The sequence below is a fragment of the Nelusetta ayraudi genome, unplaced genomic scaffold (genome assembly GCF_046127955.1).
Source record: "Nelusetta ayraudi isolate G7.1 ecotype Tasmania unplaced genomic scaffold, CSIRO-AGI_Nayr_v1 ptg000022l, whole genome shotgun sequence".
Taxonomy (NCBI): domain Eukaryota; kingdom Metazoa; phylum Chordata; class Actinopteri; order Tetraodontiformes; family Monacanthidae; genus Nelusetta; species Nelusetta ayraudi.
This window is the reverse complement of record NW_027466072.1, coordinates 712,484-852,816: the sequence shown is the minus strand read 5'-3', so window position 1 is coordinate 852,816 and position 140,333 is coordinate 712,484. Positions and strand designations below refer to the sequence as shown.

Here is a 140,333-nt window from a genome sequence, read left to right as displayed (position 1 = left end):
TGATTCAATAGTGCTAATCACTGCACCACTGTAAATATCACTGATATCTTAAAAATGCAAATGCTTATTCACCAACATTATTTTTACATTTTTAAGAAGAATGTGCCACGAGGCCTGGTTAGACTAAGCATTTTCCAGACAAGGTGAGGCTTTGAAGGAAATTGGGTGACAGTTTGAGACTAAATTAACAAAACGTAATTGATTGTCAGGTTGTGTTATTTAATCTATTTCTAGATAATAACACTTGCAATGATATTTTAGCTCAATATGCATATATATCAGTGTGAATATATCATTTTTATGTGATCTCAGTTACATTTAGTATCTGCTCTCTAATTGCAATGGTTGTAATGCTTTGACATTTAATAATATTGTCTGAGAGATTACCACGATGACGTTTACAAGAACGCTTCACGTGATAAATTGGTGGAACAGGAGCTATAAATAACCACAGCTGTGCGTAACACTCTCACCCAATGACAGCTGACCTGGTGCTGTTCTGAATACTCATGGCACGCATGGCACTTTTTATTTACTGTTGGTGTTGAAGTTTAAATGATAATATTGATAGAGTCATATCTTATTTATCTGGACCTTTGTCAGCAACTATATGTTCCCCCACAGTCTTGAGGTCCATAGTGCACGTGCTTCTTCTTTGTACGATTGAGAATCCATAGTGCTGTATAGTTGAGGTTTTTCAGCGGAACACTGATGGACTTCAAGTATTGGCGATCCGAACTTGCTCACAGGGTTTTTAAATGTGAAACAGAAAAACGTGTTTAGAGTATCCATTAGTCAGTGCAATTATAAAAAGATCCTCGCTTCTCATCACAGGAGCTGATTGAAAAGCCTGTGCCATCTATTTTCTTCTTAGATGTGTCTTATAACTGCTATTGAACATAGCTGATCCTAAAGAGGCAACTGGGTTGTGGTGATCAGAGTTCATGCACACATCTGAATTCTTTTCGGCTGCTCAGAATATGAGTTGAGAAATGAGCGGAGGAAGAGGCAGGAGCTATGATTTGGCTTTAGTTGTCAAATACAGGGAGTCAAGGTTGAGCTTGCTTCAGACAGAGTGTGCTGCTTATCAGATGTTCTCACAAAGTTCTTCCCGACTGTGTTGGCAGTAAGGACACTGGAGATCAGTGACAACTCTCTGACAGACATCTTTTGGTTCTTTCAGATCACTTCTTGATTTATGTTTTCTTTCAATCTATATTCTTCCCTTGGGTCACTTTTGTTTGCAGACGTAACAAACTTCTGCTGTTATGCAGACGATATGCAACTCTACGTGTCACCGAGCAGTAGCAACGCGGGGTCATACGTTAAAGGCTGGATGTATCAAAACGTCCTTCAGCTCAGTGGGTCTAAATCTGACCCCCTCCTGTTTGTCCATCCTAACATAAACATGCTATAAAACAGTCTTGTCTTTGACAGTACAAATTTAACATGCAATCTATGCATCATTTTTAGCTCTACTAACTCACTCATTGTCGTTTTGACCTGCAGATCATTCGGGTCAACTAAGGAACATTTCTCATATTAAAATGATCTTGTCACATGCCCTTGAGTTTTCCACAACTGTGGTGTTCCGCTTGCTCGAAATGCTGCTGCTGGATTATTAACAAACTCAAGGAGACCGTATGACAGTCCATGTGACACCCATCCTTGCAACTCATACTCAGTGGCTCGCAATATGAGCTTGCTCATGTGCCTCAGATATCAGTTCCTCAGGACAGGAACCTCTCAGTCATTGCTGCACTCTGGCTCGTAAGAAAGGGAGACCAGGCTGTTTATTGCATATATTGTACGGTCCAGATTGTTCTTACCGCTCTTTCTTTCTTTACTGAATGTTGTATTTGCTGTTTGCGCGGTCTCTCGTAAGCATTGCCCCTTTTGTCATTTCACTGCACATCCATCATCAGTATGTGACAAATAAAGTTCTTGTATCTTGAATCTTGGCTTTTTCCAACTGAGCCCCACAGCTTTGGAACTGCCTGTCTCTGCAGGATAGCAAATTCTCTAGCATTTTCATAACTTCTTTGTAATACCTTTTATTTTAGGCTCTATAAAATGTTTTGAAGTGTATATAAATGAAGATTATGATACTGTTTGAATACACTGCATGCACACACACACACACACACACACACACACACACACACACACACACATTTTTACAAGTTTTGCCATCTCTTCATAGGACATTGATGTCCACGTTGGTGCCCTATCAGTGCTGTGTGTGGTGCTGTGTCTAAGTGCCATGCTGCTCGTCTGCCTTCCCTGGCTGGCCACGGTGAGGCGCTGCGCAGGAGCGTTGGCCCTCTTTGTCTGGGGTACCCTGTATATCACAGCCATAGTGTTCATCTTCACCGGAGGGCCAGTTACCACATGGGAGCAGGTAATCTGTGTAGTTCATTATTTGAAGAAATCGTTCTTGGCCAACAGGAATTCTCAGCATCTCATTTCCTCTCTGCCGTTTTATCGTCACAGGTGGCATTTTTCCTCTTCCTGTCCCTGAGTGTATATACAGTGCTGCCCCTCTCAATGGCCTGGGCCATCATCGTCGGGATATGGACCAGTGTTTCACACATTGTCATCATTAGCGTATATGTCCCTGTGACAAGACCAGAGACACCAGACCTCGTCGAGCAGGTAACAATAAAACACCCTTGCTTTGTTCAGAGATCCACAAAGGAATCCTGAAATTCATTGAAATGATCAGAACTGGTCACTGCTGGGCATGTTTGATCGTACTTGGTCATTGTAAAGTGTTAAGTCGCAAATACAGTATCTTCACACGCAAATGCATGCAAAGAAGAAATTTGCCTGTGTAAGTAACTGTTTTGCAAACCCTTGCAAATTCAGTTACTATGTGGGACTCAGCTGAGCCTGACATTACTGCTCTGTGTTGGAAGGGCAGGGCAGGATTTGCAGCTATACTGGAACACAAATGATCTCTTCACTCAGGAATGTGTGTCGTAAAACACACAAACAAGTGACATGAACGTACTTTACTGTTGCGAGGAGATTATCTGTTCCAGCGAGCCAAAGAAGATGTTGAGGATCGCCTTTCTTTTCTTTCTGTTCTTTTATCAGCTGGTGGCAAACGCTATCCTGTTTGTGTGTGTGAACTGCATTGGGATTTTCCATCTGTGGATGACTGAGCACGACCGCCGCAAGTCCAATCAGAAGAGAGAAGAGTTCAGCGCCATCCGCTCCCGGAAGGAAATAAGAAAATATCAGCAGGTGAAAAACAAGTCTCTACGTGTTGAATTAAAGGGATAGGTCAACATTTTGGCAAATTCACCTGTTACCCTGTTGCCCCTGTGGTGAATTCTTCTGGTGGATTCAGGTGATGTAGATGTTGAAGGAGTCTTCACTGACACAGACTTAGTTGGATAAAAACTGGTTTATTTCAAAGAAGTCAAGATGTCAGTCAGGCACCTAGAACACTTGGGGATGTCTCTGGGCCAGATGTGAGCAACTCCGATGATGCTTTGTTCCCATCACCTTTTATACCTCCCAGCAACCAGGGAGGAAGATGCTAGAAGTGGGGGAGAATGTATACATTCCATAGTTGCACCCCCAATGACCATCTGGTTTCAATTTGGTGGACGTTGGCAACAACAAGACCATATATGGACCCTAACGTCCTTAGGGAAGGAGTGCAGCAGCGGGTTCACTGCTGAGTTCACATCAGGCCATACACATAAGAACACATGAGGACATATGCATAGATTCAGATACTACACCCCTCTGCATTAGGTTAGTGGGTACATTCCTGTTAAACATGAGTGCCTGTTGTTTTGAGAACCAGGGGCCAGAGAGACGAGATGTGCAGTGAACAAATTGGAGGTGCAGGTGCACAATACAAGTCATCAGATACACAAGCCAACAACATCAAAACGACTTTCAGTGACTTTCAGATTCATTTTTAAGGCAAATGCATAGATGGAGCTATATTCCAGACATACTTGCAGGACAGGATGACAATGTAGTTGTTGACAAGGAGCTGATGTCTGATAACGATGGACTTTGTTGGGAAAGTGATAAAAGTTTAGTCACAAATGAAGAACCAAAACCTAATCTATTATAGCCTAAAACCAAGTAGATATTACGTCAAGTAACTCTGAAGCCACTTTCATTTTATCTACTGAGCAGCTGTCTTCACTGCCCTCCAGATCAACAGGCACTGATAATATAAGGGAATCTGTATCTTCTCATATGACTGTAGGCGATTGTGCCAATGGCCAAATGTGCCAAGATGTTGAACTTCTAGACTAATTCTTCTCTGTTCAACCCATTTACAGATCATTCAAAATTAAGACTGCCAACTGTAATCAGTCCCATTAAGGGACTCTTTACCAAGACAGCCTGAGGTTGGTTACTGTGTGCTGTGATGGCTATTGGCTCTTGGCTCAATAGATTAATCATTCACTTGTCTGAAGCCAGGCTGCAAGAGAATAATAGGCAATCTCAAACAGGCAGTATCACCCACAGCAGGTAAACAAATATATGAAACATGATCCGGTGTGTAAACACGGCTAGATCTCAAAGGGCCTTCAGACGGTTGCCTATTTCATGGACAACCTTTGTGGGAAGATCCTCTGCTCTGTTGGCCAGAGAACTAACAGACGAGCCACCAGTATCTCTGCTCACCCACCTCTTGTCCTTGCTGCGTCCATGGTAACAGGAGCGGCTCCTCCTGTCAGTGTTGCCACGCTACATCGCTGTGGAGCTGAAAACGGAAGTGATAAAAAGACTCTCCAAGCCCGAGTGCGACGAGAAGAAAGAATCCAACTCTCACAATTTTCACAGCCTCTACATCCGTCAGCACAAAGACGTCAGGTAACGGCCCCATCAGCTCGGTTGTGGCGCAGTGCAAACCATTTGCGCCTGCTTTGACTGGGTCGTTGTATGCGATTGGGAATTTTAACGCGGACGCCTCTTTTGTATGTGTAGTATCTTGTACGCAGATATTGTGGGATTCACTAAGTTGGCCAGTTCCTGTTCGCCCGAAGAGTTGGTTGCAGTGCTCAATAAGCTCTTTGGGAGATTTGATGACATTGCCAAGGTAAAAAAAAAAAAAAAAAGACAAACGGACGGAATAAAGATTTTACCAAAAAAATAAAAGTTCTGATCAGTTAGAACCGTCACTAGGTGGTTTACATTAACAGCTCATCTCATGTCTGCAGAAGAATGGGTGTCTTCGCATTAAGATCCTGGGTGACTGCTACTACTGTGTGTCTGGCCTACCTGACCCCATCCCCACCCACGCAAGGAACTGTGTGCAGATGGGACTGGATATGTGCACTGCAATTAGGTTAGTTCATCAACTGTTCCATGACATCATTTTATGTTTTGTTTTCCCAGTCTCAGGAAGATAGTGGTGGTGATGGGGTTACTCTCCTACGGTGCAGCTTGAAGTTCCGGTCTTGTTCTGTGTCATTCCTCTTGTCAGCAATGGGCAATAAAATGTGTTTGCTACATTTTGTTAGACAGACAGATTTTAAAATGTATATATATATGTGCACCAGGTTGTTAAAGAGAGATATAATCTGGGAATACAACCTACTTTTGCCTGTGTCTAATTTGCAAGATCCTCATAATTTCTTGGCATTTATAGTGGTAGTTTTGTAGTGTACCAGCTACAGATACTCTACCTATTTGAACCTGAAAGCTACTTGATGGGTACATATGAAGAGCAACCAGTTTGCTACGCTCTCCTGAAATAACACATTTTCTCAGTTTGCCTTTAGTTAAATGTTATTCTTAAAATACTGATCAATGTGAAGACACTGTTAGATGCTACTTTTTAGAGCAGGGGTCTAAAAAGCACTGTGTTGGCGACCCCTGCTCTAAAATGATGAGTCTTAATATGAGTTATTTCATATTCATACATTGACGTTTGCCCTTACAGTCCAGTTTGGCTTTTCATTGAAAAACTTTCAAATCAAAGTTGTTTTGGAATGATTGTTGCCATTTATTTTGCTTCCTTGTAGCAAACTGCAAGAGGCAACAGGGGTGGAGGTCAGTATGCGAGTCGGGGTCCACACCGGCAATGTGCTCTGTGGTGTCATCGGCTTGCAGAAGTGGCAGTACGACGTGTGGTCAGATGATGTCACATTGGCAAATCGCATGGAATCTGGAGGCCTGCCTGGGTGAGGAGACACTCGGCTTTGCAGCACAGTTTAACGGCCACCTAAGAATCTCACTGGAGCGTTAAGATGCCTCTGTCGAAATTCTTATAAATAGGCGAGTTCACATCACTGAAGAGACTCTGGGACACTTGAACGGAGCCTTTCAGGTGCAGGAAAGTGACGGCGGAAGTCGAGATCCGCTTCTAAAAGGAAGGAAAACCTACCTGGTGGTTGATCCCCAAGATCCAGAGAAAATCTCCAGGACACCGAAGTCGGTATGCATCAATTTTTGAGCAACGCACACATATATCTCTAAACTGGAAAAAAATAAATAATAAATCTGCTGCTTGTTTATGGTCACAGTGGTGTGCAGCAAAACATGAAAGTGAAAATGAAGTCATATTCTGTGTATGTTTCAGGTAAACACTCTGGCATTAGGGGACAACAGGCAGCGGGCATCCGTCCGAATGTCTCAGTACCTGCAATCGTGGAGAAACATTCACCCCTTTGCAGACCTGAGCAATCCTAACTCTGCAGCCTCCAAGAAGCCCATCATGCCAACCAACTCTGCTTTGAGCCAATCCCACATGCTCACGGTACGGCGTTTGTGTTAAAAGTGTTAAATAACATCTGTTGTTACACTGGAGCTTCACAGCAAGCGCCATCAGGCACATTAGGGTTGTTTATCTAGAACTCTAAATTGTCCATAGGTGGGAATGTGTGTGTGAACGATTGTTTTGTTTTTTGTGTGTGTGTGTGTGTGTGTGTGTGTGTGTGTGTGTGTGTGTGTGTGTGTGTGTGTGTGTGTGTGTCTGTTTTTGCTCTGTGATAAACTGGTGACTAGTCCACGGTGTCTAGACCCCTGTGACCCTGAGTGCAGGAGAAGTGGTCACAAAAAGAGGATGGACAGACTTCTCTGTTTTTAGATTTATTTATTTTTAATGTAATACTGTATGTTTAGGATTGGTGCTGCAATTGACTGATTCAGATTGTGCCTACATTTCAGGAGGGTTGTCCATATCAGAACGACTCCTGGTAAGCAGCAGAGCGACTTGCAAAAAAACACACCATCATTTTCAGATCATGTCAAGAAAAAAACAAAACAAGTTTGAATAGATAGATAGATAGATAGATAGATAGATAGATAGATAGATAGATCCCGAGGGAAATTCAAGTATCAATAATAACAACATTATAATAGTAACAATAATGATACCAAAAGAAAGTAATAATAATAAATTGTAGTTTTGTACTTTTTATTCATCATAGTTGATTTGAAATGCTAGAACAAAATGTTTTCTTACAGCTCTCTAGTTCGTTGTTTACAGTTGGGATGTATTTTTTATCCTAGGTTGGTTGTGGATAATGGCGTCAGGGGCTCATTGGACACAATAGACATTGCAGGGTAAGTTTAATCGTCTGTTCAAGAAATAAACTGGGCATCTTAATGTGTCCATTCAATTTGTGCATAATGGGGTTTTTGAATGAAGTCTATTATCACTGATGTCTTCCTGTCTACTAAAACTGAGCTTTTTCTTGTCTTTTTGACTTTTTTTTTGGTTGGTTTTCCACTATAGGAGGAGGTTAAAGAAGCTCAACTGTCTGACTCTGCTGTTCAATGACCTGAGCCTTGAGAGACAGGTAACTCCACGTGTTGTCCTGACTAGCAGGAGAAGACGCTCCGTGATGTCAGCATGCATGGGAAAGCAGGCAACAACAAGCTGTTATTTTTTTTTAAACTAATGTGTGTGTGTGTGTGTGTGTGTGTGTGTGTGCTACAGTTCCGCGTCTCTGAAGTGAAGGGTTTGCACCACTCGCTGAGCTGCGTTACCCTCATCTTCGTGACTATTTTTGCCGTCCAGATGCTCGTTTCCAAAAAGTGAGTTTGAGGATTGGAATTTTTTTTTAATATTAACACACTTTGGCCTTCTTTTTTTCATCACTACGTCAAGAAATCTTTGCTCTAACCGTGAGCAAAGTATGTATATCTACACGTAACAGGGTCACAATTTTTTTTTAATTCCCTTTCCAGCAATTTTGAGATGGCCGTGTCATATGGTGCAACCTTCCCTGTGATTGTGCTGCTTCTGTCCATCGCCTTCACTGGATACCTGGAGGTAAATAAGGATCAACTTGGTGCAATGAACTCTGGATCTATATATACATAGATAGATATACATAGATGCAGAGTTTGATGTTTAGTTTTCACATTGGTTGTTTTCAGAAGTGGCATTCAAAGATGCCATCCAGTATTCAGTGGATGTCAGGTCTGTCCCGCGGCGTCTCCACTAAGGTGGCACTGCGACTCTTTGTGGTCACTCTTTGTGTCCTCATCACCCTGCTCATGGCCATCCTCAATTACGTGAGTTGTTTTTCTATTCAGATGCTGTGGGCTCAACCCTCTCTGTGCGAGACTCATCGTCTATTTCCTTTTGAAGGTTTTCCTCCCGGGGAACAACTGCACAGCACTGACCAACAGGACAGAGCTAGAGGGTCTCAAACTCTCCACCGGTCCTGTGAGTTCATTAAAAAAAAAAAAAAAGGCACTTTCAATAAGATTCTGCCTATTCTATCTTCATAAAACCCTTGCTAGATCACTGGGACTTTAATTTTTCATTCTATGCCACACAATAAGAACAAAGAGTGTAAAAAAAACAACATATGGAATGTGTTTATTCTTATTTATTTCTAATATTTATGTTACCATTTAGTTTTAGTAACAGTAAGATACAAATATATGCTAAACAACATGAAAAGTAGTCGCAGTACTCGAGCAGTTTTACTGTTTTGTGAACTGAAAACAATTTCAAGATTTTGCAGTATTTTATCTTCTCTCATCTTGCAAAATAAGCAGAACTCTATGTAGAACTCTATATCTGTTTTTCAGTACTGACACTTGCATCCCTCTCCACCACTCCAGTATTACCTGTACTGCTGCCTGCTGGCCATGCTGGGGGTCATCGTGTTCATCAGGACATGCATGTCAGTGAAGGCACTGCTGCTCACCCTGGCAGTGGTGGTTTACCTGGCTCTCTTCCTGCATGTCTTCGCCCCAAGGTCCTACTGCCTCATTGACCTCCTATACAACGACACCAAGTAAGCACAAGTGCTGATACAAGTAGAGCAAACGGAACATCCCCACCTGTTTTGTGATACTATTTCAAAAAACTATTTATATGTACACATATATATGGTGGTCAGGTACGTACAGTTTTAAAAAGGTTAATATGCATGTGTTTTTCCACAGGCCTGGTGTGCTGAAGGACCCTCAGATCATGTCAGGTGTTTGGCTCGTCATCTTTTACATTGTATGCATCATACTTGCCAGACAGGTATGTGGGAGTTCCACCAGCTTTTCTTTTTTTTGTCAAAACAAGCATTTTTTTTTTTTTGCGTCCATCAGATTATGCTCATTTGAAGATAAATGAACTCACAATTAAAATGTTTTTGGGCCTTTTTTATATATATATATATATATATATATATACATATATATATATATATATATATATATATATATATATATATATATATATATATATATATACATATATATATATATATATGTATGTATATATTTCATCATATATTCAACGTGTCCTATTCTTCCTCTCAGGACGAGTTGGGTTGCCGTGTGGACTTCCTGTTGGATCGTTGCTTCCAGACTGAGAGAGAGGAGATGGAGACTATGGAGAACGTCAACAGGCTGCTTCTACAGAATGTGCTGCCACTTCACGTGGCCTCCTTCTTCATAGGCAAAACTATTCGCAACCAGGTAAAAAACACAAATCAACATTTCATCATTTACGTATTCTATTCTCCTCATATACATCTCACAAAGAATAGCTACTACACCTAACTTACAAAACAACAAGATGAAAATTCCAAACAAGAAAAATGCAACATTTTAAAAAGGGTTCCATAACCATCACATGTCATCACAGTCAGGTGGTTATTTTCGTATTTTAAAATGGTTTCTCTTCTATCTTTAAGATTGGACCTGTTAAAGAGTTCTTTCAACATTATACGTCTGCCATTTTGTTAAATTAAGGGGTCAAGAGCGAGCAGAGTGATTGTCTATCTCTTGTTGTCACCTTCTGAATCCTTTATGTTTGAAAACTACCTTTCAGGACCTGTACAGTCAATCATATGACTGCGTGTGTGTGATGTTTGCCTCGGTGCCTCAGTTCAAGGAGTTTTACTGTGAAAGTAGCGCCAACAGAGACGGCTTGGAGTGTTTGCGCCTACTCAACGAGATCATATCGGACTTCGATGAGGTATGAGGAAGAAGTGTGTGTGGGACAAAATCACTGTTCTGCACCTGTGACAGTGCTCTCTACTCACATCAGTTTAACTCCCTTCCTTGTTCTCGTGTTTCTCTTGCGCAGTTTCTCTCCAAGCCAAAATTCTCATCTGTGGAGAAGATTAAAACCATTGGCAGTACCTACATGGCGGCTGCAGGGCTAACACATTCACCTGTCTGTGATGACAGAAAGGTCATTTTCATATCTTATTACAAAAAAAATAAATAATCAGAAGCCTGTGGCGAACTCTGGATGGTTTCACTGACCACCATTAATGTGATATTTGGCTCCCTCTACAGAAAGTTGAGATGTCCTACACTCATGTGCGCTCCATGGTGGAGTTTGCTATTGCTCTCATGGGCAAACTTGAGCTGATCAACACACACTCTTTTAACAACTTTAAACTCAGAATTGGTGAGTACACTCTAGATCAGGGGGTTGGAGGGGGGGGGGCTTTTTGACTGGAGGGCCACAATGGGTTCTAAAATTTGACTGAGGGGCCGGACCGGGAGCAGATAGTTAGAGGGTTTTGTTGACGCGCCTCAAAGGAGGAAAAAAATATACAATTTGAAATGCAGAAATGTGCTTTGATGTCAATTGAAAATGAACAAAAGGGTTACGATTAAAATATGTCTTTTAAGGCCAACAGCATTTAGCTCTTTATTGAAATGACTCTTAAAAACTGAAAAAAATAAATGAAATGCAGCTATTTTATGACTTACTGACTAATAATGTAATTCCTTCAAGTTCGGCGGGCCGGGGATTAAAAAATTTGACGGACCTGGTATGGCCCCCGGGCCATAGTTTGCCCACGTCTGCTCTAGATTGATATTTATAAAATTTTCAACCGAAAGCTACATTACAGAAAGTACGTGTGTACAACTACCTGTATCTCCATCGTACCTAGTATTCTGCATCCAACTACTTCATTATTTTTGATTGGATGAACTAAAAACTGAATGAAGTCCAAGAATATATTCAGAATACAAAAAAACACATTGATATTATATCATCTCATGGTTTCAAACATGTGTTCGCCCCTCGTTGCGGATCACTTGCAGGAATAAACCACGGGCCAGTGATTGCAGGAGTGATTGGAGCTCATAAACCTCAGTATGATATTTGGGGTAACTCTGTGAATGTGGCCAGCAGAATGGACAGCACTGGAGTGTTGGACAAAATACAGGTGAGAAAAAAGAAATCAAAATGCAATGTTTGGAACCAGCATAGTTGTCAGTTTCTTCTTTCTAGTTTTGTTTTGTTTTGTCACAGAAGAAAACTGAGTGTGGTGAAGAAGTTTGATTGATGTTCTCACTGCCCTCAGGTAACAGAGGAAACATCCCAGATGGTGGAAAGTGTTGGCTACAGCGTGACCCTCAGAGGAAAAGTCAATGTCAAAGGCAAAGGGGAACTCACCACATATTTTGTGAACACAGAGCACTCAGCTCCCTCATTCTGACCCCAGCGGCCAATGCCTAAATAAAAAAAAGAAGGAAACAGAAAACTGCCTGCTGGATGTTAACATTTGCGACAGGTTGCCTTTATCTGCTGGACAAGATACTAAGTACAGTTCTGAATGGCTAAATGAAGACACCATTTTGCTGCCGAGAAATAAGAGCATTCTCTCCCTCTGTGAATATTCAGATTTTTAATGCAGCTGAATATTGGCTAAGATGAAGGTCAATGTTTACATGAGAGATGCATATAACGAACTCTCAAATCTACAACAATTTGTTTTTGTAGTTCGTATAGGTACTTTGCTTTTTTAGCCACTTTGTCTGTTCTTATCAAGTTGCAGGGGAGCATCATATTTTGCTGTTATTGTGTTGTTTTTACAGAAGCAGTGCTTCGTTTATCTAAAATTTGAGTCCATAATATGAGAAACCGGTAAAAGAAAGATAAACGCCCTTTTGTAAATGTATATTGTAGGTGATGTCATAGTGTTTTAATTGTTTATTATTGCTGAGTTTGATATCTAATTCATAGTAAATGATAGGAGAGTTTACGGAAGCCGGGAAGAGCCGTGTTTTCAGGACTTTTCCACTATGGTTTTCTCGGCTTCTGGAAATCAAATCTCCACACGTCGCGTGAATTGCAAGTGATTGTTACGTTAACTGCACATGTAGGAAGAGACGACTACAGCTTATTTCTTACAAACGTACTTCTTATAAACCAGAGTTGTATACAACAAATTACACACAGGGCAGGAAAAGTGATGATATTATGCACATTTGACATTGCACTTTCTAATATGTTGCCTAAGTCGAGTGTTGACTTGCTTGACTTGAGCATTTCTTTTCTGTAATGTACATATGAATGTAAATGATTATGTGTATTCTCCCTGCAAGATATACTTTTCTACTCTATTTATAAATTAAAAAATAAAAAAAATACTTCCGAACGGACAGCTTGTGTGTGTATCTCTCCTTACCTGTACAGAAATGCGGAATTTCCACTCGTCCAGAGAACGCCTACACACAACTGTGATTGGCTAAAGCATTTCCGGCTAAACTTGTCTGTCTTACGATTGGCCCGTTGGGCTGCCACTCCCGCGGCTTCCTGCTTCACAGCACAGTTTGTTATTGAAACGTTGTTTTAAATGAGACGGGAAATGTTCGCGTTTCAAGTTAAGGAAGACGATACACGTTGAACAGACGGCCTCACTTTATCACTACACAAGGTAAACGTGAGTTATGCGTGACTTGACAATTTGGCGGATATGTAGTGTGTGTACTTGACGAGCTTTTAACGTCTTCCTGAACTTTGAAGATTCGGACATAAATGTCGTCACCTGTCGGCACCACAGGTATACTAACAAATCTCGTTCCTCAAACAAGTACGTATATTTATTTCGCAGGTACTATTTTGTGTTGTTGTTGTATTTATGTTGTTGTTGTTGTTTTTTATTTTGTGATTCAGCGACACACACGACTTGCAAAATATGTCAGGCGCCCACGAGTTTAACCGGAAGCGCCAAGCCCCCAAAATGTTCGTGCTTACGACGGACCTAAAGGTCCAAGACCAGCTGGACGGTACCATTCGGCTACAGCGAGGGTTCCTCTGTCAAGAGCAAGATAAAAATAGAGGGGACTTCTCCTGGGTCAAGGTACATGCACAACGTGCACTTTTACATGACCGGATGGCAACTATACCTCTGGCGCAGCATGAATATCAATAGAATAGTTGGTGAATATTAAAAAAAATAATAATAATAATTTAAAAAAATAATAATAATAATAATAATCATTGTCAATTCGAAAATACACCATAAACAAAAGAAACTACAATATTTTTGTACTATTTAGAATTGATTTTCTGTATTTATTTCTGTATATTCTCTCACATGCTTTTGGCTTTTCCCTTTCCTCTTGTGTCCTCCTGCAGGTGTTGGACAAAGATGTCATGCTAAAGCTGGAGAAGAAGGTCCTGTTTGAAGTCTCAGCTGAACTCAGCAGACTGCTGGAGCCTGTATCCGATCCAGACCTCCGTATAAGACTTTTAAGTAATTATGCTTTTGCTTTTGTGATTTAAATATCATTATATTGTAGTCATTTCTGCACAGATGTAATTGGAAAGAAGAACCCTTCAAGGCTATTTGTCAGGAGTTGATGAAGTTTGTGTATGTCACCTGAATTTTACTGCACCAATTGCTGGTACTAAAATAGTCTGTATGTTTATGAGTTATGTTGTGCTGTAAATCATCTCCTTCCCCTGTGGTGATGTTTTTTCTTCTTTCATTTTGTCATTTTAAAGAGCGTCCTGACAGGCTGCTGCACTTGGCAGAATTGCCTCTGGACACGCCGCTGTGGGTCCAGTTGGGGAAACCAGATGAGCTGGCCGAAGCGGAGCTTAGATATGTTGGACCGCTAACCAGAGGAAGCAATGCAGTGCTTTTTGGAGTAGAACTCAAGGTAAACTTGAATCTGGGGCCCTCTGCCTTTTTTTATTATTATTATTTCTAGCTCCAAAATGTGACTTTCAACAGACCATTTATCAACACAAACAGGAATACTTTCTAAATTCACCCATCCATCCATTTTCAATACCGTCTTCTTCCCGAGCTCAGGGTCACGGGGGGTCTGCTGGAGCTGTCATAGGGTGAAGGCAGGGTGACACCCTGGACAAGTGGCCAGTTCATCACAGGGCCACATAGAGACAAACAAACATTCACAATCACATGCACACCTACGGACAATTTACAGTTTCCAATTCACCTCACACGCATGTTTTTGGAGTGTGGGAGGAAGCTGGAGAACCAACACAGACACAGGGAGAACATGCAAACTCCAACTTTCTAAATTGCTCCAAAAAAAAAAAACAACCAAAATGTATAATTCTGGATTTTGTCTTATCCTCCATCTCCTCCGTAGGGTTCAGCGGTTGGAAAGGGCAGAAGCAACGGGACCTACAAGGGCCATCGGGTCTTCAGCTGCCCTGAAGGCTGTGCCCTCTTCCTCCCAGTCAGCCACATCAGGCTGCGCTACTGGTCTCGCAGCAGTGGCCCCGACGCACAAGAATACGTCCGTGAGAACGACCATCGCCGGAGCCACAATCATCCCATCAATGGGCACCATAACACCAACAACAATCATCCAGAACAGCAGCAGCAGCAGCAGCAGCAGCAGCCCACCAGTCGTCACATTAGTTTCCGCCAGCGTCATACTGGCAGTCCTCCTCTGCCGCACTCTGTGAGCATCCTCCCTCGAACCGCAGAGGTGGCGCCAGTTCAGAACCAGGCCCACCACCGGGCCTCCGCATCTCCTCCACCTTTCGACTTTGGCCAGCGGGTGTGTTTTGCCCTGGAGGACGGTGTCTGTCGAGGGGAGGTGCAATTCTGTGGTCCCTTACCAGGACGAGCTTCTTCGTCCACGTATGTTGGAGTGCTGCTGGTCAGTATGCTTCCGGCATCTTGAACAATTACTTTAGTTTGACATATTGCAGTACTGCACGACACTACACTAGTACGACACAGCCTATGAATTGAATGTCTTTTCTTTCATTCTCGTCACTATGGACATTGCAGTTTGTCACTGAAGGCATCACAACTACGTATGAACACACATGGAATTATATAAACAATAAAAATGTAAAATAAGTAAAACACCTTTCATAAAAAACATATTTAGTTATTGAACGCACTTTTTCTTTGCTGCATAATTCCATATATCTTGCTCATATATTTGCTGTCTTCAGTATCTATCTGCAGTGTAGAAAGTTCAAAAGATTAAAAAAAAAAAAATTGCATGAGAAGTTGTGTTCAAACTTTTGACTGGTGGTGTACACAGTATTATACAATAAAGTCATCAGAATCCTCTAATGCTGTCCAACCGTCTCACAGGACACTCCTCTTGGTAACTGGGATGGATTTTACAAGGGAGAAAAACTCTGCCACATTCCTTCCCCTCAGTACGGGCAGCTTGTGCCAGTATCCAAAGTCTACCCAGCAGGTAGATCAACAGCGAGCCAACAGATGCCAGGGTCTTGAAATCTTGCACCCTTACACACCCTAGCACTTGAAAATCCTTGAAAATCCATTCATTCATATGACATATGCATATGAATATGACATATGATGTTTAATAGTTCTGTGCAATAACACCTCAAACCTGTATAAATATATTAACTTTGTCTCGTATGCACTTTGAAACTGCGCTTTTTTCCCCCAGATTCAAAATCAAACAGTCCTCATCACAATGTCCTTCACCAATTTCCCAAATCCATCCTGAAGCCTGTGCCACCTCCCGCCTCCAAACCAAGCCCCACGTCGCCGCTCCTCTCAGCTCCCAAGATAGCCCTGATGCCACCCAGTAAACAGGCACTGCAAGCCCCTCCGCTGCCACCACCCAAGCCCACCCAGAAGCCCTTGCCTCCTCTACCTCCTCCCAAACCACGCAGCCCAACCTCGCCGTCCCTGAGTGAACAGCTGCAGCAACCGACCAACGACAGGGAGGACCCCCCTTCGCCACTCAGGTCGCCGGATGAGTGCAAGGCTCCGGAGGAGAACGACGAGACAGGACTGGAGGGCGAGCTGGAAGTGGGCTCCATGGTCGAAGTCAACGACCCACCACTCTTTGGGGTTATTCAGTGGATAGGAAGCATCGGCGGCATTTCGGAGCAAGTTGCAGGAATTGAGTTGGTAAGTAGAAGAAATGAAACCAGGGGTGGGCAAACTTTTTGACCGGTGGGCCACTATGGGTGATGAAATGTGACAGAATTGGGGGGGGGGGGGAGCAGCAGCAGCAGATGGATGGATGGAGTGTTTTGGTGAGCCGCCTCATTGGAGGAAAAAATATATCATGAGATCTGTAGAAAACATTTCTTTAATGTCCATTGAAAGTGAACAAGTGTGACCATGGTGTTTTGTTTTGTTTTATTTTCTAAATGACTTGGATGATACAGAGCTATTTTACGACTTACTTACTATTAATATCATTTCTGCAAGTTTGGAGGGCCTGATTAAAAAGCTTAATGGGCCGTGTATGGCCCCCAGGCCATAGTTTGCCAATGCCTGAATTAACAGAATTAAAAGAGTGACAATTCTCTCCTGTGGTTAAAATTTTTGATAAACAAATCCAAAATATACAGTTTTGATTTCTTTAGATATGATTATGTTTTTCTTACCTGTAAAGTAACTGAAATGTTTTGCTTTCGTTTTTTTTTGTTTTTTTTTTTGCTGTTCTCTGTATGTCAATGACTGTTAAGTTTGAAACATTGGTAAAACTGCAGGCTTTTCACCCAGTCATTTGTTCAGAAGCTGCACAGAGTCATGGAATATTATGCAAACTGTGTGTGGCAGGACCAGGAAATATCCGCAGGAACGGACGGCAGTTACCTGGGTGAACGTCACTTCCGCTGCCCGGCCAACAAAGGGCTGTTTGTGAAGCTGCGCAACTGCAGACGGGACTCCAGGTTCCCTGCTCCCGAGATGCCACTCAACCAAGTAGAGCGATGCAACTCTGTTGGTAGGTTGCAGGTTTCTGTCGCAGTAGCTGTCAATATGTTGATGGGTTTGATGCTGTTTTCACGGCGAAACAATGATTCGCGCTACCAGTGTACAAAATACAGAGGATTGTTGGGGTAGAACCCCCGTAATCAACCCATGAAAACCCCTGAAAGCTTAAAGCAAAATTTTAAGGGGGTCTCATATTATTTCAAAAAGTAAAAAAAAAAACTAAAACAATTGATTGCCACTAACGGTCACTAAAATACCTTTAAGATCCTGGGTTTTTTTTTGTTTTTTTTTTAATATTCAGAATTTCTTTCGCCAAGCAGTCCTATGTGTAACACTCAGGGCTACTACTACTACTACTTCTACTACTACTATGATCACTACTACTATCTCGCAGTAAGGCGGTCCTAGGTTCCAATTCCCTGCCAGCCATCAAGAATCTCTCTGTTGTGGAGTTTACATGTGTTCACATGGGTTTCTCCCTCTGTTGTTGTACAACTTCATGCATAAGAACGATAAAGCTTCTTTTCCTTGACCTTTATTTTGCACGCCCCCTCCTGTTGTTTGCAGCCTTTGCAGACTGGGGCAGTGAGCGAGTGGAGGAGCACAGCCCTCCTGTGGATGGCGAGGAGGCCAGGGAGCTCTACCATGGCTGGAAAAGAGGCATCCAGGGTCATCTGAACTCCTGCTACCTAGACGCCACGCTGTTCAGGTGAAGACGCTCACTTGACGTGTGTGCAGCACGGTGAAGTTTTCCTAAACTTAAAGTTCTTCCACTTAATGGTGGATTTTGTCACTTTGGCTCTTCACCCCCCCACCCCACCCCTACAGTCTGTTTTCCTGCTGCAGTTCAGCAGACTGGGTGCTTTTCTGGCCAATCGATCGTGACACGGAGCAAACCTCCAGTCATGCTCAGGAGCTCCTGCGTTGTGAGATTGTCAACCCACTGCGACGGTGAGTCCGTGGGGACGCTGTGCAAAACCAGGATAAGGGATTAACACAGGATGTGTACATGAAAGAGTCTTCCTGAACAGGTCGGACCAGTAGCTGCGTGCGTTTCCATGACCCCCAGAATTGCGCAACACCTAAATATGGTCATAAAAAACTGGTAATGGAAACGGCTAAACTTGGACAAACCTCTCCAATATGGCTACAAGGTTTTGATGCTCTCATGAGGTGGTTTTTCACATCCATGTATCCATGTAGAGGTAAATCGCAATAGTGTCATAGAAAGACTTTTCTCGCATTCACACGTCAGCGGATGTAACGTACGTGGTCATGTGACCACTTCACTTGAAGTGGAAATGGCGCGCCATGATTGGACGGAGGAGGAGACGCAATTTTTTTTTTTTTACGAGTAATCAAAGCGAAAAATATAACAACCATTCTTGACAGCAAACAACAACAAGAAAGAATAAACACAATAAACACCTAATTTACTGTCTAATAAATATATTTGTGTAGAAGCAAGCAAGCACTTATCCCCGGTAATTGCGCCCAATTTTACTGTTGAGCCGCACCCTTTGATCGTGGTGTGACAAACACGCAACCAATTAAAGGTTCAGTGTGTAACATTTGGAGATTTTGAGAAGAAACAGCAACATCAAGTGATTACACGTTACATTGCAGCGCTCACCCTTCTCTTTGCATCCCAATTCGCGCTAATCATGGGTAAAAACTGTGGGTGGCTTCCCCAGGTACGGCTACGTGTGCGCGAGTAAGACCATGGCTCTGAGACGCCTGCTGGAGGCTGCCAGCAGTGACACTGGTTTCACCAACCAGGAAAAGGGTTTGTATGCTTCTGTCTGTCTGTCTGTCTGTCTGTGTGTGTGTGTGTGTGTGTGTGTGTGTGTGTGTGTGTGTGTGTGTGTGACAACTGTGTCAGCGTGCTTTTAGAATTGTGCTGGAGCCGCTCCAGGGTGCACAAACATCTTTCACCATCAGTCTGAGGAATGTTGCCATGCCGCTGTCGCTTTGTCCTTCAGATCCAGAGGAGTTCCTCAACAAGCTTTTCCAGCTGCTCCGAGTTGAGCCTCTCCTGCAGATCAGGTGACTCCAGCGCTGTCTGTCTGCTTGTCTGCTTGTCTGCTTGTCTGTCTGTCTGTCTGTCTGTCTGTTCGAAGCAGACTGACAATTATCCTCTCTTTTATGATGGCTGTGTTTTCTGTTGTTCCTATTTTTAGTGTTGTCCTTGTTATATATATATATATAGATACTTTATTGATTTCCATGAGAAATTCACATTTGCAGCTGCCTGACAAGGGAACTAGAGTAATAGGAAGCATGCGATGTGCTAAACTATAGTATAGAGAGAGATAATTGTCTGATAAAAATAACATTAAAATCTAAAATCAGTCCTGGACCACCTCGCCTTTCATTCCGTCTTCTCTTCCTTCTCCTGTCAGATCGATGACTCACCAGCCACAGGCTTGCCACCTCTACCAGCTCTTCCCACCCCCCCTCCCCTCCTCTCCCACGTCACCGCCCCCCCTCTCACCTGCATTCTCCCCAATCCCGCTCGCCTCCCCCTCAGCCAAAATGAGGGTCGCCAGCGTCCAGGCACTGCTTGAGTCTTCATTCCTCCACGCCGGTCTCAAACTGGTTGAGGTAAGAAGTACAGGTACTACCCAGAAAACTAGAATATCCTGAAGAGACTGTTGTATTTCTGCAATTCAACTTAAAAGGTGAATGTGACTTATTATATAAAGGAATAATATGCAAATCAATATATTTCAAGTTTTCATTTCTTTGGATTTTGCTGATCAGGTCTTGCAGCTAAAAAAAAATAAAAAAATTTCTGAGTTTGTGGGTTTGTGGTTTTAATAAGCTGAAAATCTTCATCAGCAAAGTTACAACAAGGAACTGCTTGAGATGTCAATTTGCGTGGAATGGCTCAATACAATGTGTTGCTTTCATCTTTTGTGTTAAATTGCCAAAATAAAACAACTTCTACTTGATATTCTAATTTTTCGGGTAGTACCTGTATAATACAGAGACTTATTATCCTTATAGCAGCTGTGCTGTCAAGTGTACTCGCTCTTTATGTGAATGCAGGCTTATTATTAGCAAATGAGAAACATGAGTGACTTTCTTGAACTAAAATATTGTCACGACCCCCTAGAACAGCGAGGTGACGTACATAATGTGACCAACTCAAAAAAACGGGGTAGGCGGGGGAGCAGCTAACAAATATACTGTCCATCCATATATATATATTTAGCACTTTGACTTTTACGTTTTAGCCCTTTGGTCGTTTTTGGAGCAAGCAAACCCACAAAATGACGACTGTGTCATCCTAAATGAATGTGTTTATGACCCAACCAGGCTCCCTCATGCCTCCTGCTGCTCATGCCTCGATTTGGGAAAGACTTCAAAATGTTTGATGCAATCTTGCCCACACTCAGCCTGGACATCACAGACCTGCTGGATGACAGTAAGAACCGCTTCCAAGAGAATCTAGAACGTCGGCAATTGTGTTTAGGCCCTCATTGTTTGCATGAAACACTGGATGATGTTTAAACATGAAATTTGTCTTTCCCAGCTTTGAGACAGTGTAGCATCTGCCAGGCTGCAGCTCTGTGGGAGTGTGTTCAGTGTTATGAAGACGTGGACATCACACCAGGTCACCTCAAGCAGTACTGTCAGACCTGCAACACACAGGTACATATTGAAGATTTTTTTTTTTTTTTTTTAGATGATGTTTTAAATAAAGTTATTGAGCACTTTGTAACTTACGTCCTCTATTATGATATAAGAAGCTGGTAGCATCAACTTCTCCAACGTCTTTAATACCTTTGATTTAGTGTCGGCTGCAGCGAAGCACAGTGGAAGAATTGTTAACTATTTTTAAGATTGCACGTAGAAAACTCATCATGCTTTGCACTCAGCTCAGTGACAAATTCAGTGTAAGAGCAAAAGTGTGGGATCGTGCCAGTGCCAAGGGAGGGATGAGTGGTAAAGTTTGTGAAATTATCGATGGTGCAATGAGTGCGGAAGCATTTCATTCCTAACACAGATAATAATGTAGATAATTATATACATATATATATGTATACACTATACATATGTACAGATATATACACACAATAATTTGTTGGCTTTTTTTTTTTATCTGTTCTTGTTCCTCTTTGTTATCAGGTCCACAGTCACAGGAAGCGAATGTCCCACCGTCCCCTGAAGATCGCTGGCCCGGTGGAACCGTGGACTGGATCCCTGCACTGCGCCCGCCAGACAATGTCGATATTTGCGGTGACCTGCATTGAGACCAGCCACTACGTGAGCTTTGTCAAACACGGGCCTCTTGTCACAGACTGGCTGTTCTTTGACAGCATGGCTGATCGAGAAGGTAAAAGATCGTCACATTTTAGTATAGGATCAAAAAATATACAAACGCAGTTCCTGCACAGTCATAAACAAGCACAGTTACTGCAGCACCTTTTTCTTCTGTGCACTCACCCAGGAGGAGAAAACGGCTTCAACATCCCCCAGGTGAAAGCCTGCCCCGAGGTGGGGCGCTACCTCAGCCTCTCGGAGGAGGAGCTGAGCAGACTGGACGCGTCATCTTTGCAGGAACCGGCCCGCCGCTTGCTCTGTGACTCCTACATGTGTCTGTACCACAGCCCTGAGCTTAGTCTGTACAAGTGATGTAGAAAACATTACATTCGCTTAAACAGCTGAGCCTACAACATGTTGTTGAATGATTCCGATGCAGTCGAAATCCAACACGGCTGTATTCATAACAGCAGCTTTTAACGACCGGTTAAATGAACACATTGTCCATAGCACTGCACCACTTTGATTTTAGCCTGATGAACAAACTATTCCAGTTTAAAGTGTAAACTTGTCTATGCATCTGTTAAGCCAGCCTACTGATAAGGCTCACAATGAGCATGCAATACACATTTCCTGAATATTATTGTAAAGTGTTCCCACACAGAATATGTATTGCACAGAATTTGTACTGTATATAACGGTTCTTTGATAATAAATGCTTTTGACACTTAATTTCATTTTATCTGCAAGGAGTTAACAAATACTGTGAAGTGCATCTTACTACATTAATATCTCGACAAGATGACTTTGGGGGCAATAGCTGTTTTCATGAATTAAAACAATGCTAATGTTGTCTGACATGAGACATACGTGATCTGCGACATGAAGTGACACAAAGACCTTATTAAAGTGGCCCAGAGTCAGTATATTTGGATAGATTAGGATTTGAAGAACAGCACTAGCACAGTGCAGCATAAAAACGTCTTGAAAAACTTAGAACTAACTCTTGCACCACAATTTAAAATATTGACTAATTTTGCTGCATGTCTTCTTTGTGGAGTTGCAACAACTTTTACCACCCACTCTCTAGATGAGGGCTGGCTCTTGGAATAGTGTATAGGCGATTTAGGCGGTTGTCTAAGGCGCCATCTGCTGGGGGAACACAGCCTACCAGCGCTCTCACGCTAGGAAAAAAAACATGCCTCTTACAAAAAGAAAGACGAATATTTTAAACGTCTTTTGTTTTTTTGTTGTTTTTTTGTTGTTGTGTTTTTTACATTTCATTGTAAAGTTCAACGTCAAGGAGCGGATATGACGTATATGTAGGTCACCCAAAAGAAAACGTCATCACTGTGGGCCCCGGAAGTTGTTGACGGATGGTCTCTCGGCGCAGTTAGCAAATTTTAGCTCGTTAGTGTTAAAAGCCTTATCTTATACGATACGTGATTATTGCTTCTTTTTTTTTTTAATTGTTTTATAAGGTAAGCAAAAATGTTAAACACATGAATATTTACACGTGTTCTTCTACGTTTGTGATCGAACGTCAGCTTGGGCATCGGGCGCAAACGCACGGGCTGTCTGCTTTGGTTCGTGCTCACCTCTGTTGTCCTTGTTCTAACGAGATCTATTAGAGAATAAAAACACTGTTATGAATTGATCTCCGTGCAAACACAATGTGTGTCTGTGCCGCTATCAATAAACGTCGTACAAGTGTGTACATTTCGTATTAATACATTGCATTCGTTGCGACGTGTACCTTTTTGCGATGAGAGAAACAGTCGGTTCTGTTTCTGTGTGCCAAGGAAAGTGTTGTGTGTTTATGTGATTCATTGGTGTGTCCGAGGTTTCGCCATGGCATCTCCAGGGAGACAAGGTGGAGCAGGTGCTGCAGGAGGGGCTCTCTCGACAAGAGGAGGCGCCGGTGCCAGGAGACTGAAGTGGGCCTTGGAACTGAGCTTGGGAAACACACGGTAACACCTTCGTAATTAGCAGACACTCACTCAATTCACGTTGTTTCTGTACTTCAGTGGCCAGTTTTCAAGTCAAGTCAGTATGGGGTCTTAGATAGATGGATAGATAGATGGATAGATAGATAGATAGATAGATAGATAGATAGATAGATAGAAGTCAGTATGGGGTCTTCGATAGATGGATAGATAGATAGATAGATAGATAGATAGATAGATAGATAGATAGAAGTCAGTATGGGGTCTTCGATAGATGGATAGATAGATGGATAGATAGATAGATAGATAGATAGAAGTCAGTATGGGGTCTTCGATAGATGGATAGATAGATGGATAGATAGATGGATAGATAGATAGATAGATAGATAGAAGTCAGTATGGGGTCTTCGATAGATGGATAGATAGATAGATAGATAGATAGATAGAAGTCAGTATGGGGTCTTCGATAGATGGATGGATAGATAGATAGATGGATAGATAGATCTAGAGCACAACATTAAATCCTAACACTGGGTTATGTGAAAGGGTCTCTGCTGATGTATAGAAGCTAACAATGTTGTTTCTGTGCTGCAGGAGTCGTAGTGAGAGGCAAGGTGGCCAGGGAGATGTTGTCTACCCCATTGGCTACTCTGAGAAGCCAGTCCCAGACACCAGCATCCAGGAGACTGATAAGAACCTTGTGGAGAAGGTGAGCACTCAGGAGGACCTTTACTTATATGTGTAAACTGCTCCACGTACTTGTACTCATGCAATTCTGAGGTGCCTAAACTAAACTGGGCATAACGCCACAAGTAGATCCAACACATCTACTGCACAACATTAACAGCACTGATCCATGGCACTCAATATGCTTTACAGCAGTATTTCTCAACCTGTGTGTCACCCAAAAGTTTTGACTGGGTCACAGCTTCATGGGCAGTTTTTCTTTTCTTTTTTTAAAGGGATTTTAAAATATAAAGAAAGAAAGAAAATGTTTTTACTGCATTTATTCTGCTGGACAGACAATTTGATTAAATTATTTCAACAATTTATTTACTACACATGATAGAACGGTGGCTAGCGATTATTTTATTTGTGGAATAAATTTGAGTCGCGACTGCATGATCAGGAAAAAAGTGTGGATCCTGAGACTCCGCCAGTTGAGAACCCCTGCATGACTTTACAGTGTTAAACTAATCAACTGTCCATCGCAACTCGTGCCTTGAGTTGCTGTTGTTCATGAATTAAATACGTGGATGAAATGTATTGGTAACATATTGATAGACCAACCTCAATTATTCATTAGAGACGGACTTAAGAACAACTTTTGTTTGTTTGGCTTGCTTCTGCACGACCAGAGTCACAAATTTGTAACAACAAGCAAGCTGCCCCTCGTCTATAGTTGATCAGCAGCAAAGCACTCTAAATATTTCGGTGCTGCTTTAGTCATTCATATTATCCAACTTCATGCACTACAGTTAAAACGTTGAATCGCATGCATGTAAGTCAGTTTCTTTCCATCTTGCGTCACATAGCGCTGCTGGGACGTGGCCCTGGGACCCCTGAAGCAGATTCCCATGAACCTGTTCATCATGTACATGTCCGGCAACACCATCTCAATCTTCCCCATTATGATGGTCTGCATGATGGCCTGGAGGCCAATACAGGCTCTTATGTCTATGTCTGCCAGTGAGTATCTGAGAAGTCGGTCAGTAAAGAGGGCCAAACGAAGCTCTTTCTTCTGTTACAGCCTTGTGCTTTCAATCATTCCATATTTTTCTATCTTAGCGTTCAAGCTTCTGGAGAGTTCCAGTCAGCAGTGGCTTCAGGGTCTCGTCTACCTGGTCGGTAACCTCTTGGCCTCAGCATTAGCCATCTACAAGTGTCAGTCAATGGGGCTGCTCCCAACGCACTCATCCGATTGGCTTGCGTTCATAGAGCCGCCTCAGGTAAGTGGAGGGTTTTTTTTTTGCAGTTTTTTTTTATTTATTTTTTTTGTTATTTCTAGGATGCATCATAAATGGGATGGGACCTCAGGGATTTGTTTATATTGCAGGAAATATTTACAGTTCTCAGAACTGTTTTAGGATTAAAGACAAGTTTTTAAGCTGTTCCTGTTTCATGAAGTAGCCCAACAGCAACTATGTGATGTATTTGTACCCTGTTTGATCACCTTGGCCGTGTGAACAAGGGTCAGTGACGATCATTAAATCAGCGCTCAAACTGGAAAAATAGACAACTGTCCAATTTCCCAGATTTAGACCTCTGATTCTGGATGGAATCTAAAGAGATTTTGTGTCGCGTTAGTGAAATATTGTGTTGTTGCTTTATTTTTTAATTTTCGGTGGGTCTAGGCAAAAACATTGGATCCCACTGTCGATGATGATTTTGGCTTCCTTTAACCATGAAAACAAGATAAATCCTCAACATTGCGGTCCTTCTGAAAGCAAATATGCTTTGTCCCCGAATTCAAACTGAATGCAAGAAGTTGAATGCAGTCCTATTCTAATTCAGACACAAATTCAGATGAATGTTTTTTGTTCTGTGTTCACATTTTTTTCTGTATTTGATGTATTTCTGTTTCTTTCTCTCTCTCTCAACAGAGGATTGAGATTCTAGGTGGAGGGATGGTGCTGTGAAGGAGGAGTAAAGGATGCAGGATAAAATAGATACAGAGTTTATTTCTCAACATTATTTGCCCCCCCCTGACCCCGACCCCCTGCAGCCAACGCTCACGTCCACAACAGCGTCAACCTCTACAGCGGCAGATCTGACAGGCCCCAGTGACATCAACAGAAGGGTGCATGTGACAGCTTCATTCATGCACACACTTATTAACCTGCCAACCCCCACATTTGAACATTGCCATCGAAACGTTGTGTTTACTTCAGTTTATTGATCTGCTGGTGGTCTTTGCCTTTTTTTTTTTTGCCTCTCTTACCCGTGATTATGTTGACACTGTAGAAATACTGTATTTAATTGCCAGTTAAAATGTACAATAACATTGAATTTGACTGTTGTTTATTTCTTTCTTTGGTCATTGCAAGAAGAACTTAATGGGTCGGTTGATCCCCACTGTCATATCAGAAGGTACACTCCGAAATGTTCTTGTGGACAAGTTGCGGCCTGCACGATGAAATAATAATGTGGAATTATGTAACATTGTAACGTACAAAGCAAATACTCAAAACTATGATCTTGGATGAACCGCTGGGCTTAGTGACGCCGTGCCCAAGTTTCTCACTTGGTTGTTGGCTCAAAGTCTGCGACGATCGGGCGTCGGTCTCTCCTGAACAAACCTATTGTCTTAATGATGGGAGTAGCTCAACTAAGCCTGCGCTTATGAAAGGACTCTGCCCAGCGAGTGTGTCGGGAATGCAGTTCTGCCAATGCATTTGCCTTAAAAACAACTCTGTGTTTTATTGTGACTTTGTTATTTCATAACGTGGTGCAGGTCACAGCTCATCCACCCGACTGCTCACTGAGCAGCTTGCGTCTCTTGTGTGGCAGATCTCAGAACGAGAAGCTGATAAAGGGAATGTACCTTCTCATACAGTATGACAATAGGCATCATGGTAATGGGCGATTTTGCGAAAATATTGAACTAACTTTAACTCGATGGGAACACCTAGGTGTGCGTGTTGTAGTCAATAGTTTTAAAGCAAAAAAACAAATCTTTTGCCAGCTATAATTATTAACCTATAGTTTTTCATTTTTATGCTGCATGGTTTATACTGAAATGCTCTGTTCACAAGGTAATATATAATTTATAGATCTGTTTATTTATACTGATTTTCTCCCGGTTCTATCAAATAAATCTCTATCAACTGAATTCAAATTATTTCAACTCTGACTACATGTGTACCACGGCCCTGAGTGCGGGAGAAGCGGTAACAAAATGGATTAAAGTGTGCTGTTCATTGTTGATACTGAACGTTCATCAATGCTTAAAATATCCTGACTACGTTTGTAACTTCAGTAACTCCATCTGTTCAATCTGATAGTTAAACACAAAAACGTGAAAAAAAAAAAGTTTGATTGAAGAGCGGGGGTTTTTTTTTCTCACAAAATGATCTTTTCGTTTTTACCCGAGTAGTTAACAACTCAAAAAAATAAATAAAGCTACACAACAACAAAAAAAATTTGCAGAACATTTTAATGATTCTTATACTATTCTATGCTATATAAATGCGGGATCACACTCCAGACTGGACCTCATTATCCTGCTCTCACTACTCCCTGTCTTTAGTCATGTTGTGTGTTTGGTGTTGGTATCAGCAATGGTTTGGTAGAAGTATCAGTATCACACGCAGAGAGAACAAAGGAGTTCAGAATTGCATGGGGTTGAATAGGGTGAATAGAATGAGGGGGAAATGAACAATTTTAAAGGAGAATTTTACCTAAACTGATATTGCATGTCATTGTCTGTGGTTATATGTCTTTGTTGCATTTAGTGTAATTCCAGTTCAATTGGTGCTGAAGCCTAAAGACGACAGTAGGTGTAATTGTGAGAAAGACTGTCAATTTCTAATGAATAGTACAAAGTGCAGGTGCGCACTGCTCGAGCAGACAGCACCAAATGAAAGCGCTGCCTCTCAGCAGTACTATATTTTCTTATGGTTTCCAAAACAAGAAGTTTTGTTTTGTTTTTTTTTTGTTTTTTTTGTTCAACTAAAAAAAAAAAAAAAAAAAAAATCACTGATATTTTACCAGGCTGCATTTTAAGACATTTTGTTTGAACAATGTTCTATAATTTTGTGTCAAAACAGCCTACATTATTTACTAGCAGCATCAGGTTTATGAGTCTGAAGTACCTGAAATTAAAGTTGGTGGGAAGCAGAAGACACAGGGATGGATTCTGGGTCCCCTTAAACACCAAATGAATGAATAGAGTGAGAGTTATTGCTCAATGGCCAGGGTGAGACGATGACTCATATAGGAGTGGCAATAAGTGGATACCCAAAATGTCTACGTGATGTGCACGTGATGTTTACAGCATGACCTTGAAACAGTCAGCCTGTCACCAGTCGTGTGATTTAGAGAAGAGGAAATCTCAACGTTCTTCATCTAATGTTAAATAGTGAACCTATATCAGCTGGTTCCTAACCCTCCTGTAGTGTGAGGGTGAGGGTTACATTAAATGTCTTCTGTTGAGTATCTTGTTTCTGCCAAGAGCAGAATCCAGAGCAGTCATCATGAACACACACTGATGACACGTCTGATTTTGGATTAGCACACACACACACACACACACACACACACACACACACACACAGAGAGAGAGAGAGAGAGAGAGAGAGAGAGAGAGAGAGAGCCAGTCAGTGTCAGGAGTGTGAGCTGTGTTTCTTCAGTTCCAGTCTCTACCGGGCCAGTCTAACCGGTCCCCGATATCGTCTCCTCCACCTGCTCCGCCCCCTTCACAGCTCGGCCCACCGACACTCGGGGCTGGGTCAGTCCGCGTCCGCCGGGTTCCGGGGACCGGGGACCGGTTCGACTGGCCGGGCTGACTCACTGACTGACTGACCCAGCCCCGAGTGTCGGTGGGCCGAGCTGTGAAGGGGGCGGAGCAGGTGGAGGAGACGATACAAGCTGACGGACAGGCAGTTCCCATGTGAATGTAAGTTTTCTTCGCTTCGTGCGTTGCCACATGGCGGAGTGATCTCCTTTTCACCCACACCGCTCTATTTTTGTTTGTTTGTTGGGTTTTTTTTTTTAAAAATCGCACATCAAAGGTTTTATTTTTATCTTTTAATCTCCGGGGATTTTCTTGGAGATCTCTTTGCGCCGAAAGTCGACTGTCAAGTTTGCTGTCATGGCTCGGAGCGACGGCGTCTACGCAACGTGCGAGTATCCACATCCGTTCGTCCACGCAGTGAAGTTGAGCAGAGCGCAGAAGATCCGGGTAATGTTCGGCTGGACGGCTCGAGCTGCCGCGCGCGCGCCTCTCTGTGTGTGTGTGTGTGTGTGTGTGTGTGTGTGTGTGTGTGTGTGTGTGTGTGTGTGTGTGTGTGTGTGTGTGTGTGTTGGACTGGACCTCTTGACGAGGTGTGTGTATTGGACTGAGATCTGAGAGAGAGCACTGGTACCTATTGACACTCTGCAGCGGCTATATATATATATATATATATATATATATATATGTATATATATATATATATATATATATATATATATATATATATACATGTATGTATGTATGTATGTATGTATGTATATATATATATGTATATATATATATATGTATGTATGTATGTATGTATGTATGTATGTATGTATATATATATATATATATATATATATATATATATATATATATATGTATATTATATAAAAATCAAATAAATAAAAGCGTGAATAAATAAAAGCCCTGACAGAGCTGGCTGCTAACTGCAGAGTGTGAATATATATATATATATAAGTACCCATATATATATATGTGTATATATATATATATGTATATATATATATATATATATATATATATATATATATATATATATATATATATATGTGTATATATATATATATATATATATATATATATATATATATATATACATATATGTACATATATGTATATATATATACGTATATATATATATATATATATATATATATATATATATATATGTACATATATATATATATTCTATTCTATATATGTACATATATGTATAAAAATCACTGCAGAGTGTGAATATATATATATACATATATATATATATATATATATATATATATATAACTTTTACAGCTGCTTGAAGCAAACGGCAACAGTCATAAGTGATATTAACTTTATATACACAAGTGAGGCAACAGCTGGGTGGAGACATCATGAGTGCACAATTGATAAGACATGTCTTTCCAACAGTCACAGTCACAATCTGCCGTCTGAGATCAGAATGATTCACATTCAAGCCTTTCATTCATGCACCGTATTTGCACAGTGCAATGTTTTAATGCCACTGTGTGTCCTGCAGCATTTCCCTGTTTCTGCCACAGCTGGTCATCAGCCCATCACTCAGTCCTGGGCGGCTGTGCCCATAAATAACAACAATAATAATAATAATGATGAAAATAATACATTTTATTTGTAAGCGCCTTTCCCCAAGGACAATTTACAGGAAACACAATGGAATAAGGCAACAGTCAAAAGCTAAACACACAAAGAGTAATAGAAATTAAATGAAATAAAACTAAAGGTAAAATTAAAGTAAAATGAAACAGCACCGTTAGGTGGAGTAGCATGATTTAAACAGATGGGTTACAGATGGGACTATTTTGTATTCAGACTGCACGAGCCACTGAATTCTTCATGGAAATGAGTGTCAACCTCGCTGCTGCCTGACTGGGTGGGGTGCTCAAGTTTCAACTTTGGCATAGCTGGGCACGTCCCGTTCGTCCCGTTCAGTGATTATGTAGCTTCGACGTACCCAGCACCTGCAGGTGCAATGCAACCTGTCAACTCTTTGAAATGATCCTGCTGCAGCCCTATTAGGCTGGGGTTGGAGGCGGGGCGTAGCATCTGTAGCAAAGGGCTACAGATGCTATTCTGAAAAGAAAAAATAAGAACCTTCCAGCTTAACGGCTTACCCTGGTTTCAAGTGTCTGTCGACGCACCTGCGCTTGACACTGTTGATGCAGTACTTTGTTTGATGTTCAAGGGCCAAAGAAGTGTGTTGAAAAATGGAAGGATGGTGGGAAAGATGCTCTTGGCCCCCTGCCGAGTGTCCAGTCTGTGGCTCACAGTAGCTGCGTTTCCATTAACCCTAGAATTGCACAAACCTAAATATTGGAAGAAAAGAGAAAGAAAAGAAACCTGGTCATTGAAACAGCTGAACTTGGAGAAACCTCTCAAATATGGCTAAAAGGTTTTGACGCTCTCATGAGGTGGTTTTTCAGACACAGAGGTACATCGCAAAAGTGTTGAATGTCGAATTCCTTTTTCACGTTTACACATCACCAGATGTGACGTACGAGATTTTATGAGAATTACACCATTCAATAGAAACAAGAGAAACATCACGACTTTCACTGCTCTTCTCTGATTGTAACCTCTTTGTCTCACCTGATCCGCAGGGCGTCCTCCTTGGCAGCGTCCTCTTCCCCCTCCGCATGACCCTCGCTGCTCTCTTCTTCTTGCTGGGGTGGCCTCTGGCCCGCCTCCGATTGGCCGGCTTGTCTCCGGAGGAGCGCTCCCGGCCGGTGAGCGGCTGGCGCCGCTGGCTCCTGCACCCCATCATCCTGGTGCTCAGTCGAGCTGCCTTTTTCTCCCTGGGATTCTATTGGGTGAAGATCAAGGGTCGGCGGGCGGACCTGAAGGAGGCTCCGGTGCTGGTGGTGGCGCCTCACAGTGGCTTCATGGACATTCTGGTTCTGTGTCCAGCCGAGCTGGCCACCGTGGTGTCGCGGTTGGAGAACACCAGCCTCCCCGTCATCGGAGGTGAGTGGTGAGATGAACAACATTTCAATGGAGGAGGAGCTGGACAGATGGAATGTTTGTGAATGTTCTAACTGGCTGCGTTTCCATGGCCCCTAGAATTGCGCAAAACCTAAATATGGCAATAAAAAACTGGTGATGGAAACAGCTCAACTTGGAATATAACCTCTCAAATATGGCTCAAAGGTTTTGATGCTCTCAAGAGGTGGTTTTTCACACATATCCACATAGCGGTACATCGCAAAAGTGTCATGGAAAGACTTTTTTCACATCTACATGTCAGCGGACGTGACGTACGGGGTCACATGACCAGTTCAGTTGATTTCAGGTGAAAATGGCGCGTTATGATTGGACGGAGGAGGAGATGGAGTATTTTTTTTTTTCCAAGTAATCAAAGAGAAAACCATTCGTGACAGCAAACAAACGTAAACAATCAAAAGCAAACGTAACTCTCGAGATTTCATACATTTTGTAAAAAAAACTGTCATGGAAACGCAGCCACTGTTCAAGGTTTTCTGCTCCTGGAGGTTTGGGCCCCTGATGTGAATGACATTGATTGTTTGATTGCGCTATTATAGAAAAAAGGGAAAAAGGGAATTTCAGGGAATTCCTTTTATGATTTGATATACCGTATTTATATTATATTTTATAGATTATTCATGTTTGTGGTCACTAATTTTTAGTCTTTCAAGCAGCATTCAAGCAATTTACTGACAAAAGAAGCATCGACTTCTTGAAACACTTTTGATTGATCATCGTTTCTTTATGTCCATGTCTAGTTATGTTTCAGTCGTTTTTTTTAGTAGTTTTTTTTTTTTTTTTTTTTTTTACATCAAATCGAAAGATTTATCTTTGGATCTGTGCCGGTGCTGTGGCCATTATGCAACACAGCCTGGGTAGTATTTGGACTAACAGCGTTCTGGAAGGTATGCATGGAAGCCCAAAGATAAACACGTGACTCATTCTTTTGGCTTCTGCTCTGCTTCACCTGCTCCTTGACTCCTTATTTACTGTTCAGGACTCCCAACCCAGTTCTGATTCTGATTTTGCTTCTGTGTTTTTTTTGTGTGTGTGTGTGTTTCAGCTTTGCTGGAGTTCAACCAGGCTGTGATTGTGAGTAGAAAGGATCCAGAGTCAAGAAAGAAGGCTATCACCGACATCTCGGAGAGGCTGAACTCAAAGGGCTACTGGCCTCAGGTGAGTTCTCCACCATCGGGTGGCAAAAAGCTCTGTTTAAAAAAATAAAAATAAAAAAAATACTAATAAAAGCTTTGCATCTCGAAAATGGTCAACAAACACTATAACAGTACACTGTTCTGCAACTCAGCTCTACTCTCACTACTAGTACCCCCCCCCCCCCCCGCCTCCCTTTGTCTTTAATTTCCTGTTGTATCAGCCGCCTTCCACTAACTTTAAGTTACAGGAAATAAAAAGATGTTTGGATTATATTTAACCATCATCAGAATATAGCAAATAAAACCAAACCTTCCAGTCACACATTTTGCTGCTGTATGTATGTATGTATGTATGTATTTGCAGTTGCTATTGGTCTGATGAGTGAAACTCATCTGAACTGAATGACGGTGTCTTTGTGTCCATGTCCGACTATACGACGCTCATCCAGTTCACCATGCACTGCACCAGCTGGTTTACAGTTAGATTGCACTCTCATTAGTCATTAGTCACCACATGTTATAAAAGCAAGCTGAAACGTACTGTTGTGTAATGTGTTTCTTTGTGCTTTTGTGGATAGGTTTTTTTTTTTTGGTTTTAGGGCTTAAACAAATGCTTTGAAAACAAATCATTTTGAACTGCACGGCTGGTTAGCAAAAGCACAACTGCTCACGCGGAAAGCGTGTGATGTGTGCAGACGGCTGTGTTCTTTGTCGGTTTGCCTGCTCTGGGAACATAACGTCTCCTCCTCATTCTTGGCTTAGATGCTGATGTTTCCTGAGGGAACCACAACAAATGGCAGTGCTCTGATCAGATTCAAACCAGGTGATGATGACGCTCTGTCTCGTTCAACTTGTTCTTTGGCTTGGCCAATGCTTCAGCATGACTATAGTTTGGAATGAGTGCAATGGGCGTTGAAGGCATGGGACCTTTCTCCCAAATGATTCATTTCTCTCTGTGGTACAGTGTTGCGCACTCACGGCCGTGTCTTTCTTTCTTTCTTTCTTTCTTTCTTTCTTTCTTTCTTTCTTTCTTTCATTCTTTCATTCTTTCTCTCTTTTCTACAATTCTATCAGGTGCCTTTCTCGCCGGAGTCCCGGTCCAACCTGTTTTGCTGCGTTACCCAAACAAACTGGTAGGTGAAGTCGGGGTTATTTGCTGCGGTTTACAACGGGGCAGGGGCTGTGACTGAGGAGACCAGGCTCCGACCCGTGTGGAGCTTTCCTGAATTTGAGTGGCGGGTATCTGCGATGTGAAGGTAGTTGGGTCGAAGGGGGGTGCGTTGCATCCTGTTCTGCTGAGATTGCAAAGCGCCGTGCAGAGACGTCCTTTCAACTCTGTGGCAGAGAGCTTGTTAAAAAAAAAACCTGTGGAGCAGCTCATGCTCATCCACAGTTTGGTGTTTCACAGTCGCAGAGGTAAAAGGGTGTGGCTTATGATCCACTTTACTATTTGAGGGCTAACCACAGGTACTACCCAGAACATTAGAATGTCCTGAAAAGGTTGTTGTATTTCTGCAATTCAACTTAAAAGGTGAATGTGACATATTATATAAAGGAATAATATGCAAATCAATATATTTCAAGTTTTCATTTCTTTGGATTTTGCTGATCAGGTCTTGCAGCTTCAAAAAAACCCTCAAATTTTATAATACTTTTCTGAGTTTGTGGGTTTGTGGTTTTAATAAGCTGAAAATCTTAATCAGCAAAGTTGCAACAAGGCACTGCTTGAGATGTCAGTTTGCGTGGAATGGCTCAATAAAAATTTGTTGGTTTCATCTTTTATGTTAAATTGCCAAAACAAAACAAATTCTAATTTTTCGGGTACTACCTGTGTGTGTGGCCTGTCTGCAAAATGGCTTCATGTACATGTTTTATCACTATTGTTTCTGACGATAATTTCATTGTATTTCAAGCTCTTGATTATTTAAAGACGTCACATTTCCTGTAACCTAAGATGAGCCCTACGATGAGAGGCTATTATAAGTCACTCATTTATATTGATACTGAAACCAAAGCAATTGGAAAGCGTTGCGAGAAACAATCCTCCTTTGTTCTGTTTTGCGCCGACTTCTTTTACCCGCGCTGGCGGATCAGTGTGTACACATCGCACCCACCCAGTTTTATCAGGCTGCTGACACATTTGTGAGCATGATTACCGTGCGTTGTTCCGCCACTGTGTTTACACACTGGATGAAATTGAGGCAAAGGTGGTCACAGACTTCCCCAGTGCCACTTAGGAAAAGAAAGAGGGGGGCGGGGGGGGGAAGCACCTGTTGTATTCACTGTGTAATCAGTCTTTATTGGTCCGCTTCAGGATACCGTCCGCTGGACATACCAAGGAACAACCTGGTGAGTCGAAGCAGAAAGTTTAGTCTGAAATAATATATAGCCAGATTCAACTACACAATAACATGTGTGAATCTGGAGTTTATTCTCTTCCAAACTTTACTGTGAAGCTACTTCTTGACCTGTTCAATAGTTGTTTATGGGAAAACAATGTCAATATAACACTATAATTGTCAAGACTGATATTCTGAGATTTTACTTTATTAAAATGAAAGAAAATATATACATTGTTAATCATTTCAGACTTATATAGAATGTAGTTAAATAAAATAAAAACAAAAAACAACACGGCTTCCTCTACTGTGCCTGTAGGGTGTTTCAGAGGAAACACACCCATGTGCTGGCAGTGATGACTTTTCATTCTGCTTGCTTATTTCTAATAGGTTGGAGGTACTGTGGCACACAACCTCACAGTTCTACACCAACATAACCGTAGAGGTGAGACACTTACACATTACAAAGTACCTTCTACACGAATCATCAAACATTTTCTCATCTTATTGTGCACGTTTTTAGGTGTCATTTATTCCTACCTCCTCTTTTACTGTAACTAGAAGCTGCTGCTGCTTCTTCTTCTTCTTTTAATTGTCCTGCAGTACCTTCCAGTTTACAATCCATCCGATGAGGAGAAGAATAATCCCACCTTGTATGCTGACAATGTCCAGAAACTCATGGCTGAGTGAGTGGCAAACTGTTCTCATTTCAAGGTTTAATATTGACACAACACATCTTCATTCTTTGCCAGCTTTCTGATCAACAACTTTAGCTCTCAGCCAGATTCCAGACTCAGTGTTTCAATGGTACGGCAAACAGCAATTACACCTGTGTGTCCACAGTTATCATTACGCAGCAGTAATGAATAGTTTCCTTCAGACTTTTGTTTTTCCTTCAATGAGACACTTTGACATAAGGAATAAAGATCAATTCCTGCCAATTCACCCCACATTATGCTAAACAAAGTAAAAAAAGTGTTGTTGTTTTTTTAATGAGATTTTTATTGTATCTAGACGATTGTTTTTATTAAAAAAATGTTTTTCAGCTAGAAAAAAAATCGATTGCTCTTAAATGCAAAATCTGCAAACTAAACATTGTGCTGTGCATCAGTGCTCTGGGGGTCCCTGCTACAGACTATGTGATGGAGGGCCGAGTTCCTGTTAGTAAACTGGGCGGCCTCTCCCTCCCTCTGGATTCACCTGCCAAGGAAACGCTCTCATTGTTGCACATGAATGGGTAAAAAAAAAAAAAAACCTCTGCCTTCACGTTTGGCTTCTGTCTTTGGTCTTCCTTTTTATGTTTCCTTTGTTTACGCAGTCTGTTTTTCTCCCCATCAGACTCGGAGCAAGTGAGGTAGAAACCGCGCTGGACAGGATGATTGACAGGTGTCGGTCAGGAGCAGAGGGATCAGTCCGGGCCAACGCCGAGGAACTTGTCCCTCTTCTGGGACTGACAAACAGAGAATCAGCCGTCAAGATCTGTGGCCTCTACTCCAAGGTATGAACCAGGGGTGGGCAAACCTTTTGACTGGTGGTAAAATGTGACAGGGACAGGTTGGCGGAGCAGCAGCAGATGGATGATGGAGTGTTTTGGTGGCCCACCTCACAGGAGGAAGAATATATCGTGGGATATGTAGAAACAAGTGCTTTAATGTCAGTTGAAAATGAACATAAGCAAAGTTACAACCAAATCAGTGTCTTTGAAGCCCCACAGTGTTTAGCTCTTTATTGAAATGACTCTGAAACACACTGGAAATATTGATGACATACAGCTATTTTATGACTTTATACTGACTTTTCACATGATTTCTTCAAGTTCGGTGGGCCGCATTAAAAAGCTTTAATGCGCCGCATATGGCCCCCGGGCCATAGTTTGCCCATGCCTGGTATAAACAGTTCCTATTTAGCGCTGGAATGTTTTTGATTTTGGTTTGTTGGCCATGTAAAAATTCTTAAAATATAAATATGTTTCAACAAGATGGTAGCATTTGATGTCAGGTATGTTCATTCAAAGTATGTAATTTGGCCTCATGTGGTGATGCTATGTGACGAAACGCAATCTAGATCAAAGTTGGGAAAGCAGGTTTAACTCTGTTGGGCCAAACAAGGAACTGTCCTCTTTGTGCAGGATCAAAGTGTGGACCTCAGGCAGATCTACTTGAGCGTCGCTGCTCTGTCTCGATCCATCTCCTTCCAGTCGCTGCTCCACTGTGCTTTTAATGTAAGTCCTATTGATCCCTTTCCCACCAGTGGTCTTCAGATTAACACCTTTCTGTTGCTCTCTGACACTTAAGACATGTTGTCCGATCACCTGTGCAGCTGTTTGACGAGGAAGGCAAAGGCAGTCTGGGTGCAGGAGAGCTGTCTGACCTCATGGGTGCGCTGCTGGGTGTTCCTCAGCACAGTGTTGCAGAACTGTACTCTCAGGCATCAAACGATGGCCGCCTCACTGAAGGTGAGCAGTAATGATCTGTGATTGAAGTGGCCTCTCTTGCAAATCACTCTTTGTCAAATGACATGCATGCACGCAAACAACACATTTGCAGTAGCTTTAAAACTGTGGATAAGTTGGCAGACCCAACAAATGTTGACGGATTCCCTAATTTTCCCTAAAAAAAAAGTCTCCTCTACAAGTCTCCGCTACAAACCACTTTATTATGTTTCCTTGGTTTGATTTTTTTCATTTTGCAGTTGTTGCACAGATGCTGAAGTCTGAAATCTCCTTGAGTGTCTTTCTTATTTCTGACGAGCAGTGGCAGGCCGTGCATTTCACGCCGAGGCCGTCAATGACGTCATACTTAGTCCATCCTAAATTAATACGCCGTATTACACACTCAATATGACGCCAAGGCTCAGTTTCCGAAGCATTTAAATCACAATCAAGACTCAGTGACTGAAGGTCACTCATACTGACCAAACTTCCAAATAAAAAGTTATTTTAGGAGATTCCTCAACAAAGTTTGAATCAGTCCACCAACAAAACTGTCTCGAGCTTCAACCCTTGTCCAAATTTGTGCAATAAACTGCACATTATAAAGCAACTGAACAGGTTGGTGCAGCTGCTGCGCCAGTGTGCCATGTTATTTCCATTCTAAATTGCAGATGATTGGGCAACTAAATCTGACGATGCTGCGTTCACTGACTGACAGCCAACAGGAGGCTGCAATGTCGATTCTTGAGGCCTGGCAGATTTTTAATAGAAGCTGACAACGCAAGCTAGCTGAAAGATGATCGGATAAGAACTCTACCGAATTACACGTCAATGGAAGCAGCGCCCCCTAGTGGATAGTGTATGACCTGAAAAGAACTATGACTATGACTAGACTATGGAGATTAACTTTATTTTCATATTATATGTGTTTTATGGTAGTATGTCTTTTTTCATAGCAGCAATTGTCTGTTAATATGAATGCAGTTGACTAAGTTCCATGCAGACCCTGTTTATTGAGTCAAGTGGCACCAGGTGGCAATGTTTTTCACCTTCATGGAACAGAACCTTGATCAGTGTAACTGGAGTCAAGCGTGCTAACTAAACTCTGTATTGTTGTTGGCTGCTGTAAAAACAAACTATATATTTGTTTATTTATTTATTTATTTATTTATTTATTCATCTGAAAAGCCCCAAAATACTGAGATTCTCACCACAGCCGCATCATTTCCCACAGATGACCTGCTGCGAGTGCTGACCACCCACCCGACCTATCAGAGGGTGCTGACGGAGTACTTGGAGCCGGGGAAAGTGGTGGGCCATCAGCTGACCAATATGCAGGCGATGAATGGCAACAACAACTTGCGTGAAGGTGGCATCTCCCCTCAGTCCTACAAGAAGGACGACTGAGTGTCATAAAGGAGAGACTGCCTTTGTGCGCTGGCGGGTTCTTGTCGTGGGCCAAAAACAGATCAACGGTGTGAACAACACTCTATTTGTATGCGATTGCGGGTGTGAATGAAATTCTTGAATCTGTTACTGTAGCATTGGAACTTGGGAAGCCACAGTAGTAGATTTTAAGGTGTGTGTGTGTGTGTGTGTGTGTGTGTGTGTGTGTGTGTGTGTGTGTGTGTGTGTGTGTGTGTGTGTGTGTGTGTGTGTGTGTGTGTGTGTGTGTGTGTGTGGTGCGTTTGGGTTTTTACAAGTGCACCTTTTATTTTATAAATGTGGATAATGACCATGTTTTGTTGCAAATGCTGTTGCTTGGGCCATTGAAAAGAAAAATATATATCTAATCCCTTTTTTATGTGTGAAATCTTTACTTTGAAAGAGAGAATAACATGTGATGTGCCAGAAAAAGAAAACATGCTCCTGTCGGGAAGGTTTATTTTTTTAAAGAGATTGTACAACTTCTGTGACTTTATATTTAACAGTAGCAAACAATAAATGGATATATTTTAAATAAAGTTGTGAGTCCATTTTTTTTTTTTTGGCGGGGGGTGGGGGGGGGAGGTCGAGCATCTTTACCTTTGTTTCTTTTTAAACTTCACACATGCCAGCAGGTTTTTGGTTTTGTCTTAAAACGCGTCTTTTTCTAACCCAGAGTTTTTTTTCTCTTTGAAAGACAATTCCAGATCTCCCCTTGATTCTCAGTTTTTTTTTTGTTATCCTGCTTTCCTCCTTCCCAAATGTTACCTGTTCTGCTAATAGAATGGAGATATTTTTAGCCCCTGCCTTCCTCTTTTGCTTCCTCTTATTCACATCCAGGTAAAATCACCTCGTGCTTGTGTGCTTTATTGTTCACTGTCTCTTCACATGCCATCTTTGGATCCCTGTCCATCTTGAATGTGTTTGTCTCCAACCTGCTGTCGCACTGTCTGCTGTCTCTGCACGGTCAGAAGGTGAGCTGGCCTTGATGTTTGGTCTTTGTGCATCTCTGCTTTGCACTTTTTTTGTGCTTATTGCCAGTAAAAACCTGCCGATGGCCAGTCTGATTTGGATATATTGTGTGGCGCTCAGCCTTCCTCCATCCCCCCTTTTCAGCCCTTTTGTTCATGTTCTTATAACTCTAAACCAGACGTGGGCAAACTATGGCCTGGGGGGCCATGTGCGTCCCGTTAAGCTTTTTAATCTGTCCTGCCGAACTTGAATTATGAATCTAAATAGTGAGCAATTCATAAGATAGCTGTATTTCATCCATTTTGCTTTAAGAGTCATCATCTCAATTAAGAGCTAAATACCGTGGGGCTTCAAATGTTTTGTTGTAACTTTGCTTGTATTCGTTTTCAATTGACATTTAAGCACATATGTTCCATCATGACATATTTTTCCTCCTATCAGGTGGGTCACCAAAACGATCCATCCATCTGTTCCTGCTCCAACCCCCTCTGTCAAATCAAATTTTAGAACCCATTGTAGCCCACCAGTCAGAAGGTTTGCCCACACCTGCTCTAAACCATAATCATGGTCATAGAAGTCATTCTTTGTGTTTTTGGTTCTTTTTAACAAGCCTGTTTTGCATATTTGAAGAACCAGTCTGCACTTTTCAAGAATGTTTCTCTTTAGCACAATGACCTGAAAACTCCTCCAGGGTATGTGAGTCTGGAATGTTGGTGTGCTGCCTCCTGTCTGCTGCCAGCCTGCATTTGGCCCTCAAATGTGTACTGAAGGCCGGACTGTGGTGGGCTTCTACGGAACAAAAAACAAAACAAACAAAAAAAAAGAACTTTTTTTTTTTTTTAAATTAATTATTTAATTTCACGTAGGCCAAAGACATTTCAAAAATATACAATTCCATTAAGAGATCAAAGTCATGTTCTTAATGCGCATCTGTTATGTTCACGAGAAATATAAATTAATAAATAAAAACAATGTGAATACTTTCGTCACGTGTGTGTGTGTGTGTGTGTGTGTGTGTGTGTGTGTGTGTGTGTGTGTGTGTGTGTGTGTGTGTGTGTGTAGGTGTGTGTGTAGGTGGGTGGGCGGGGCTATATTCTGTTGTTTTTGGAGCATTATGTTCAGAAATGTTTTAGATTGGGAACATTCGACCGAACTTTCTTGTACAATATTTTTTTTAAAAAATATATAAATATATATATGTAACTATATATATATATATATATATATATATATATATATATATATATATATATATATATATATATATATATATATATATATATATATATATATATAGTATAAATAAGGATTTAAAAACAAAAATAAAAAAAACCCAAAACAAAATACAAAAACAACAACCCACAATCCCATGCGGTGTCTGCGCCGGATATCCGCTCGGCTTGCGACGGTAAACTAGCTACTAGACTTTCCAGGTTCCGCACGTGGTGTTGGACTCTTGAGGAAGTAAACGGTGTTTACCTGCAGTTACGCCCGTACTTTGCAATAAAAAAGCATTTTGGACCCGTCGCTTCTTGTTTGGACGGAACGAAACACGTGTTATCGAGATGTTTCTGCAGTATTACCTCAACGAGAGCGGGGACAGAGTTTACACTCTGAAGGTAACTATAACGTCACTCCCTCCATCACATTTAATTGCATCATTTAATTGTGTGGGAAATATGTGTTTCGTGTCTGCATTGTTCGTATAAAGTAGTATATCCTGTTCTTCTACGTAAAGAAAGAGTAACTCGGTTCGGTGTTCCCGGTTGAACTGCTGGTTAAACTCGGTCTAAAACTTCTTTCTAATGGAAAAGGCCGTGGATCCCTGCTTTCATAGCAGCCTTAGCTTTTACAGTAACTATTTTCAAATATGAGAATTGACCATAAATTCAACTCCCAGATAAATCTAATCACGTTTGATTTCGATCAGTTCCATTGAAGACTCTGAAGACAGTAATTTGTGTTTTTGTATGCATCACCTATAATAATACACAGACCCACATTCTAATTCACAACACTTCACCTTCATGCGATTAGATTCAGGATGTCTGGCAACTATTTTTGATAAACTTTAGTGTTCAAACAAATCCTCCAAGCAGTTTGGTTTTAACTTGGTAGTTTTATATATATCCTTAATTTCACGTGACAGTTTTCCAGTCCTGTTGGTGTGACACTTCTCAACAGCTACTATTTTCTCGTTACCTTCCTCACCACCAACAGAAAGTCACCCCTGATGGTGAGCCCACCAGCTCGGCCCACCCTGCTCGATTCTCCCCTGACGACAAGTTCTCCAGACACCGGGTGACGGTGAAGAAACGCTTTGGCCTTCTCCTCACGCAGCAGCCCAGACCAATCCTCTGAGAAAGTGAAGGGGGAAAATGGTTGGTTGGATGGATGGATGTTTGAGGACGAAAGTGACATTTGAAGATGGAACTGAACTCTGGAGCCTGGGACCTATTAAGTGGACTCTTTGTTTTTAATGCAAACTAAGTTGTGTGTTTTTTTTTTTGTTTTTTTTTTTTAAGTACCACAATTTGTCCTTAATTCAACTTTGTAGCTATAACTTTTTCCAATAATGAATAAATGATGCTACAACCCCTTTTTGTGTTTTTAAATTTTAACAAAGTAGACAATTAATATCACAATGGTCCTAATTATACGTTTGAATGAAAAATGAAGGAAATTATGCAAAGAATGCCCTTGTAGATTGAGAGAAGGGTCATGATGGGGTGCTGAGAGGAACTTTGAAGTGAGTCTGCACTGGCAGAGAACTGTATAAAGTGGCATATGATGTACGTGAAAGCAGTATGATGGTGGAGAGGTGGGACTGCATCAAGGGTCAACTCTGAGCACCTACATGGCCTCTATGATGATGGGCAGGCGAACAGATGAGGTATGACAAGAATCTTCATGGATCATGATTTTGGCAGATGACATCTGTAGTGGGAGAAGGTGGAGGAGAATCAAAAGAGGTGGTGGCCTGACCTTGAAAGGTGTCAAGTGAAGGTTTGCTGTAGCAATGAGGACTGCATGAATGTTGATGTGAGGAATAGAAGTGGCATGGTGAAAGGGAATTTCGAGGGAATTTTGAGGGAATTGAGCTTTTGAAAGAGGAGGATTTCAAGTTCTGAGGCTCAATAGTCCAGACCAATACAATGAGGCAAGTGCAAGTAACTTTGAAGAGTTTGGGGAAAGTGTCAGCAAGAATGAAATAAATTGTGTATGAAACAATGGGGAGAATTGCGGTGATGTTGTATAGTTTAGGAACATGAGCGCTGAGGAAAAGACAGGAGGTAGTGCTGCAAGTAGAAGATGGTAAAATGTTGAGCGTCTCTTTAGGAGAGACCAGGATTTATAGAATCCAGACTGAAGGTGTTCTGATGCCGGAGAGGCCAGACTGAGGTGATATGGACATGTCCAGTGGAAGGACAGTGAATATACTAGGAGCAGGACGGTAAGAATGCTAAACTACCAGGCAGGAGGCCAAGAGGAAGAGGAGATTTATAGATGTTGTGAAGAAGAACATCAAGTCATTACTTATTATCATGTTTTGTTGAAAGACACAATTGTCTGCCTTAAAGTCCAAGTCCATATCATGACAAGTCAATAATTAAATGACTTTTGGAAAACGAGTTAATCATTTCTTTCAGCTGAACAAGTTCTATATAATGCAAAACATGACACTCAAACTTTTGTGTTCATCCCAATACAGCAATGGACAGGTAAGGTAATCTTTAATTTATGCAGGCACTGTGAAATTAACGGAACAGCAGAAAATAATAAATCAAAACAAGAATAATGAAGAGATAAAACAGTTGGAGTGAAACACAAATTAGAAATCTATTGATTTTGAGCACAACGTTTAAAACTGTCACTTTAAAACTGTTGAAAATGAACAAAATGTAATCCTGTAATTAAACACCACACATACTAAGTATGATACTTAATAATTAATTATAATCTTACGGTTGTAATATTACATTTAAAAAGGAAAAAAAACACCAAAACGTTTAATGATTGACATACACAGTCAAATTCAGACTTATGCCTTCACTGTTGTAGCAACGCCGAACAGTCCAGCTCTGTCCGACGGCTTGCAACGCCTGCCTTACTACGCATGAACAGTCCGCTGTGATTACGGCAAGGGAGAGGGGACACGCCATGCGTCCTCGAATATTTTTTTTGTTTAGTCGGCTGTACACTGAAAAGTGGCGAGAAAACCCGGGAGAGGATACAACGTACTCAGTCTAAATGAAAACACTTGTGTGTGGAAACCTTCCGTAAAGGAAACGCTCCCCAGGTATGTACTTCATGTCACTAGCGTGTGCAGTTTGCGAAATTTAGTGGCATTTTTTTTTGTAGTTGTGTGAAATGACATGAGTTGGTTTTCCGGGGAGTTAATCAGCGGCATGGCTAACCTCCGGCTAGCCGCTAGCCCGGGCTAGCTGCACCGACTGTACCCGAAAGACGGGGACCACCTCATGCCATTCACCTCTTGTAACACGCTTGCAACTCAAGAGATGTTTTCATGGTATCCGACAAAGGAGCCGTCGGTGGCCGTGTTTAATCGAAACCCCGAAAAGCCCTCTTTTTGGTCACAAAACAGACGCATTATTGCGCCAATATGTCTCAAATCAACAACGCGCAATTTGCGATGTTATCCAGTTGGAGGAATGCGCGCAGCTGAACACTGAGACCAGCAGCCACTGACAGATGTCGCAATCCTTTTGTCATGGAAATGCTGCCCATGACAAACAGGGGAGACAAATGACGGACACACGGCTTTCCTACTTTATCAACACGCCGGTCTCCTATGTGTATTATACAAGTATTCGAGGTGTTGGCCGGCGACCGGTTTAAGCCAGAATTATTATGGCTGACTTAATTGGCTTACAGTGACAACTGAGAGACTGTTAGCAAGCGAGCATCACCATCAACTAAGCTGTCATATTTTATTTATAATATTGACACATTGAACGGACCAGACGATTAACTATTCACATTGTGGAAACTCCTCATTTGTTACCGCCTCTTAATCACTGCTGCTGCTGCTGCTGCTGCAGGGCGTTATCTTCACACCCCGACTTAATTATTTGTTGTCAACTGTGCGATTGTCGTGTTTTTGTTGCGTTCTACTGCTCTTAGGTATTTGGTTTGTCTTTTTTTCCAGCGCGCTGAATGCAAATAATGCAGTCAGGACGGTAACAAGGCAGACAATGCGTTGCTCAGTTAAAGATAACCAAGCTTATGCAGAACTTTGTAACTTATGCACTTCGTTTTAATATCGCGGCTTGTTATTAAAAATTGAAAACAAAGGGTTGGGTCAACATTTAGTAGTGGCACTATTAGAAAGATACTCTTTCAGTAGTGTTTTTTTTTTTTTTTTTTTTTTTTTTTTTTTGTTAATAAAAATTAAACCATAATGAAAATATGTTAATAAATAAAATACAAATAATATTGAGTTGTCCTAAATAGTATATGTTATTCTATAGTTATAGTTGATGAGATGGTTTTGGTTTCCTTGCAGTCCACACAGTAGAAGCAGTTGAACTGACACATCTTTAAATTGTTTGTTGGTCTGAATGTGTCCTCACTCTGGGGTGTTTCCAACCCATTACACACAACGCAGACTTCCGCTGTCGTACTTGAGTGGGATGTAACATGTTAAAATAGGCCCGAGTCATGACAAACACGCAGTGTTTACGTAATGTATTGGAGAAAAAAACAAAAAAAACAACAGGTTTTCTCTCTTTTTTTTTTCTGAATGTGTTCAGAAAGTGCATGCGAGACTGACAGCATTATGAAAGGATTATCGTTATTCAAGAAACTAAACACAAAACAGGCCGTGTCATGTCCCTGCGTGCAGAGTTCTAAAGAAGAAGGCAGCCAGCAGTCACAGGCAAACCGGTCAGAACTGCTCTCCTTTAATAATTCAATTACAAACTGGAAAAAAGGAGATCCAGCTGTGTCCACCTCCAGTTTTTTTTCTCTCTCGGGAGAATGGCGGCGTCAGTCGTGGTTGACTTTGCACTGGTGGAGCGGATTCTTGGCCGGTTATTGTTTTACACCTCCTTCATTTAGACAGTCGCCATGTTGTTGTTAAAGGATAACATCTGTGTTTAAAAAAATCACTGACGTGCACATTCACTGTAGAAAGATTATTTAACAGTCAAATTGAGTAGACACAAACTTCATGTTCAGCAAAAAGAATGACGAGGAGCTACTATGTAATACTCCTAAAGCCTCTACCTGTTGATTGTAGTGCATGTGACTGGATTTAAGACCAATCTTCTTTAATCCTCTGTTCCCTAATGTGTAACATTTATACAGTGATGGTGTAAGATCAAATCATCAAACTACACAGTGTTACGATTGCATTTGATCCTGTGAGATCTGGTAGAAAACATCTGTGGCTCAGGGAACAACAGTGGAGTGAATTATATTCTGTATTTTTTTTTTTTTTATCACGTAAATACTTACGTTTTGTACTAACATACAGTGTTCTTTTTTTTGTCTTTTTTCACCAAAAATTTGACTTTTTTTTTTTTTAAAACACATGAGCTAATTGAAGTTTTTGTTGTCCTTATTTCCCTCCTTCCCCCTTCTCCCTCATTGTTCCTTTATGACCGTCGATGGGCGCTGGAGTAGACTGACATAATAAAATCCAAAAGGCACCTTGGCAGAGATCAGAGTTTTCATGAGAAACAACAGAGAAGCAGACGAGTTAAATGTTTAGTCATATTCTTCTCCAGAGCTGCGGCCCTGCTTTTCCATATCAGGACCGGATTTGTACAAGCAGCACAAACACCACGTCAGTAAAGCTAAACACAAACAGGACCAAACAGAACCTTAAAGAGCAGTAGATCCTCAGAGGATCTTTCAATTGCAACTGTTTCACATCAGTTCAGACCTCCAGTCATATTTTAAAACATTATATGTGTGGTTGCAGCCAACCACTTTGCTTCAATGGAGATGTGCAGCATCAAGAGAACAAATCCTAGAGTCGGCCCCCACCCCAGCACCACCTAGGAGGCGGCCAGTCACTCCTCGACCACTCGTCCTTCACCTTCCCTCTCCGCTTCTCGCTCTCGGCTCTCTCGCCCCCCCCTCCCCCCGTCCACCCTCCTCTCTCTCCAAGTGAGCCGCCATGGCGTCGGTGCGCTTCACGGTGACGCCCACCAAGGCGGAGGACCTCCCGGGACTGTCGGAAACGTCGCCCGACATCAGCTCCCGCTCCGGCGCCCGGGTGTGCTTCGGTTCCAAAGAGAGCATCAACCGAAGCGACCCGCTCACCGAGGCATCGGCCGGCACCGCAGCAGGAGCGGGTGGCACACCGGACCACAGCAGCATGGAGCAAGGTGCTCACACGCATTTAAATAGGCATGACAATAAGAATACATCCCACTTCTGTTCCAGTTTAATTTATACATATGGGGCGTAGCAGCCGCTCCTCTGTTGTGACGCCTGAACCCAGACACACGACTGAATGGCAATTTGAACAATGGATTTTCATATGTCAAAAAACTCAAGGTTTTTCCAGATTTAGACATTTTGTTTCTCACAAAGACTTAATTCAGTCTTAATTAAGCCAAATCGAATGGAATCAGACTCGTGTATATGAATTATTTATTTTCATCCATCTGTGCACGTATAAGTGCATTCCAATCAAGAGGAAGCCTGTCACTTTAGATCAGGGGTGTCAATCATGCGGCCCGGGGCCCAGATCAGGCCCGTGAACGTGTTATTTCCGGCCCGCAAGATGATTTTGGAATTTAAAATTGAAGGAACTGCTGCTCTGCTGTCCACTGGATGTTGCAATAGCATTTTCTTTTATGCAAACCAGGGCTGAGCAAGTGGTGCCCAAGTAGAGCCACTCTGAAGCTTCATTGTCTTCCGGCCTAACTTATTACATCTACTGATTGCCACTCTCATTGGCCCAAATTGTCTCTGTCAAAAAAGAGAAACGTGCATGCAGAGTGCAGAGTGTTCCGAGAACACGACCAAAAGAAAACAATGTGAAGTTGTCGTTATTTGAAGTTCTCATCATACCAAGATTTTAACGGTCCGGCCCGCTTAGAAATAGATGTTCCTCTATCGGCCCGTGAACTAAAACGAGTTTGACACCTCTGCTTTAGATGGTTTCCCTCCATTCCCCTGGGTAACTCCCTCCTCTCTCAAGCAAAAGCTGCTGTAAACTTACCGCTTGCCAACAAAAGGCTTATTTTAAATTGATCATTAATTCCATGAGCACAGCTGCAAGTATATATAGGGATGATACTGTAGGTCTCATTCCCCTGTCCGCTCTCATCGGCCCATACGCATTGTTGACGGGCTGAATTCTCAGCCGCGCCTACCCAGGTGAGACGGGATTTGAAACGAACTCCCAGCTAAGACGGCCAGTGCCGTGACCGCACCGCCGTTGCGTGGAGAGACTCTACAGAGATGTCGTCGTTCCACATGTGTTGCAAGAATAGCCAAGTTGTTTCACAGGATCAACAAGGTCATTATAGCTGTGAAGAGATGTAACTGAATTAGCCACGCTGATCCACTCAAGCACTTGCACACTGGTGTGGATGCCCTGCGCTGTTTAATAAGCTTCCATAAATAGAAATGGAGCCCAGTAATCCGATTGGGTTTGGACCAGTTGCGGTGTAGACAGGAGATGGAGGGAGACGGGCGGAGACACCTCTGCACTGCACTGCACTGCGCTGCACTGCGCTGCGCTGCAGTCAGTCAGTCACTCACCTGAAGGAGAGAGCGTGTGAGAAGTGGTGTCCTGCCAAGAGAACCCGGTGCTGACCGAGTGCGATCGCGATGGGTAGAAAGCAAAAAGAGAAAAGATGGATTGTTTCTGTATTAATAGCCAATCAGTAGCGCTCGACGGTTATTGATCATGTATGGCTTTTAACTTCAGCCTTCAAAATAAAAAAAACAGGCTCAGTACTTTTTTTTTCCACAAACATTAGATAGGTTTGATTGATTGATTGATTGATTGATAGATGCAATGTTCTAAACTATAGTATATATATATCTATCTATATATATATATTGTGTGTGTGTGTGTGTGTGTGTGTGTGATACAGTTGTGCAATGGTCAGTTTGTACACACATGAAGAGAGAGAGATGTCAGATGTCAGATGCACTCTGATGATGTGTTTGCGGTTTGAAAACTTGTCGTGTTGTGTGTTGAGCGCACGTGCACGAACACACCTGGGGTCCATCAGCTTCCCACCTCATGGCTTTCTCACAGTCGCCGGGAAAAAAAAAGAAGACAGGGCTTAATGTGCTGATGTGTTGATCCTCTGGGGAAACACCCTGACAAAAATAAACAGCTGTGTTCCCACGTGTGTGCCAAGCTGGGGAGGCAGCGCAGGAACTGTGTCTCTGTATTCAGATGAGCTGCTTTTCAGGTTGTTTTTTTTTTCGAGCTTTTTGAATATTTTTCATGACCACAGCGAGTGAACTTCCAGCTCAGTGGTGTTCCTCCGGCTCCTGCTGCGCGGTGGGAAAGTCTCTTATCAGCCACGAGTTGAGGCGCAGCAGGGTTGGACACTGGGAGTGGAACAAGTTGTGCGGTGTCTGTTGTCCTGGTTGTGTGATTCTCGACTGTCCTGACCAACAGGTTAGGCTTTGAACATGCTGTGCTCCACTGCGCCACACAAGAGCGGTCGCTGCTGCTGCTGTCTGCTGCTGTCTGCTGCTGCTGTCTGTGTTTGTTGCAGTGGGAATGTGCGTGTAAAAGAATGAAGGTTTTTGGAAATGGTTTGACCGTGGTGTATCTTCAACCAGTGAGCAGAAGTCTCTCCTCCCTGCTGTCTGCATTCCCAAAGGAGGACAAACTGTCGTGGAAACTTTTTTACTTAATCCCAATTACTGTCTTTAAGTATTTGCCAGAAGATTTTTTTTTTATTGTGTCTCAAAAGGTTTGACTGCATCGGAGACGTACAAACAAACACACTTTTGGTTGTTTATTGGCAATAACACAAAATAAGAAAACTAAACTCTTGTAGTTCTTCTTCTCTTTTGCTCTGGATTGTGTTCCAAACGGACACAAGCGTCCAGTTCTGAGCTGAACTGAGCAGTGCAGGTGAAGCACGTGAGGTAAATGTCGGTGTCTGCACAAACAATAAACTGCACTTGGAGTCTTTCGACTGAGTCTTCGCGCGACGCAGTGTAACACGAATGCACGAGGCGTCCAAAAACCGTTCCGTACACTGCATACAAAGTGTTGTATCAGCCTGTGTAACTTTGCAACTTGCAAGTGCGACTTTGTTAGTCTCAACTCCTCGATATCCCGTGTAGTTAGTTTCACACTCGCAGTCTCTGGCCAGAAGATCTGGAAGCAGGATGGGAAGTTGCCACCCACAGGCCAAATGTTGGTCTTTTTCTGTGTTTGTTCCCTGCTGACAACTCTGTGTGTGTGTGTGTGTGTGTGTGTGTGTGTGTGTGTGTGTGTGTGTGTGTGTGTGTGTGTGTGTGTGTGTGTGTGTGTGTGTGTGTGTGTGTGTGTGTGTGTGTGTGTGTGTGTGTGTCCACCAGAATTGTGAAGGCGATTTCAGGATATTCCTGTTAGTTTAAAAATACACCAACATTCTTGTCATATTGGCGGCAGCATCAGAGTAGCTGGAGTTACCTCACTTTAATGTCAGTAATCTTAAATTAGCATTACCTCGAATTAACTTCCATGAGACAGGATTACCTACAGCCAAAGCAAATGTTACATATATATTATGTGCGTCTACATTTTATTGTCGTAGGCCAAAGTGTGTGATCACAGCAGCAGTGGAATCAGGTGGGATCTCTGTGCTTTTCCTGGAAACTCGGGAAGAGAATTGTAATGGAAGTCAATGGAGCAAGTAACGAAACCTTTGTTCCTCTCTGAATTCACGGTTTATCCAGACAACAAGATGCAGATGCTTTTCTTTGCGTGTTTGCACAATGAGCGGTCAGGTTATGTCAGGTCAGATGTCATTTCCAATAAATGTAACGGGTGCACACAGTAGCAGCAGCTGCCTGCAGTGGCGCGACCGTGGCGTCGCGGGAGGGAAGTGATGTTTGCTGACTCAGGTGCTGCTGAGGCAGCCGCCTGTGCTGACTGAGGTGGAAATGGAACCTGGCCCATGGTGGCCGTTGCGTCCATGTCTGCGTGCGATTGTGTGCTTTCCAGCACGAAGGTCGACTCTGAATCTGTTGGTGAAGATGATAACTCGTTATGAGGCTCTTCATCTCTCCGTCAGTGTTTTGTTTTTTTCCCCTGGATGGCAGAAACCAGTTTGACAGCTGTGTCTCGGCATGCCGAACATTTTCACTTTTTAATAACGTTTCTCGCTGAAACTGTGACTGAATGGGGAACGTTTGAATTTTTTTTTTAAATTCAGAACGTCATCCTGTTCATTTTAAATGGGGAACGTTTCTTAAAAAATGCTGAATATCATAGGAAGTCTGATTTTTGGTTGTAATTCACAGCCAAAGAACATAGATGAACAATTGGTTTGAATGCTTTCATCACACACACACACACACACACACACACACACACACACACACACACACAGTACAAAAAAATAACCATGCAGTTAAACAGTAGTGGCCCTCTTGTGGCAGTAACTGGGAAATTCCTTACAAGATATTTTGACACTGCCTCTCGGTGTGCTGCCAGCATGCTTGCAGTCTTTGCTTCCAGTTGGCTGGTTTTAGCTTCACGTCCTTCACATCAGCTTTCCTTTGTAACTGTTGGTTTCAGTGAGCTGACAGCGGCAGCAGAAAGCTGTGATAATGCTACATTTGGGTCATGTCAACCGTAGTTTGGATAGCAGCAGTGTAAGTAGCCCATTCATGTCATATTAGCTTCAGCGCCACCTAGCTCTACTCATTGTGAGTTGCCTCCATGAATGTATTACAAGAACTGGATGCTGGAGTGGGAATATGCTGGCGTTCGGTTTTTCCCCACTGGCCACTTGAGGTACTGCAGCCAGGAAAAAAATCCCATGAGCCCAAAAAGCCTTTTCCCATAGACCGCAATACAGAAATAGGTGACAAAATAACTGAAATGCCTTCAGGAAAAAAAGAACATACAAGAATTAGTTGTGACTTGCCTGTCCCTTCTTCTGACTCTCCTTAATTCTAACCTCCTACTTTTTATCCAGGTGATGGAAATTCAAAGATTTCCAGCGTGTACATCAACAACACTCATGGGATGGATGACGATGACTTCTATGACCGGAACTTGGCCTTATTTGAGGTTTGAAATTCAAACTCTTGCCTTATTTGAACATGACTGTGCATCACGAGCCATTTTCACACAAGAACCCGTCCGGCTCTAAGAGCCCAAGCAGAGCCGCACCAGTAACCTGCCCGCGCCGTTCACATAGAATCCAGCAAAGGCAACTGGTGACTTCAGAGTTTTTTGCTGATTGGCATGTTGAACCTGTGAGGTTGTTTGTGCCAGACACTTCATTATTAAGTGTTATTGATAGTTACATTATTAAGATCCACACGGCACGGGGATCATTTGCAAGCAGACTCTACCACCACCACTCTGCTAAAGCGGCACTCCGGTCGGCCTCGAGGCTCGCATTGTGTACGCTGTTATTACCATTATATTACCGGAATAAAGTGGGTTGATTTTACGAGAGCAAAGTTATTGCTAAGCAGCCGCAGTGTTGTGTTGCTCACACAAATCAGCGGGGAGCCTAAACAGAATGCACATCTAAACAGACACAGAGAAAAGAAAGACAGAAACTCTTCAGACCAACTGCCTTCTTTCTTCCAAAGTTACACAACCAGTCAAAGGTTTAGACACATCCTTCTGATTGAATGGTTTTTCTTTGACTATTTGCGTTGTAGGTTGTCACTCAAGGCAACAAAACTATGAATGAACACATATGGAATATGTATTAAACAAACAAGTATGAAATCACTCAAACAAGTTTTATATTTTAGATGATCTAGAATAGCCACCCTTCATATAAAATATATATAGCATAGCATATTTAGGTGTTTAATACTTTTGCCACATTAATCCGCATATCTTGGTCAAATATTGTCTGTGATGTCTTGAGTGTGTATCTACAATGTAGAAAGAAGAAACGGGTGTTTCGACTGGTAGTGTACATGAAAGCAACCCTGTTCCACATGTTGCTGTTTAAACACGACATTCAAGGTTTCTGTCAGTCTTTTTTTCAAAAAAAGAAAAAAGAAAAATGGATTCTGTTGGATTCCTCTTTGCTCGTGGTTCTGATTTTTCTCTCTTGACTATTCTGTTCCTGTCTATGAGAACTAGATTACTGTCCAAATTTCTTGAGAAAAATTTCAGGTCGTCAGCGCCTCTTTAGTCATTTGCATTTTCTGTCTCTTCTCCCTTCTTTTCTCTTTCACACCACAGGAGGAGATGGACACTCGGCCCAAGGTGTCGTCTCTCCTCAATCGCCTGGCCAACTACACCAACCTGACGCAGGGGGCCAAAGAACACGAGGAAGCTGAGAGCATCGGCGAGAAGAAGAAAGCGAGCAAGGTATTGCACATAAAGTCCAAATTTCAAGTTAATAGCTGGAGGACTGCTGGACAAACAGACTTTTTATTGAACTGGGTCATAAAACAATTCAGGTACATTTTGAAATGTTTTATAACTGCTTGCAGTATTGTTGTTGTTGTTGTTATTATTAATAATTATAATTATTTTATTATTACTATTATATAATAATAATAATAATAATAATAATAATAATAATAATAATAATAACAATAACAATAACAACACATTTTATTTATAGAGTGATTTTCGAAGAAACTCTACAAAAAAAGAAAAGGTTACAAAGGTTAAAACACATCCGAATAAAATTTGCAGTTGAACTACTTCAAATATACCAACAAATAAATCAAGAATGTGGAGTAAAACAAGAGAAAACAGGGAAGTGAGTATCAAGTGTCGTTAATAAGAAACGTAAAAACAGTAATCAAAGGTTAAAAGCAGTACGGAAGAGATGTGTTTTGACTGGTGATTTGAATGATGGCAGATGCATCGTTCTCACATCTTCTCTTGTGTCTCCGCTCAGTCTCCGCAGATGGGAACCTTTATGGGCGTCTACCTTCCTTGCCTGCAGAACATCTTTGGTGTCATCCTCTTCCTGCGGTTGACCTGGGTGGTGGGAAGTGCGGGGGTGCTGCAGGCCCTCTGCATTGTCTTTGTGTGTTGCTGCTGCGTAAGTATTTGCCCGCTCACGTTGTCACAGGATAAAAAAAAAAAGCCACAGGATACTGCAGGAATAAGAACCACTCCAAATGTACTAAAGGCACTCTGTCTCTTTGTAGACAATGCTGACGGCAATATCAATGAGTGCAATCGCCACAAATGGAGTTGTGCCAGGTAGTCCTCTTTACGTTACTTCCCTTATATCGTCTCTACACCTGTCTGTGAAAGTGCTCTGCCCGAGGGACGCCGCCTCGAGCTTTTTTGGAACATCCCTGAACAGCTTTTTAGTCAATCACTTGGTGTTTCCCTGTGTGTGTTTATTCACGGTTGCTTCCCAACACTATGTCGTAATATTGTACCTCCCCTCTGTGTTTGTTGATTTAGCAAATTGGTTGCTAGTTCGTATCCCACAGTGAACATTTCTTCTTAACTTGTCATAGCGTGTCATAGCGTGTTAAACGCACGTTCAAGAGAGGCCCGACTGTTTCATTAATGCTGAACACAGTGTGTCAGGCAGTGGGGATGATGGTAGCTGATGCTGGTGAGGTTTCCCTCGTTTTTGTTTTTTGTTTACCTCACCCAAAATAAGAGCCAACACGTAGTTGGAAGTTATACTACAGACTATGTGTATATATACTATTTTTAAGATACCTTCTGTGTATAGAATGTATACAGCACATGATGAAAGTTTTAAAATTTTACCAAATCCCAATTATTGACGTTAAATATTTGATTTTTTTTGTGTGTATTTCAAAGGGTTTTGCTGCATCAGAGACACGCAGACAAATGACGTCTTCTTTTTGTTCGTTTATTGTTAACAAGACAAATAAGAAAACCACAATCTTCTCGTTCTTTTCGTACCCTTGGACTCTGGATGAGTTCAAGGGACAAAGGCATCTTGCCGAAGCATCTGTTTCTGAGCTGGGCAGAAAAGTGCAGCAGGTGCTGCATGTAGATAGATAGATAGATAGATAGATGTACTTTATTGATACCAAATAGGGAATCTACACTGTTGCAGCACTAAAAAACACTACAGAAAATAAACTATACAGCAGTTACAAAAACAGTCCAATCAATATAGAATAGAATAGAATAGTTTGATTGTCATTATGTCAGGTAAACACAACGAAATTAGTGAGGCTTCTCCGTGTGTCTCTGTCCAACAAACAACCAAAGCAGATGTGCAAAGACAGTCAAATTGTGCAGAGGCAGCGATAAGCCGGGTTTTCTCAACCATGCCTGCAGTGTTTGCCATGTGGCTTCATGTTGGTGACTGCACTAAAATAAACGGCACTTGGAGACTTTAGACTGATTCGTAGCACATTGCAGTACATCAGAAATATGTGAGGTGTCCAAAAACCTTTTTCTTCCGCCGTGTGATTGAGCCTAGGGGCAGCCTGCATGGTGCTGTGGGAGCTCTAAATGCAGGGCTGTCTGTTGACTCTCTTCCTCTTTATCCCCCAATCTTAGAAAGAGATGATCTCGGCTGAAGCTTCAGGCTGTTCTCCTCTTGGGTCTTATTGTCTAATCTCTGCGATAGTTCTGTTTCTCTACCTTCTTACTACTCCTTCTTCATTTGAAAGAAGACTTTCTATTATAGATGTGTCACATGGGTAACCCGGTCAAAGTCTGTTGACGATATGTCTGCTTGTGTGAAAGGGGAAGAGTTGAAAAAAAAGGGAAGCAGAATGTGGAAGGTGCACTATGACATACATTGGTTTTCAGCAGTGATCCAACCTTGAAATGTATATATATATATATATATGTATATATGTATATATATGTATATATATATATGTATATATATGTATATATATATATATATATATATATATATATATATATATATGTGTGTGTGTGTGTGTATATGTATGTATATATGTATATATGTATATATGTATACATATATATATATATGTGTATATATATATATATACATATATACATATATACATATATATCTTTTAATTGGATTTCAAACAAGGCTGTGCAGTTGTTGGGATTTCAGTGTCAATTCTGATTCTGGCCACCCACGACCATGGAAATTCACAAACGATGAACAAAGTAAAACTATGATTATGCCCCAACATGAGGTGCTGGCAAGTGGCGTGTTTGTGTGTGCCGTGGAAGCGGCGGCGCTGTGTGTTTGATCTGTGCCTCTCTGTATCAACCCACCATGCTGCACATTGACCTAGCTGCACTGCACCCTGCTGCAATTCGAAAATCCACACATGATTGCAGGTAATAATGCAATGCAGAATACATAAACAGAGCCTGAAACCCCCAAAAGGAAGAACTTCTGCTCCTGTAGGAGAAGAATTGGCCTGCTGACTAGTATTTGTTTTTGGAGATATATTGCTTCTTTTACCACGTGGACATGCGTTATTTCTAGTTAAATATGAAATGGTTGTGGATAAAGTTACTGAAAATAAACTAAATGCGTTTTTGTTTTGTTTTTAATTTTGGTTTTAATTACATTAGAAACCCAAATCAAACTAAGATTGAAAAGCATCCTTGTGACCTTTCCCATCATAAAAAAAAAAGACCTGCGAAGTTGTTGTTTTTTTGTAATGTCAGTATAGTAATTAAGCACAGTGCAGACTACACAATTTGGAGTTTGTTGCGTTGAGGACAAGAAAGCAAAAACTTGTACTAATTTTGCGTTTTAATTATTTATCAAGTGTTTTAGCCAAAAACATCACCCAAGCCTGTTAAAATTGACTCAGAGCAATTGAAAATGACTAAATGTTCTGTTTGATTAATGCTTGAATAAGTGACTGAATAGTATGTATGGTGTTACAGAGTGGTGTTTATGATATATTCAATGGTATTTTATATTTTTCAGTAACATAGCAGTTGGAGTATATTTCATGTTTGTGGATAAAAGGACTGAGCCTGTTTGTCCATACATGATCAATGGCTTGTTAAGTGCCACTGATTGACTATTAATAGTTTAGCTGTCATTGCAACATAAATACAATCCATTGGCTGTTGGCAGTACCAGTCCCTGTGTCTCTCTCCCCCCACTGATTTAAAAACAAATAGATTTTTGTTGAGAGGACCTATTGTCTTCTCGACCAGATGACAGTCATGTTGCATATTAGATTCTTCACTTGACACATTGTTTCTGTTTGTCTCCCAGCTGCAGTCGTGTTCAACACGTTTTTCTAATGAATTTCATCTTTTTGTCCCGTCTCTCCCTCCACTTTCCTCTTCTCGTCTGTCTGTACGCACATTAAAAAGGAATATAGCAATTTTTTTTTTCCTGCCATTGACTTAACCTCTCACTGTAGTACATCTAGAGGAATATCCCAAATATGGAATTTGTGGAATATTTGGCAAGTGACATTTTGATAATGGAATGTAGCAACAAAAAAAAAACTGGATTTAAAAAAAATAATAATAATTCAACATCCTGTTTACATTTCATCCCATAATATCTTTCCCATGTTATCTTTTCTTCTCTCAGAATCGCTCGCCGCGTGTATTGACACTGCTGTGTTGTAAAAATGTAGTTCACATTGTTTGGCTTCAAGACCTCCACAGAAAATAGGTTTGATTTCTACAGAATTAGTAACCGTGTGCTAAATCACGAGCACCACACGTGGATTCTTTTTTATGACTGGGTGGAGTTACCTAAGCCAAACAATGAATTCACCGACTATTCATTAACATTAGTTAATAATAATAATAATAATAATAATAATAATAATAATAATAATAATAGTTTGTTTGTTTTTTACTGGCAGTTATTATCCCCCCATGTTCTCTGTATAACATCTGGTTCAAATTATTATCAGAAACTGTTCAGTTGAAACTCACTTGTTTGCGACGTCAACATTTATTAACACATCTGTTGTTTTTTGTGTGGTTGAATTCATAAACATTTGAACGCTTCATACATATTATATGTCAACCTTTATTTCAGTTTCAAATTGAAAGTAATGTTTTGTTGTCGTCTTTGTCCTATAATTTATAATAAGTACTGATAATAACGCTCAATTCCCAAAAAGACAATGAACAAAAATCCAATCTTTTGTCGCTGATGTGTTGAAACGCCTCACAGTGAGGCGAGTGTTTAATAGTTCATTTCAGTGTGGACTTTAATCTTTGGGGTGGCCAGAAGATGGTCTGATGTCCACCCGGGCCGAGTTGAGCCTTAGTTTGTAGCTTTCGAGTTTCAAGTGAGATTGAAAAACAGTTGAAGATACAATTTGACATAGAATGTGCTTTGTCTTCTTATTCCAGTTTGTCCTGTAGAATGTTATGCTTATTTCTTCAAGCATAGAAGGACTTTTCTCATCATCTCTCTTCTCTCTCTCTCTCTCTCTCTCTCTCTCTCTCTCTCTCTCTCTGTCTCTCTCTCTCTCAATCTCCTTACATCACAATGTGACTAACACCCATTACAACCTGTCTTTTATTTTACCTTTATTTCTCTCTTCTCTATGTGTTAAATTTTCCCATTTCTGTTTCTCCATCACTCATCATGCCTCTTCCCCCGTCCCTCCTCATGTCCACGTCTTCCAACCCTGATAAACCCTGCCTGCCACGCCCTCTGTGCCCCTCTCTTCCTTCCCTTCAGCTGGAGGATCCTACTTCATGATCAGTCGCTCTCTGGGTCCAGAGTTTGGGGGCGCAGTGGGCCTGTGTTTCTACCTTGGCACCACCTTCGCAGGAGCCATGTACATCTTGGGTGCTATTGAGATCTTTCTGGTTTGTTTTGTCTTTATTATTATTATTTTATTATTATTATGTATTCAAAATATTAATTACAATTATATCCGATTAAAGGTTTAATTTGCCAAATGTTACATGTATAATGCTATAATATATGCAATATAATTGATAATAATCTTGATTTCTAATGTTGTCCTCACACTATAGTTAAATATGCTAGAATTACCACTGTTGTCCTACTGTGTTTTGAACTAATTGAACTGCACCACATCTTTTCACTCCTATTATAGAATGAGAACCTGGACCTGAAATAGTTTCTACTTGATATGTTTTTTTAGCAAGACAAAGAACTTTGACCCTAACGCTGGAAGCATGTTGCCTGATCCGATGCGTCCATACGATGATGGCTTCATGAGTTTTCCATTGTATTTAATTAAACTGTTTTTGAAAAAGAGACATTTTGTCTCATTATAAAGCCTTGACTGTGAGTAGCTGTTTGCACCTGTAGCATCTGAACTTGAATTAATTCAAGTGTTCCATTTGAGCGATCAAAAATATTCACGAAACCAAGATGGTTTTACCGTCCATCCATGCTGTGAACACAAGCAATTGGACTCATTGCATTCATGATAGATTTCGATTGGCTCTGAGTTTGCTTCCGTTTGTCTCTTCAGATGTATATCGTACCAAAGGCGGCCATTTTTGAATCAAAGCAACCCGAGGGCGAAGGCGCAGCTATGTTGAACAACATGCGCGTCTACAGCTCCATCTGTCTCCTCCTGATGTCCTTGCTGGTCTTTGTTGGTGTGAAGTACGTCAACAAACTGGCTTCCATCTTCCTGGCCTGTGTCATCGTTTCCATCGTCTCCATTTACATCGGAGCGCTCGTCTCTGCCTTCAAACCTCCTCATTTCCCGTGAGCCAAGAATTCTACGTTTTTACAAAGTCAGCGTTGGCAGTTGATTTGTTTGTTTGTTTTTTTTGAATGACCAATGAGCTTTTCAATTTGCAGCGTGTGCATACTGGGAAATAGGACCATCAGTGGCCATGTACTGGATGACAGCCTGTGTGTGAAGACGATCAACGTGCCGATGAAAGGACCCGAAGAAGGAGCAGACACCAACTTCACCATCGTCATGGGTAAAAAAAAATATGTCTACCTCCGACCAGCCTTTGATTAGATTACATTAGATAGATTAGACAGGTACTTTATTGATCTCCAGGAGAAACTCGTGTTTCTAGCAGCTTTACAATGGAGTTAGTGTCATGAAAGGCATGCAAAGAGCAAATCGATGGTATAAAGAGATAAAAGGACAGTATAAAAAAAATTCTAATAAAAAAAAAACCACACATATATATAGATATATATGTATAGACACATAGATACATATATACATATATTGCAGTTGTGCATAATAGTAGCTGCGTTTCCATGACAGTTTTTCACAAATAAAAGAGATATTTCTTAAAATTACGACAAAGTGCAGTTGCGATTTGCAGGTGTTTCCATTGAATGGTGTGAAGCACATAAGCCGTAATACTTGTAAAATATCGCGGGACGAGATTTTATGTGAATCGCATTTGCTTTCGATTGCTTACGTTTGTTTGCTGTCCAGAATGGTTGTTGTATTTTTCTCTTTGATTACTTGGAAAAAATATTCCGTCTCCTCCTCCGTCCAATCATAACGCAACATTTTCACTTGAAGTCAACTGGTCACGTGACCCCGTACGTCACGTCCGCTGACGTGTAAATGCGAAAAAAGTCTTTCCATGAGACTTTTGCGATCTACCTCTGTATGGATAAGTCTTGAAAAACCACCTCATGACAGCGTCAAAACCTTTGAGACATATTTTAGACGTTTTTCCAAGTTGAGCCGTTTCCATCACCAGTGTTTTATTGCCATATATTCAATTTTGCACAATTCTAGGGGTCATGGGAAACGCAGCCTTGACAGTCATAATGCATAGGTTGGCTTCTTCCCCTTTAGAAAACAGCACCATGAGCACGACCTTTGACCCCACCCTCGGTCCTCCACTGCTGAACACCACCAGCATTTGGAATCATTTCTGTGACACACCGCACCTCAACGCCTCCTGTGACAAATACTTCAACTCCAACAACTTCACCGAGATCAACGGCATACCCGGTCTGGCCAGTGGCATCATCACAGGTAACAGGTTGCAAGTCATTTGTTCACCGCGTGGCAGCAATGGAGCTCCTTTACAATCTCAACTGAACAAACAAAGTGTGTCAGCGTTGAGCGAGCCTGTCGCCTTCCTGTCCGCAGAGAACCTGTGGAGCCACTACCTCAGCAAAGGAGACGTTGTGGAGAAAGACCTCCTGTTGTCCTCCAATGAAGGCCACCCAGCATCAACTCAACATCAGTATGTTTTTGCTGACATCACCACCTCTTTCACACTGTTGGTGGGCATCTTCTTCCCCTCAGTCACAGGTACAATAAATGTTAAATTGGTTTAATCAGGTTCTGCTCAATGCATTCTCATATTGTGTGTTTTGTCTAACATTCATAACAAAATCGATGTGTTATTGTACAGTTACAAATTTGGCCGTGCTTTACTTTGATGCTTGATGATACTTTGATGCCTCTATATCAGGAATCATGGCTGGTTCCAACCGTTCGGGAGATCTGAAGGATGCCCAGCGTTCCATCCCTATTGGAACCATCCTCGCCATCCTCACCACCTCTGTTGTCTGTATCCTTGAGCGATGTGGCATGAGTCATTAATGGCTGAAAACGGAATCACGAAAAAAAAATTTGAGCTCCGCAACCCACTTTCGGACCACGACCCACCAGTTGAAAAACTCTGTTTTAAACGCTTTCGAATTTACTTGTGTTGTTATGTGTCAAATGCAGAATACGCTGACTTTTTATTGCTATTTTCCTGAGTGGCCTCGATTCAGATCTGAGCAGCGTTGTCTTGTTTGGATCCTGCATCGACGGGGTGGTCCTCAGAGACAAGTCAGTGTCTGAGTGTCTGGCCATGTGTACCTGTGTTCTGAGCAAAATGAGAGAAAGGAGGAGGAGATGAGAGGAGATAAGATTAGATGGTTTTGATAAGGAAATAGTTTCCCCTAACAGGTGTACACTGTATTGTATTGTCCTGCAGTGAACCAATAAAGGGACTTCAAAACCAACCAGGTGAGATGAGATGAGATGAGATGAGATTATTTGAGATGAGATGAGGTGAGATGAGTTGAGATGAGATGAGATGAGATTACTTGAGATGAGGTGAGATTACTTGAGATGAGATGAGATGAGATTACTTGAGATGAGATGAGATGAGTTGAGATGAGATGAGGTGAGATGAGATGCGATGCCCTCTTGTCTGACCAATTAAATATTCTTGACTCCTGCAGGTTTGGAGACTCTGTGAAGGGGAACCTGGTGGTGGGGACCCTGGCGTGGCCCACCCCTTGGGTCATTGTGATTGGCTCCTTCTTCTCCACGTGTGGCGCCGGACTGCAGTCGCTGACCGGCGCCCCTCGACTCCTGCAGGCCATTGCCAAAGACAACATCATCCCCTTTCTACGGGTCAGCAGCAGCAGCGAATCCAAAATTAAAAATGATGAGCTAGTTCTTGCTCTTAGGAAGACGGGAAACGTCTCATGGACCCAATCAAAACAGCTCTGCGACGCACTTTTGGGTTTGCGACCCACCGGTTGAGAAACGCTGGTTTCCATTTTCCAATCTGTTTTCTCTCACCAGGTGTTTGGCCACGGGAAGGCCAATGGCGAGCCAACCTGGGCGCTGCTGTTGACGGCCCTGATAGCTGAGCTCGGCATCCTCATCGCCTCGCTGGACCTGGTCGCTCCCATCCTCACAATGTAAGACACGGCTTTCGCCTTTCTGATGCAAAGTGATGCTGAGTGTTCGCCATGCAAAGTTGCCCCTGGTGATTTTTATATCTCGTTAAAACCACTTTATGTTTGTTCAGGTTCTTCCTGATGTGTTATCTTTTTGTGAACCTGGCCTGTGCCCTGCAGACCCTGCTGAGGACACCCAACTGGAGGCCGCGATTCTCCTATTACCACTGGTGAACACACACACACACACACACACACACACACGCAAACACCTGCACACACCAGCACATGCACACAATGACTCTAGCTGCGTTTCCATGACCCCTAAAATTGCGCGAAACCTGAATATGGCAATAAAAAACTGCTCATGGAAACGGCTAAACTTTGAAAAACCTCTCAAATGTCGCGAAAAGGTTTTGACGCTGTCATGAGGTGGTTTTTCAGAATGTATTCGTATAGAGGTACGTAACAAAAGTGTCATGGAAAGACTTTTTTTTTTGCATTTACACGTCAGCGGACGTGACGTACGGGGTCACGTGACCAGTTGACTTCAAGTGAAAATGGCCCATTATGATTGGACAGCCAGCAAACAAACATTAACTAACAAAAGCAAACGTAATTATGGTCAAATCTCATAATTTCTCTGACGAGAATTACGGCTTTTGCGCTTCACATCATTCATTCAATGGAAACACCTGCAAATTGCAATTGTACTTTGTCGAAATTTTAGAAATATTGCTTTTATTTAGCAAAAAACTGCAATGGAAACGCAGCAACAGGCACTCTAACCTGTGTGTGTGTGTGTGTGTGTGTGTGTGTGTGTGTGTGTGTGTGTGTGTGTGTGTGTGTGTGTGTGTGTGTGTGTGTGTGTGTGTGTGTGTGTGTGTGTGTGTCGTATGGACAGGACGTTGTCGTTTTTGGGAATGACCATTTGCTTGGCGCTGATGTTCATATCGTCTTGGTACTATGCGATCGTCGCCATGGTGATCGCCACAATGATATACAAGTACATAGAGTACCACGGGTAAGTTTCCATGGAGATGGTGTGTGTGTTTTCTGATGAGAATGATTTTTTGCTTTACGCATGCAAGTGTGTGACTGGAGGTCAGAGGACAGAACATGCAGTTTTTATTTTCGTGCAATCATTGTGTGTGTGTGTGTGTGTGTGTGTGTGTGTGTGTGTGTGTGTGTGTGTGTGTGTGTGTGTGTGTGTGTGTGTGTGTGTGTGTGTGTGTGTGTGTGTGTGTGTGTGTGTGTGTGTGTCAGAGCGGAGAAGGAATGGGGGGATGGAATCCGTGGTCTGTCTCTCAGTGCGGCCAGGTACGCCCTGCTGAGGCTGGAAGAGGGACCACCGCACACCAAGAACTGGAGGTAACCTTTGACCTTCTCTATTTTATCTTGGATCCAGCATCTTGACTCGACAATGGATGTGGGTTCAGAGTAATTGAACTTTTTTTTTTTGTCATTCTTCTCTCTATCGGTTGATTGTTGTAAATGAGTTGCAGTTATTGATCTAATCAGGATGAAACTTCATGTTTCTTCAAGTTCAGTGGGCCTGATAAAAAAGTTCTTAACGGGCTGCATCTGACCACCAGGCCATAGTTTGCCCATGCCTGGTTTAGCCGTTAAAATAGCAGCAATTCCATGAACCATACAGTGTTTTAGGAGAGGAGACACTCACAGTTTTATTTGGCTTCCTCTCTCTGTTCCCTTGAGTTTGAGTTTTGAGTCACATTCAGTCACACACACAATAAATAACATGTTCACATTTTCAACACAAACAGTCATTTTATGACTCACTATTATATCATTTCTTTGAGCTCGGCAAACCCGATTAGAAGTCTTTACGGGCCGCATATGGTCCCCGGGCCATAGGTTGCCCTTGCATGGTCTAGACAAACGAGACGCTAAATCACAAAGGATTGTGGGCAATCTCCACGTTAAGACCAATGAAACTTTGTCAAGTGCAGCGATGGCTGAGCCCTTGCAACCCTTCTTTCCCATCTGCTCCCCTCCAGGCCTCAGGTGTTGGTTTTACTGAAATTGGATGAGGACGCCCACGTCAAGTCTCCTCGCCTGCTGACGTTTGCCAGCCAGCTGAAGGCGGGGAAGGGCCTGACCATCGTCGGCACCGTCGTCCCTGGGAACTTCCTCCAGAGCTACGGAGAGGCGCTTGCTGCCGAGCAGGTGGGGAACGGCGACCTCGAAAACGCTTGTGTTGTAGTCAAGACGGCACCAACTGGGACCAAGCATTATCAAGACTAGAGAGTATCGAGATGGGGACCAGACCAAGACGAGACCATGACTTTATATATCATAGAAAAATAACTGAAAACAGAAACAAATGACCAAGACCAATCTCCAGTACTAAAACACTGTTTTTCAAATGAAATGGAAGACATGTTTGAGTGCTAGCTCTTCTTCTCTTCTCTAACCTCTGTTAGACTCTGAAGCACCTGATGGAGAAGGAGCGAGTGAAGGGCTTCTGTCAGTGTATCGTGGCCCAGAAGCCACGTGAGGGCATCAGTCACATGATTCAGTCCAGCGGCCTGGGAGGAATGACACCCAACACGGTGGTGATGGGCTGGCCTCACGCCTGGAGGCAGAGCGAGGACCCCCAGTCATGGAAAACCTTCATTAGTGAGTCTTTAACCCAGGGGTGGGAAAACTTTTTGACTGGTGGGACACAGTGGGTTGTAAAATACGACAATTTTTAATATTTTTTTATTTTAGAGTGTTCCTATCTATTTTCTTCCACTACAACAATGCACATCTCCTTTTAATTTCCTTTTTGGCCTTTGGTACCTTCAACATACAGGCATCTCTTCAATGATTCCTTGAGTCCACCACATGGTACAGTGCCACTCTTCTTTTTGTAGACACGGTGCGAGTGACCACAGCCGCCCACCTGGCCCTGCTGGTGCCCAAAAACATCTCCCTCTTCCCCAGCAACAGTGAGCCCTGCGCGGAGGGCTACATCGACGTGTGGTGGATCGTCCACGATGGTGGGATGCTGATGCTGCTACCCTTCTTGTTGCGTCAGCACAAGGTACCGGCATTCTTTTTTTCCTGAGCTCAGTTCTAATGTCGCCACCGCACTGCGTCGACCTGAGCGCTGTGCTTCTCCTCAGGTGTGGCGTAAGTGTGGCATGCGCATCTTCACAGTTGCACAGATGGAGGACAACTCCATCCAGATGAAAAAGGACCTGGCGACTTTCCTCTATCACCTGCGCATCGAAGCTGAGGTGGAAGTGGTTGAGATGGTACGGCCCTCACGCTGCTTCACCACCAGAGGACTTTAAAGGTCCAGTGTGTAATATTTGGAGATTTTGAAGAAGAAACAGTGACATCAAGTGGTTACGTCTTAGATTTGCAGCCTCTTCCTCTGACCCGCCCCCTTCTGACCATGCCAGTGAGCTACGGTGGCCTGCACACCCAAACCTGGATACCTCATCCACCTTCTTCTTTGGTTTATTTGAAGCGTTCACCCTAAATACAAAATGTGCTCAAAATCATAAATCAGGCCGACTATTACTCACTGGACCTTTCACTCATGTTAGTTAAATTGTACATCAAAATGAAGTTAAGGGATATGGTTTAGCGCAGGGATGTCAAACTCAAAAACACAGTGGTGCCAAAATGTAAAACCTGAAAACCTTCGTCTGGATAGAACAGTGAACCAGTTCACATGGACTCCAAACACATTTTCAAGCTTCAACCTGAATATGCAACAGGCAAAGCTTAATACTATATAATAAATAACTTCACATTGCACACATGCAAAATCTGATTTAAATGTCAACAGTAACCTTTTTCCACGGGCTAATAATACATCTAGAAAAAAACAACGATAAACCAATGAAGTCGTAATAATACCCAGCACAGCATTCTGGGATTTGTAGTATTAGCGGTACATGTGCTGTGTGATACCTGTGGGCCGGCTCGAGCAGTGATTTCCTATCGCCTCGCAGGTCAAATATGATTACACTGCTGGCTAAATTTGGCCCACGGACCAGAGCTTGACACCTATGGTTTAGCGCGTTCATGCTCCCAGACCGGCACCATTGATCCTATTAATCCTTTATCTACCACTTTACTGAGTTTGGAATCATCATATTTTCCTTTGAATGCAATAACCACTGTCTGCCATTGTTTTCTGTTTGTTTCCAAAGCATGACAGCGATATCAGCGCGTACACTTACGAAAGGACCCTCATGATGGAGCAGAGGTCTCAGATGCTGCGACAGATGCGGCTGTCTAAGTCAGACCGGGAGCGAGAGGTAAGTTGGAAAGTGGCTAAACTTAGCACATGGCACCTCAGGACCTCGGTAGCGCCTCTCATCAGCTCCACTCAGTGGCTGCATTCATGTGTGGCGCTGTGGTTCACCAGCAGCAGCAGCACCGGCAGCGACTGGAGCCATGAATTAGTACAGAGCTGAATCCAAGAAGAGCCATGACTCAGCCATTTGTGCACTGTTCCTGTCTGATGTGTTTGTGATTGTCGTGCGTCACTTCAGGGAAAACTCCGTAGCAGCAGCAGCAGCAGTAGGCAGGAGGCAGGTGGAGCCACAAGGTTTCAGGTGAGGGCAGTGGTCATGGACAGCTCTGGCTCTCAATGCAATGTTGCTGAGTTCCAGATATACACACAGTTGAGTGTGTGTGGGATATTCAGAACGTTAAGATCATTTTTTTGAGATTTATATTTAATCATTTTAATGGTCTTGCGATTACAATTACGTTGAATTTCATAAATGTAGTTCAAAATTTTGAGAGAAATATGATGAAAGTCAGTGGTGTTTGTGCAATTTCTCTTAAATTAAAGAGGATAATTTAAGAAATGTCAAGGAAGTACACCACCTGAAGCAACAGCCCCTCATCCTAAATCTGTCTTGGTCAAAACAGAGTATTTTTGTTTAATTATAAGTGGAGATATTAGATTTTGTGTGAAGTCTTAAAGATTACTGGCGCTAACTGCAGGCAGATTATGAACACGTACAGCATGGTTAGTTAGTTAGTTGAGTTCATAACATGTAACATGGTGTCAATAGCAGCAGGCCTTCATCTTCCATTAAAGTTCACGTCATCTCTTTTCCTGTCAATGGGCTTCTCAGAGAGTACGCTGGAGTTTTGATGATGTAAGTTTGCTGGCCTCAGTAGAAAACCATCAAGTGTTCTGTGAAGACAGTAGTGATAGAGAATAGCTAGTGAATCCTTCAGAAAAGGACCTGGACTTTTTTTTTTTTTTTCAGGGATCCTGTAATTCTGATCTGAATCATGATAAGGAAGTGCTTCAAACGAGATGATGTGGGGAACCATCATTTTGTGACAATCTTAACTACTGGTAATTACTCAGAAAATTGGGAGTATGAGAGCAAAATAAAACAATACATTTTTTTCTTTTTAAGATCATATCCACGCCTCAGTATTTTAAAGGTTCCATTTTATTACCATTTTAAGACCTATATTTTAATCCCAAAACTCCAGTCTGGCAGCTCCACATTATTAAATATTAAAAAGCTCTTCACATCTCGAGAAAAACTACATCTGCCTGTCAGTTTGCAGCCTCATGTAAAATTGCTGGGTTTTAACTTCCTGCTTAAACTGACATTTTGTTGGACTTTCCCCCGTGTTTGGTAGAAGACACGCATCACAAACGGGTTTTGCCTTTTTTTTCCCCCCTACAGTTGCCATTGTGCCATGATTACCAATTTTACTTACAGTGACACCTGTCAAGGTTCAGTTCCATTCAGGTGACAAACAGATAATTTGGCTGCCATGAAAATGGAACCACAGGAATGTTCTTTGCGCATACAAACAAAGAACCTGTTAGATGATTAAAGTCCATTGCATTCTTTATCTGAAGGATTCAGGTACTTTAAGAACAAAGTCATTTGCACTGATCAGGGTCAAATGCTCCATTACTTTCTCAAAGTTCTGCTGACTTTGAGACGGCTTAGAACAGAATTTCCTCCCTGTTGTTTTCCCCCCTTACACATTTCTTTCTAAATGAATGTTAGTTGCTAGTCAGCTGTGGAGATGAAGCTCCTCCCCCACCCCCAGCCCCAGCCCCTAGCAAACCAACCATTCCCTCGCTTAGAATAGACGTGGCTCCACTTTTCTCTCCAGAGTTAGGGTGAACGTTGTGTCGCTCTGTAGGTGTATCTCTCCCTCAGGGACAGAAGCACCGGTGCCCACAGCTCAGTCACCTGCAGAGAGAACAGACAGGTAAAAGCTTGGCCACGGGAGCGGTAAGGTGAACAAAGATTAAAAAACAAACAAACAGATCAACGGCCAGCAACACTCAAGTGTCCATCTTAAAAAGATCTGTATCAATCAATCAATCAACTTTTATTTGTACAACGCTAAATCACAACCAAAGGCGTCTCAAAGCGCTTCGTACGATGAGGGGAAAACAGACTGGGCCTCCAGAGCAGCAGGGGGCGACAGTGGCCAGGGGAAGAAAAAAAAAAAACTCCCCTGTGGGAAGAAACCAAAAGCAGATCCAGACTCCAGGGGGCGCTCATCTGCTTTGACTGGTTGGGGTGAAAAGGAAATAAAGTGTCAGTCCATAAACTATCAAAGATATTACAAAATAACAATCACAACCATTTTCACCTCTTTGTTTTTCAGCTCGGCTTTAGTGAATCAACGTCACGCAATTAAGTTACTTAGAAAGAACTCTGTAGAAGACCTCGGCTCTCTTCTAAAAATATCAATATCAATCAATCAACTTTTATTTGGACGGTGATAAATCACAACCAAAGACGTCTCAAAGCGCTTCGTACAATCAGAGGAAAAACCAACTGGGCCCTCAGAGCAGCAGGGGGCGACAGTGGCCAGGGAACGAAAACTGCCATGTAGGAAGAAACCTTGTGCAGATCCACACTCTAGGGGGCGTTCATCTCCTTATGAGCAGTTGGAGGTGAAAAGGAAATACAAAAAAAAAAAAAAAATGTAGAGCGATAGAGGTAGCGACAGAAATCGAGCCAGAGTGGCAGACAAGCCAGCGTGAATTGCAGGGTGAACAACAAAGCTCTCGTAAATTTAAACACTGCCAGTCAAAAGTCTGGACACACCTTCTCATGCAATGTTTTTTTTTATTTATTTATTTTTTATCTTTACAACTTTCTATACTGCAGATAGATACTGAAGACATCAGATATATGAACAAGATATATGCAATTATGCAGCAAAGAAAAACTCGTTCAATAACTAAATATGCTTTTTATGAAAGGTGAATATTTAGAAGAATTGAAATATAAAATGTGTTTGAGTTATTTGACACTTTTATTGTTTCCTCCATAATTCCACGTGTGTTCATACGTAGTTTTGATGCCTTCAGTGACAAACTACAATGTCAATAGTCACGAGAATGAAAGAAAATACATAAAATTCAGAGGGTGTGCCCAAACTTTTGACTGGTAGTGTAGATGTAGATGTGTATAACTGAATAATTTAAAAATAGAAATAAATGTAATACAACAAGCATGCACACTGTGGGAAGACCTGTTGGAAATGCTTGCGCTTGGTCCGAGATGCCTGTCAGTGAGACTGATCAACATCTAGAAGATGGACACTCCAGTGTTGCTAGCCGCTTTTCTTTTTTTTTTTAATCGCATTGATTGGGCCTTGCACCTCTTTAGTTCTTAGCTTTTGTGAGAGTGTGTGTTGCTATCTATTTTTTTGAAGGTGAACAAAAAAAAAACAGAACAGAGAGGGTTTGCATCCAAAAAATAAAAACTGCCTACAAACAAGGATTTTGTATTTATTTATTTTTTTGTTTGTTTTTCCATGTTCCAAACAAGGCCCAGCTGGTCAAAGACCGCAACTCAATGCTGCGGCTCACCAGCATCGGATCGGACGACGACGACGACACGGACGGAGGAGAGCGAGAGAGGTCGGTGGGCGGTGGTGGCGGAGGAGGCGGCGGCGGTGGCATCGGCGGCAGCGGCGGCGGCGGCGGTGGTGGCGGCGGCGGCGGCAGCTCCGAGCACCATCGACGGGTCCAGATGACCTGGACCAAAGAGAGGACGGCGCAGTACCGGGCCGCACACTCTGGCTGCTCCACCCCCGAGGGCTTTCGAGACATGCTCAGCATGAGGCCGTGAGTTGTGAGGAGCAGCTGCTGCTCTGTGGTGCCGCTCGTCCAGCAGCTCGTCAACAGCCTTGTTCTCCCCTCCAGTGACCACTCCAACGTCAGGCGGATGCACACGGCTGTCAAGCTCAACGAGGTCATCGTCAACAAGTCCCACGAGGCCCGACTGGTGTTGCTCAATATGCCCGGACCGCCCAGGAACCCCGATGGAGACGAGAACTGTATCCTTAACTGTGACTGTCGGCACCTTTTCAAGGTCCAGGGTAGTTTTATTGGCTGCGTTTCCATGACAGTTCTTTGCAAAATGAAAGCGATATTTGTAAAATTTCGACAAAGTGCAATTGCGATTTGCAGGTGTTTCCATTGAATGGTGTGAGGCGCATGAGCCGTTGCTACTGATCATCTTCCGACAGTCGTGCACAATGATCCATACAGAGTCAGAATTTATCCAAAAGTGAGCATACAGCATATGAGCATATTTGCAAATGGGCCGTGTTTGTGAGTTCAAACCTCAGCTGAGGCAGATAGTACCGAACATTCAGATGTTAAACATCCCCTGATCTGACATCATGCTGTGTACGATGCTACGATCCAGGCTGCTTTGTTGAGAGCCAAACACTCTATCTTAAACTACAGAACCCCCTGGTTCTTGTTTCTTGCAAAGAATTTTCTCTTCATTGTCATTTTACTTCTTTCTTGCAGCAACGCTACTCTTGACAAGAGCCTATTGTTCATGATTCCCAGTTCTTCATCTTGTGTCTTATTTTACATTGTTGGAGAAAAGCTTAACCTGCCGCCCAGATATGGAGTTCCTGGAGGTTCTAACGGAAGGGTTGGAGCGCGTCCTTTTGGTTCGAGGTGGCGGAAGTGAGGTCATCACCATATACTCCTGATAGGACAAGGGTGTCAAAAAGAGAGAGAGGGGGATCACACAGAAGTGAAGGACAGGGAGGAGGAGGAAGAGGAGGAGGAGGAGGAGGAGGATGATCTTGGCGCTCCGAGGGACACGTGCCCAAAAAGAGAGACTGTTATTGGCTGCAGCCTCAGTCCCAACACCCCTCACCCCCACCCCCCTACGCTTTTACATTTATTCCTACACTCATCCGTCACGACAAGGATTCCCATTCAGATCTGCCAACTCAATGCCACAAACAAGACAAAACAATAAGGACAAAAGTAAAATCCTGTGTGTGCATGTGCGTGTTTGCATGTGAAGTCATCCACCAGAAGGGGGTTTGGTGTCAGAAAGGGGCCAATGTATTCGTGGTTGCTTGGTTGCTTGGAGGACCAGCAAATAAAGAGAAAAATAATCAGACTGAGTGCATAAGGCTATGAAGTCCTTTCACCAGTGAGACTCAGGGTTGATTTTTTTTGTTGTTGTGCATTAACAGAATGTATTTTGGAAGCTGGTATTGATGCTATGAGAACGGACTAAATGTGTCCTGAACTACTTCTTTTTTTTTTTTTTTGTTTAATGTTCTTTCATTTTGCCCTTGAAGTTATGGTTGGTAAATTGATTCTGAAGTCACATTCAAGTTGGAGAGGAAGGAGTGCGTCAGAGAGCGTTAACGGTTTTTGAGTTTTAAATATGCAAAATGTTTCATTTGTTTTTTTTTTCTATAAGGACTTGTTGAAATCTGCTACAGAAATGATGGAGGTTTATTTAACTATCAGTGATACTTTCTTTTCTTTTTCTTTTTTTTTTTACCTCAGAGGTTGTTTTATGAAGTGAAGTTCAAAGTTTCACAGGTTTGTTTTTGATTCTTTTGTGTATATCTGAATGGTTGTTTTCATCATTGCCTCCATGATGTTTATTTTTTACAGAAATGACGAGTTGAGAGGCAAATTGATGGTTAATTCTGGAATAAAACGACAAACGATTTACATGCTCTCCAATACAATACGTATACCAAACCATATCACTTTTACAGTCCTAAAGTGTGAGATTTTGTTCAGAATAATTGGTTCAGATTTCCATTATTTGAGTCAAAACGTTATACATATTCACCACTTGAAAGACACGAGGTAGTGGCATAAGTGAAAAGTATTTGGTGCTTGACTTTCTATGGTCAGAATCAATACAAGACAACCAAGTCAGGCTGATATGATTTATTTTTAGAGGGGGAAATTAAGTTGAATCTTATTTTATTTCATCATCTAAAATTATGGTTAAAAATATGTTGAAACCTGTTTGTTTTATCTATGTTATTAAAAAAAAAAAGATCAAATGATTTACAGTTATCAGGATACACATATCAATTTCTGCAAAGTAGTAGGACAACAGTTCTCAGCAGAAGTGGAACAGAAATAACTGTCTTTCTTCAATAAGAGGCGGAGTCTGTTTTCATCACTGCAGTCAGGACTTTGTGGTGTCCAGTGAGATCCCAGGGGAGCCAAATTTAAATCTAGTAACCAGGCTGTGAAGCACTCCTATCATTACTTGACCCAGGCCCGTATTGGACTGCATAGAAGTTGTCATTTTTTTGGGTGTGTTTGAGTAAATTATTGCAGCAGAATGTGTGACAAACGCCACGTGGAAGGTTTCTTTTTGTAGACTATTGAAAGGGAATCATTTTGAAATATGCTGTTGTTGACACACTGGACCAGGGTGGAGAGGACCACTGCGCTGCATGCTTTCACATTGTCACACGGATCCAAGTTTGTGGATGCACCTGCATATGCAACGTATGACTGTGTAATACGTTGACTTTTCACTCCAGCTGTTGTGTGCACTGTCTGTTGGCTTGAATCCTAAAACTGCAACACCATCTTACAATACATCCAAACCTGCAGCGTGTTTGCGTGTGAGTATGTATGTATGTATGTATGTATGTATGAACACTTGCAGCATTACTAAGGAGCATAAGCAAGAGGTGTTGTTCCACTCTTAACGCTTTTGTTCTTTCTTTTATAAACAGTGTTTTCTTGTAGAAATTCTTTGAACATTATTCCCAAAGTTGTTTTGTTTGGTTGTATATAAAGATGAATAAAACCCACGTTTTATCTTTTTTTAATTATGTAATTATAAAATGCAATTGTTTAAAAATGCTGGAAAAATATGGGGATAAATAAAGAAATTTTGATTAAAGCCGAATGGCGTTTTTGTTTTCAATATTACGCATCAAAGATGGGGGGGCGGTAAAGGAATTTTAAAGAATAGGAGTGCAGTAAAATAAGCATTACATTTAGACAGTTTTTTTGTAAGTCTCAATGGAAGAACATACAGAACATGAACAGACATACATAGAAATTTTTACGTCAAGAAATTTTTTTTGTCTTAAATCGCAACATAAGCATGAAAAAAACAAAAAAACAAACCAACAATCAAAAAACAATTCGCCGAAATGTCTAATTATCAAGGCGAAGGCAACTCGCAATTGGATTTTGACGAATTTTATTCTGAAGTACTCACGTCCTTGTTTCGACGTCCTGACGTCATTTCCTCTGACACACTATCCGGAAGTCGGCGATATTTCAGGAAATCAATTCTGGGCGAAGTTCATTTGAAAAAGTGGATAAGAAAAACAAAAAATAATCAGATTTCGGGGTGAGCATGGAGGTAAGAGTAGTTAGTATTAGACCCTTTACACAATAAAAGAATCAACTTTGCCTTCAAACTTGATCAACAGACGCTCTTTGGTTGTCAAACACACACCGACGATATCGCTACGAATAAATCACCTGACTCATTCATCGATCCCTATGTTACATCGATTGATTTAAACCCTCATTTTCTTCCCCTTTACTAGATTCCTAAACCAAATACACCTGGGATTGAGTCATGTTAATCTCCCTCCATACCAGGTGTTCACGCTAATTGATAGTGTTCAAAGGTAACGTTCCTCCTGTAACTGTAACCCTTTGATGAGAAGCTAAAGTCTTCTCATGTATCGTAATTTGATATTTTCAGCGGTTCATTGGCTTGACCGTCAAACTGTTGTAAGCTTCAATTGGACTAAACCACTGGGAAGATGAGGAGGTGACTACTATAGGCTGCCAAGCAAACATAAAAGCTAAATTTGCCTACTTTTAAACTTTAAAGCTGTGCAGATAGAACGTTCTGCCATTTTCGCTAGCTGTCAATTTCAGTTGAAATTATATATTTTTTTTAAAGCCACACCACTCAAGCAAAGTAGCCTCGTATTATCCTGGTTGGTTTAACCCTCCCATAGACCCATGGACATGGCTTGTGGCTTCCGGTCATGGCTTTCAAAATAAAGTAGACGTACAAACTAAACTTCATTTTAAAAAAAAAAAAAAAAAAAAAAACAACAAAAAAACTATCTAGTTTTTTTTTTTTCGTGCATTGATGTGTCAGTCATAATCTTAGCACCTGTTCTGTCACGATAATGGTGTGCTGTGAGTAGTGTTTGTAAAGACCCAGTGTGTAAGAGTCGTAGCGTCTTAAGACAGCACGTTTGCAAAGGTATTTTTTTACATGCCCAAAATCTGTGATTTTAGGGTATATTCAGAGAACGTTCAGTAAGTCCACATTTTGTCCTACTGTAGATAAGTGGTGCCGTCTTCAAACAAGCGTACCTGTTCTTGAAGTAAAAGTAAAGACCCACTCTTGTTAAATGCAAAAATGGCATTTACATTCCCATGTCTGTATAATTTAAAACAGATTCTGTTTTATTTTATGCATGTTACAAATTGTATAGATAAGTGATTTACGTTCCATGTCGTTTCACCATAACTGTTTGAGCTCCCAAATTGACAATGTACCACAAAATACAATTGCACAAATATCTGCGAGGGACTTTTATTTTGAAATTGCTCCACGTATCCGGCGCTGTGAGCACGAGTAGCTCGACTCGCTCGCTATAGCCAGCCTTGATCCATGACTCGGGAATCGACTGGGCTTCCTGGACCCAGCCAATACGAAGTAAAAACGGGATTCGGTTAGCCTTTCTCCGCTGTCAGACCTTAAAAATCCCTCTCAGGCGACAATTATTGTCTGGTTAAAAACGGATATTACTACGCGTCCTCTAGCCGAAGCTGTTTGTATTAATGTCCGGTACGTGGTCCCACAGACCGACCATATGCCGGGGTGTTGAATTCGAGGAGCTCCTGCACAGCCTTTTTGCACCAGAAGGCAGCTAAAGCTAAAACCGTGTTAGGACAGGTCAGCAATACGAACCCCCGGCCGGTATCAACCACGTTACATCGACCACGAAGCCACTGGGTTATTTTTGTCACGGTCGTCTGCGTAGACATGCCGCCTCTCAGCCCGTGAGGGTTAGGCGAACGTTTTTGTATTGATTGACGACTGTCAGTGGTAGCGACCACAAAAGAAACAAGGTTATCCCAGGCTAGAGCTAGACTCGGCTCGGCTCGGTCACCCACCGGCGCCGCTCACACATGTTCGACCGTGGGCTACAGCGAGAAGAAGAGGACGGGCATTTTTTTTTTTTTCCTCCTCGCTTATTCGCACAGTGTGCTGAATTGAAATCGGCTTTCTGGTAACACATGAGGCCACGTTGAAAAGATGGACCTGAATTTTTATTCAGATTTAACGGACGGCACAGGGCAGCATGACGACGATCCAGAGTTTCTGGATCCGCAGTCTTTCAATGGATTTGACTCGGACAACAAGGTGACTTTACACAGCGCTTTGCTGTTTGACTTGCCTTACACACGGACGCCTGTAAATGCATCTTGCTGTTATCACCACGTTGGTTTTGCTCGTCTACTGTAGCTTGACAGGCTTGCTGTATCTGTTCCAAGTGGCTCCATCACAGTGCGCTTCGAATGACAACGTACTGTACATATTGAAAGAAACCTGTTCTTGAGTAATGACCAAAAACTTGTGCACCTTCTCCTTTCAGTTTCCCGGAGGCAGTGACAACTACCTGACAATTTCCGGTTCCAGCCACCCATTCCTGTCCTCCTCAGAAGTAGGCCTTTACATTTTCACTTTACGTGGCAATTGAATTCTCCAGCGGTTTCTCTGTTTAGGGCCACCAATCTTGCTGTTGAAGTCAGTCAGTGATGCTTTCAGAGGTGTTGGTAGTGTTCATGCTATTTACGTATTAAAATAGATGAGCGTTCAACAATAAAATTGTCACATTTATCACTTACACAATGAGATGCATTTTATTTTATTGCACATAAGTGTTGTTGTCCTCATCCAGGTCATACAACTGTTACGATGTCATGAGGAGTTTTTTCTAAAAGAGAACCCAGATGATTTCCAGTCTCCGGTGGAGCAGACGTCCCCGTTTAACCCTCAATGTCCCACAGAAGTGTTCAGTTTCAGCTTCTGAACTGATGGTTTGGTGGACCTTCTCTTGTACATGTTCAGTGAGGGACCCCCCCCTGGCCACCACCACCCTTAAGAGATATCAGTGCCTGTTGTTACATTATGAGGACTGATTCCCAAAGCTGTTTGTTTTTGTTTTGCTCACACATCTAAAAAAAAAAAAAGTGAGGCAAACACACAAGTTAAAGGATGACAGGCTAGAGGCGTTCTTCTGAAACACTGTAAAGTGACTTTTCCAGAACATGGGACCTTCGAGAATTCCTTGAAACATGAAAGGGAAGAAGAAAAAAAAAAGATTTCTTTCGTTGAATTCTATTAAGCTGTGGCATAGAACATTCATACACTTTTATGCAAAAGAAAATCTTTAAACCGGAAACATTTACTGACGGGTTCAAGATAACTTCTGATCGCCTGTGTTTTCAGAACAAACTTTTTAGTTGACGTTTTTTTTTTTTTTAGCCGTCTGGTTGAGAGTTGAGAGTAGCTGAGAGTTGAATTGTGTACGGGCATCATGGCAAGTTGTGTAATAAATGCAGCTTAAATACGTCTTTGGCATTTGTTAAGTTGATGTGTGTGTTTCTGATTTGATGCTGCAATGATAACGTGCAAGGTTTGCACTAAGAGACCTTTGTTTTCTTCTTTTGTTAATCATGCTTCCTTCACTGCCATTACCTCATATCAATATGTTTTTGCTTTCACAAGTATGACCTATGACCTATGTATTCCCCTTCAACTTACACTTACTGACATGCTCACATTTTTTAGTGTCCCACTAAACCCATTGACCTCTTCAGCCTCGCTGGATCGACTGGTGGAGTATGAACCATTTATAAACCCTTTATATTTCTCGCAATGACTAAAGCACAAATCAAAAATGACCATTGGCCTGTAATCTGCATTAAAATGACATAGAATATCTTGTTGTCAAATGTTGAAATATCAAAGTTGCCCTGTTATTAGAGTAAGGATTTGGACTCTTAGTTCAAGGACGTCTCTTGAAGATCTGTGATGTTGCTTTAACTGGGCTGCTTCTGTTTCTTTCTGGCCACGAGGAACTCAACACGCCGCTCGTGTGTTTGCTGGATGACTTAAAAGCTCTGCCACACTAAATGGATGATCACCCTCATAATGAACGCTCTTACAATAACCATTTATTTTATGAGATAAATTGTTGCTTTTAATTTATAATAATTATTTTTATTTTTCATGATTAATTATAATTTATTGCAGGCATGTACTTGTCAAAATGACTGCACTGAAAAGGTCTCAATATCAATTCACAATGCAAATATACAATGCATTTTTTTTTAATTTTTTTTTTTAAGTTTGCATTTTTGGTCACATGATCACATGAAAGCTTAGCACGCCATGACGTAAAAAGATCTTCACATTTCCCATTTTTTTATTATTATTATTTTTTTTTTAGAGAAATTCATTGTTTCCCTCTTTCTATCATTTCTCTCTCCATCCCTCCTTCGCTGCGTCTGTTTGGCTCACACCCTCCTGCCGTCTTCTCCTCCCTCTGTGCTCTGCAGACATTCCACACTCCAAGCCTCGGCGATGAGGAGTTCGAGATCCCGCCCATCTCTCTGGATCCAGACACGGCCCTCACAGTCTCCGATGTGGTCTCCCATTTTGGCGAGCTGTCCGACCCCGGCCCCCCCAACAGCGTCGGCGTGCCGGGCAACGCCGTGGTGGAAGGAGACGACCCCTCCTTCGCCTCCACGTTTGTCAGCGCCTCCTCCCAGGGCCTGGAGCACCTGAGTCTGGGCGTCATCTCCCAGTCAGGAGGCAGCGCTCTGCTGGGATCCTCACTGGGAATGGTGAGCAATGCAAAAGCTTTGAGCGGCTGCATTTTTCTCCTTAAGGTCCTTGCACACCGGCAGTGAATTTCCACGGATCGAAAATGCGGCTGTTGTATTTTTTCGCTCTTGTGTCCAATTTTGCGTAGACGAAAAGGCCAACGGCTCTGACCGATCAAAATGACGTTGGCATGTTGATGACGTCGCATCAAAACTCTCCCGGCTGCATCGGCCCTAGTTCACATTCATTCATCATGACCGAGAGGTTTTTCATTTGTTGTCTCCCTCTGCAAATGTGGAGCCAAGTTGACACAGCAGTCCTTCAAATTGTCACATGCACATTCAAAAGTACTGGCAAAATTTCACTGGGTCAGATTTGAGCTCCTGGATCGTGAACTCGCCCACCTCCTCTCTCAAGAACAATATTGGGTGTAGCCAAAGACTTCTATTCTTTTTTGTTTTCTTTTTGTTCGAAGACAAAGACAGTTTCAAAAAAGAAACACCAATGAGAGTTGCCGTCGCTGGAATGGGAGATGAATTTGAAGCTAATGGAAGTGTTCTGAATGTCCACGAGAAGCCGTCTGGAAGCCCACAGACATCGACCACCAGCCCCTCAAAGACAGAAAGATCACTGGAGACGTTTGATGAGTGATGATAACTCGCATTGGTGGTTCTTTCTGAAACTCCCTCCTAAATTGTCTTTGCACTTTAGCTGCGTTTTTATTACTTCCATTAGTATTTCAGAATGTGCTCCGCGAGCCACTTTTGGGTCGCCACCCACCAGTTGAGATAAAACCCACCTATAGTTTTTTAATTTGCTCACCAAACTTCTCCCCCTCGCCTTCTCCGTGTCATCGCAGGACCTCGGTCATCCAATCAGCTCCCAGTTCAGCAGCTCGTCCCCGGTGACCATCGACGTCCCTCTGAGCGACATGAGCCAGGGTCTGCTGGGCTCCAACCAGCTGACCACCATCGACCACTCGGAGCTGAGCGCTCAGCTGGGCCTGGGCCTGGGCGGCGGCAACATCCTGCAGCGGTCTCAGTCGCCCGAGAACCCGCTGTCAGCCACGGCGTCGCCCACCAGCTCGCTCCAGGACGACGACATGGACGACTTCAGAAGGGTGAGCAACACTGAGAACGTCTTCTTTTCAAGCATCTCCATATGTTGGGTTTAGGGCTGTGCGATTAATCGATTTTAAATATTTAAGTCGTAACAATTTTCCTCTTTCATGCTTCCGGGTTTGGCACCTCTTGGGTACCGTAGTCCTCCTCCCCCCTCGAGAAGCTGTTGACTGGCTTCCTATGTTTACTGGCATCTGCACTAGCTAGCCACAGCAGGTGTTAAAACCAAGAAGTGATTCTGTTTGCTGCCCTCACCACTCACCTGCTAAATTATTTTTCTGAAGTCACATACAACACGCACTTGTCCCGTTTTTGTAGCATGTTTTAACTAAAAAGAAAAAGAAATCGAAATTGAAAATCGAGTTTTTAGAGAAAATAAATTGGGATTTTATTTTTGACCAAAATCGCCCAGCCCTAGTTGGGTTTTGTTGTTTTATTAGTCAACTACACTACACTACACTAACGTATTTGAAGGGTTGCTGGTTTGAGTCCTGGCCCTAACTGTCCTTGAGCAAGACACTGAACCTGAGAGCAGCTCTATTAAAGGAGGCAGTTTTATTCCTCTCAGAAGCTACTGGCAGGTTTGTTGACTCATGAAATGTAAAAATGTTATCTCGTCTCTTCTGCTTTCTCCCCCCGACGGACCCACAGAGCGTCCTGGTGGAATCTCCAGTCTCCCTGGCCGTGTCCCCTGGAGTCATCTCCCTGGACCCCTCCCTGTCCGAGTCGCCGCTCTCCGCACCCACATCCAGCGTCTCCGCTGCCGGAGGCCGGAAAGGAGGAGCAGGAGGAGGAGGCAAAAAGGGAAAGAAGAAAAAAGACCCCAACGAACCGCAGAAACCCGTGTCGGCGTACGCGCTCTTCTTCCGGGACACGCAGGCCGCCATCAAGGGACAAAATCCCAACGCGACGTTCGGAGAGGTTTCCAAGATTGTGGCCTCCATGTGGGACAGCCTGGGGGAGGAGCAGAAACAGGTGAGCAGAGACGAGGGCAAGTCGGCATCTGCAGTTCTTTGTTTGTTTGCCGCGACTCAGCCGGTGCGTAATCACCGTTGTCTTTCGCCGGCAGGTTTACAAGAGGAAAAATGAAGCGGCAAAGAAGGATTATTTAAAGGCGATGGCAGAGTACAGAGAAGGAAAGATCTCTCAGGTGAGACCAGCGCTGCTTTGAAAGACAGTGAAAATGTTTCACGGGTTTGACTTGGAAGGGTTGGATCTCTAAACCCTTCCTGAGCTGCTCACTGGCCAAAGGCAGAGGGGAGCTACTCGGGTTGGGATTGATCGAGTAGTTTTTTATTGGTCCACATTTTGGCTCAAGGTTTGCTCAGTCACCTTCCCTTTTCGGTCCCTTTCAGAAGTTCACAGTGCTCTTTAAAGGTACAGTGTGTAATATTTTGGAAATTTTTTTAAGAAGAAACAGCAACATCAAATGATTACATTTTAGATTGCAGTGCAAGTCTCCGCGGGGACTCCGTACTCTCCCTCTCCCGAGCTTGCCAGTGAACTACGGTGGCCTGTAAGCACCGACCTGGAGACCTCGTCCACCTTCTTCTTTGGTGGTTTACCTAAGGATGCAAGCGTTCACCCTAAATATGAAACGTGCTGTCAGGCAGCTGGATTGTCCACACCAGGCTCCCTTAGAAATATGGCAGTGCGAAAAATGGCAGCTGACTGGCAGCAAGACCCTTGATCTATGTATATTATGTCTAAGAACTGTCTAAATTCTAGACCAGCCATGGGCAAACTACGGCTCGGGGGCCATATGAGGCCAGTTAAGTTTTTTTTTAATCCGGCCTGACGAACTTGAAGAAATAATATTAATAGTCAGTAAGTCATAAAATAGCTGCATTTTATCCATTTTTTCATTTCAATAAAGAGCTGAACACCCTGGTGGGGCTTCAAAGACACTGATTGTGTTGTAATTTTACTTTGGTTAATTTTCAATAGACATTAAAGCAACATGTTTTCTACATATCCCATGATGTATTTTTTCCTCCTGTGAGGTGAGTCGCCGAAACACTGCATCCATCTGCTGCTGCTCCGGCTCCTCCGTCACATTCTACAACCCAGTGTGGCCCCAGCAGTCAAACAGTTCCTGTTGTCGAACTTCTCTAAAACTTTGATTCCTCTCCCTTCAGGTCCCAATCGAAGTCATGGACACGTCCCCGTCCCCCCCTCCTCTTCCTCCTCCTCCTCTTCCTGTGCTGCCGCTGCCCCCCGCCATGGCAGTCATGGCCACGTCGACCCCCTCCATGGTGGCCCGCTCCACCAGGTCCCACTACAACCCGGAGGAGAACACCATCACCAACATCTGCACGTCCAACATCATCATGGACCTGCCGCAGGTCACCACGCGCTCCCGGACCGGAGCCATCAAACCCCAGCCGGTGCCCCCCGCTGCCACCGCCGCCCCCCCCTCCTCCATCCCCAACCTTCCCACCGTCACCAAGATCATCATCAAACAGATCCCGCTGCCCGCCGACGCCACCTCGTCCACGCGGCAGCCGCCGCCGCTGCAGCAGATGCAGAGCACGCCGCCGCCGCCCCGGCTGCAGCAGATGGTGCACGCCCAGGCCCCCCCACCCCTCCACGCCAAGCCACGGGGAGCCGCCTCGGCGCCGCCGCCGCTGCAGATCAAGGTCGTCCCCTCGGCCCGGCAGGCCGACTCGACGCCGCAGATCATCGTGAAGCCGGGCGGCGAGACGGCCGCGACGGCGCCCCCCTTGGGTCTGACCGTGGACATGGGGCCGTCGGCCGAGGTGACCGCGGCCGAGGAAGCGGCTGAGGAAGGGGTAGGCACCGAGGGAGGCGACTCCACACCAGCTGACTCAGGCCTTTTCCGTTAGCTCACAATATAAACGGTCTGCTTGTCTCCTTCCACGTCCCAGATGGAGGTGGAGGTGAACGTGGCCCCCGTCCCGAGCGTGGCTTCCACTGAAAACTCCAGCATTTGCGTACGAGCCGGCTGCACCAACCCGGCTGTGGAGAGCAAAGACTGGGACAAGGAGTACTGTAGTAATGAGTGCGTTGCCACGCACTGCAGGTTGGTACCCAGACATGAGCGCCCGCCTTCGCGTTGTTCTTTAGGACGCACAAATTTCAAATCAAATCAAACTCTACTGGATGCTTTAAGAACATTACCAGTGTATCTGCAGTGGAGAAAGTTGTAAAGATAAAAAAAAAAAAATTGCATGAGAAGGTGTGTAATTATATTACTGTGTTTAATAATGTGCCTCTGGAGATGACCAGCTATGTTTCCTTACCGTATAGAGAGAGCAAAATCTGCATTGAATGTACTTTTGTTTGACCTCAGCCTCCCTTGTGTCCTCTTCCACAGGGATGTGTTCATGGCCTGGTGTGCCATCAGAGGGCAGAACTCCACCACAGTCTCATAGGGAAAGGAGACACCTGACCTGAGAGAAATGTTCTAGACAGGCGCACACACACACACACACACACACACAAAAGGACAACTAACAGCAGGAAATGCAAATGAACAGAGAAATCGCTGAATGAACAACAGGCTCAGGTATTGGCACGTCATGGTTTGGTTTGTCAGTTCCATGGCAATGGCAAGAAAAAGAAAGGAGAGCGTCAGTCAGTGGACCCTTTTCTGTGATTGGCACTTTGCGAGTCCTGCCGTAAATTGCTTAATCAGCGCATCAAGTCCTAAATACTGCAGAGGGAATGACTCACGAGATGGACCAACACTGAAGAAACCACTGAAGAAAAAAGACTCCACCCCCTGCGCGCCCCCCCCCCTCCTCTCCAATGCTTACAAGTACCTACCAATCATGTGTTGTGAATTTAAAATATGGACTTGTTAAGACACAGAACTTTTATATAAACTTGATGTTTTATATTGTTTTGAAATTTTAAAAAAATAATTGAAGAAAAAAAAATGAAAATCTTGAAGTTGAATTCAGATTGTTTGACAAATTCCACATAGCAAGTGTATGCTTTTCCCTTTACTGTCCTGTTAAGGAATGGCTGGTGTGAAATCTAAGAGGTAAAACAATAAGGTCAATTGGGAATGTGCAGGTGCTTTGGATGCCAGGTAAAACCAAAACATATACAAACAATGGGGAACAACTTGGCTCATGAAATGGTCTTAATCATTTAAAGTCATAAAAGGGGGATTTAGTGTTTGTTAGGTTAGGTCAAGGTTTGGTGCTCTACCAACCAAAATCCCCCGTTTGAATTTCCATTTGGAGGGAAAAGAAACACTACATTTGTATAAAGGATTTAAAGAAATTCAGATGTAAAGCGGTGCTAAAATTAAAGAGACACTTTGTGTTCTCTGGTGTCACATCTGGTGAACTACGAACTTCAAGATGTTTGCATATTTTATTCTGCGTCAATATTTGGAGTGATGCTCAGGCTCTGCGACAGAGCACAAGGAAATGAACAGAACAGCTCTCCTGGTGTCCCTGAGGTGAAATGGCAGATAACAGGTTTTCTTTTTTTTTTGTTTTGTTTTTTAAAATATGTGATTAATTTGGTCTAGAGGGCATTCCTCCTCCTCTTCCTCCTCCCAAAAAATAACAAGTCAATGGATGCAGCGATTGGTCTGGTGTATTGTAGATATCCCGGAAATGTTTGAGTACGAAAGTGGTGAAATAAAATAAGACTGTTTTATTATTATAGATTTTGATATTGCCACTGGCTTGACTTGTTCATTGCATTTTTTTTAATTTTTTTTTTAAACATTCACATTAATCTTTATAGTGATCATTCCTCCACTCCAGGGAGAAAAAAAAAATCATGCTCAAGTACATCAATCTGTCCATCCGTTCAGGTTCACACCTTGTCAATTGCTATCAAACAAAAGCAACAGAATAAGTTTGTATTTATTTGAGCGTCAGTGTTAGTTTGCAAGGGAAAACATTTGGGTAAAAGTTACAATAAACGATCAACGGCTCCTAAATTATGCAACATTTTCTGTAATAACGCTTCTGATAAAAACGAAGGCTACTTTTCACAAGCTATCGCGTTGCTTGGCTTCTTCTCGCGATGTCGACGGAGGACGTGTTTGATGACGATGGCGGGAAAAGCCACTGGTGGCGGGAAAAAGCTGCATGCCCAACATTAGGCAGGGGGCGCTGTTTTGCAACGTGGTGCGACGCGTGTAAAAACAACAAAATAAAATACATTTTAATTTGAAAAATAGAAATCCGTGCCTTATAAAGTCAAAGGCGCCGGTTTCAACGGGGCAAATGTACGTGTTTGTGTATCGTGTCTTATGACAATCGAGTTAAGCGTTAGAAGGAAATGAGTAATGAGTTCATTATGGAAGCCCGTGTGTGACGATGCGTGAGGGGGGAGGGAGATTTGTAAAATCATCATCAGTAGGTTTAGAGAGAAGCCACGGGTTCCAAATCCTTAATAATTAATTAATGTTACGACAATTGGCTTGGTTTGGACAAGACCGTGTCAAGCCAAATCAGTTTTAGTTGCCATTGTGGTGTCACGTAACAGAGTAAAAGCTCAACTAATAATACATTTTAATTTCAAATATTGTCAACGGTGAATGCTTAGGCATTGGGCAAGAGAGATAGAGCCGAATCAGCAGTAGTGTACACATCGCGGCTGCTTGGTGGCAGGCGTGGAAATAAAGTGCGTTATTGTTGCTCGACGCTCGATCGTCGTCTTCCGGCCTGCTGAGAAGCGAATCCGGGAGCTGGAGTTTGTAACACAGAAGTCATCATGGCGGTAAACCTGGACAAGGAAGCGTACTACCGCCGCATCAAGAGGTTATACAGCAACTGGAAGGTAATTTTTTTTTGTCGGATTGCCCAGTGTGTGTGAACGTGCACACACACATCAGCCGTAGTCTCGAGAAAGTTCGAAGGAAGAGAAGCAGAAGCAAAGTTAGCCGCTGTGTCCATCCAGCGAGTTGTCGGGTTCTGTTGTCGGCGTGAAAAGCGGTGATGTTCCACCAACCCTCCTCCAGTGCGTGGAAGCGGGAGACGGGCCTTCATCGGCAATTCGACCCGTTTGTCAACTGGGACACACGTACTCCTTATATTGCTCAAGAAATGTTTCGCCAGTGCGTTTGTAACCCCCGAAGTATCGGGCAATGCTAACGCATGTTAGCACATTACCACGTTAGCGCTAGTGCAGGCTGAGGAGTTCACTAGCGAGCTATCGTACCAGCTAAATGGCTAAATGTACAGGGACCACAAGTAGGAACTTTGCGAGGGAGTGCTAAAGTGGGGGAAAACTCGCACATGTTGTATTATTACACAAATGGTATTCTGTGTTACCTTCACGTTAACGTCACTAGCAGTTTACACTGGCGCCACATTGCTAATTCGAGCTCGCAAATTAGCACCACAGCAGCGGGAGCCTTACAAAGCTCTGGGTAGCACTTTCATCAAAAGATTTTGACCAGCTTTTGAAAACTACTCTCTCATACATTGAGGAGCACCTCTCTGGGCGTCCAACAATACATTGTTTTAGTGCTTAGTGAGCGGAGCCGGTTCCAGATGTCTTGCTGCACTTCATCACTAAAAGCGCTGGATGGAGTTGAGAGCCGCTTCAGCGCGTTGTTGCCAAAGCGGCATCAGGTGCTGATGTGGCCGCCTGAACTCATGAGACTTTCCCATCGAGTTCTTGACAAACTCAAGTCTCTCGTCTTTGGACACGTAACCCTGTTATATAGCAGGGTTTTCAGGTTTTATTAAAATCTATGGTATTCCGGCATTGAATTCAATTCAATTGAATTCTTCATCCGAGCATAAAAGCACAAGTACTAAATCAGTGAAACAAAAAACATCAATAAAGTAAGAAAAATAAGTCAAAGCTTAATACTTAAAAAAAAAAATAATATATATATATATATATATATATCCAGAAAATTAAATCTGCTCGAAAAGGAGTTGGAAGAAGTACAAAACTTGTCTAAACCAACCCCATTGACTTCACATTTCATCTGTGTGTCATTGCAGTCTTCCCCTAACCCCAATCAAAATGTATTATAATGCAGCTATTAAACATTATCAACTACTAACCCTACTACAATTATATTGCTTATGATGTTACAGCACTATATTACCGTATTTTACATATTATACCTACCATTCAATTATAAGAGTTTGATTTTGCTGTGTTATAAATGATGTTTCCTTTGTGTGTGTTTTCTAGAAAGCCGAGGATGAGTTTGGAAAGGTCGATGCCATTGTGGTGTCTGTGGGAGTGGACGAGGAAATTGTCTACGCCAAATCCACAGCCATTCAGGTGAGGCTGCGTTTGTGGGAGCAAGGTCGCACGGAGAGTTCAAAATAAGACATTTTAATTTTATCACACATTTCAATCACTTGCTCTAAACATGGACGGCGGCCGATAGTTTCGAAGCACTGCGTCAGCATTTGATTCTTCGTCTTGAGTCGCTGACAGATGGCGTAGTTTGTCTTGTTATGTGCTGGTTGAATCCACCCGAAGGACTCATTTGTGACCCATTTTCCTCAGACGTGGCTCTTTGGCTATGAGCTGACGGACACCATCATGGTGTTCTGCGACACCAAAATCATCTTCCTGGCCAGTAAGAAGAAGGTGGATTTCCTCAAGCAGGTGGCCATAACAAAAGGCAACGAGAACGCCAACGGAGTGCCGCCCATCACACTGCTCACCAGAGAAAAGGTAAACAATATACATTGAGTGTAACAGTGTGCACACTCCCAAGATTTATTTATTTATTTATTTATTTATTTAAAATTGTAACAAACGCATAAGTCAGAACTACATGACTCGTTAATAATTAATAGACCTCTGTGTTAAAGTTGTGCTTTATCAGTTGTTGTTTCTTCTACTTAACAGTAGCTTTTAATCTTTGTACTCTTTTAATTCAGTGTTTACAAATATGTGTATACCAGGAATTCCTATAGGCTCTTAAAGGATAAAGGTTAATTGCTGTTCTGTTGAAGTCAGTGTCCTACACACAAGCAGTCAAAAGTTTGGACTCACCCTACAAATTGAATGTCTTTTCTTTCATTCTCATGACTGCTGACATTGCAGCTTCTCACTGAAGGCGTCAAAACTACGTATGAACACACATGGAATTATGGAGGAAACATTGAAAGTGTCAAAATAACTCAAACATGTTTTATATTGAAATTCTTCAGAATAGGCACCTTTCATGAAAAGCATATTTAGTTATTTAACGTGTTTTTCTTTCTTTGCTGCATAATTCCATATATCTTGCTTGTATATTTGATGTCTTCAGTGTCTGTCTGCAGTGTAGAAAGTTGTAATGATTATAAAAAAAAAAAAAAAATTGCATGAGAAGCTGTGTCCAAACGTTTGACTGGCAGTGTGTACAGTAAAAGCTTAATTCAACTCGCTGAAAGTGAACAGCTGTGTAATTGTGCTCCTCTCTGTAGACGGTTGTCAAGCAATCCCAGGTTTTTGCAACCCGTTTCTTTTGTAATGCATCACTTGCAGAATGAAAGCAACAAAGGCAACTTTGACAAGATGATCGAGGCCGTCAGAGGCAGCAAAGAAGGCAAGACGGTGGGAGTGTTCAGTAAGGACAAATTCCCTGGCGAGTACATGAAGAGCTGGAACGACACGCTGAGCGCCGAGGGCCTGGCCAAGGTATTGACAATTCCCCAAACGTCGGAGCCACGTCGGGCTCGAGCAAGGCTTTGATCGCGATTGCGCCTCGGCCCCACAGGTGGACATCAGCGCCGTGGTGGCCTACACGATGGCGGTGAAGGAAGACGGAGAGCTGGGCTTGATGAAGAAAGCAGCCGCCATCACCAGCGAGGTGTATTCCAAGTTCTTCAAAGAGCGCGTCATGGAGATCGTCGACGCAGACGAGGTGAGCGGGCGGATTGTTGGATTGGTGGTTTATTGTCCTTTAGACCAGCTTCACCCACCCCATCCCTGGCCGCTGCAGGCTTTTGTCTGTTTGAAGGCCCTCAACGGAAGGTTTTCCTTCATTTTTGTTAATGTATTTCTTGTAAGATTGATAATAATACATTTTTATTTGTATAGCGCTTATCAGAAAGCTCAGACACTTTACAAGGGCATTCAAATAATAAAATCAGTACATACAATCAAACTACAAATAAATCAAAATGCAGGGGTCCATAAATGACAAGAAATGAAACTAATTCAAAAGAGTTTGAAGACGGTGAAGTGTGCGACCCAACAGGACAGGCAACACGGGACAACCAATCAGGTTGGGCTTAGTTTTATCATCAGAAGTGTGATCACTTGCACGTGATCAAGTATACCGCATTAGAAGAGCCACTAAAACCTGCGTAATTTGAAAAAAAAACAACTCCCTAACTGGAAATATGTTTTTGCATAAACTATTGCGCAACATGTTGTACTAAAAACAGCTTTGCGGAATTAACGCTAATGTACCAGCATTCAGCTCACATGACTGTGGTGTTAGCGCTGTCTCTGCACTGTGTTTGGCCCACATTGCTGTATTTATAATGCCATTATATTCATATGGTTTTGTCTTGCAAACAGCGAGGAAGAATAATTCCAACTTGGTACTTTGACAGCATTTCCTGAAATCCTCTCTCCAGTTTTTTGTTGGGTTTCCAGTTTGTTTCAGCTGCCACACAGTTTCATGCTGTGACATTGCTGACATAATAAATTCACTGCGCTGACTTTATTCTTGTCAAATTTTCAAAAGTACGCTTAAAATTTGCTCCCCATTTTATGGGAACACAGTAATTATGTAGTAATAATGGAGTCGCAGAATATCAGAATAGGTTTGGTAGGTTGACATCTTGTCATCTCTTATGTTCTACCTATTTTTTTTTATTTTTTATTATTGCTACCGTTTAACTTTTTGCCCTCTGATCTAAAGCAGTGAAAGCATGTTCATGTGTCACTGCAGTGTTCCAGCATATCTTTTTTTTTTTTTTTTACCAGTTCGAATGATCATTTGTTGTCTGCATCTCCCCTGCAGAAAGTGCGTCACAGCAAGCTGGCCGAGTCGGTGGAGAAGGCCATCGAGGACAAGAAGTACCTGGGAGGGGCCGACCCTTCCACCGTGGAGATGTGTTATCCTCCCATCATCCAGAGTGGAGGCAACTACAGCCTCAAGTTCAGCGTCGTCAGGTACAATCTCAACACCACACGCGCCAACCTTTGCTGAAACACAACTTGGACATTCATTCATTCATCTTCCATACCCGCTTATTCCTGAGCTCGGGGTCTCGGGGGTCTGCTGGAGCCTCTCCCAGCTGTCATAGGGCGAAGGCAGGGTGACACCCTGGACAAGTGGCCAGTTCATCGCAGGGCCACATAGAGAAAAACAACCATTCACACTCACATGCACACCTACGGACAATTTAGAGTGTTCAGTTGACCTCACATGCATGTTTTTGGAGTGTGGGAGGAAGCCGGAGAACCCGGAGAGAACCCACGCAGACACAGGGAGAACGTGCAAACTCCACACAGAAGCTAACAGCGCTAACCACTGCGCCACCGCGTTGCCCCAACTTGCAGTTGAGGATGTAAAATGATGGAAATGTGACGGATTGTCAGCTGAACGTCCGTGTTCCTCCTCTTTTATCAGTGATAAGAACCACATGCACTTTGGTGCCATCACATGTGCCATGGGAATCCGCTACAAGTCGTATTGCTCCAACCTGGTGCGCACTCTGATGGTGGACCCTCCCCAGGACATGCAGGACAACTACAACTTCCTGCTGCAGGTGGAGGAGGAGCTGCTCAAACAACTCAAACACGGTGCGTATTGCAGCACTTCACGGCGCTCGGTGCTGGGACGCTGGCGCTCGTGTTCCAAAGAAACCTTTCGTTGTCGGGTGGATTACATTCATCGGCACCGATGGGTTTGCAATGCGCCGCGGATCTCGCCGTTTCCGTCACATCGCCCTCCAACCCGAAGTGTTTTCAGTGGAAATAAAGACAACTGAGAGGAAGTTGTTTGTCAAATAGTCACTGATGGAATCAGTGACTTATTATAGCCGCAAATTGGCTGGCATTCACTTCCTGTACCTTGCATAGAATGTTGCAATAGCATCAATTTGGACTAAAACTGGATAATATTTCTTGCTGATTGCCTTCATTCCTGAGGCAAGTGAAGCGCTGTCGTGCGCCACAGCTTGCTTGGGGCTGCGACCTCTGCCCACTAGTTTTCCCTTTTTCCAAATGCTGTCCCTTTTTTCAGCTTCTGCAGCCATAAAACACTCAATGGTAAAAATCCATCCCGAGTGAGACAAAGTCTGTGATGTTTGCAAACCCCACTCTTCTTCTTCTTCTTCTTCTTCCATTCAGTGGAGGCACGTCAGGTCTCCACGTAATAAAACCTCACGTGTCCCACTTGAACGCACAGACGGGGTTCTAACATTCCCAGCGCGGAGCGATGCCATCTAAAAGGGGCTCGGTGTGGCGTTTTGCGTGTCTGTGGTTGCCATTTGTCAGTGTTCCACTCTGGCCCTGCAGGTGTAAAAATCAGCGACGCCTATAACGCAGTGCTGGAGTACGTGAAGAAGGAGAAGGCAGACCTGGTGTCCAAGCTCACCAAAAACCTCGGGTAAAACGCACTCTGCTCGTGCTCGTCGCACTCTTCCTGCTTGCACTGGACAGTTTACTCACACAACCCCCCCCACCTCCCCCACCCTCTGCTTCTCTGCAGCTTCGCAATGGGAATTGAGTTCAGAGAAGGCTCGCTGGTTCTGAATGCCAAGAACCAGTACAAATTAAAAAAAGGTAGGAACTGGTGTTTGCTTCTGTGTTTGTGTGGTTTGATTAAATGTCAAACTATTTGTTGAGCCGTGTGCGTGTGCGTGTGCGTGCGCGTGCGTGCGTGTGTGCGTGTGTGCGTGTGTGTGTGTGTGTGTGGTGTGTGTGGTGTGTGTGGTGTGTGTGGTGTGTGTGTGTGTGTGTGTGTGTGTGTGTGTGTGTGTGTGTGTGTGTGTGTGTGTGTGTGTGTGTCAGGCATGGTGCTGAGCATCAGCCTGGGTTTCGCTGATCTTGTCAACAAGGAGGCCAAGAAGGAGGAGCAGAAGAAGTACGCCTTGTTCATCGGTGACACAATACAGATCAATGAGGTACAGTGAGGGAACTTCTCTCCCTGCACACCTTGCAAAACCCCACTTTCAATTTCAATCAGTCAGAAGTGTAAAATGCTAATGCGGTGTAATATGCAGTCATATTTTCTCTCTCTCTCTGTGTGTGTTTAACACACTTGACATTGAAGGACAGTACAGTGATCCTGTGCCCTGTGGGTTGTTTTGCCTCGCCAACTTGCGTTGCGTTGTCGTCACAGTGCAATGACAAAGCATCTCGATCTGTGGATGTTTTGCACCGCCACTGTTTAAAGTGGCCCGCTCGCACTGATCATGACAGTGATGTGTTTGTGCAACAGGAAGAACCTGCTATGATACTGACACCGGTCAAGAAAAAAATAAAAAATGTGGGAATCTTCTTGAAGGTACGTGGGGCGGCTGATTTATACAGCGGCCGTTTAAACTTGTTTGCTTCCGTGTCTCTTTCTGAAAAGTTCACCAGCACTTTTGGACCTAATCTCAAAATAGAAACCTTATAAAAGTGTTTTTTTTGGTTTTTATTTTTTATAAGCAGTCCAGAGTGTGAACTCACTGATTGATTTAGAACTTTCTGTTTTTGATGTTTTGAGCTGCTTACATGATATGTAAAGAATTTGTATGTGTACACTAGACACACAATTATAGCCGGAAAAACAAAACAAAAACTAAACTTTATGTTCAATAGTCAGCAGCCACGGCTTTTTCTTACATTAAACCGTTAACGGTACAAAAAAAAGTGAAAGCTGTGCTAAAATCAAATCAAAATCCTGTCCGTTTCAGAACGACGATGAGGAGGACGAAGAAGAGGATGGAGACGATGCCGAGGAGCTGCTGGGGAAGGGAGCTCGCAGCGCCGCCCTGCTGGCAGACAGAACCCGGGTGAGCGTGGCGTGTGCGTCTGTGTGTCGGCTGCCACTGGTGATCACTTTAACTGTGCCGCCTTGACAGTGTGTGTCGATGACTAAGAGTGTGAATGTCTTTGTACTCTACCAGCTACTGGGAAAGGTAAGTATTCACATCTTTCTTTGAAACCTCACCAACTTAACTGGTTCATTCAAACAAAACCGAAAAAAAAAAAAAAAACCCACAACCCCGCATTGGAGGGAAACGGTTGTCGTCGTTGTCGTTTTCATTTGAGTTTTGTTTGCGTTGTGTTTTTTTTTTTTTTTTTTATGATTATTTTTTTCTCGCCATGTAAAAACTGTATCACACATCTTTATTCTGCATGTAGGTGTAGAATGTTTCAACGTCGGGACGCTGCAGCGTGCGCCGGTCACTCAGTTGTGCTCGTTTGTCCCACTCAGAATGAGATGACGGCGGAGGAGAAGAGGCGGGCGCACCAGAAGGAGCTGGCCAGTAACTTGAACGAGGAGGCCAAGCGCAGGTTGACGGAGCAGAAAGGAGAGCAGCAGATTCAGAAGTGAGTGAGCGGCGTTGTGACTCGACGAGACGTCGCCGAACTTTGGTTGCACACTCTGAGCTGAGGGCCGAGCTGAGGGCTCAACCATTATAGAAAATAATCTAATTGCGATTTTTGTTTTTTTCCTCAATATTGCGATTGCGATTTAATTTGCAATTATTTTTTGTTGATCTTTCCCTCACGTATTTTTCCACAAACAAACAATTATATGTATTATAATAAGCATATCAGATTTATTCTACACAAATTGTTCTTTTTTTATAGGCTAGGCTAATGTTAACATAAAATCTAAATGAAGCATGAATTAATATGAAAGAGCCTTTATTTATCTACCAGTGTTTCTGTTTTGTTTTTCGCCAGACATTTTAATCGAGCTCAGAATGATTTTGTTGAAGTCCACACAAAGCACAAAACAGCGACGGCTTTATTCAACCCATGCTAACACGCTAGTGGCGTTAAAACCGCTATCAGGTGCAAAGTTACGAGGCAGCGAACACAACTCCCACTGCTGTGCTCCTTGGCGCTTCGGTAGTTCGTTCGGCATTATTTTTTAAATCTCTCCCGACACTGTTTTGCTAAACTACGGCCACCAGGTGGTGGCAACCAGGAAGAGCTTCTTTTCCTCGCGTGTCGCTCCGTCCCTCCAGCTCGTCGCAGCATCGACTCCTCCCACTGCCTGCTTTGCTTTGCTTTGCTTCGTGCCGCTCGCAAAGTCACGTGACCTGAACTGGCGTCAGTCAAATCGCAGTCGTTGCGGTTAGAAAATCTGGTTTGGTGAAAATGATGGTCAGCATTCTGAAAACCAACCACTGCAGTTCCAGAGGAAGAGAAGGCTTGGAAGCTGAATGAAGTCTATCGTAATTCACACACGCTTATTAACCACACATGATCTCCACTGGAAGTTGTTATTTACAAACCGCAGTGAGCTCAGAATGATTTTATGGCGAATGTGTGACCACAGACGTGCGTGTCACATTCAAACCAGCTTTAAATGTTCCTGTGACGGAGGAGGAGGAACACTTTAAACATCCTTTGTCTTGCATTTTTTTTTCATTTTCTTTTTAGTTTGTATTTTTGTAAAACTTAATTAAACTCGACACTTTAAATTCTCTCTCTTTAAAAAAAAAAGAAAAAAAGAAAATTCCTCGCATTGCACACTCGCGTCGGCTGCTGCCACACCAGCATTTCACTGCCATCTCGTGTGACTTGATGAATAAAAAAAAAAAATCTTTGAATCTTGAATCGCCTCAGGGCCAGGAAATCCAACGTGTCCTACAAGAACGTCTCTCAGATGCCGAGAGAAAGGGACATCCGAGAGATGAAGATCTTCATCGACAAGAAGTACGAGACGGTCGTCATGCCCGTCTTTGGCATCGCCACGCCGTTCCACATCGCCACCATCAAGGTAGCTGCCGCCTCCAAGCCTCCACGCCTCCAAGCCTCGCTCATCTCCGTTCTCCTCTCACGCTGTTGGATCGTCTGTTCTTCTCCTTTTGCGGTGCAGAACATCAGCATGTCTGTAGAGGGCGACTACACCTACCTGAGGATCAACTTCTACGTCCCTGGCAGCTCGTTGGGAAGACAGGAAGGCAACATTTTCCCCAACCCTGACGCCACGTTTGTCAAAGAAATGTAAGAGTCTGCCGCCAATGCGGCGCCGTGGGAGAAGTTCATAGAATAACAGAATAGAATACAAGACTTTATTAATCCCACATTGGGGAAATTTGCGTAATTACAGAAATATATTGTGTCAAAGAAGGATTATAGTCAGTGTTTCTTCTTTAGCTTTCCTATTTTCTACACTGTAGATGCATATTGAAGACGTCAACTATATGACAAGCGTATGTGGATTAATGAGGCAAAGTAAAAAATAAAAATTTAATCCCGAAATATATTATGTTCTATATATTTTCTATGAAGGGCGGCTATTCCAGATCATCGAAAATATAAAACTTGTTTGAGTTATTTCACACTTTTTTTCTTTAATACGTATTCCATATGTGTTCGTTCATAGTTTCGATGCCTTGAGTGAAAATCTACAGTGTAAAGAGTCATGAACATGAAAGGAAAAACCATTCAATCAGAAGTATGAGTCCAAGCTTTTGACTGCTGGTGTAAATAAGCGCATTGTTTGGCTTTGACATTTGGAGCTAATTGAACTGCATCCGTGTCTTCTCAGCACGTACCGGGCGTCCAACCTGAAGGCGCCGGGCGACACGTCGGTGCCCTCCACCAACCTGCAGAACGCCTTCCGCATCATCAAGGAGGTGCAGAAACGCTACAAGACGCGAGAGGCGGAGGAGAAGGAGAAGGAGGGCATCGTCAAGCAGGACTCGCTGGTCATCAACCTCAACCGCAGCAACCCCAAACTCAAAGACCTCTACATCAGACCCAACATCGCCCAGAAGAGGATGCAGGGCTCGCTAGAGGCTCATACCAATGGTCAGAATGCAGGAAGGGCTCTCTATAGCCGTGGGTTTAATGCAAATGTATTCTTTTTAAATCCAATTTTTTTTTCTCTCTCTCTCTCTCCTGGGGACAGGTTTCCGTTTCACATCAGTCCGTGGCGACAAAGTGGACATTTTGTACAACAACATCAAGCACGCCATCTTCCAGCCCTGCGATGGGGAGATGATCATCGTCCTGCACTTCCACCTCAAGGTACAGTTGCCACGCGTCTGCTGTGCATCGGCCTCCGGCAATAAGAAACTGCTGATGGAAACGCCTGAACTTGGAAAAACCTCTCAAATATGGCTAAAAGGTTTTGACGCATAAGTCGCAAAAATGTCATGGAAAGACTTTTTTGGCATTTACACGTCAGTGGACCTGACATATGGGGTCACGTGACCAGCTCACTGACCAGTGAAAATGGTGGGGGGGAGGGGGGGGGATGATTGGAGGGAGGAGGAGACGGAATATTTTTCACAAATAATCAAAGAGGAAAATATAACAACCATTCTTGACAGCAAAGAAACGTAAAGAAACCAAAGCAAACATAATTCTTGCAAAATCTCCAAGTGGACATAAGTGAAATAGCGCTGCAATCTAGAATGCAACCACGCGATGTCACTGTTTCTTTTTAAATACATCCAGATATTACACACTGAACGTTTCATTGAGGACATTCCACCGTTTACAGAAATACAGTAGAATCTTTCCGTATCACGCTATGATTTTGGATGCAGCTGCATCATTCCGCCCCCCTCACCACCGTCCTGACTGCTTCCCCCCCCACCCAGAATGCCATCATGTTTGGCAAGCGACGCCACACGGACGTCCAGTTCTACACAGAGGTGGGCGAGATCACCACGGACCTGGGCAAGCACCAGCACATGCACGACCGCGACGACCTCTACGCTGAGCAGATGGAGCGGGAAATGAGGCACAAGCTCAAGTCGGCCTTCAAGAACTTCATCGAGAAGGTGGAGACGCTGACCAAGGAGGAGCTGGAGTTCGAGGTGCCCTTCAGAGACCTGGGGTGAGACTTGGAGGAGAGAGAGAGCGACTGCACGATGAAGAGGCAGTGGTGTAGAAACACACCTGCTGGAAGATGGTTTAAAGTGTGTGTGTGTGTGTGTGTGTGTGTGTGTGTGTGTGTGTGTGTGTGTGTGTGTGTGTGTGTGTGTGTGTGTGTGTGTGTGTGTGTGTGTGTGTGTGTGTAGGTTCCAGGGCGCCCCCTACAGGAGTACGTGCCTGCTGCAACCCACGTCAGGTTCCCTTGTCAATGTTACTGAGTGGGTGAGTAGACAATGCTGATGTCATTAGTGTGTGTGTGCACGCGCGCTTATCTACCTATCCAACAGGGGACATAATGTCTCGTTACACACTCACCAAGCAGGGACAGTTTTCAGGCCCCTCTTGGTGAGGCTTTAGATCAAGTTAATTTCCTGTCTAGAACCCTCTGGTGTGTTCAAAGGTCCACACTTGAATACATACATGTCATCCAAGTACCCTCTTGGCAAATTGTTTGTAAAAATACACTTAAAGTAATTATTTGACTCAAGGCCTCCAAATGAATATTTATAGTTTTGATTTTTTTGCATTTCCTAAATAACTAGATGTTAAAGTCCTCTTTTGTCTAGTGGAGGATGATGGTCCCCGTGTGTGTGTGTGTGTGTGTGTGTGTGTGTGTGTGTGTGTGTGTGTGTGTGTGTGTGTGTGTGTGTGTGTGTGTGTGTGTGTGTGTGTGTGTGTGTGTGTGTGTGTGTGTGTGCTAAACGGCGTTCACTCCTCGCAGCCGCCGTTTGTCGTGACTCTGGACGAAGTGGAGTTGGTCCACTTCGAGCGCGTGCAGTTCCACCTCAAGAACTTTGACGTGGTCATAGTTTACAAGGACTACAACAAGAAGGTGACCATGATCAACGCCGTGCCCGTCAACTCACTGGACCCCATCAAGGAGTGGCTCAAGTGAGGAATTTTTCCTTTTATTTGTATTTGGATTGATGATTTTATCATTATGGAATGGAACCGGTTTTTCTTTTGGTCATTTTGTTTCAGTTGTGGACTGACGCTGTTTGACTCGTTCCTTTCAGTTCCTGTGACATCAAGTACACAGAGGGAGTGCAGTCGCTCAACTGGACCAAGATCATGAAGACCATCGTTGATGATCCAGAGGGCTTTTTCGAGCAGGGAGGGTGGTCCTTCTTGGATCCAGAGAGTGAGGTAGAAGACCCCTCCCTTCCCCCCAATGAAGTGATCACATTAATGATGTTAGTTCTTCATTTTCCGTTGAGATTTTCAACCTTCTGCCGCTTCCTCGCCCCCTTAGGGAAGTGGCGCAGAGGCAGATTCCGAGTCGGAGATGGAGGACGAGACCTTCAACCCGTCTGCGGATGAAGACGCGGAGGAGGAGGAAGACAGCGACGAGGACTACGACTCCGAGACGGAGGACTCTGGTGAGCGGCTCGACTCATGAAACGCACCTCGCAAACGGAAACGGAGGAAATTTTCAATTTGGTCCAATCGGTTTCCCTCCTTGTTCTCTAGATTACAGCGCGTCAGTGGGCAGTGAGGAGGAGAGCGGCAAAGACTGGGACGAGCTGGAGGAGGAAGCTCGCAAAGGTTCGTAAACAGCTGTCTGGTCAGGCAGGAGAAAACTTGGAAGTATTGGAGAAACCATCAATCAATCGCATTCAATCAGAAGGAGCTCCAGTTAGAAAATGGGTCTCTTTTGTTTTCCTTGATTTTGAAATGGATGACATCACGCTGCGTCATATCTGTGAAAGACATTTCTCAGTAGTGATTTACTGACCGATTGGCTCTCTGATTTGACAATATCACTTGAGGCCAAAGCCCTTGTGAGTAAATAAAACATGCAACATTTGGTGGCCTTTCTCAGGACTTGGAACCTGAAAGATCTGAATTCAGAGTTGAAGGTCCAGTGTGTAAAGTTTGGCTTGATTTCAGGTTTTCTTTACACTGGTAAAAGCTTCACATGCTGCCCGTTGAAACCTCGACTCTCTCTCGCCCTCTAGCGGACAGAGAGAGCCACTACGAGGACGACGTGGACACCACCAACGCATCCAAGAAGAGGAAGGTTCGCCCATCGGCGCCACCACCCAGCAAGAAGAAGAGGCGGTCCTAAGTTTCTCTGATGCGCGCACACATACACACGAACACACACACACACACACACACACACACACACACACTGCCAAACCTTGTTGACCCCTTGACCTTTCTTTCGACCCAAACTGGCGGCTTTCCATTCATCGACCACACACACACACACACACACACACACACCAATAGTGTACATAGAGGTGGAACCCCCCCGCACCCCGTTATTTTGTTGTTGGTCAGTGAACTTCATCAAGTTGAACCAGCAGCACAGTGACACTCTTCATCTGGACCCTCCCCCTTCTATTCTTTTTTTTTTTTTTCTCCTCCACTGATTTATCACTTCTGTGTGTGTGTGTCTGTGTGTGTGTCTTGTCTCTTTGTGTGTGCATGGGTCTAAATGGGTTTTTATTGCAAGCACTGTTTGCCCTCCCAATTTTGAAGAGAAAAAAAACACAAAACTAATGTTTAATAATAAGAGAACACTTGACACGTCCTCAGCCAAGTTTGTTTTTTTTTAAATACTAAATTTACATCTGATTTACCTTTTCATGTTTTCTTTAATGTGCATGAAAATGTGCTCATTGAAATAGAACATTTGTCTTTTTGGGGCGGCCCATTGTTGAATCCTGTTCATTTTTTTTTTAAATCAGTGTTCATAAATAGGCAGACACACACACACACACTCACCGCCCTGCACTTGTCCTCTATGCCCCTCCCCCCCCTCCAGGCCCCTCCTCTCTGTTTTTCTGTTCATTTTGAGTAGATATGTTGTTGTACTGGTAATTCTGAAAATCCTGTTTTGTAATAAAATTAAAAGTAACTGTAGTAACTTTTGACAAGACTTTTATCATTTTGTTTATTTTCCTGAAAATGAGTTTGGAAGATGTTTCTGTTGACTCACTGCAGCCATGACATACAGATGCAAAGCATACAGATGTCAACACTCTTAAAGCCTCTTGCATATTATAGAACAGACTAGAACGCCTTTTTTAAACCCCACTTTGGGGAAATTTGCATAATTGCAGCAACAAAAAGTACTGCAAAGAGAATTAAACATATTGATGAAAAAAATAAATGGATATAAAAATAAACTTCCTGCACTGCAGCAGGCTCCACGCGAGGCCGAGAACAAGGAGCCAGAGTCTCTGTCCAGAAACGGGTGTCTGGATTGGCCTGTACAGGTAAAGGGAGTGAAATAAAATTGAGGGATACACAGTCAGTGAACCGTTGAGAGCCACTGGGTGGCGTTATCACCAAAACAAAACAACACATTAAAACACCCACCTGTATCCCAGCAACCATGTAGAAAGTGTATCGCTGGGGTAGTTTGTGAGCTCTGTGATACCAATAAAGGTTTTGTGTTTTGCAGTCTGGTCAGTCCAGATGCTCTGCTACATAAAATGGAACTGGAACACGGATTTGTTTTATGAATTGCAGCACTGCCTACGGGCTATAACAGGCATGGGTAAACTACGTTCTAAATATCCTATGATTTATTTTCCGTCCGATGAGGCGGCTCACCAAAACTCCATCCATCTTCTCCTGCTCCACCCCCTCTGTCAAATTTTAGAACCCATTGTGGCCCACCAGTAAAAAAGTTTGCCCACCCCTGGTCTAGGCTGTTTTCCCATCTCGCTGTCATCAAATATTTTCATTATGGGAAGAAATGAACCTCAAAAGCAGCTTCCAGCCTATGAAATGAGACCAGCGAAAGGGATGATCGTTCTCTGCCAAAATAATTTCATTCAAAACATATGAGGCCAAAGTAAGCTCATATAAAGAATATTTAATGCTGAGCCTTTTGCAGGACGTGGGAATGGTCGGATCAAAGTGTCTCCACGCAGCGCTACCGGAGGCCTGGGCAGCCTGATAATGTTGGAGAGATGCAACACTGCGCTGCAGCAGATCTGGGTTTCGCAGGCCTGTGGTCAGATGAACTGTGCAGCAGGGAGCTTTGTTTCTTCTGCTACAGAGATAAAAGTAAGTTGGATGCCATCTGCTATGCCAGTGATGTTTTAAAGGCTCCATGTTATGCCCTCTCTATTTTCATCCTGCTCTCTATTGGAGCAGCATTGTTTGAGTAATTATCCAAAAATGAATAAAAATAAATGCATGAAAAACAACCCTATGGATCTTCAGAACAGGAGCTTCCATGAAGACAGAAGAACCAGTATTTTATACCTTATTGCAAAAAAGATGTGCTTGGTGCCTCCTCTCCCTGTAGAGCAGGAGACCAGGAACCAACGGAAAGCTCAACATATCTTCCATTGGGGGGCCCCAGAGGACAATCATAGGATTCTGGAATCATAAGACAATCATATGTGCAGCTTTAGGTTTTTTTCATCATCTTGCTAAGGCACAAATGGACGATGCAGAGGAGTCATGACGGCATAGCAGTTAGATGTGTTCCCTGCTGAGCAAATTATTACTTTGAGATCTCTTCATCGTTGCAATATTGGATTTTTGAATTGTTGAACTGTATGGTCTTTATGAGTGGTAGAATAAGCGTATTTTATTGTACTGAAATGGTGCAGAAGGGCCCAACTGGGGCCTGGAGTTTAGAATTAGCACTAGCTATGAACTCTTATGATACACATCAGCTGCAAGCTTGTATCTATGACAAAACAAACAAACGACAATACAATAGTCACTTCTTTTGCCCATCAAATGGCACTGAGCTCTGTCCATCTGTGGTCACTGACGGCTGAGTTTCACACCTCACTTTTTTGTTTTGTGCCTGAAGCTAAACACAAACAGAGTCAACCATTTTGACATTTGCCTGGATTTCCCTGGACAGCGTTTCTTTTGCATTTCAAGAGTTGCTCCTCATCCCAATAGGAAGAGTCACACTTTTGAGCTGGCTCAACTGGTTGTAAACATAATCAGGTTGGGCCCTATTGGATGGACCATTTGCATGTGTTTCCTTAGCTGCATTGTGTTGGCCCTGCATCCTCACTCTGGTGTTTACACCTCTCCACTGGCTCTCATTAAGATGCACAGACAAAAACACACAAGCACTTATCCCTGGTGACGGGCCATTTCGTATACAAACTACATGCCAGCGGTTGTAACTTCACTCTAAAGTGGGAACATCAACATCGCGCGTGTGCGGTAGGTGGATGCTTTATGGTCTTCTTCATCTTAATTTGGATTTTTCTTATTCCTGATACGTCGTCATTTCTGCAGACCATGGTGGGAAATCTCAAGAAGATTCTCTTAATTGGTTTGTACTTCATGATCCTAAAGATCCTACAAATCTCAACATATGTATTTTTTCCCCCAGATATTTGAATCACTATTCTTATAATTTTATAATTATTATTAATATTTTTTTTTATTTTGGCAGGAGCATTTATTAACTTCCAATGGGCAGGTAAGAAAAATATTTTTAACTTACACTACCAGTCTAAAGTTTGGACACATACTTCTGAGTTAATTGGTATTTAGGCATCAAACTTTATTTTCTTTTGCCACATTAATCCACATATTTAGGTCATATATTTGATGTCTTCAGGATTTACCTACAGTGTAGAAAGTACTCAAGATAATAGGTGTGTCCAAACTTGTGACTGGTAGTACGTGTGGAATTAAATGTAACCAACTACCAAAAACATGCAAGATTCAAAGCAGAACGGCTGAAATTTTTGAATAGTATTAAAAGGGGAAAAAACACATTCCCAGGTGGTACATACATTCAAGAGTTGCTTCTTTATACGGAGGAGAAGCTGAGCTGGAGTGAAGCTCAGAGCTTCTGCAGACGGTGGCATGATGACCTGGCCACCATATACAACTGGGAGGAGAATAACGACATCTCCAACTTGGCCGAGGACGTCGTGAGTCCCTTCTGGATCGGTTTGTACCACGACGCCGACAGCTGGAGGTGGTCTCTGCCCGAGGAGCATTTCTATGACGGAGTGACACGACAGTTCAGGCAGTGGCAGGAGATTCAGCCGGACAACGAAGGGCCGGCAGAGCACTGCGTCTCCATGATGGATGACGGCTTCTGGTGGGACCATGACTGCACAGCCGTCCAGATGCCGCTCCTCTGTTTCCACGGTGAGTTGCAGGAAGCTGAAACCTTGAGATGGAAATGGTTCTGCAGCACTGAAATGTGTCCTTTGTACACCAAAATCTCAACATGGAAGCTGTTGTGAAGTGGGGTTTTAAGGCAGAGGAGCCAAATCGCTATGGGATAGAGGGCCACAAGAAGAGAAAAAAAAAAAGATTAAGACACATTTTTTTCAAGTTTCCATTTCAAGAATAAAGTTAAAATTTTGTGCTCAACGTTGAAATTTCGAGAAGTCAAAATTTCAAGAAATTTCAAGATTAAAGTTGAAATTTCATGATTTAAGTCAAAATTACGAAACTAAAGTTGAAATTTTGACAAGTAGAAATTTCATGATCAAAGTGGAAATTTCGAGAAAAGTCAAAATTTCATTTTATTCACAAAATTTTGGGTATTCACAAAGTTTCAACTTAAAACTTCCTGTAATATTTCTTTTCCTCTTGTGGCCACAATCCTCTTTCGTAGAATGAAGACTGCTCAGGGTTGCAGCAGAAAAAAATCTTTTTAAACAAACAAAACAAAACAAAGGGTGAACTCAAAAGGGGAAAAAAATAACATGAACCAAAATGGGAGACTTGAACAGAAAAAAACTGCGCTGGGCAAGTACAAAAGAAAAACATAGGAAGAACCTAAGAATAAAACATGCAACATCAGACCTGAAAGTTCACCCAAACCAAAATGCCATGAAAAGACAAGAAATGATCCAACCAAGACAAAAAGGGAGACAAGGACTATCTATACAAGAGGGCAGGGGAACACAGGTGAGAACAATTACGAATCAACAACAGGTGAAACTAATGAGGGAACAGGAAGCAAAGCTAAAGATGATGACAACAGGAGCACAGATTTCAAAATAAAACAAGAAATAAAAAAGACAAGACAGAACCTTACATATATTTTCTGAATCATCAGATTTGCACGGTTCTTTACAGGGTAATGCTATCTATCTATCTATCTATCTATCTATCTATCTATCTATCTATCTATCTATCTATCTATCTATCTATCTAGTTCAGCCACTATTACAGTGTTGCCCATTGAGTTGGAATAATTTCGTTTTTCAGACACTATCCTCTTCCACTATGCACTATCTCTCTATTTGGAAGGAGACAATCAGGGGATCAGATGAAATCTATGTCATTTGAAGGAGATGAGTGCCCATATTGAAAGGGATTGTTTTGAAGACTGCATGAGACATGGCACGAGGTGACTAAAGCTGGAGAAAGAGAGAGAAAGGGAGAGATGTGTAATTAAGTGTGTCTATGTCTGTGTACGAGTGAATAGAATAAAACAGAATCAGGGCCAGCATGCTCCTTTCATTGCGTCCAGTATGTCCAGCTTTTCACTGATTGTAATGGAGTCTAACAGTCTGAACGGTCACAGACTGGTTTGTGTTGGTAGTCATTGCAAAGACATCTCTTTGGATTTGTATCCACAAATTGTATATTCCCTTTTAGATGCGTCACTAATTACTTTTGACCAGGTATGTGTTGGAATTAGTCAGGTGAAATTAATTAGTGCATAATTCATTGATAATTCAGTGCCATTTTAGCTTGTTAGTGTATGCTTATGGAACATCAATGCTAGACATAGCAGTTTTTCTCTGTTCAGATGGTGCACCAGAGCAACACGTGCTGGTGACTCAGCGGAAAGGCTGGTTTGAGGCGCAGAGCTACTGCAGGCAGCACTACACAGACCTGGTCAGTGTGAGGAGTGCAGCCGAGAACCAGGCGCTGAGACACAAACTGCAGCACGGCCACACGGTGGAGGCCTGGATCGGCCTGCACAGAGTCTCCTACAGGTGGTCGGACCACAGCAGCTCCAGCTTCAGATCCTGGGGGAAGAATGAACCCAATAACCAACCCAATAATGGAAACAACACTCAGATGTGCGTCGCAATGCACCACGAGATTTGGATGGACTGGAGCTGTGAGGCTCCATTCGGCTTCCTCTGCCAAAGTAAGAAGCAAAATAACGCATATTGTCAGACTTCTAAGTGGTAGCAAGGAAAGGAAAACCAATATCTCCATTGAATGAATGATTAGAGCAATTGATGCATCACAAACATCCAAAAAGACATTTTTTCCCCTTAGTTGTGGAAAGTTCTTAGAACTTGTTTGAAGTATTACAATTTTATTATTATAAGATTAAATACACACACACACACGCACACACAAATTTACATATATATATATATATATGTGTGTGTATCCATACATAAATTGATCATATTTATTATTGTTATATTTATTTGTGGTCCTCATCTCTTTTACTATATTTCAATCCTTTTTGTAACAGACAACATTGTTGTGTCAGAGACTCCGCAACCACCCAAAATACCAGGTACTGTGTGAGCCCAGTTTCAACTGTCACTTTATCAGAGCAACACGACATGCTGAGGACAGAGACTATAAAGATGTTGGCAGAATCTTTATAGTCTCTGTTGGGGTTAAAGCAGTGTTTCAGATTTAGTTTAGAGCCATTTTTTTTTTGCATATATAGAGAAGAAAACACTACGGTATTAAAACCAGAAGTAAAACCAATGCGAAATATGAACTTCTCTTTTATTGGTAAGTCAAGTCACTTTCCTCTAATTCCTTGAATTATGTTGCCCAATTACAACCAGCTGATTCAAAATGATTAAGTATATTGATGGATGAACCGGTATATAAAAGAGATAAGCTTTTGACAACAATATATTATAAGAAAAAGTCTTGAAAAAATCAATTCAAATAAAAATGCCTTGTATAAGGAATGTGATTTATAGAGAGTTTATGAAGGTTGCTTGTTCGAATGTCTTTCCCGCAGTGACACAGAAAGTCGTTAAGATCAGGCTGCGGACGGATTCTGACCTCAAAGATCCGGCCATCAAACAGAAACTCTTACAGCAGGTAAAGAGCAGCTTTCACTCTTTTGTAGGAAACAGCGCCCTCGTGTGGACTGGCGACGCCATCGTTGTTAATTGTTTAATCGAATTGACGATTGAATCGATTAATTGTTAATAGCCATAGTTATAAGACAAAGTTGTCCAACACTGCATCTCGGGGCATCAGGATGAAAAATAAAGATGTGAAAAGTCACACGCCAGGTGTTGACAAACTATGGCCCTGGGGACATGTGTGGCCCGTGATGCTTTCTAATCCGGCCCCCTTCTGTCAAATTTTAAAACCCATTGTGGCCACCGGTCAAAAAGTTTGCCCACCCCTGATGTAGGATCTTTGAAGCACCTTGATGAGACCTGATCTTTTTTTCTTGTAGCTGACCGCAGTTTTTCACCAGCACTGGGACCTCGCTCATGTCAGGCTGCTGTGGAGGTCACTCAGGGTAGAGCGCGAGTCCAACACAAACTGGTAACCAGAAACACTCATGATATTTCCTCTTCTTAAAATATGTAACAAATACAGATATTGAATGAATGAATAACTAACTGAATTACAAATTAATTAAATGAAACTAAATTTAAAAAAACAAACAAGTAAGTTATGTCTACTTAGCCTGGAATTCAAGTGCTGTGTAATTTACTTGATTTTTACGTGACCGTCTTTGTCTTGTCTGTGCTGGTGTGTCTCCTCTTTACGGATGCACAATGTCTTGAGGGGACAAAAGACAGCTTCGACTTTTTACCCTGAGTCAGTGAAGATATTAATTGCACTTTCAATTTAAACGGTTTGACTTAGAAGTTTGCTGACACCATGACAGAATTTGTCATAATATTACCTGCCATTCTTCTGTCATTATTATCTACTCTACACAAAAACCTAGTACCTGCTCTTATTTACAGTTGCATCGGTAAGCTTCTTAAATCTCAATCCATATGGGAAAATATTCACCCACAGATCATCCACGTTTTACTGCTTAACGAAATAAGGAATTATTCATGTTCTCATGTTTTCATAAAATAAAGAAAGAAAATGGCAAAATTCGTCTCTCTATAGCACCCCCTACAGACATACATAAACACTTAAATGGCGCTAGTGGCCACCAGGACAGTCGTAGAGAACCCACATGTTGCTCTCTTCAGGACCTATATTTCGGAATCCTAAATTAACTACAGAAGTAAGAAATCATAAGTGTTAGTGGCTTGAAAATAAGACAGACAAGACCTTTATGATTAAAAGTGGGAGAAAAAAGTGTGGTGACCTTACAGTTTTTCTTTTATGGTCCTTTAAAGTCGAGTTTTTCCAAAGAATTTGTGCAGATTTTTTGTGCTGTTTTCACTTTCTTGTATTATATGGAGCCATCTCTGAAAAGTAAAAAAAAAACAAAAAAAAAAAAACTCACAGGTTTTACTGGAGAATTGAACCTACAACCTCATTCACCACAGTCAGACTAGCTCCAACTTGAGCTATCGGTCCTGATGCGATGGTGTTCATTTTCTTGCCCTTCTCTCTTCTCTCTCACTTCTATTTTAAAACAGATCATTTTTTTCATGGTGGAGAACAGGATTCGAACCCTGGGCTCCCACACCGCAGTCAGCAGCCTAACCCAGTGAGCCAACCTGCCTGGGTTCCTAAATCCTGCGGAGGAGGGATTCCAGTACATAAATGAGCAGCAAAGATTTGACATTGGTACATTTGGACTCTGCAGGGAGAAGTAAACAGCCGGTAACTTTGTGCAAATGTAACAACAAGTGGAGCTGAAGTGGTTTATATCCAATTTTGGCTAAAAAAAAAGAAGAAATTCTCCTCATTCTTTGAAAAAATAAATTCAACTTGAGTTTGAAAAGAAAGAAGGGGAGCTAGCTCGCTCCACTTACCTGTTTGCTGCTTCCTGTTGATCTCAGTTGAAGGAAATTCCAAATGCTGGGAAGATTGAAATGCTCGGAAATTCGACGAACGCAACGCAATGCAAGTTTTGGTTGATTTGTTGGTTTTTGTTTGGTTGTTTGGTTTGGTTTGGTTTGACACACGCACGCACATACACACAGACACACAAGTGTTGTACCTCTGGCCCACACTGGGTTTTGATCTTGTCACCTCCGTGTTGGGAGTCAGCGTTGCTCCCCACAAGACCGTCTTCAGCGCTGACGACACACGGACTATAAAGGCCTCAGTGCTTCACTGACCTCACAAACACATATTGACAAACAGACTGCAGGTACACACACACACACACACACACACACACACAATAAAATAATTGAAATAAAAATAAAACTTACAGAAGACATTTACACTTACCGCATAAGATTCCTCCTAATAATAAGTGAAACTTGTGTCAGAGTGAAACCATGAAAGCCTTACACATCTACCTTCTGGGCTCTTTGAAAGGGATACACCACATATATATTTTCATACAATTTCACTCGCCTCAAATGTTAAACTTCAGGCCTTAAAGTGGCTGAAGTCATCAGCAGAGTTTGTTTTATAATTGTTAGAATTAAGTTTACTTTCATTTTTACACATTTTCAGCCAAATATTGTAACCCCATCTTACCTGAAGAGCTTGAGCTTTTAATTCAATTCAATGAACTTTATTTTTCCGTTAGGAACTTCGTTCATGGTTAAAAGTGTCAGTGCAGAGATATCGCAGGCGCATTTACAAATCCATTCATACATAAACATTTATCGTCACAGCTACGGTCTTACTGACCGCGCAGTAATTAACAGTTGCTTGATGTGGCCAGTCCTCCAAGATGACACGTGTTGGAAAACCAGTGTGCCACTAGAGTGCGTGCAAACTTTTTTTTTTTTCACGCTTGCCCTCCCCTACCCCATTTTTTTAATATTTAATTCCACGCCAAAGCCTAGTCAGCACAAAAGCCTCCATGACATCAAAGTGCTGAAACTCATCTGCTGCTCTCAGACAAAACCAGCCTGTCCTAATCCTTCTGGCTTGCTGTATAATTTCTAAAAATACCTTTTAATTAAATTAAGTCTGTTATATTGGTGCAATGAACCTGTAGTCAACCTTCCCACGAGAGCAGCCTCAAGGGTAAACTGAAGGTTTATATGCAAGTGCTGCATCATCAAAGAAAAAATGTCAAAGAAAATAAACAAATGATGTTGTTTTGACCACATGTTTTAGATTATTGTCACATAAAAAATGTAGTTGTTATTAAAGAATTCGACATGATAAAAATTTCCTTCAGGGGTGACCACAGCCAATCAGCTGCTTCCTTATAACCACGTCTCCTACATCGAACTTCACACCAACGAAATTTGTGTCTTCTTTCAAGAAGAGCGTCCAGTGTAAATCTGTCAATTCAAAGAGTGAATAACGACCATGAACCATTTCCCCCTCAATAATTTTGTTCCGTATTATATATATAATATAAACAATTTCACTTTCAGCTGTGTTGTGAAATAGGGCTTTGGCCTTCACGAGCTCGGAAGAAAGTTAATTTGTATTTTGATACCACATCATTAAATAAAGGAAAATTGACCTCTTTTAAAAAGCTGAGTGGTCATGAGAAAATAGCTGCACTGCGCTACAAACACAAAGAGACACACACCCACACACAAACACACACACATTCAGAATGCTGCACGATAAAATACTGGCTTCTTGTTTTTCTTTAAATGAAGGCAACACAGCAAAGCAAACAATCCTTTTTTTAAATGATTTTTATTATTATTGTTCGGTACCTCAACAGTTTTTCCAAGATTGTACTAATCTTAAGACTGTTTAGTGAATATAATTTTATTTTATTTAAAAATAGCTCCGCCAGTGTGTCCTCTCTTAGTCAAGTAGAAAAAGTGTGGCTGAAACAGGATTACTGCGAAGTGGAGAAAATGACCATGACCACGACCGGTCAAACAGCGTCAGTCTGAGAGGTGGGAAATAAAATAAATATTAATCAAGATAAATAACTGAGGTGTTCTTCTTTAAAAAAAAAAAAATTGACTGAAAGCAAATGTTTCATGGAGGCTTCCGATGTTTTTTTCCCCCCCTTTCAAGAAACTGTACAGGAGGCAAACAGACCATGTGATTGCTGCAAGGTTTTTCTCTTTAAAAAATGGCTCTATGTTTGGATGTTGCAGTTACTGGCTTTCATTGAACTGTAAATCAGTATTGGAGATCTATTCATCGTCGTCGTCGTCGTCGTCATCGTCATCGTCATCGTCATCATCATCGTCATCGTCGTCGTCATCATCGTCATCATCATCGTCATCATCGTCGTCGTCATCGTCGTCGTCATCGTCATCATCATCGTCATCATCGTCATCATCGTCATCATCATCATCATCATCATCGTCGTCATCGTCCTCATCATCATGATCTGGGTCAATCTTTCCCGAGAGAACATCCTCGATCCACTGCTCCAGCTCATCAGCTGTGGGCATGTCGTCGTCATCATCCATCTCCATCCACACGCTGTCAGCCTGCGCACCGCACACACACACACACACACACACCGACACACACACACAAAACAATGAGACCACAAAAGTGTCTGAACCATCAAATCTGAAGATGACAAAAGTTTAAGCTGGAATTTTTTTTCGCAAACAAGTAACTGAGGCAGGTATTTGGACTTGACTTTCAAGTCAAGATCAGTGACCGGTCACAAGTGTTTGTCAAAAGTAAGAGTTTGAAAAGAGTCTTATTCATTTTTTTTTTTTTTTTAATAGCGACAGTTTGATCAGAACTGGAGGCCATTTTTGCTGGCACCAACGAGCAGTGTTGGGAAGATTACTTTGCAAATGTAATTGGTTACAATTACAAGTTACCCAATTGAAAATGTAATAGTAGTGTAACTATATCAATTACTTCATCAAAGTAATGTAACTAATTACATTCGATTACATTTGGATTATTTTCTACATTTTGAATGAACGTAGAAATGTCTCCAGAGAGAGACATTTCAACTGGCAGGCGAGTGGTAGGGGGCGCTGCAATTCCAAACTTAACAGTATATATACCGTATATAAGGACGGCGCTCGTGCACGAGAAAACCTTGTGAAGCAACAAAAATAAAACTCTTAAACATAAAGCCAAACCTATTTTGTAAAAATTGCTCAGATGTAATTTGTAATTATTGTAATACTGAACAATTCCACAAGTTACTGTAGTTTAATTACACATTTTTCCAGTGATGTAACTGAATACAATAATATTTATTTTGTTATTAAATTACGTAAAAACGTAAAGGCGTTACATGTAACTTGTTTCTCCCCAGCACTGCCAACTAGCGGCTGCTTTTTTATTTGATTTTCATTTTTTGCAAAGATTGAATTGGTCCACACACAAATGTTTGCCTTTGCGTGGAAGGGCTTCCTTTTTTGATCCTGAACACATGAAATAAATCGGCCACGTCTGTGAAACCGTCCATGTGGTGTTTATGGAATAGAAAAGGTGGGGGGCTTACATCCTCAACATCGACCACACCAATCTGGGGGGATGACAGGTCGATGCGGAAAGTCTTCTCCCAGTATGGCACCAGCTGACAGTAAGATACACAGGTTACATTAAAGTAACATCAAACACATTTGCTGAGTTCTCGTCCTGATAAAATGTCTGATAGTTTTTGCGGTGAACGTGTTCATACCAGAGGGAAATTGTCAGGGTCGATCCAGATGATGCTGAGGTGGGGGTTGTCAGTGTTTTCGCGTGCCACCTCCTTCAGGATTTCCAGGAACTCATAACCATCTAAGACAGAGGTGAGTGGTACATGACACCTTGTACTGATGGTTTAATAAAACTGAGATTGAAAAATGGAGCACTGAGGAAGTTATTCACCGGGGTCATCCTCCTCCGCAAAGGCAACAATGTGCTCTCCATCAATATCATCCTCCTGTACCACAACGAGGTGACAGCAAACACTGCATTTAGTACTGAAAAGAATTTTAGCATATCAAGCTATCCATTTTTTTTCTTTAAATCTGAGAACGTTCCAATCTCTTACCCAGATCTCATACATGCTGTGAGGCTGAAGTTTCCTCAGTGTAGGCCTGAGACATGGTTAACATTAAAACTAATGGTTACTTTACAATGTCTTGCCAAAACAAACCTGTGTCTACCAACATGGACGGCACTTGATTGTTTTTTCACCCACCTGTCGTGCTGTTCAATGTACTCAACCAGCTCAGACTCGACGTATGGCTTTCCTGGAATAGTGACGGACTCCTCCATGAATGGCTCATAGAAGTCAACTTCATTTATCTTCAGTTTCAACTTCTTGGCGATCTGGAGAAAGACACATTCAAACAGCCAGTTAATGTTGATCTTAAACTAAAAATCAACCAATAAAAATAATAATAATCAGTTATTAAAAAAAAACAAATAAAACAACCTTGGGGTCAAAAGTGGCAAAGAACTTGACAAATGGATGGAACTCCTCAGCAGCATCATCGTATTCAATGAAGTCTGGGAAGAATGCAATCAGAAAGAGCACAGCAGTTTTTGACACCGCAGATTTAAGATGCAGGGATGATGCCAGGACTTTAACCTACGAGGAGATTTCTCGCTCTTGAAATAGCCGACCAGCTTGATGACCTCATCCATGTTGTAGAAGCCCTTCAGCTCCCGCTCGTTATCAATGATCTCCACGGGGTCTTCAATCACCTGACGTGAGAACATTTGCATAATTAATTGAAAGGTAGATTCTAAAAGCAGTTCACAAGGTGCTAAATGGATTTCTTTTTGAACGAAATTGTGAAACACGATTGATCTGCCACTATACTAAAGCAACATAATAGGAAAACAGCATATAGGTTTTACCTAAAGTATAGTGATATCACATACTGGCTTTGAGCCTGAAGGAAATCGGACTGATGCTTATTTTGCCACTTACGTCATAGAGGAACTCAACCAGAGTATCGGCAGCCAGCTCTCCATCATACTCAATGATTTCATTGTCAGCAAAGATATAAATGCTCTCCACCTCATCCAGACCTTGTCAAAAAGAAAATGTGGGGAAAAAAGAAAATTAGGGACGGACATTTGAAGTGATTTTTGAGGTCGATTGAGCCATTGATTAATTGTGACATTGTTATGTACGAGAAACATATCAAGGTTTATTCAAGTGGAGGCCGGCGTTCACTTTTCCTTATTTACTGGACACATCTGCCACAAGTAGTGGCTTCCTTTTTGCCAAAATGGCTTTTTTTTTGTCAGCGACTGCTGAGCTCACCCAGCTTCTTAGCAACAGCCACATCCTTCTTTTCATCCACAAGGCCAAATCCGATGTCTTCATCTTGAAGGTCGCCCAGAACTTGGGCTGCCATCTACAACACGGAGGTCAGGGGAGGGGTGTGAGAGGGGGTGGGGGGGGGGGGTAATTGGGATGAGAAAGGGGATGGCGGAGATAAAGAGAAACTTGTATTAAGTCAGCACCGATTATATTTCAGAATGAGCTTAGTGCCCCCCCCACCCCGCCACTGACAGACATTCCCTAATCTCCCGCCTGCACTGAAAAACATACTTTCAGTTCTGTTTACCCGAGCGACCCGCTGGCACTTCATATTAATTTCAAGTCCTTAAAAGCGAAAGCTTTGGATTGCTGCCTTGCACTTTCTAAATTGGACTGAAACCGAAGCCAACAATTGACAGCCCTCATAAGCCGGCCCGAGAGGAGTGCAGACAGCGAGGTTCCCAGAAGAACAAGAGGGGCAGAACTTGAGCCAACGCCAACCCTGGGGGAAGAGATGCTGTGACAGGTGCGCTGGGAAGGAAAGGGACTCTTGGCACTTTGCAAAGCAGCTTCATGCATAGTAGTCATAGAGTGCATGTGTGACCAAAGTACAATGGACTCGTGCTGAAAAGGTAAATGATTCGACCATCCTCCATATCAAAACCTTTCACAAGAACAAATTTGTTTCAATTCTTCCTTTAAAGTATTTCTTTTTTTTCTTCTTTTTTTTTTTTTACAGTTTAAAATAAAGACATAATTTCAAGGATTTACAAAATGTTGGTTGGATGAATAGACGGATGGATCAATGACATGATCAGGTGGGATCAATACACAAATGCCATTCCCTTCTGCACCCAAATCAAGTTGATCGGACACAGAAAAGATACCACAGCGTCAGTCTGGCACAGCCAGAGCTGCTGGTGCTGGACTTTGGAGGCAAGTCAAGGTTTGTGGTGCTGTGTGATGTCTCGCCGGTTGCTTTTCTCTGTCTGAATCTGAGCTGCAGTCAATGAGGGGAACAGTGTGGCAGCAGAAGACTCAATGTTTTTCAGCCCAGCTTTGCACGCACGTGAGGCAGACCTTGACATACCTGGACGATAATTGCTGCTTGACTTGTGAGCAACTGCAAGAAGAGGCAACGCTTTAGGGCAAAACACAGTAGTCACAGCCTCCAGGGCCTCGACAGGAGACACAATAGGTCCAAACTTTAAAACACTCTTTTGAAAATCAAATGGATGTATAATGACACATAGCAGGCCCTCTAAATTTAGCTTTTTCAAGCGCTACACTTCCATCTTTTGCACGTTGGTTGACAGTAGTCACTTGTATATATGATTGTACAGTTTTTAATTGCTGCCACTTTTAAGATGGTACTTAAGCCAGGTAATCTTTTCTCATTGGAAAAGGCTTTCAGAGGTTTTGTTTTTGGAACTTTGACAATATTTTTGTGGTTCAACAACCTTTGAACAGATAAATAATGCATTGGGTAAAATTGGAGAATATTGGAGATTATATAAAAATCTTGTTAAAAACAAATGAAAAACTTCAGAAATCTCTTTCTTGCTAAAACATATCTTTAATTCACCCCTTTATTTACCTTGTCACCCACCCAGGGCATGAGGGCATGTGACATGGTCACATTAATAAAACTTAGCAAAGCAGTTTGGACCAGAGCTATATATAAAGCTGTGTTTAAAAAAAAAAAAGCCCTTGCAGGAGCAGAAAAGATGGTTGAACTCTATTACCCGACCCGCAGGTATGGAGGAGGCACACGGGGCTGATGCATGATGTGATATATTTGACCTGTAGTCCACTGTATTTCGATCAGACTTCCCAGTTATATGCTGAATTATGACATCTTTCAACTCCACTGGGTGCCTGCTGCCTTGACATTCTGTCCCAATTCATCCAGGAACACTCATGATTGTTCAAGACCATTTATTGCAACCGATGCAACACCTCTGCCCTTAAACCCTTGAACTGAAGAAAACTTGAGTACCCTTGAGAGGATGGATCCTTCTCTCGAAGATGGGTACATGTACGAGGTGAGGAAGATGAGTGTGAGAGGTTGGACTTGAATAGACAAGTCCCCCCACTGGACAAATGTGATTTGGGTAACGACTGACCGGCTGACTATCAGCTGGGCCGACAACTTCTGTGTTTCTGACTTCCATGAGTTTTACGCTGAGCTTCATTTCAGACATTGTTTCACATTTTCATGGTCCTCTGTACCCTGGCCTGTTGCAAGAGATGTCAGTGCACAGAGCCAAGAGAGGTCAGTGGTGTAATAGCTTGGCTCCATCTCCTGCAGTGCTTCCTCAGCACCAGCCTGTTAGGTGACACAAGATGAGGGCAGAGTGCCATGGTGAGCTGTCAAAAACGTGCCCTGGTTCTCTCCTGCACTTGACTGGAGCGCGACATGATGCTGGGGAAGAGGAAGAGCGCAGGGAGTCACATTTCAAGTAATATACCTGCCTGCTCCTTTCTGTGCAGGAAGCAACCCGGCTGCCTGACATTGGACAATGTTTCTTCAGCCCTCAGAGTTTTTAATCACAGTGTTGTTAATGACAGCAGTCGTTGGCAATACACACGTTTTTTCCACCGCTAGGGAGCAGCTGACCAAAACAAAGAGGCTACACGCTCGCGCTCGTCCATTTTCTGAAATTACAGCACGTTCGCCCACTGTAGAGGCGCTCGCTTCTCGCTATTTATAAGGCGTGAGGGCAGCGGCTTCATTAAAGAGGAGGCAGAGAGTCACAGGCACTGATATGCACTTAGACGGACAAAAGGACAGAAAAGGCTCAATATGATCAGACAGAGGGGGCGTGTGAAGTGACACTATACCCATAAAGAAATAACTTCACTAGAGCCTCACATACCAATTTTATATTATTTTATACCTGACAATGATGAAAATGTGTATTTCCCCACAAAGGAACAAAACTGATATGATGAATAATTGCATAAAGCTGATCCTTGTTATTATTATTATTATTATTATTATTATTATTATTATTATTATTATTATTATTATTATTGTTCTTCTTCTTCTTCTTCTTCTTCTTCTTATTATTATTATTATTATTATTAGTAGTAGTAACTGTTACTCGTTTCAAAACAAATATGGTAAGAATCATGTATCTTTCCTACTTGATGTTGTTTTGCACTCTAAAAGTGAACCTGATCCCTTAATGTTTATTTCTCTGTGCCTGAAAATTGCTGAAAATTGTTTGCTAGAACTGAAATGTGAAAACTGCAACTAATCAGAGCCACAAAGATGAACATTAATTTAAAAAAGTCAATTTGTACAAAGGGAAGGACATGTATGCTTCTAAAACAGGAAGTTCTACCATCCTGTTTGCCCAAGTGCACCAAGAAGTTTGTCCCCTTTCCCCCCAGCAAGATGTTAAATTAATAATGGCCAATGTAACACACCAGGACGTTCTACACCAGCCTGTTATATAACACTGTGGCGGGATGTTCATGAAAGATTCAGAAACAGCGGTCAACCCACACTCTGACTTACCACCAGTGACTCTAACTGCACCGTTAGAGTATAAAAAAAGAGAAGGAAAATCCATTCACAGTAAATGTGTTTTGGGATTAATGAGCTAAAAGACAAATCAATTTTTCTGTAAAGAAAATCTAATCCTCGGACTCTCCAGATTTGGTCTTATTCCTGGCACACTGTAGCCATGTGGGAGATATGACGAAACACATGAAAAGCTTTCTGAAATCTCAGAGGCACACGAGATGACTCACAGCAACACATTGTGAGGGCAGAAGTGTCCCAGCCCATCATGAATGACTCATTTTGACAGAAATAAGTCCAATCACAAATAAGTCGCACAACACTCTCAGCTACAACGTCCAACAGTCACCAGCAGTCGCCACATGCTCGTTTAACAAAGAAGAACAGAAGATCACGCAGCTCTGCATTTCATTACCACGTTCACAAGTCACATAGACAATTTTTCACCTTGATCCCCTGTGCGTCTTGGACATATTTCTTCCATGAATTAGTGATTTAAAGGCATTGTTAACATTACCTGAAAAGAAAAGAACTATGGTCTTCTAAAAATGATACAGCAGCAGAGCATAGCTATTAAGATAAAATTACTTCTGCTGTAAAACTGAAACGGTATTATACGATTTGTCATTATGATTGATATTTGGAATTTTTACAATCAAAAAAAAAAAAAAGACTTGGCATCCAATTTTTCCCGAACAACCCACTGTTCTATTCAATCGTAGCAAGTTACAGAGAAAAAGAGAGGAGAGTTTGTATCCATGGCAAACCCTCTAAAGCGTCAAATCTTCCATGTTATTTCATTGTTTTTCTTCTGTTATCAAGTGGCGTGGATACACACAGCAGGTTTCTTCTTGGCTGGACTTTAATATGATATCAGTCTTTTGTCACTGGAGCTGTGGGGGAGGAGTGCTGGGCTAATTTCAGGGTGCCACAAACAGCAGGCGGGCTCCGTGACATTCACCAGCCGAGATGGTTTGGATAAGTCGATGAGTGGCCCTGACTGAGCTCATTCCTGCGGCTCCGAACACCAAAGACTTCAGCTAATATCTTCAAAATAAGGACTCGACTGCAGGTGGGGATGACAGTTAGCCGTTTTGCGGGGGAGTATTTCTTCAGTTTTATATGTTTATTTATTGAGTAAAGAGTCAAGTCAATTTGAGTTTGAGATGGAATGTTTAATCCAATAGATACATGTTAAATGTTCATCTAGAAAAGAAAACACATATGTTTTTGCAAGGTGAGGCTCCTCAAAATCTTAAATAGTGTCTGGACAACATTCTTTGTCTCTGACCAGTTCTGATATTCAACAATAAGCTGTTTGTACCAGCCCAATATGTCTTCACAGTGTGGGTTTTCAAACTGTGATTGCTATGGTTCACATGCTTTCTGTGATTTTTTTGTTTTGTTTTATTTCGATCACAATTAAACTGGCAGAATTTCGGGCTTCTCTCCTCCTGACTGGTCTGATATTATTCCAAATAGCTGAAAATGGATTACATGGGTGGTATTCTGAATGGTCATAAATGATCAAAGATCTAAAATCTACACAATCCTGCTGCCTTGCAAGGTTATTGATAATAGTCATAAAGCTCAAAATTCTGCAGAGAGATAGAGATAGAATCTAACATTCGGGACAGATAGACACTTATTAGCTTGATCCCTTACTCTATATATCTATTTATCTATCACCGGTCAACAGTGCGGCATGAACAACATTGTCAATGTTGACCACATTGACATTACTCTGTAATATTTTTTACAAAGTTTTATCAACATAATGTATTCATGCAGAAAAGCAAAACCTAATTTGGACAAGACTGTTATGGCCCATCCTGTTGCAGCAATGCTTGAGTTCCACAGCACTAAGAAGACTGGAGTTGACAAGTCCATGAAAGACCAAATAGTGCTCCAACTGGACATCATCACTTGTATGAATTGCATGATGCTGCACCACAGCCACCATGACAAGCTTCCCAGACCACGATGTCCGAGACCAAGCCCAGATCAGGACCAAAGAGAACCAGGGCCAAGATGACGATGACCAAGATCATGTAAAAAACACTGCACTGTGAGTCTAAAGTTGGACAGATGGACATGATTGCATTGTTTTTTGTGGTTATTTTTACCTGAACCTGAAGGTATTTCCCTATGGGACAATCATGCACCACTGGTGCTACCTGCTCTCTGCAGGGCACTGAGTTCACCCAGCTGACCAGTCTGAAAACAAAGTGCCAATTCAGCCACTGGCATGAAACTATTGACAATAAAATGAACAGGCAATCATTTCTTTGCTCTGTGCTTTCTTACCAATTGTACTGGGCCCAGATTGTGTCTTTCAGGTGCAACAATCAATATTTTCACACAGATCCAGCATAAAGCTGCTGGTGAATGTTTTCTTACTGCCTGACAAGCCTATCGGCTCTTGCATGACGTACTCAGGATCAGTGTTGCTGAGTTTGAAACTAGCTGGCTAACAACAACAACAACAACAACAACAACAACCATCATCATCATCATCATCATCATCATCAATCCACGTAGAAACTGGCAGGTTTTGCATCCACACTCGCAGCTGCCTGACTGCCTGATTCTAACAATTCAAAGAAAAGTTGCCAAATTCCAAACCACCAAGTCTGCATTACAATAATTACACAACCCACAATGTTGATGTATTACCACTCTATCAAACAGCATGTACAATATGAGCCCAACTCTCTCTCTTAATGACGTATGAATAGCATCTCCCCCAAAATGTAAGCTTCAATGCTATTGTTAGAGGAGAGCTGTTCCAACAGTCCTGCTGGCAATCTGACCTTCTTGAAGATCTCTCAGGAGATGGAACAAGAAGAGAGAAGAATGCATATTGTATCTGTGAACATTGCCTTAATAATAGACTCTTTAAAAGCACAGTGGTAATATCACGCATAATTGATTTTTAAAAAAGTCTCTATAAATCACAGGGCAATGAAACAAAAATGTACCAATAAGAAAGACTTTCCTCCTAAATGACAAATATCTTACACACTGCTTCAGAATGGGTTACATTTCTTGTTAATTTAAGCATTAGCTTATTTTTCTCCAGACACTGAGGACCCAATGCCAATTTGAAGCAGTGTTGGTTGCCATTTCAGAACACACGGTGCCATAGCAACAAACGTGTTTGAGCGTGAGGTTGAGAGCGCGGGGCGGAAAGTTGCTAAAGGTGGTTGTGAGTAAAACTGCAACCTGAGTCGTGTGCAGTGCAGTGATTGATGGGTGCAGGGAGTATGTAGTATGCCAAAGGTCACGCAGGGGACAGAACAACGCTCGAACCAGAGATTCATTCGCTCTGTGGGGAGTGGTTGCACGCTCCTGATAGAGCAAATGTCATCCAGCAGGATGAAGATACATCTCATCAAAGCCCTACAGGTGAAGCAGACCTAAGGTAAACTCAGCAAGACTGTTACAGTTTACTTAGTAGTGTCGACACCTGAGATTAGTGATAGACTTGAGTGACATTCAAGATATAATAACACTGCAAAGCAGCTCCACTGCTGACATTTCAGACTCTGAAATCTGACAGAATGCTCGCTCCCAAGTTCCAGTCCCAAGCATTTCAGACACCTTTCAGTCGTCGTCGAGGGAGGCATGGACAACCTGGCCGATGCCTTCTGTAGCATCAGAAGAGAGTGACAAGGAACAACAAGGAAGAGTGCGCTGAAGGAAACAAATTAAACTCCACATAGGATTCCTGTATATTCTTGATGCAAAGTAAACAAGTGCAGGGCAGAGCGGAGTAGCATGCTACGTCTTTGCATACTGACATGTAGCAGGAAATAGCTCTCTCGTGGACTAGATTATTTTTCACGGTCCAAGGGGACTTCAGATGGGGTCAAAGGTGCACATGGCTGACATATTTCTAACGTGACAGTGCCACTCATCACTCATACTTCGCCAGTGGAAAATGCTGACTTTGTTGATGGGGTGCGTTACCTTACAGCACAAACTACAGCTGTGGTTGCAATTCAATGAGTTTTTAATTTTGTGGCATATTCATATCAAACCACTCTTCAAAATGCTCCTTTTGAAAATTAAGTTTGCAAACAAAGCGTCTATAAACATGCTGCTGTGGCTGCATGAGCTAGATGCTAAAACCGTGAAACAGATTAAAAACGTACCATTTTTACCACACCGTGGACACCAACACACTGCGTGACTCCCTTCGTGATACTTGGAGAACACGTGCAAGAAAACATTTACTGCCATCATTGACAGCTAAGTTACGACCACACCACTGGCACAGCCTAAATGTTACATAACTAAATTACACGTCACAGTAAAGAAAGAATGGAGGATGAAAATAAATTAATTTTCCAACAACTAACCACCATCACATGACATTGACTTTGTTTAGAACAAACCAAACTTCTTAAAAGACAGATAGGAATTAAATGAGATTCAGGCAATTCTGTTGCGTCGTCAGCATCAGTTACACACAATTCATATGTGTTAGCCAGGAGGCTAAAATGTTTCAGCGAGGTAAACAGAGAATGACGCATTATAGTCTGAAGTCATGTTTCTAGCTGTTAATAGATCTCTTAGCCGTGTCTCCTGCTAGTGACCATGTGGTTTGCCGGAGTAACGTGGCCTCGGCTGGCTGTCAGAGACGGCCGACATTTCTGCACATGTGCTCCTCATGTTGCATTGGGACTCAAATAGGCTTTTCAAAATAACCCTATGGGTCCAACTCTGAGACACACTGTTTTTGCACCAGTTAAGGCCGTGTGAGGGTTTTTTTTTTTTGCGTAGCATTGATAAGATGCATTAGAAATTGGGCTTCTTCGGACCATTTAAATTTCGACAGATAACGTTAACATGACTGTTGATTTTTCTGAGCCTTATTCTATTCTCATGTACATCTTTCACATCTACCAGAGCCACAATGAGGCATATATGTTCCAAGCTTTTAAAGGTCAATGGACTGCAGTTGTATCAGGCTTTTCTACACCTTCATGGTCCTGAAAGGTGCTATACAAAGCCTCACATTCACCCATTCTCCCACACACTTATACACTAATGGGCGGCTACAGGGTTCATGGTCTTGACCAAGGACAATTTAACATGTGGACACTCGGAGCCGACATTCAAACCACGACCGCTGGGCACTCAGCTCTACCGACTGAGTCACAGCCGCTCAAACGAAGCCATTTCTGAATTCCACTTAATAATTCCAACTGCTCAGGTAGTAATGAGCAGCTATTTTTAGAATCCTCAGCAGGCACTAAGTGAGCCATGCTTTGACTGGCCTTTTGGTTATAGCAGGTGGTCGTAGTGGAAGGTTGCTGCCACTGGGACCTGCCTCTACGAGCAACTCGGCTGTGCTTTGAGGAAACAGACAAAATCAAATGCCTCGGCTGTAAACAACAATATCAGACCTCCATCTATTGGTGTGTGTTCACATGTGGATCAGAGCACCATCACAGCTGAAAGAGCAGTTGCAAGCAGTGGTGGAGGTGAGATATAGCCCGGTGCTCCTCCCATGCAGGGAGCGCTTCGAGCCTCTTGCTTAGCATGCAGAGCTGTCCTGGCTATTTGCAGAGGTGACTTATGGAGGCCGGTGTAAAGTACACTGTGCCTTTGTAAGAAGACACTGCTATTCTGTCAGAGGATGGCTGGGAAAAGCAAAAATACTGACAGTGGGACCAAGGTGCATAATTTAGAGGTCTTAAAAGTCTGTTTCCAATGGTAAAATGGGTCTTTTTCCTGTTCCAAAACCAAAACTGACTTTGACCTGAAGAAGCACTGGCAGGGATTCATCATCTGTTCTCAATTGATTCATTGAACACAACAGTAGCAGCTATAAATAAGGACGCATTCAGGCTGGCTCAGAAACCTTTTGTTTTTGATTTATATGCAATGCATGTTGAGTGTTACGGTTGCTGTACTTCATAGTGGCTGTATTTTGACTTGGAATCAGGATTCAAATAAACCAGAAAGTTCACTGTCACGAGCTGCAATAACAAGGCTCTTCCAAGTGCAGAGTAAGTGCTTCAGAGAATTGCAGCTCCAAAATGTTACCAAATGAATTAAAATGCTCCTCAGGCTTTCTTTGCTTTCGCCCACGGCTGTTGGAACGAGGGTCACCCAAAGAAAAAGAAAAAATCTTAATACAAAAACATAAAATTAAATCCATCCTTCCAATTCCCAGCAATCTCCCCACTCAAAACCTACATCTTCTGTGGAATCTCCAACTTGAGCCAAAAGATCCATGTGAGACCCTCACCTTCCTTCCTCTTTTCCCACCATGAGCTCCCCCCCACCACGGGCCACAGATCCATCCACTGTCATGCTTTGGTGGACACCCACCTCCAGAGCCAGTTCCTCTATGTGAAACTGCTTCATGGCGCTGCGGTTCCCGTCCACATTTTTATGGTAGTAGATCACCATCACGTCATACTTCTTCATGATGGACTTGTAGTTCTTGGCGCTGAGGTCGTGGACGCGGTCTTTGCCGTCATACTCGGGGACCTCCAAGCCTTTCTCCCCCCAGGACAGGGTCCCCAATGACAGGAAGACCCCTAAAAACACCCAGCCCCACTTCATGGCTGCCGTTATCTGGTGGCTGCAAAGGTGCCTCTTCTCAGAGCCTCAACTGGTTACTTGTAGTTGGAAAAAACAAAAAAAAACAAAAACAAAAATCGGTACGTTGTCCCTAATGAAGGTTGGTGTGAAGCAGGGAGAGTTAGGAGCCAACTCTGCTGTCTTTCCCCACTGGCTAGAGAAGAGCAGGTTTGATGGTAGGACCCTCCCTTTAAAACAGACATACACAAGGGTTTGCTGACGCCACTGGCTAAAGAGAGGGGGGTGTAGCAGCGCGCAAGAGGGGCTGCCAAAAATGTCGGACTTACAGTGTAGGCAGGGGAGGGGGGGTGGGGCACACAGCCACCTGTTTGAGGCAGGGGCTATGAAAAGGGCCAGCAGCCAGAGTGGTGGGCGAGCGGAGAGCTCCGGATACCAGCTCAGTGTCTTAGAGGACTTGAGGTATGGACGGACGTACGACGAGAGCTTGAGGAAAGAAGAGATCCAAGATGCCATTCCCATATTAAGTTTTGCAGAAGAGTTGGACGCTCGCTAAAAATAAGAACTCTGCAGGATAACGGCACAGACTGGACGGTGTCCATGCCAGGGGTGGACTTGTCCTGTTGCCTTTTAATTGTGAGATGGACAGAGTCAGGGACGTGTCTGTCTTTTCGGATGCTAATGATGCTAGTATCACTGAGTGGGATTGACTTGAGTTACCGCCAAATAAATAAACAGAAATATTAGATCGGTATTGCATCCTAAACAACTTGGACTGCACCCCATTTTGCACATGTAAAAGAAAAGAACTCTTGTTGAGTTGGAATCTATAGCCCATCTCCTAAAACAGTGTTTCAAAAGTCAGTCCTGTTAGGTAGTTGGACCTACTGTATTACATAAGACTTTTGCCAAAGTGAACATGTTATTTTCTGTATTGTGGTTGTCAGTGCTGCAAAAAAAAAAAAAAAAAAAATAGCCATATGACACAGTCATGCATTTTATGGGAAAAAAAAAAACAGCAAAAAAAATGATGTGGTTGAATAAAGACGACGGGGAAACTTCGTTAATGTTGGAGATCCTGCCAGATATCCACTTACAATGAAAAGGCTGGCTATTAATAACTGTGTAATATGATCAGCCTGCTCCTCATGCCGATATGGCAGTTCAGGCAGTTTGTGCGAGTATCTATTTAGATTCCACTGAGGGTGGGGGAGGGTGGAGCAGGGCTAAAGGGCCACTGCTACACAGAGCCGGTTGTAGCCACTCGTGCTAGTGTGAGTGATCTTGGTTGTTTTAGGTTTGAGGAAAGGAAATGAATGAAGGGAGCCCAGAGAAAATTCCTAAAATTTCCATTTCAAATTTCCAACATTATTATTCCTCTGACTTTCTTTCAGGGTACAAGAAAACTATTATGGATTAATAAAATTGTAATTCATCAATTTGCAATCAAGGACAGAGGATAATCATTTTGGTCCTGATGCAGTGAAGGAGAACTGTATTTATTTGTAGAAATTCTTTCTGTATTTTGCATGTATATACTATAATTGTTTGTGTTACTTTGTAATGCCCAAGTGATGTCTGTTATGTAGGAGACAATAACAACAGGACAATAACATCATATATGTTCATATATATATAGATACCATCTAATTTTAAATATTTATATTTCATTTAACTTGTGTGCGTCTTCTGCAGTGTTCAGTGTGAAAAATCAAATGCCTTCCTTCCATCCAATAGTTTGAGGACCAGGTGATGGGAAGGCTCAGATAAGTTTGTCTTTCTGTGAAATATTGTTGGCTGTGGCAAATCAAGAGTAAGTGGAAGAGTGGGAGAGACAAACACTACTTCACCTTCTTCTGACTCCATCACCGTGTGTCCAAAATGTAACTCTGGATTTAACTAGATTAACTAGCAGACACTCATGCTCTGCTGCTTCGTTTACCTTTATGATGTAAAATGTTCATGCGTGCCTGCATGTATGCATGGTAACCTGCTGCCCCACTGAGGCCAACAGCACCCTCCTCTGGCTAGTGAAGTAATAAATACCAGTCCACTCTCTTTGTCCCCCTTTTGCCCAGTTATTTCTTGGATGACAAGATGAGATAATGAGGCTTCATGCTAACGGAAGCATGTGGCTTCGTGTGCATGCTGTTGCCATGGCGGCAGCTGCAAGATTGGAACATGGGCGCAAACGCATGCACGCACGCGCACACGAGACAAAATCACACTAATGGTGTGAAGTGTTCTGGTTGGAGAACAGGGAACTGTACCATACCTTTGCAGGGCAATGGCCTCATATCATGTCACATATCACCTCCCCTCTGCCATGTAGAGGGTGGGAATGTCATACGTCTGAGCCTGAGCGCTAATGAGAGCTGAGAGTCGTACGGTGGGAGAAAGGTGAGAGGGCCCAGACTTAAAGCAGGTTACTGACGAGAGGAAAATTCATAAAATGAAGATGGAGGAATACAGAAGCAATGGTGAACAATGAGAACAGGCAGAGACTTTTAATTCAAGAATATAAAGTCTCCATATGTCTAATAACTAGGCAATAACTACTGCAGATGATGAGGACAGGGTAATCATGCTGGGAGGTAATAATGAGGCCGAGCTCATAAAACCTCCTACCCAAAGTGTGAAACATTAGCAGAAATGTGAGACTTGACAAAGATACAGCCGTCTTGTCATTTGAAAATATTCAAGGTTTCTCTCCCCTGAAACTGTGTGGCATTCAGTAATATATTGTTTCAAATACAACGTTCAGTTCCGGGGTTTTAAGCCCCTTTAGGCTCCACAGCCAAGAGCTCCATGTTGTTTTTCTCTCACCAGTGGAATTCTCCACCACTCAAAGCACTCCAGCCACAACAACTCCGTTTATTATCTCAGCACGTTTCGGGCTGTTTGCCACCTGAGGTCTCTGATCCTGAGATTGGCCTCTGAAGTGACAGTCCAAAAAATCCTGGGCAACCTCCTTCCACTGGCAGGTTCCATGATGTCCACCATCCCATCTGCTGGCACTCATGGGTGAGGGCTTGCTACTTCCCACGCTCCCTCTCTGGGGCTTCCTCCATCCACTCCCCTCATGGCAGAAACACCTCCTGTTTTGTCCCACTGGGCCACAGAAGTGTTTTCTGGGTTGGAGACATCTGACATCTACTGACTGGGTAGCTGATGCCACAGTCCCTACGCCAGCTGGTCACCCCCCCCGCCCCCAGAGCTTCCCCCATGCTCTAACAGACTTCATCCTGGTGTCCTGGTGAAGGTATGGATCTTCTTCCTCTCTCCTCCTCCTCTTCCTCCTCATCTGCTTGTGCCTCCACCTGAACTTGCCCTAAGCCGGACTGGACTGTGTGAGTGATGGCAGTGTGTGTTCAAGGCTTCCCGGTTTCCTACACGGCAAGCAACCCTTGTTCTCAGCCAGCCTCCAGTGATGGAGGTTCACCAGTGTTGGCAGTACGTCGTATGTTGAGCGCAGGAGAAATTTGATCTGCTGAATCCATGAATCATTGGTTTCTTCATTTTTCACAATGGATCCAAAACTAAAAAAAGATAGATAATAACTTTTTTTTTTTCAATATTTGTTTCCGAAACCAAAATGAAAAAACAGATAGCATTTATACTGCCGAACAATTAAAATTCATAATCAGATTAATTATATAGCAATATATATGCACGGACTCTTCCCTGGTTTGTCTGTGCTCCTTCCCAAGTGGGTCACATTACCTTTACTAAGTTCTTATGATTTCTAAAGCTGAATATAATTCAGGGTTCTTTCAAAGGCGTCTTTGTGTGTCGCTGTGTGGCAAAAATCCAGGTCTTCTCTTTCATTTTCCAAGGCTCATCAGGTTAAAGAGTTCTAAACCCGTGACAGTTGTAGCGAACTCATCCCAAGCCCACAAGGCAAGTAGCAGCTAAATGAGCTACAAGTCTTCAGTAACTAAAATGACTAATTCAAAACTTCTTGCTTCTTCGTCCTTCGGCTTACATCCTTAAGCCTTCCACTGAACTGTGATTGGATAAGCACTCGTGAGAGCCTGAAAGACTGAACTAACCCTGGAGAACCCATGGCGGATGGAGGAGAAGGTCTGTTTACTTTTATTTTCAATGAATAGTTTTCTTGGTGTCTCAAATGAAACAGCAAAAAATGTTTATTGGACAAACTTGTTTCGTAGTTTGTAGTTTTTGTTGAATTAAACCAAAGTTTTTTTTTTTCTCTCCCCATTAAAAGAACCAACGTTCATGAGCAGTTTTAATCCCGAGTCGTTTATGATCTAAGTAATTCATCCAAGTGGTTTATGATATGTGAGTAATCGCCTCAATCTGTCCCAAGTCACAGCCTTGCGCAGACACTAAAGCCTCTCACCAGAACAGGTGTGACCCTGGTAACAGCTCTGTCCAACACCCACGGTCCGTATGCTGGTGGAAACCTTCCTCCAGAAGACCCAGTTCACACGGAAAATTGCAGAAGACGACAGAAACATGGACCAAAAAAAAAAAAAAAAAAAAAAAAATCCAAAGCAGACTACAGATGGGCAGTAGAATAATCAACATGACAACAGATATCAATGTCACAGATGTACTGTATGATCTTTCATGCTTAAATGGGTGGGCTGGCATGAAAACACACCAGTCTCTCAGAGCTGGTGTCCAGGCAACCACAGAGGGCAGAGAAGACTTGAAGTCCTCTCTCTCTCTCTCTCTCTCTCTCTCTCTCTCTCTCTCTCTCTCTCTCACACACACACACACACACACACACGCAAAAGCAAAAAAGAAAACACTTTTTGAAGCACACAGTGTTGCAGTATCAGCCCTCAAACCTGATGGAGAATGAGTTGAAAGTGCAGCTTCTCAGCTCCAATCTTTGAGGCGAGACAGCATCAGTGACAAATGTCACAACTGAGCTGTTGGCATGGTTTAGTTGTCCATATAACAGCAGGCTTAGGTGGGTTTCACTGCCTCTCTATACAGCTAAGTGATGCTTGATGTGCATTTTGTGCATTTGTCTATCAGATTTACGAGGCAGAATTATGTGTTTTTTTGGGGGCAAGAGAATCAGTTTCAAGTTAAGTCATGTTCTAATATTAATGTTAATATATTAACACTAGAACATGTTAAAACTATATTCATTTATTCAAATTAAATGTAGTGGTAGTTATTATTTTTTTTTTTAAAACAAAAATAATCCTTTGTGTTTTTACCTTGTACATTTTTTTTTTTATCAGATGTCTTCGGACCAAATGATGAGCAATTCATATTATCATGTTATAGTGTTAACATATTTTTAAAGTCTGTCATTAGCTAACGCCACAAATGTGGCTATCTTGAATCGGCAAAGACCACTGACAAGACCATGACAATTTTCTGCTTTTTTTTTTTCTTCTATTTTTAAGCACTTAAGATCCAGAGTTCAGAAGTGCACACTGCTGCAAGCAAGAGACCCAGAATGCACTGGAAAGAACCCAAAATTCTGAGGTCTACCAATTCATCATCATTATCCATCATAATCAGCACGGGGTCATCATAACACCGATGACACATAGTGAACATTTTGTGTCATCATTATGATTGTTTGGGGCCATCTGGGTCCTGACGTGGCGTTCATTTCAGTCCTCGGGCTCCAAATCATGGAGTCTGTGTCAAGAAATGTCAATAAGAAGAGCCTCCCTGACAATTGGCTGACAGCTGGAGGATGAAATGTTGCTTGGTAACTGAAAAACCTGACAGACTGAGAGATCAAGCTTTAGACTGAACAGTCGGCGGGTGTAGGATGGGCATGAATTTGTGCCGCCATATGTGTGTGTGTGTGTGTGTGTGTGTGTGTGTGTGTGTATGTGAGAGAGAGATCAGTGGAATGGTGAGCCAGGTTCAGGTTAAAGTGGGAGAAAAATGTCGGAGGGAGGGTCGTTGCTTCTTTGACTTGGTTCTAGTCTGGATGGTCTTCATCAGCAGAATGGAGCAGATGGTCAAAGTAATTAGAAAAAAGCCCTTTGGCTCCTTCTGGAATCAATGGGAAAATCATACACAGTAAGAATTCTATACAAATGACCAACATTAACAAACTGGGAACTGTACATTAAAATATGAAATGAAATGACCAGCAGCGCCTGGTGTATTTTTTTTTTTTTTTTTTTAGGTAAAAGGAAATAAATAAATAAACAAATAACAAAAAAAACAAAAAACAAATTAGTGATCAACTTCAGATGTTTGCCCACGTTTCACCAACTGTGTTCTGGGATGACATCCAGCCAAGCTGTTGAAACAGCATTGCTCCAATTCATTAAACAGTTGATGCAACAAAATGGTCCACAAGTCAGCATTGGAAAATGCCTGAATGAACAACAGGTTGTGGTTGTAGGTATTGACATAAAGGACATATTACCATGGAAAAATTACGCAATGTTGTGGATGTAAAGAATCATGATTAGAATGTTCAGTATTGTCTGCGTTACTCTAGATATTGTCTTGCTCCCACCCACCAGGTTCTGAAGGTATCATGGAGTAAAAGCAGGGTATAATGTATGGAATCAGATTTGCGTCAAAAACTAAAACTAAAACTAAAATTTAAAAAACAAATGGGAAAACACCTCAAAACAAAATTTCCAGGATGATATTATTGCTTTCGTCAGAGTAAAATGTCTTGTGTGACTGAACTATGTGGTTGTTTTTAGTGCTTGCAATCCTGAATAGTGTTCTTGGAGTTTTGAGTCGAACATCTTGAGAGGGCGGGACTTTTTCAGGGATGTGTCTCCATTGGCTAATACATTTTTGTTTCCTGTTTGTTTTGTGTCCTGATCAAAAATGACTCCAAAGTTTCCTACTGCATTATTGGAGGCAAAAGTATCTAAACTAATTTGACTATTGGACATTTTGTCTAAGCCCCCTTGGGTCCGCAATAATAACCTCAGTTTATCAGTGTCCCCCATTGCTGCTTCTATACTAAGCCCGTCTTTAGTATTAAAGATTCAGAAAAATCTCTTTCATTATCTTTTAATTTGAACACAGAGTCTAATTGTCCTTTATTAATCCTCTTAAACCTGAAGTACCCTGCAAAACAAATCCAACTAATGTTGTTACGTGCTGGACAGTAAGACAGCCTTCTTCCTCTTTTAGGCTGTTTAACCTTTTGATACAAAGTACAATAAGTATAATACTGGCATAAATATTGCCACAAAATGTGTCAACCAGTTTGTGTCATGACTAATAGTCTGTAATTAACATTCTAGCTACATCTAATGTGCTGAGCCTTTTAGGCTGTACTGTAAGTGGGCCGGACTATCAGGCCATGCAAGGATGGTGTCATTTACAGACTGCTCATAATGGAAACCTGGAATCACTGATGTCCCACTCAGGCCTTGCCTAATGAAGCCATGGACGACAGGTGAGAAATGGAAAAAGAACACATATCATAAATGTTGATCGTGACTTAGGGAGGAGAAATGATTTGAGACTTGATGAAATATCTAAATGTCTTCATGCGGCACACAATCCTGCAAAAAGTGGCAATTTGTTCATCTCCCTGTGTTGACTGAGTTTGAAACTGCCACTTTTATTTAAATGCTGATCTGTATTCACGAAACAGCTCAAGGCTTACTGCTGGCGAGGACATTCTGAGAAAAATGTAATCAAATATTCTTGGACATGACAATTATTATGATTATACATTATTTTCTTATACGTTTTGCCTGAAGTTAAAATTGAATTCTTGTTAAAAAAAAAAAAGAAGAAGAAGAAGAAGGTATTAATAGAACATGTTCTTCTTTCAGAAAGCGCTGCAGGCCAAAGACTATTAATACTAGGGAGGCAGACTTTTAAGAGGCGTTAAGAATTTTTCAGTACAGAAACAAAGAATTATTAGAAATGTTCTTCAAATGCATAATGCCACTGAATTTAAAAAAAAAGAAGAAAATACAGAAAGAAATACAGATTGGATAAAACTGCCATACTGTTTGTGTTTAATATCATTAGATATACGCTCACTCCAATCACCCAACGAAGGAATGCAGTATTACCAGATATGAAACTCCTCACTGCCAATGGATATAGACTTAAATGTCAAATCAATGCTTACTAATATCAACTGGCCAGCAAATAAATACAGCAACTATTGGTGGGGACTATGTTTTCAAACATTAGGTATGGTACTTAAATGATATAAATTATTCAACAGATAATTAAATAAAATTCATGATCACATAATGCCTTCATAGAGGCAAAATTATATGATACATTCATTTCACTGTCCAATCAATTCATTGTATACCAGGGAGAGTGTTTTGAATTAAATGTTTGACTAACCAATCACAGCCTTCAAAGCAATGTGTTTTACCTGGTAACAGGGTCAACCACTTGACCGTCTCCCCAAGTGTTTCGGTTAGGGGCTCTCTTGGAGCATTTGTAGTACTTTTGTGAACGCAGACCTTGTGTGTGTTTGTGTGTGTGTGTGTGTGTGTGTGTGTGTGTGCGTGTGTGTTTACCTCACCTGCCGCCACATTTTCTTTGCCTTTCTGTCGATCAGGAAATGCTCATCAGGTTCTGCATTCCTTCATTGCAGCAGCCAGCAGCTCTGCAGGGTTGTAGTTTGGTAGGTTACTAGGTTCTGCTATCTATTCAAGGAGATACAAGAAACAGGACTTTGGCTCGATAGTCTCAAAAACCCTGTTGCCACTCACTGAATGACAGGCGGTTGAGATGCCCGAGCGACCGCAAATGACAACAGCTCATTAAAACAGCAAAAAAGACGAAAAGGTCCGACGCTTAAAGTCCCAGTGACTGTCCTCCGCATTGGACCATCGTCCCCTGAGGGAGCGGTGGGGAGCAACGGTACTGCGCCCGGGAGTCATTGCCTGATGTAACCCCCCAATTCCAACCCAGAATACTGGGGACCATTTTTACAGTCTTTGGTTTGACCCGGCCGGGGATTGAACCCACAACCTATCAGTCTCAGGGCGGACAGTCTATCACTAGACCACTGAGCTGGTTTAAGTTAATAGTTTAATGAATGATGGTTTAAAATGAGCCCAAGATACATGAATAGAATAGAATAGAATAGAATAGAATAGAGGGTCTTGATTGATCCCACAATGGGAAAATTTGCATAATTACAGCAGCAACTGCATAGTGCAAAAAGATGGAGAATTATATTAAATAAAAGAAATGAGGCAATAAAAAAACAAAACTAAAATATTTGTAGTGTATAAACGGAAAAAGAAAACATGATATTTACATCTTACGGACAGTTGGATTTACATCGACTGTATGTACACACTGACATATAAATAAGTCTTTATTGCACCTTTGAGAAAAATGTAAAGCTGTTAAGAGGATGCATTTTATTGAGTGCAGTTGCGCAGCCTGATGGCTGCAGGCAGGAATGACCTGCGGTAGCAGCTCCTTCTTGCACTGAGGGTGCAGCAGTCTGGAGCTGAAGGAACTCAAGACAGTAACGGTGACAGTGAAGTCAGTAACTTGAACATGAGCCCACGTCATTGTACGTGACTAACATTAAGGCCAAAGGCAACGATCCTGTTAATTGTAACTCTGAACCAGTCAACAGGTGGAAAACAGCAACAATTTTCAGGGGACGTAATGATGACTATTATGTGTCCCACTGTTCGTAACAGTAATAGCGGTGCTTTCAGTTTGAATATCTAAGCAGAGAAGTAACAGGGTGACAGAGAGCTTTAAATGGTGTTGTGATCTCTGTTATCAGACTGCCGTGTTCTGTTTGTCATTAACTGCTCTGAGCGCTCTGTGTCTGTTTTATAATGGGGTCAAATGCCCTGATTTGCTAGCCTGCGCCGAGTGATTAGAGCTTGGCCTTCAATTTCTGCTGTCGAGACACTGTCATTATGCGGAATGACAAGGTGGGCTGACGGAAGGGCGGTGGTTGGAACAACGGACGGTGCTGCTAATCTGTCCAAAAGGGAAATACACACATGGAAAGTGATTTCTCATACGCCACGGTCTTTTCCTTTGCATTTATTTTCTGTGTCGTCCAGCTGGTTAAAAGTTAACTGAAGTGTTTGGAGGCGGGACCCAAATGGCGAATGAGTGAAACAGAAAGCTGTTGATTTCAATGACAAAATCAACCGGAAAGTGTCTTCATGGTTAGAAAGTAAGTTTTTTTTTAAGGCAGGAGACTAACACTGAGACAGAACTGAGACAGACATACCGTTGTGGTGCCATCTAGGCTGGACACAGAGAAGACCACCTGGAAGGACTATTGATACAAGAGGGTATAGGAACACAGGTGAGAACCATTAAACCGATGGCGAGACACAGGTGAAAATCATCAAGGCAACAAAAAAAGGCGGGTAAACGGGAACAGGAACTAAAATAGAGAAAACACAAGGGGAGACAAGACTATCAAAATAAAAGAGGAAACTCAGGAAACAACAGACCACGAAAGACCCTTTGCAAACAATAAAACTGAAAGGCCATTGGTTGAGCGTGCTGTCGACTGGATCCAAAGTGGACCAATCACATTTCTCTTTGCTTCCAGGTGGGAGACAGGCAGCGCGAGGCTTCCTAGCAGTGTAGGAGTGATTCCGCGCCCGCTTCTCGTCACATCTCCATCTTCTTCTCCCCTCAGAATCGATTGGTTTACAATGATGACTGCACCTGAATTTGCTTTACGAGCTCGTAGGAGCTTTTCAAGAGCAGTCTTTCAATTGGCTACTATTGATCCAGCTGCACTGCACTGTGTGTGAGTGCAGCATTGTGTTTTGCTCTGTTGTTCGTTTCTTTTTCTTTTGTAATGGGCTCCAGACTGCAAGTAGTATCTGCACATATCTACACAATTCCCCAGACAGAATTACGCACTGTGCTTGGATGCTCAAATTCAGTTTAAACTATTACATCAACATTGGAGGCTTTTGCCATCCAAGAATTAAAGTATTTTGTGGCACTGCATGTGCTTTGTGGCCCAACTCAGGTTGAGCACTCATAGGGTGCCAACGTTTCAACTAGAAACAATGACATGCAAGCTGCATTGTGCAACCTGAAGCGTTTGTGTACAATTTGCAGAAACTGGAAAAGAGCGCGAGCGAGAAGAAGGAACAGACGCTTAATTGAGAGGGGAGTGACTCTGCTGTTTTGTTGTTTATCCGTCCACTGACTCATCCCTTTCAATGGACACATTGACACAAAGTGACACAGCGTCCTGTCCCTCATGTTTTCTCTCCTCCATCTCTCTTCCAATCCGCCACTTCTCTCAGTTCTCTCCACCCCTTTGCCTATGTTTTCACTCCTACGGCAGTATGTTTCAAACTTTTCTGAGCCATGGCACATCTTTTACATTGAGAGATTCTCATGGTACACCACCCACCCAAAAAAAAGAAAAAAAAATCCCTTTTAGTTTAATAATGACAGTATAAACTCTTCATTTATTTCTACTCCCTTAGTGGGCCTGTATACAAAGCAGATATCCTGGGAGGAATTGGGGGAGGAAAACAATCACACTCATTTAAAAACACAGTCCCTCCACAATGGAATGTTATGTTTTTTAGACCATCCATCCATCCATCCATCCATCCTTTCATCCATCCATCCATTTTCAATACTCGCTTCTTCCTGAGCTCAGGGTCACGGGGGTCTGCTGGAGCCTCTCCCAGCTGTCATAGGGTGAAGGCAGGGTGACACCCTGGACAAGTCGCCAGTTCATCACAGGTCCACATAGAGACAAACATTTGCACTCACACACACACACACACACACACACCAACGGACATTTTAGACTTTACAATTCACCTCACATGCATGTTTTTGGAGTGTAGGAGGAAGCTGGAGAACCCGGAGAGAACCCAGCAGACACAGGGAGAACATGCAAACTCCACACAGAAAGGTCCCAGGCACGGAATTGAACCCACAACCTTTGTGCAGCGTCACCCCATTTTTCTTTAGACCAATGAGGTGAAATTGGATGATTTTTCCTGGCATTATCTCATGGTACACTCATGCCGCAGCACAGTGGTTGAAAAACACTGTCCTGAGGTATGTTTGTGTACTCTCCATTGTCTGTCTCTCCCTTCGTTCTTGCTGTCTCTCATCAGGTTGGTTGTGTTTGGGGAACTGCCTCTCTGTGGGTCTTTCTTCTCTCCTTAATGATCCGGTCTTGTGATGGGAAACAAGAACTTCCCTGTTTGCTCGGAGGGAAAGCCCTGAAACAGAAAACAGATTGTACCATCTTTTTTTATTACAGCACATGGTTGGTAAAATATTCAAAACTTGTTGTCAGGAAATCCGATGGTGAGAACAGTGTCTTATTTTATCCATCAACGAGACCTTTTCTAATGGGACTAAGAAGCTAACCAACCAAAAAGCTAAACGAAACCCAACAAAGAGACCAAACTGTGCACTGTGTTCGCTCACTTGCTGTGCATCAGCCAGGGACTGCTTTCATATGCAGCTAAATGCAAACTTTGCATTTGTGCAGCGTTTCCCAGACTCAAAGTGATGTCACGTAAACTGACAGACTTCTTCTTTTTGCTGAAATTATGAAACCCCTGGTTAAAAATAACTGTACATTTTGTTACTCTGTTTATGCTGCGTGTTTCAAGTACACTGAAACCCCTGGGGTGCAGTGAATATGTACAGAGGAAGGAAAGTCTGTGTGAGATTAACCTGACTGAACAGTGTGCATGTTTACAGTCGAGAAGAAAGAGGTAAAAGCTATGAGGAAGCTATGTTACCATTCAACGAAAATTATTCTGATCTTGATGAATGAAACATTTCTTCCCATAATCTTGATTTATTACATAGTGTAATTTCTTGACAACAAAATAATCAAAGACCAAACAAAAGAACACCAAAGTCATTAAGCTAGGATTGGATTGAGAGTCATACTCAAAATGAAAATGGAAAAATGGAATCACAGACTGATCTCTTCTCTTCTCAATTGTGTTTATGGTCTCCATGTGCCTCTATATTCTGCTCACATTGTCTGAGCAAACTCATGATGCTTATTTGGATCCAAGGGGATTGAGCAGTACTTGATAGGGCATGCCTCGCTAATTGTCGCTCCGTGTCACATGTTGTCTTTCCTATTTGCACAAAAGCAGGTGAAAGTGATTCACAGTCATTCTTGCTTCCTGACGAGACAGACTGATATCCAGGAAGTGACTAACTGTGTATGTAGCAAATAAAACAGAAAGTAGAAACCAATCTTTTATCACACATAAATAGAATTCAGGTACCAATGTAAATGTTAGCTGGAACATGTTAGCTGGCTATACCGATAATTTCAAAAATGTCATGCAATTCTCCTTCACATGAATGCTGCAAAATTCAGATTTGTTAAAAAAAAAATTAAAACAAATAAATTTGAAAATCATGCTTACCTGACAAATCTGTGGCGCTGCATTTTGAATATTAGCAGTGCCACCTTCAGGTTATTAAACTGGGAGGTTGAGCAGGAAGTAGCAGTCAGTCAGACATGACTCCTGCAGGTGGTGGTAAATTTAATTTGAGACTTTCCGTGTCTCTATGACAACAGTGTGTGGTTTTACTAGTACAAGCTGCTTGATCTCCACTGCTGTTGTTCCAGTAGAGATGGCCGAGTGTGAGAGTTAGCCCTCTGCGTTCGAATGCACGCAAAAAAAATATCCAGTCCAGTTTTACCAAACTGTTTATATCCCAGATATGGGTTTGTTATCCACCAGCACTCATATTAACAGCATAAAAAACATACAATGACACAATCACACGTCATGAATATATAATCGCATAGATAGCGATATAAATATAAATAGCATGATCTATATAAAGAGAATACGATAAATATAAATGGCACTGTAAAATAAAAGACTAAAACTCTAAATTAAAATTGAATAACATTTTGGCATTTACACAAAACAATTTCTAACAAACTGTCCTTTTAAATAGACAAGCAAATGCTCTGGTATTGGGGTGCCATGTGTAGGGCATTTATGCTGTAAAATTTGCACAAAGCTACAAATTCATTGGTGTATTGTGTGGTGGTGTTATTTGGAGCAGTGAGTCTCTTGCTGCTTCATGTTTGATTCATCAAATGCAACATTTCCAAGCAGTTCAATCCCGATAGACACGTTTGACGCCATCAATGACGACGGTGTCGAGTCAGTGAAGGTTCTCGGTCATACAGCTCATCTTAAAGTAGTAGGGTTAAGTTAGGGCCATATCACTTACCAAAGTATGAGACAACATATTATGAGTCCCCCTCTATTATTTGGATTTCTATTAATCTCCGCATGCTAATGAGGCCATGAGCTCGCCAGGAGGCCAAAGATCAAGGGACTCACACATCAACCTACTGAGAGCTATTTCATTATTTTGACGCATGAGGTCGAAAAACAGGTTATTGATCTTCATTTTCTCGTGGTAAAAATGGCCAGTTGTTGGCAGAGGTAGGACATTATCAGCTGATCTTATTTGCATAAATGATAGCAACATTCCTCTAATTTAAGACTCTAAGGAAAATAGGAAAATTACATTTTTCAACTTTTAGTTTTTTTTAATCTTAAATCTGATCTAAATTTTGACATTAATTAGATTAATTAATCAGATTAAATGTCTTCAAATGAAGACAGAAAATCCCAGTATGTGTGTGATGTCCATTATCTATCTATCTATCTATCTATCTATCTATCTATATATATATATTGCTGTCCTCCAAAACATTATTTCAATCTATAATGTTGAAACATACAGATGCGTACAAACATCTTTAACGTGTATAATAAGCCAGGTAAGTGTTTACAAAGGCCGGTGTTCTTCGTCAGTGTACTTCACTTTCCTCTCAGGGTCAAAGCCCAGAAACAAAAAGCCTAATTCATGTTCAGAGATGGAATTGGCCTCATCATGAGTTATGGAACCAAACCATTTTATGTGCTAAGGAAAGAAGAATGCTGGAATAAGGTCACCAAGTGCAAGTATTTATTGGGAATATTCAATCATTCATGGTGATAAAACCAAGTGTGTTTCTCATTAACTCAGCTGAGAGGAATCCTTCACTTCACGTCCTAAATTAAGACGTTTCTAAGAATAGGGCAAAATGACATATAACACTCAGTGTGGGGAAGATTAATTTGCAAATGTTTTTGGCTACAATTATAAGTTAGTCTGTTGAGAATGTAATAGTCGTGTAACTATTTCAATTACTTTATCGTAGCAGTGTATTTGATTAGAATGTTATTAGTTTTCTAATTTCGCCATAAATGTTCTAAACTGTTGAGCCCTGACAGTGTTCAGCTTCCAGCACTACTCAAAACAACAACCACAAAAAACATCCAAAACAAGATCAAACTTCTGAACCTCTTTTTTTTCTTTTCTTTTCTTTTCTTTTTTTCTTTTTTTTTTTTTTTTTACTATGAAGTCATTCTGAAAATCAATTAAAATCAAGGCAGCACAACCTACTGTCTTTTCAATCAGTAACATCAATCACATTTTTTCAAAGGTATGCCTTCGAAACCAACAATTTAACATTTCATTTCGCACTCAAGCAAACTCCCCCCACATTTTTCAAAATCAACATTGTTGTTGCTGCAACTTCGAAATTGCTCAAACTACGCTCCAGGGAGAGACAATTCGACAGGCAGATGAGTGGTAGGTGGCGCTGCAATTCTGACCTTGATAGCAGAACCAATCAGAAGCGTCAGAATAGTTTCACACTTTGGTCTGAAAACCACGCAAAGCAACAAATGATAAAATTATTCAACGTTGAGCCCAGCCGGCTTTGTGAAAAAAAAAAAAAAATGGTGAAGGCAAAGTAATGTAACTCATTACAATTATCTGTATTTTGTGATTCAATTATGTAACGGCGTTACATGTAACTCACTACTCCCCAACACTGATAACACTGGCCCATAACTGTCTTCAGAGGTCATTGCCAGTTAAAAACGGGGAGTTTTTTCCTCGACACTGAGAGGCACAACCAACACACCACAGCTTTTCCTGGCAAACTGTCATTTTTCACAGAACAGTGGCGACGGATGAAGGATTTGGTGTTTTGGATCGTGACAATGACCCGGGAGGAGGGCTTTACGGAGCTGATCGCACAGTGACATCAGCTTTGAAATATGCGTTCGTGCGTGCGTGCGTGTGTGTGTCTCACTTTGTGAGAAAAAGTTGAATCAGAGGAGTGGATGGCAGAAAAGAGCTCTCACTCTGTTGGTTTTTTTGTTTTGTTTTTGAGGTCCACATTTTAGAATAGAAGAGAAGAAATTCTGAATAAAATCTCCCACTTTGTCTTCTTTGTAAGCACAGCTTTCAGTGGTTGTGAAATTTGTTACAAATTAGAAAGCTCTTTAGCAATGGATTCCTCAAAGCAACTGGTAGATTAGATTTATTTTGCCAACTAAACTACTTACAGGCCTAATGTGAAACATAATATCAATAACATTGCCATAAACGGCATCTTTGTTAGATAAAGTCCTTAGAAATACACTATTTTATTTGTTAATACTAAGGTTCCTAATCAACACAAAGACTAGTTCCCAAAAATGGATGTCAGGGTTTTGCTCTTTCACCTTGACGTCATAACTCAAGTGTGACATTGGAAAACAGCCCGTAGCATCAGCCTTTATGACATAGGTGTCTGATTCTGGCCTGCAAGAGTAATTGTATTTGGCCCGCAAGGCAACATAAAATCACTGCGAGAGCTGGCCACCGCTATTAAACGGCACGCTAATAGCACAAATCCCAGAATGCTTTGCTCAATCAGGACAGGACGTTCATTG

The 140,333-nt window shown here is 42.3% G+C and overlaps 9 protein-coding genes and 1 long non-coding RNA gene across 22 annotated transcripts in view; 8 read left to right on the top strand and 2 right to left on the bottom strand.

Annotated features, from left to right (window-relative positions):
* LOC142889309 (adenylate cyclase type 4) overlaps positions 1-12,852 on the top strand; it is a 17,571-nt gene extending 4,719 nt beyond the window's left edge. For both annotated transcript variants that reach the window (XM_076027960.1, XM_076027961.1), the window contains exons 3-26: positions 2,204-2,401; positions 2,494-2,655; positions 3,100-3,249; positions 4,697-4,851; positions 4,966-5,077; positions 5,199-5,326; positions 6,006-6,164; positions 6,259-6,418; positions 6,563-6,739; positions 7,150-7,178; positions 7,495-7,548; positions 7,721-7,784; positions 7,925-8,022; positions 8,176-8,260; positions 8,368-8,505; positions 8,582-8,659; positions 9,064-9,239; positions 9,391-9,475; positions 9,760-9,918; positions 10,274-10,420; positions 10,532-10,639; positions 10,747-10,861; positions 11,509-11,633; positions 11,772-12,852. In XM_076027960.1, coding sequence (XP_075884075.1) covers positions 2,204-2,401; positions 2,494-2,655; positions 3,100-3,249; positions 4,697-4,851; positions 4,966-5,077; positions 5,199-5,326; positions 6,006-6,164; positions 6,259-6,418; positions 6,563-6,739; positions 7,150-7,178; positions 7,495-7,548; positions 7,721-7,784; positions 7,925-8,022; positions 8,176-8,260; positions 8,368-8,505; positions 8,582-8,659; positions 9,064-9,239; positions 9,391-9,475; positions 9,760-9,918; positions 10,274-10,420; positions 10,532-10,639; positions 10,747-10,861; positions 11,509-11,633; positions 11,772-11,906 — 2,997 coding nt within the window. In that variant the 3' untranslated portion in view covers positions 11,907-12,852. The remainder of the gene's footprint in view (positions 1-2,203; positions 2,402-2,493; positions 2,656-3,099; positions 3,250-4,696; positions 4,852-4,965; positions 5,078-5,198; positions 5,327-6,005; positions 6,165-6,258; positions 6,419-6,562; positions 6,740-7,149; positions 7,179-7,494; positions 7,549-7,720; positions 7,785-7,924; positions 8,023-8,175; positions 8,261-8,367; positions 8,506-8,581; positions 8,660-9,063; positions 9,240-9,390; positions 9,476-9,759; positions 9,919-10,273; positions 10,421-10,531; positions 10,640-10,746; positions 10,862-11,508; positions 11,634-11,771) is intronic.
* A 136-nt stretch (positions 12,853-12,988) lies between these two features.
* cyld3 (cylindromatosis (turban tumor syndrome) 3) lies at positions 12,989-22,398 on the top strand. Of its 4 annotated transcripts, XM_076027970.1 has the most exons (18): positions 12,989-13,127; positions 13,217-13,283; positions 13,367-13,553; positions 13,832-13,949; positions 14,201-14,358; positions 14,818-15,336; positions 15,786-15,894; positions 16,114-16,583; positions 17,244-17,409; positions 17,967-18,108; positions 18,228-18,350; positions 19,094-19,185; positions 19,382-19,445; positions 19,802-20,003; positions 20,721-20,829; positions 20,938-21,056; positions 21,534-21,741; positions 21,856-22,398. In XM_076027970.1, exons 3-18 carry the CDS (start codon positions 13,389-13,391, stop codon positions 22,038-22,040), a joined length of 2,949 nt encoding a protein of 982 aa, XP_075884085.1. In that variant the 5' UTR covers positions 12,989-13,127; positions 13,217-13,283; positions 13,367-13,388; the 3' UTR covers positions 22,041-22,398. The 4 variants fall into 4 exon arrangements, with proteins under 4 accessions (XP_075884085.1, XP_075884084.1, XP_075884086.1 ...); XM_076027969.1 differs by having other exon boundaries at positions 12,989-13,253; XM_076027971.1 differs by having other exon boundaries at positions 12,989-13,283; positions 15,786-15,885; positions 16,108-16,583.
* A 606-nt stretch (positions 22,399-23,004) lies between these two features.
* emc4 (ER membrane protein complex subunit 4) lies at positions 23,005-27,446 on the top strand. The gene is made up of 6 exons (XM_076027993.1): positions 23,005-23,149; positions 23,512-23,638; positions 24,209-24,323; positions 25,150-25,303; positions 25,403-25,563; positions 26,218-27,446. Exons 2-6 carry the CDS (start codon positions 23,520-23,522, stop codon positions 26,251-26,253), a joined length of 585 nt encoding a protein of 194 aa, XP_075884108.1. The 5' UTR covers positions 23,005-23,149; positions 23,512-23,519; the 3' UTR covers positions 26,254-27,446.
* Positions 27,447-29,073: 1,627 nt separating this feature from the next.
* On the top strand, positions 29,074-39,963 carry lpcat4 (lysophosphatidylcholine acyltransferase 4). 2 transcript variants are annotated; one of them, XM_076027982.1, is made up of 13 exons: positions 29,074-29,231; positions 31,694-32,057; positions 33,139-33,251; positions 33,992-34,052; positions 34,304-34,362; positions 35,544-35,578; positions 35,959-36,013; positions 36,172-36,254; positions 36,680-36,805; positions 36,907-37,066; positions 37,697-37,789; positions 37,888-38,023; positions 39,234-39,963. In XM_076027982.1, exons 2-13 carry the CDS (start codon positions 31,730-31,732, stop codon positions 39,404-39,406), a joined length of 1,422 nt encoding a protein of 473 aa, XP_075884097.1. In that variant the 5' UTR covers positions 29,074-29,231; positions 31,694-31,729; the 3' UTR covers positions 39,407-39,963. The 2 variants fall into 2 exon arrangements, with proteins under 2 accessions (XP_075884097.1, XP_075884096.1); XM_076027981.1 differs by lacking the exon at positions 29,074-29,231 and adding an exon at positions 29,339-29,516.
* A 4,557-nt stretch (positions 39,964-44,520) lies between these two features.
* Positions 44,521-74,273, top strand: slc12a6 (solute carrier family 12 member 6). 4 transcript variants are annotated; one of them, XM_076027962.1, is made up of 27 exons: positions 44,521-44,696; positions 47,045-47,754; positions 52,543-52,637; positions 53,781-53,909; positions 54,451-54,597; positions 54,707-54,761; positions 59,170-59,300; positions 59,939-60,180; positions 60,277-60,404; positions 61,253-61,435; positions 61,553-61,717; positions 61,881-61,979; positions 62,188-62,245; positions 62,644-62,818; positions 62,993-63,111; positions 63,222-63,320; positions 63,995-64,114; positions 64,357-64,461; positions 65,109-65,277; positions 65,535-65,730; positions 65,970-66,139; positions 66,222-66,353; positions 67,263-67,370; positions 67,608-67,670; positions 70,896-71,194; positions 71,273-71,406; positions 71,987-74,273. In XM_076027962.1, the coding sequence occupies exons 2-27, from the start codon at positions 47,544-47,546 to the stop codon at positions 72,076-72,078; spliced, it is 3,624 nt and encodes a 1,207-aa protein (XP_075884077.1). In that variant the 5' UTR covers positions 44,521-44,696; positions 47,045-47,543; the 3' UTR covers positions 72,079-74,273. The 4 variants fall into 4 exon arrangements, with proteins under 4 accessions (XP_075884077.1, XP_075884080.1, XP_075884078.1 ...); XM_076027965.1 differs by lacking the exon at positions 47,045-47,754 and having other exon boundaries at positions 44,522-44,696; XM_076027963.1 differs by lacking the exon at positions 67,608-67,670 and having other exon boundaries at positions 44,522-44,696.
* Positions 71,948-75,339, bottom strand: LOC142889333 (uncharacterized). 2 transcript variants are annotated; one of them, XR_012926831.1, is made up of 3 exons: positions 74,796-75,339; positions 74,598-74,673; positions 71,948-72,074 (listed from the first exon to the last, which is right to left on the bottom strand). It is a non-coding gene; the product is annotated as an uncharacterized LOC142889333 (long non-coding RNA). The 2 variants fall into 2 exon arrangements; XR_012926832.1 differs by having other exon boundaries at positions 74,987-75,337.
* On the top strand, positions 74,603-84,903 carry tox4b (TOX high mobility group box family member 4 b). 4 transcript variants are annotated; one of them, XM_076027976.1, is made up of 10 exons: positions 74,604-74,744; positions 77,014-77,082; positions 78,213-78,263; positions 78,983-79,270; positions 80,110-80,370; positions 81,023-81,346; positions 81,441-81,521; positions 82,510-83,163; positions 83,260-83,414; positions 83,709-84,903. In XM_076027976.1, the coding sequence occupies exons 1-10, from the start codon at positions 74,739-74,741 to the stop codon at positions 83,764-83,766; spliced, it is 1,947 nt and encodes a 648-aa protein (XP_075884091.1). In that variant the 5' UTR covers positions 74,604-74,738; the 3' UTR covers positions 83,767-84,903. The 4 variants fall into 4 exon arrangements, with proteins under 4 accessions (XP_075884092.1, XP_075884091.1, XP_075884090.1 ...); XM_076027974.1 differs by lacking the exon at positions 74,604-74,744 and adding an exon at positions 75,718-76,781; XM_076027977.1 differs by lacking the exon at positions 78,213-78,263 and having other exon boundaries at positions 74,603-74,744.
* An 844-nt stretch (positions 84,904-85,747) lies between these two features.
* supt16h (SPT16 homolog, facilitates chromatin remodeling subunit) lies at positions 85,748-100,224 on the top strand. The gene is made up of 24 exons (XM_076027967.1): positions 85,748-86,143; positions 87,518-87,610; positions 87,842-88,012; positions 88,814-88,966; positions 89,046-89,192; positions 90,303-90,454; positions 90,915-91,087; positions 91,805-91,895; positions 91,998-92,071; positions 92,300-92,412; positions 92,730-92,795; positions 93,190-93,288; positions 93,714-93,829; positions 95,081-95,234; positions 95,334-95,461; positions 96,009-96,271; positions 96,372-96,490; positions 97,069-97,307; positions 97,492-97,567; positions 98,067-98,236; positions 98,362-98,491; positions 98,598-98,724; positions 98,816-98,890; positions 99,304-100,224. Exons 1-24 carry the CDS (start codon positions 86,078-86,080, stop codon positions 99,411-99,413), a joined length of 3,105 nt encoding a protein of 1,034 aa, XP_075884082.1. The 5' UTR covers positions 85,748-86,077; the 3' UTR covers positions 99,414-100,224.
* A 2,532-nt stretch (positions 100,225-102,756) lies between these two features.
* On the top strand, positions 102,757-106,813 carry LOC142889239 (macrophage mannose receptor 1-like). The gene is made up of 6 exons (XM_076027865.1): positions 102,757-102,764; positions 103,044-103,447; positions 105,069-105,416; positions 105,756-105,800; positions 106,266-106,348; positions 106,716-106,813. Exons 1-6 carry the CDS (start codon positions 102,757-102,759, stop codon positions 106,809-106,811), a joined length of 984 nt encoding a protein of 327 aa, XP_075883980.1. The 3' UTR covers positions 106,812-106,813.
* Positions 106,814-110,288: 3,475 nt separating this feature from the next.
* casq1b (calsequestrin 1b) lies at positions 110,289-123,854 on the bottom strand. Its single transcript, XM_076027987.1, has 11 exons — positions 123,409-123,854; positions 113,532-113,625; positions 113,193-113,293; positions 112,852-112,963; positions 112,692-112,765; positions 112,455-112,585; positions 112,305-112,350; positions 112,139-112,193; positions 111,948-112,048; positions 111,768-111,842; positions 110,289-110,781 (listed from the first exon to the last, which is right to left on the bottom strand). The coding sequence occupies exons 1-11, from the start codon at positions 123,643-123,645 to the stop codon at positions 110,479-110,481; spliced, it is 1,329 nt and encodes a 442-aa protein (XP_075884102.1). The 5' UTR covers positions 123,646-123,854; the 3' UTR covers positions 110,289-110,478.
* Between the last annotated feature and the right edge of the window lie 16,479 nt (positions 123,855-140,333).

Excerpts from the sequence above, each read along its gene's own strand:
- cyld3 (XM_076027970.1), top strand. The coding sequence starts at position 13,389 with ATGTCAGGCGCCCACGAGTTTAACCGGAAGCGCCAAGCCCCCAAAATG. Across the intron at positions 14,359-14,817 it reads TTTTTGGAGTAGAACTCAAG|GGTTCAGCGGTTGGAAAGGG; the intron begins GTAAACTTGAAT and ends TCTCCTCCGTAG. Across the intron at positions 18,109-18,227 it reads CTAGACGCCACGCTGTTCAG|TCTGTTTTCCTGCTGCAGTT; the intron begins GTGAAGACGCTC and ends CCACCCCTACAG.
- emc4 (XM_076027993.1), top strand. The coding sequence starts at position 23,520 with ATGGCATCTCCAGGGAGACAAGGTGGAGCAGGTGCTGCAGGAGGGGCT. Across the intron at positions 24,324-25,149 it reads ATAAGAACCTTGTGGAGAAG|CGCTGCTGGGACGTGGCCCT; the intron begins GTGAGCACTCAG and ends TGCGTCACATAG. Across the intron at positions 25,564-26,217 it reads CGTTCATAGAGCCGCCTCAG|AGGATTGAGATTCTAGGTGG; the intron begins GTAAGTGGAGGG and ends CTCTCTCAACAG.
- lpcat4 (XM_076027981.1), top strand. The coding sequence starts at position 29,427 with ATGGCTCGGAGCGACGGCGTCTACGCAACGTGCGAGTATCCACATCCG. Across the intron at positions 29,517-31,693 it reads GCAGAGCGCAGAAGATCCGG|GGCGTCCTCCTTGGCAGCGT; the intron begins GTAATGTTCGGC and ends CCTGATCCGCAG. Across the intron at positions 38,024-39,233 it reads CGATGGCCGCCTCACTGAAG|ATGACCTGCTGCGAGTGCTG; the intron begins GTGAGCAGTAAT and ends CATTTCCCACAG.
- slc12a6 (XM_076027962.1), top strand. The coding sequence starts at position 47,544 with ATGGCGTCGGTGCGCTTCACGGTGACGCCCACCAAGGCGGAGGACCTC. Across the intron at positions 60,405-61,252 it reads CAACTTCACCATCGTCATGG|AAAACAGCACCATGAGCACG; the intron begins GTAAAAAAAAAT and ends CTTCCCCTTTAG. Across the intron at positions 61,718-61,880 it reads CTTCTTCCCCTCAGTCACAG|GAATCATGGCTGGTTCCAAC; the intron begins GTACAATAAATG and ends CCTCTATATCAG.
- tox4b (XM_076027974.1), top strand. The coding sequence starts at position 76,674 with ATGGACCTGAATTTTTATTCAGATTTAACGGACGGCACAGGGCAGCAT. Across the intron at positions 77,083-78,212 it reads CATTCCTGTCCTCCTCAGAA|TGTCCCACTAAACCCATTGA; the intron begins GTAGGCCTTTAC and ends CACATTTTTTAG. Across the intron at positions 81,522-82,509 it reads GAGAAGGAAAGATCTCTCAG|GTCCCAATCGAAGTCATGGA; the intron begins GTGAGACCAGCG and ends CTCTCCCTTCAG.
- supt16h (XM_076027967.1), top strand. The coding sequence starts at position 86,078 with ATGGCGGTAAACCTGGACAAGGAAGCGTACTACCGCCGCATCAAGAGG. Across the intron at positions 87,611-87,841 it reads CCAAATCCACAGCCATTCAG|ACGTGGCTCTTTGGCTATGA; the intron begins GTGAGGCTGCGT and ends CATTTTCCTCAG. Across the intron at positions 91,088-91,804 it reads GCTCAAACAACTCAAACACG|GTGTAAAAATCAGCGACGCC; the intron begins GTGCGTATTGCA and ends CTGGCCCTGCAG.
- LOC142889239 (XM_076027865.1), top strand. Across the intron at positions 103,448-105,068 it reads GCCGCTCCTCTGTTTCCACG|ATGGTGCACCAGAGCAACAC; the intron begins GTGAGTTGCAGG and ends TTCTCTGTTCAG. Across the intron at positions 105,417-105,755 it reads ATTCGGCTTCCTCTGCCAAA|ACAACATTGTTGTGTCAGAG; the intron begins GTAAGAAGCAAA and ends TTTTTGTAACAG.
- casq1b (XM_076027987.1), bottom strand. The coding sequence starts at position 123,645 with ATGAAGTGGGGCTGGGTGTTTTTAGGGGTCTTCCTGTCATTGGGGACC. Across the intron at positions 112,586-112,691 it reads TTGCCACTTTTGACCCCAAG|ATCGCCAAGAAGTTGAAACT; the intron begins GTTGTTTTATTT and ends GTCTTTCTCCAG. Across the intron at positions 112,351-112,454 it reads TACATTGAACAGCACGACAG|GCCTACACTGAGGAAACTTC; the intron begins GTGGGTGAAAAA and ends ACCATGTCTCAG.